General features: G+C 36.4%; 2 protein-coding genes across 2 annotated transcripts; one reads left to right on the top strand and one right to left on the bottom strand.

Moving 5' to 3' along the window:
* Positions 1–39,580: 39,580 nt before the first annotated feature.
* On the top strand, positions 39,581–65,067 carry TMEM207 (transmembrane protein 207). The gene is made up of 5 exons (XM_003895274.5): positions 39,581–44,574; positions 46,461–46,498; positions 52,951–52,995; positions 54,340–54,482; positions 63,995–65,067. The coding sequence occupies exons 1-5, from the start codon at positions 44,500–44,502 to the stop codon at positions 64,129–64,131; spliced, it is 438 nt and encodes a 145-aa protein (XP_003895323.1). The 5' UTR covers positions 39,581–44,499; the 3' UTR covers positions 64,132–65,067.
* Positions 65,068–82,801: 17,734 nt separating this feature from the next.
* Positions 82,802–107,911, bottom strand: CLDN16 (claudin 16). Its single transcript, XM_003895273.5, has 5 exons — positions 107,000–107,911; positions 92,936–93,038; positions 89,092–89,256; positions 85,211–85,402; positions 82,802–83,886 (listed from the first exon to the last, which is right to left on the bottom strand). Exons 1-5 carry the CDS (start codon positions 107,111–107,113, stop codon positions 83,753–83,755), a joined length of 708 nt encoding a protein of 235 aa, XP_003895322.1. The 5' UTR covers positions 107,114–107,911; the 3' UTR covers positions 82,802–83,752.
* Between the last annotated feature and the right edge of the window lie 36,268 nt (positions 107,912–144,179).

The raw sequence follows: 144,179 nt of genomic DNA, 5'->3' as shown, positions 1-144,179 counted from the left end.
CAGCAGTGAGGCTGACATCTAAACTTAGTCCTGTGTGACCATGAACAGATTATGTGTCTACTCCTTGGGCCACAATCTCTCCATCTTTAAAATGAAGGAATTAAACCATACTTTAGGAATATTTTAAAAGTTTTGTCATTCTGCATTCAGAAGGAGATTACTGTTTACTAGAATTTATGGAAAACAACAGAAATAAGTGGGGGAGAAAAGGTAGTTATTTAGCATTAGTTGAAGAGTGAATTCATTTTTGAGAAATTTTTCTGTCTCTTAAGTGTTCAAAATTGAAGCACACTCTTTTTCAGGCAATTGTTTAGTTAAAAAGCTTAGATATATCCCAGCACTTTGGGAGGCTGAGGCAGGCAGATCACGAGGTCAGGAGACTGAGACCATCCTGGCTAACATGGTGAAACCCTGTCTCTACTAAAAATACAAAAAATCAGCCGGGCGTGGTGGCGGACACCTGTAGTCCCAGCTACTCGGGAGGCTGAGGCAGGAGAATGGCGTGAACCCGGGAGGTGGAGCTTGCAGTGAGCCCAGATAGCACCACTGCACTCCAGCCTGGGCGACAGAGCGAGACTCTGTCTCAAAAAAAAAAAAAAAAAAAAAAAAGCTTAGATCTTTGAGTATGCTTGCAGTGGAATTTGAATTAGTATTGCCTCAATGATAGTTAATATTATTCTCATATTTGTTCTTTGTGCACCTTGTCATTTTAGCCACTTGCCGAGAGCTTCCTGTGTATCAGCTCCCTTGGTGCTTTGGGCACTAAACAAAATAAGACATTATTCTTTTCAAGCCATTCAAAGCCTAATGGGAGACAGCAAGAGGCAGAAAACTAAGGATTAAAAGAAAAAATGCATATTTAATTAGGGAATGAGAAAGTGGGAAGTATTGATTGATTCTGACTAAACAGCCAAAGCTTATAATTTTAAAATAAACAAATCATGAGTTTTCATACACTTTTCTCAGGATGATTGCTTCCCAAACAGTAACATTTGAGAAGTAAGCAAATTCAGGTCCTGCCATAGTGCCCATGAAAGGTTTTATCCTAAAGTACTGGATCCCACTTGCCGTGATGAGAGGAAAGTCAGATATGGAGAGGGACTTTTGACACTAACTGCCCTATCTATTACCCTTGCTTCCAATTTATTAATTTATCCATTCAACAAATATTTATGGAATAACCCTGTTACGCCAGGTAATGTTCTAGGTGCTGGAGAGATAGAAATAATTTCATTGACAAAGATTCACTGCTACCTTAGAAAAATGGCTGATTTTAGGACTGGGGCCGGCAATACAATGAACCTGGAACATTTTGCAACACCAGAAAGTTAGAAAACACTAAAAAAAAAAAAGAAAGAAAGAAAAGAAAAATTATTGGAGATATATTAAATGGGTATAAGGGCAACTGAAAAGGCTCCTAATGGTCACAGTTGGAACAATTGGAGCCACAAAATATACTAGTATTGGATTATTACCAAAATAAATATCCATGAGTTTATACTGATAAAAAAATTGAATAAATTGACAACTAGGTGAGAAGAGACAAATCTCCATGGAGGAGAATTTCAAATAATTTACATAGATACTGTTCCTTCAAGGAATTAGAGCTTCTTAAGTGGGAGCTGTGCATAGTGACTTCCTCTTCCTAAGAACACAGTAAGAAAAAGAGGGGGGAAAGGAACATTGCAGTGGAGAAATCTGACAAACACTCTCTCAGCCAGGTGATTATAGTCAGCATCATCAGTCACAATTTATCCTGATAGTAAGACTCTAGATGTAACAAAAATGGCACTTTCCCCCTGTGAACGTCCTCTCCCAAACCTATAACCTCAGTTTAACCGCGAGAAAACCATCAGAAAATGTCCAATAGAGCAGCATCCTACAATACCTCTGACAAGTGCTCCTCCAGGTTGTCAAGGTCATTAAAAACAGAAAAAGTCAGAGAAATTGTCACAGCCAAGAGGAGCCTAAAGGAGACATGACAACTTAATTGAATGAATATTCTGGATGGAATCCTGGAATAGAAAAGGGGCATTAGACAAAAACTAAATACATCTGAATAAACAATGGATTTTGGCTTGTAATAATGTATCAATATGGGTTCCTTAATTATGACAAATGTATCATACTAAAGTAAAACATTAATAATAAGAGAAACTGGGTGTCAGGTATGGAGGAATGCTCTGTGCTATCTCCTCAATATTTCTGAAAATATCAAGCTGTTCTAAAAATTAAAGTGCATTTAAATAATTTCACCATTCAAAGGAGCTTACTAAAACTCTGTTTTCCACATTCATGTAAAATAAATTATAGAATATTTAGTATGTCAGATGCAATAAGTTTTATGGAGAAGTATAAGGCAAAAAAAAAAAAAAGAGAGAAGAGTGCTGGGGATAGTGCAATTTCATATATGTGATCAGAGAAGGACTACTTCAGAAGGTGACATTTGAACAAAGACTTAAAGTAGGCAAGACAGTAAATCATGCAGTTAACTGGAGAAAGAGATTCCGGAAAGATAAAACAGCAACTGCAAGTGTCCTGAGGTACGAGCAAACTCGTCGTGTTTGAGGAACAGCAAAGATGCCAGTGTGGCTGAAACGGGGTGGACAAGGGGAGGAGTCGGAGTCGGTGAAGTGAGAGATACAGCGGTTGGCCAGAGATACAAAAGGTTGGCCTTTCAGTTATTGTAAGGTGTTTCTTCTCATGCCTAAAGTGGGATAGAAAACTGCTGGAGGAATTTGGGCAGGGGATTACCGTGATCTGATCTATTTTTAATGGATCTCTTTGAGTGGTTGGGGAATCATTGACTGCAGGCGGAAAGGCAAGGCAGGGGACCAGTCACAAAGCCATTGCAACAATCTGGGTGAGAAATGATAGTGGCTTGGGCTAAGGATTTAGAGGTAAAGTTTGCGAGAAGCTGTTGGCACTGCATGTATTTTAATCGTAGAGGCAATGGACTGCCCACCTATTACTTCTCACAGCCCCTATACTCATCCCAGCCTCACCCAAACATTTTCAGGAACTTATGATTCTGCCTGACTCCTTCCAGGTCTTTGCATGTAGGTCTCAGAAAGTCTTTCTCTTTGTAACCTACTTAAAACAAACTCCCTTTCTCTTTGCTATTCTTTCTTAGCAACCTGTTTATTTTTTATCACTATTTGTCATTTTAGTGCTTCTGTTTTTTTGTCTGTCTTTTCATCTACTCTATAAGCACTGTGAAATCAGGGACCAAATCTGTTTAGTCCAATAATTTATTCCAATTGCCTAATGCAGTACCTTAAGCATAGTAGGTGCTCAACCAATACTTGATGTCTGTATTTTTGAGTTTTTCCAATCATTATATCAATATCTACCTTGGCCAGGTCCCTTGGTCATAAGTTTCACTCTTGCCCCAGATGCCTTGCTATGGATTCCATAGAAAAACACTGATAAATTTTTAACCTGCAGTAACTGTTTCATCACTAGTCTCAATGACAGAAGCTCATTGAGTGGGTCTCTATTCCGCTCAAGTGGAGTAAAAATAGGCACTGCTTAGCAACCAGCATTTTGTACTGAGCTTTCTCCTGTGAGAAAGGCAGAGCAATGCTAGGAAATTCAGAGCAATGCTAGGACTCAAACAGCGAGGGGATTTAGGAACTGGTAAGTATATTAAGCAACTGGATAAAAGTGCTTTTGAGAAAAAGTCTCCAAATGGTTGCTCTAGAAAGAGTAAGAACATAACATGCTAATGATTCCCTCAGATCCCCTCGGACACAAAACCTTTGCATTTCCCAAATTAGATAGTGCACTCGGGTCATAGCACAGAAGGTTCTTAACATAAACCGAAATGGACTAATTGCACACAAATGATTGAGCTTGATTCATTGTTCTTATAACTATACTCACCAGTTGTAGAAACAAAGTTAAAACAAAACTAGAGAGTGGTTTTGTGTGTTAGTCTGTGGCTTTGGTTTTGATTTTTAATCCGAACCTGCCAGCCATTGTATCCAAACCTCAATTTTGTTTCTGCCACTACACCTTTGTACAAATGTGGGAAAATTCCTTTTGCTCAAGACTCACTTTTCTCAACTGTCAAGGAAGGTGATTCAGTGACCTCCAAAGCCACTTACAGATCTAAAAATAACTACCTGTCCAGACTGTCTGGATAAGCCCAAGTGGCCAGTAGCCTGGAGAGTCATGTACCCAGCATGGCTTCATCTGCAAGCTTGTTCCCATCCTCTGTTAGTACCCGGACTCTGAATACACGGTCTCAACACAGGCTGCCAATCACCTACAGCTCACCTGCTCCCTAGAAACTTGCTTATTGTTTTCCCTATAACTGCGACCAGCTCTGGCCATCCCTGCTAACCTGTGGCAGAGGTCTGAATGCATTCCAATTTTATCCCTTCTTGGGTACTCCCTCCACGCTAGAGTACCATACTTTCCTTATATCTGATAGTTAGATAGTTACTCTTTTGTCATCATTAATAATTCTTTATATTCAGCTTCCTCTGTTTAACCAACTACGTGTTTCCTATCTATCTTCTGATTAAACCTTGACTATTGGATCATTTGAATTAAGTTCGTAATACATTTCAGCGGAGTTATTTATTAGAGAAAGGGTGAATCTCTCAATCATGGGGAAAAAGTAACATCTTAGAGAATATGACACTTTGGAGAAGATAATTTTTAATAAACATTGATCTCCGACTCCTCCTAATTGACTAAAAAAAGCAAGAAAGGAAAACTGGCAAAGGCATAGCAACTACCTTTAAGGAGGAATTCAGGAGCAACTTGAGTCACTGAAAAGTGCGTATTCAATTTTGGTTTGAAATTCTGTTCCTTCTCCCCCTATTTTGAATATTATGAATCCACTTGGAATTAAAAGAGAAGAGTAGGAAATGTCAATACAATAGAGAGTAAAATTGTCCTCTTATGATCCTTAGGAAGTGATTGTCTGGATAGGTCTATCCCTTAGGAGCTTGCATATTATCCATCTCAACTTAGAGGGAGGTCTCTGATGGGTGAGACAGGAATTTGTTTTATGCATAATTTGATTCAATGTTTTTGCTACTGGGTAAAAACAAATGAGATGATTTATAGCTACATAGTAAAGAACCACAAGATATGTAGTGGGTTGAAGCTAAAGGTTGTAGTTTAACAGAACTAAATGAAAGTTGGATCTTCAGTAGATTTATATTTCAAGACAAGTTCCTAAAATTTTACAGCTCTCCCCAAAGGAGAGAAGGTTTACTATTTTCTCAACAAAAGTTATGTGTATTGCTTGTCTCTGCTGATTTCTCTTGGTGAAAGTAGAATCCTTAATGAATTTTCAGCAAGATTAATAAATACAGAGGATTTGTTTTCTTAATCTTGCTTTTTCCTAACAGTGCCTAAGGATCTGCCATGAGCTGTGCCTACAAAAAGCCATAAATCTGGTGAATTCATCTTGAAAAGAAAAGCAAGTCAAGTGAGTGAGAAATAAATTAAAAAGGATGTTAGCTATAAAAGGGCTCCTTGCATGATTCAATTTATCAGTTTGCAAATGTCAATAAGCGTCTTTTACAGTATTATAAATAACCAGACAATATGACGTGAGTTTACAAAAGCTATAAGCATATATTATTATCAACACATAATCAAAAATGAGCTACCATGTTAATATATATATACATATAGACATAAGTGTCTTAAATTTACTTTAAAAGATTTATGATAAACAATTATAGTATAATAGTAAAAGTATCTAATAATTACTGAGAGCATTCTACTTGCCATATACTGTTGTAAATATTTTACTTGTATTACAGATTAAGTAACTTGCTTCAAGTCATACAGCTAAGAAAATTGGAATTGTTATTTTTGAATCCTGCTGTGTCTGACTCCAGAACCATTTTTATGCACAACCAAGGCTGAAAGGAGACTGGAGATCATTTAGTGTACACCCTGTGTTGTTGGGTAAAAAGGACTGAGAACAGAAGTGACTTGTAAAAAATGGACTCACACAATCAAAACTCAAACCTATACTTCCTGGCTCCTTGTCAGTTGTTTTCCATTGCGTGAAGCTCATAGGAATATCAAATTCTACCTGGTGCTGTGAGTATGTTTCTGACTCTGACTGTGTGAAAGGAGGTGGAAGGGGCAGTAGTTTAATTAGTTTAAGGCTGAGGGTATGGGATTTGCAACATTCCAGTGTAGACAAACAGTTCAATACACATTTATTGATGCTTGCTGTGTAAGAGTTACTATACCAGGTTACGGGAGAACAATAAATCAATCACATATAATTCTTTCCTTCAAAAACTTATAGTACAGTTGGGGAAATGTATAAGTTTGAAAAGTAGTTTAATACATAGCAGCCCTGTTTAGATCCACATAAGATTTTTTCTAAAGGCTTGGGTAATTACTGTATCTTCACCAGATTATAATTTCCAAGGTACATTGGTTAAGAGCTCAGTCTTTGAATTTACACTTCCTCTTGACTCTGAATCTGAGATACACTGTTAGTTGATTGGATGACATTAGGCAGGTTTCTAATTTGCCTGAGCTTCATTCAACCTGTATTTAAATGGGCATGGGACAATAAAAGTAGTCACCTGCTAGGATAAGATCAAATTAGATCAGAGGGAAGGAAGGAAGAAAAGAAGGAAAGAAGTAAGGGAGGAAGGAAGAGAGGAAGGAATGAAGGGAGGAAGGGAGGGAGGGGGGAAGGAAGGAAAGAAGGAAGGAAGGAAGGAAGAGAGGGAGGGAGGGAAGGGGAGGGAAGGAAAGAAGGAAGAGAGGAAGGAGGGAAGGAAGGGAGGAAGGGAGGGAGGGAGGGAAGGAAGGAAGGGAGGGAGGTGGGAGGTAAGGAAGGAAGGGAGGAAGGGAGGGAGGGAGGGAGAGAGGGAACGCTGTCAGATATAGAGGAGATATCAATTAATTTCATTAAGTGAAGTAGTTTTTGGCTCCATGGAAGTCACAGAAGGTGTCTGAGCTAAGCTTGAAGACTTTGTAGAGTTTCAGTATGGAATAGGATAATTTATCCAACTTTAAATTTCGTCTTATTTTCAGAGTTGTAAGAATTTATAAAAATGAAAACCTATTTTAAAACATTCCTCTTTACCTCCCTTTTCACCATTCTTGGTGGATAAGCAAGACCTTGTATCCTAAAGTCTAAGACAGAGGTAGTGAACTTGCAGACTGTGGGCCAAATTTAGCCATAGACATATTTTGACTCATCCATGAATTTTTTTTAGACATTTAATATTGTTTACCAACCTTTAAGAAAATTGTATAATAGTGGCATTTCCTTTATATTTAGGACTGGTAGGAGCAGCCATGAATAAGTAAGATTGAGAAACTATTTTCCAAGGTTTCTGGACTCTGCAAGCCCTCCAGTTTCCTGCAGGACTCAGAAGGAGCAGGGAGACCCCTTTTCCTCTTCATGATGACTGAGATCAGGCAAATCTACATATATTTGATTCAGGGTAACAACAAATGTGAGTTTTTTGCATATAAACAAGATGTGTCATTTTCACAAACATAGTTAAATGGGGGAAAAATGGCATTCTAGGTTGAGAGAAAAAGCAAAAAACAAAGCGTGCTCAGGGAAGGTAAAATGTGAAGAAATAGTTGTGTGGCGTGGAGTGAGGTGGTAATGAAGAGAGGAATAAAGTAGGAAATATGAAAAGAGAGATGTAGTCAGATCATAGAAAGTCTTGAATGCCAAACTAGGGAGTACCTTGTAAGCTCTTTCCCCATTCCTATTCCCCTTTGAAAAAGTTTTAAAACTATTAAACACATATACCAACCTAAATAAAAATTAAAATGAAAGAAAAAATATTCAACCATAATCCCATTCAATTGCAATAGCTTTTTTCCCCGTATTCTTCTTGAGTTCTTGTTAATTATTTATTATATTCCTTAAATATTTTCTAAAACATATTTGTAAGAGGGATGCAATGTGAAAAAAATTATTTGGTCTCATACCACCTCTCAGTCCAATAGTGCTTTAACGCTTGGCTTTACCATGTGCTTCCATACATATTATTATGCAAATCCCACAACAACTCTAAAAGTGGCTGAAATGATATTGAATTATGTTGAACCACCCTAGATGTGGCCGCTTCAGTAGCAGATGGTCTGAATATCAAGTCACAACACCAACAGGTGAAGCTAAAACAGCAAGCTGGGGCACATTAGCTGCCAGGGCCCATAGAGTTGCCTTAGATGAGGATCCATTCTTAAAACACTAAGTTCCAGCTAGCAGATGGGGATCACCAACCTCTACCATTTAGAATAGGAGACTGAGAGAGCATAGCTTGACCTACCTCCCCAGGCACTGTTTGATGATGGTTGTGACGAAGAAGACTCCCAATTCAGCAAGCCAGAACTCCTCAGAGATCCACAAGCATGCAGAACCATTCTGAAGTAATAATTTCATAGACCTATACTTTCCAATCAGGCTCTCAAATCTTTGCAGAAAATTTGAAGTCCATCGTTTTAGACCCTGCCTGGGTCAGTGGGAAATAATAACTACTAGATTTTTATTGTTTTAAAACTGGCAGTAAATTTGGAAGCAGAGCTCAGCTTCTGTAGCCTGCCCAAGAGAGCTGAAAATAGGACTTGCTGGCAGAGAATGTCATCTGCTGTGTTAGAGATTAAAACAAAAGCCAGATGGGCTCCAAAGACAGAAGAAGAGATGGGGCAGATGGGAAATGCCCACCATGGGCTATATAAAGTACAGAATGAAAAACTGGTTTGTTTTTTTACCCTTTTGAACCAAAAAGATGTTAGGGAAGAATTCACCTGGAGATGAAGCTGGAAGTTGTCTAAGAAGCATGATATTGAGACTGCCGAGAAGTTCCTGAATGGCTCCACTTCTGAGAAATTCTGGAGCTTAAAACATATGCTTACAGAGTTAGCTCTTTGATATGATGCAATCATAGCATGAAGGGTATTATTTAAAAGAAAAACACATAATCAGCTTTTATAGTAAGAGTGGAGTAAACCCATAAAAGATTAATGCTGAAAGGACTTAAAGAGTTAATCTAGACAGCCTCATCACCACCATTCCCATCTCAGGCCCATTTCATGAATGTGAGAAAGCAATTAAAGAAAGATAAGGTAAGATCTTTCCCAAGCGAGACATGCTAAAAGTTAAGGAAAGGGTAAGATATGTTTTAGTCAAAAAAACAAACAGAAAAAAGTTGCTAAAGCAACGTGGGATTTGAATTTACAAATGCTGGGATTCTCCTATCCTAAACAGAGTGGCTTCAAAAGTCTCCCCACACCCACATTCATGTGTATTCTCACGCAGCATCCATATAGGCTCAGGTGTAGTGGGAGGCAGTGAGTCCCCAGTGCCATCTGTGCTGCTAGGATGCCCTGTTATTTACACCCTCCACCCCCTGCATCTTATCTCTACCCCTATGTTTGTTTGCTTTTTTCCTTTAGAAAAATCTGTAATAGATGATGAGAACTGTTTGATCTCATTCTTCTCCCTCTTTCCACTGCCCCCACCCCCGCCCCCTCCCCACATAAATACACATTTCTCCCTTGAGTCAGTTTGTCAAACCTTTTGTTATTTACCCTTTAGCGTTACAAATAAGTCTGGTCTTGCCAACATTAACCACATCGCAGTGTTATTTATATAACAGCAATTGCTTCCTGCATCTGTGATTATAACCTAGGGAAAGAACTAGAGCACTGGCTGGTCTCTCAAGTGTTTCCTTTCTGCTTAAGTCATTAACATTCCAACATTTGGTGCAGGTTTTCTGCCACGGCTTTTAGCCACTAAACTAATGTTACATTAAAGTGATAAATGATGCTATAAAAATGAGGAACCCCAGCTGAGGGATTAATGTGAGGTGCCCTTTAAAAAGGATTTAGATTGTGTGTTTTGAATGTATTTGTTATGGGATTCCTTGAGCATTGTAGTAATACACCAGCATTAAACCCCTGCATTCTGATGTTGCCTGTTTAAACAATGTCAGATCATCTCTCTCTACATAGGCAACAAAGATAAATCTTCTCATTAAATGAAGCTTCTTTGGTCCCATCCAGATAGAAGCTCATGGTAGACAAGTGATTAAGCAGCTCCTCTGAACTCATTACCATTCATTTGGTCCACTACCTTCTTCCTCCTGATCCCTTCCTTTCTTTGCACCTTCACAAGAATCACTCTGCTTTTTCACACCAAATGGGTGAAGACCTGCTCTGACATCCTACCATACAAAGGCTGTTCGGCAGTGGATAAGATCTTCATTACTAAGAGCTGTGCTACTGAGTCTTCTCCCTAAAACAAGGACGGTTTTATGTTATCATTCGGTTGTTCCAGGCCACTTAGGAATACATTAAGGAAAAGCTCAAACATTTTCCCAGTTGTATATATGTAGATTTAGTTTATTTTAATTTTTACTTTTGTGGGAAGCTTTACAACTGAAACTCTTTCTCAACCATTCTTGCAAGTACCAGCTTTTAAAAGTCATTGCCTCATAAGACATATGTGCTAATATTTGCTATGAAGATAATTACATTTCAATTGACTAGAATACTGACAGTAAATTATTCCTTAATATTACCTTTAGTGACTAGGTATTTTTTTCCATCATGTCTTTAATCTTATGTCCCTATTCTATCTCCTTTACTAACACTGAAAAACACTTTTGATAAAGGATGATGTAAGTTTAAGAGATGTCATAGGCAAAGAGAAGAAGCTATAATTATTCTGCGTGCTATCAAGACAGCAGCTTGGCTTTGCCAGCAGTTATGTTCTTTTTTCTTTTTCTTTTCTTTCTTTCTTCTTTCTTTTTTTTTTTTAAGAGTGTACTTCCTTTTCAAGTTAAGGCAATTAGAAGTCTGGGCAGATTGGCCGTTACATGGTGCCTTCAAAAGCACATCTGAGCACAGTTATTCAGCTTCTTATTTGCAACAGAAATAATACAGATTGGTGTAAAGAAAAGTGCGAAACTAAGGGAATTATATTGCTAATTCAAACCAAAATGCTTTGGGGGATTCCTCTGTGCCTTTTATCATTAAATTCCTGACTAAATAACTGGAGGTCTTCTTAAGCTTATCAAGTGTTCTTATTTCTGTCGTTCTCTTTCTTCACTTTTCGAGAATTAATTCACAACTTGATAGATTATCTTTGGGCACATTCAGAGACACAGAGAAATGGTTTCTGGTTCTTAAAATCAAAACCCCAAAGTAAATCATAGTGATAATTCAAATATCACTTTCTGTTGATGGCTAATAAGTAAAATCAGTTTCCTGTTTTAAAGGCCCCAAACCGAAAACACATTTAAAAAGTAAGAATGCAGTAGAACTACTGGAGTCTGGGTTTTACTTCACCCAGGCCACCATTTTTAACTCCCCATCACTCATAAGTTGCCAAAATCGTGTGTTAGTTTCTTGCTATTTAAAATAAAAAAGATTTCTATTATAGGTAAATCTTCATTATAAAATTACTTGTGCCTGGTTTGTACATTTCTTATTGCATCTTTTTTTTTAGGATTCATTTATGAGAAACTTGTAAGGTGCCTTTATGAATATCTATGTGGCACATCCAACATAGATGATACGATGGGTGAAAATTTTGTGTATTGCTCACTATTTTTATAACTCCAAGGGTATTTGTTCTAATAGGGGTATTATCAATATTTTGAATATTTGCACAGATGCAAATATTTAACAAATACATCTTTGTTCATCATATACAAGTTTATAATGTATGTATCACCACCTCCATTTTACCCTCCTTGTCTAATTTCTACCACGTAACAGTTTTAAGTCACACTTAATGATATAAATGATTTCTTAGCTTAAGATATATCCCTCTATATTATCATATCTTCTTCATTCTGGCTAAACCTATATAGTCTTTCGGGAGTTTCTTAGCAATCTCCTGAACTAATTTTGGTCAAATGAACTAATTCTGAGACCCATCATGAGAAATATGCTCAATTAGATTGGAATAGACAAGCCACAGATAGAAAATAATGGAGAAAGGTAAGCAAATACAGATGAGAAACTAAGACGGTATGCATAGTTTTAATTGTAATAGAGAAATATTATTAAAGGTTATTTGTTTTATGAACAGATAGTTTTTTTCCCACAATTACTTATCTCCCATCTACAATATTTTAATAAGTTACTTCTTGGTCTCTCTCCTTCTTTGCATCATTGCCCTGATTCTATCTTACAGTTTTTCTCCATATATTCTCTTCTAGTTTTATCTTCCACTGAAACATTGTACATCGAAGTTTAAACAATCAAGAGTGTGACTAACTTTTTTTGCCGAGCCAAAATATAGGTTTTAGGCCCGGCTGTGAAGTAGCTGACTTCTAATCCAATGAAGGACACATGGTCATAATCATGTCTATCTAAGAGAAGGCCATGAGTGAGGGCTGGACGTGTGAGTGGTTTCAAAGAAGAGGCTGTGTATAGGGAAAGCACTGCAATCAGTAAGCCAACTGCACCTCCACCTTCCCCCTCACACTAAATATACACAGCCGGCATAATTGTCTTTCCTAAAAACCATGCTAGACTTTCCCATTTCTCTGCCTTTGTGTGTATATTTCAATCTGAAATGGCCTACTTTCCTCATCTATGTTTGAAGTCTTATGATTCCTTCAAGATCCTTTCTCAGTTTCATGAGATTTTCTGAGCTACCTAAATAGAATTAAATTCTTTGTGATCTATTTTCTCAATGCCTCTTTTAAAGGTCTTCATTTATATGTCTGTATGTTTTTTCCTGTAAAGTCTATAATGTTTGTCTATACCTAATGTCCCTTTGACAGTGGAATCACTAGAGGTTGGAAATCTTGTTAAATTCATTTTATTGGTCCTCTAGAGGGGTAGGCACAGTACCTATAAGAATTAAGCATCAAAACAGTGTTTTTGAATTTTATTTAATGATGTGACTAATCTAAAATTATAAATTTCTTTTTTTTTTTTGAGACGGAGTCTCGCTCTGTCGCCCAGGCTGGAGTGCAGTGGCCGGATCTCAGCTCACTGCAAGCTCCGCCTCCCGGGTTCACGCCATTGTCCTGCCTCAGCCTCCTGAGTAGCTGCGACCACAGGCGCCCGCCACCTCGCCCGGCTAGTTTTTTGTATTTTTTAGTAGAGATGGGGTTTCACCGGGTTAGCCAGGATGGTCTCGATCTCCTGACCTCGTGATCTGCCCAACTCGGCCTCCCAAAGTGCTGGGATTACAGGCTTGAGCCACCGCGCCCAGCCAAATTATAAATTTCAAATCGTTATTTTTGGATGGAATTTAGGGTAGTATTATATTCAGTATGATCGAATCTTATATAATTTTGAAATTTAGATGTTAGTTGAAAGGAAAGAGTACACAAAACAATACTGTATTAGTCTATTCTCATGCAGCTATGAAGAACTACCAGAGACTGGGTAATTTATAAAGAAAAGAGGTTTATTGACTCATAGTTTCACATGGCTGGGGAGGCCTCAGGAAACTTACAATCATGGCAGAAAGCACCTCTTCACAGGGTGGCAGGAGAGAGAATGAATGCAAGCAGGGGAAAAGCCAGACGCTTATAAAACCATCATATCTGGTGAGAACTCACTCATTATGACAAGAACAGCATAGCGGAAACCAGCACCATGATCCAATCACTTCCCACCAAGTCCCTCCCGTGACACTTGGGGATTATAGAAACTGCAATTCAAGATGAGACTTGGGTGGGGACACAGCCAAACCCTATCAAATACCTATGTGTTCCTTCATAAAACGTGGAGATTCCAAGATGCATTAAATGTCTTATGGTTTATCTGATGATAAATAAATTAACATTAAAAATATCAAGGCTTATTACGTTAGCTTCTCTGGGCCTTACTTTCTCATGATAAAATAAAAGAGTTGGTCTAAATGGTCTGAATGCTCTATAAAATAACTTTCACTTCTAACATCCTGTAATTTTAGGGGATTTTTGTACCATTACCAATATCATTCACCACCCCTCCCCCTGTCATTCTTATCTTTATTTTCCACGAAAAATGTTTGCCCTATTTTTCTTCCTCATCTTTAAAGATATAAATTAGGCTTTTAAATTGATTGAATTTGCATTCGTCAGGCTTAACTTGCTCACCACCTTGGGTTTACAATGGGCTTTTCACACTGACCCTATTTCTTCTATTTGAAGCTGTATTGAAAGAAATGCTCTACATCTCCTATCTTTTGTAATTGAATTTCCTGGAATCTAATTTAATTAAGATGTTTAGAATATTTTATGTAACTACACAACCTAATTGTCATTACAAAATACATAGGTAGTTCCAGGAAGTTTGCTGGAGCACATGCATTGGGGATTCTCTCTGCTCCTGCCTCTGCTCAGGGAGTCCCCGCTGGTGAGTCAGGGCTATGCTGGCAGAACTCGTGGAAGATCCTGGAAAATAAGATGCTATAGAAAAGCAGATTATTCTTTTCTGTGGAAAATGCCAGGTTGTAAAAACAGAGGCTGAATGACTTAATTTACAGCGATAATTATCTCAGAATGATAATTAACTTTTTTTCTTCAAGTTTTCAGAGATCTAAATGCCACCTACATTGCTGTAACTGTATCTGTTTTAGTATGAGTGTGTTTGTATCTTCTTTTTGGATTACAAAGAATGATTGCTAACTTGTTTTTATTTTCCCCTTTAGGGTATTTTGCACTCATCCCCCACTTAGTCTCATAGTCTATGATAAAAATTGCTTTGGTGTAGATATTTCTTTCCAATTAAAATGATCATGAATGAATACACAAACTTTTAGATATTAACATCAACATATTTTTAACGTATTGTAATAGTTAACATCTCAACCTACTTGGCAATAGATTATTTTGGGTCTAGTTTGGTTTTTAGTGTTGTACCAAGGATGGGATGGTGGGAGAAGTGTACCCCAGGTGCAAGCAATAAGAAGGTACATTGTTGGTCGATAATTCATGAACAAGAATAAAACTAACTAAAAATCTGATTTATTATCCTGTGTGTAGGCACTTCTAAGAAATATCAGTAATAAAATGTTCCTTCTTGAAAAAAATTTTTTTTGGTCTACGTTCTAAACCAGTGATTTTCAAAATGTGACCTCCAGACCACTGGGAGTCTTAGAGACCCTTTCAGAGGGGCCATGAAGTCAAAACTATTTTTATAATAGTACTAAGTGTGATTTACCCTTTTAAAAATATTCTCTCATGAGTGTATGATGAAGTTCCAAATCTGAGTGAAGCGATAGTATGACACTTTGGATACAGAAGCAAACAGATGTATTCTATATTAGTCAAAATATAAAGCAATACTTCATGCTAATTTTACATGCAGTGCAGTTTTTTATTAGAAATAAATTTAACATGTAATATGTTCATTATTGTTATTCTAAAATTTATGATAATTTTTTATTTTAATTTCTAATATGGTAAATATCACCAGATATAAGGCACAAAAACAAAAGATGTTTGAGATTCTCAATGACTTTTAATACTTTATGGGGTCCTGAAACTAGAAAGTTTAAAAACCACTCTTCTAACAATTGCTGGGGTTAATTTTCTTTTTAATTGTTGCACAGTATTTCTCTGAAAGGATGGACTAAAATATATTTAACAAATTAATCTACTGATGGGCATTATTTCTAATCTTTCCTATTATAAGCAGTGCCACAATTAATATCCTCACATAGAATTACTTTCTTCATTACTTATAAAGTGTCTATATAATATATCATGTAAATGAGGGCATCCGGTGAGATGAAAGTGTAGAAGTATTAGTAATTATGTTAAACAGACAAGTGTAAACAAGGACTATATCCCAAGACAAAGGGGATGCACGATCACTCTACTTCTATAGCACTTATTATGTGCTAAGCATTTTACATATGGTATCTTGTTTAATATTTATGGTAACCTTGTGAGATAGTTACTATTATTATTCCTGTCTTATGGATTAGAAAACTCTGGAATAAGGGTTGTTAAATAATTTTTCCCAGTACCACACCATTAGTAAATGCAGAATGAGAATTCAGACTTAGACGTGTGGCTCCAGCATCTATGGTTTTAAAAATACATTATATTTCATTTTTAATCATTTTTAAAAATGCCATTGTGACATATGAAAAAATATCTCTATGTATTTACCTTCTCCTATTATGACTGTAACTGAATATATTTTTATATGTTTGAGAGTTACATATACTTCCATTTCTATTTGTAATTGTTGCACTTTTTCAGTTGTGTTGTTTATCTTTGGCTTATGATTTGTAGAAACACTTTATGTATAATGGAAATCAGGCATATTGTCCACGGTGTTAATATTACTTTGTCATGAAAATTTTTTTAAATTATAGAATGGAATTCAGCAATTTTTTATTTCATGCCTTCTGAATTTTCTTACTGATGCATAATAGATGTACATAGGTTCAGGGCACAAGTGATAATTTAATACATTTACATAAGTTGTTAAGATCAATCAGTGTACTTGGAATCCATCTATTAAATTAAATACTTGTTTTCTTATTAATGCTAGAACCATTCACATTCTTATCTTCCAGCCATTATGAAATATACAATAGATTATTGTAAAATATAGTTACTCTACTGATCTAACACTGGATCTTATTTCTTCAATGAAATTGTATATTTTTACCCATTAGTCAACTTCTCTTCATCCTACCTGCTACACTTCCAGGCCTCTTATAACCACCATTCTACCTTCTATCTTCATGAGATCCACTTTTTTGGCTCCCACATATGAGTGAGAACACGCAATAATTGTCTTTAGTGCTTGGCTTACTTCACTTAATATAATGACCTCCAGTTCCATCCACGTTGCTACAAATAACAGGATTTTATCCTTTTTAAAAGATGAATCACATTCCATTATGTGTATATATCACATTTGCTTTATCCATTCATTCATAAATGGGAACTTAGGTTGATCCCATATTTGGGCTATTGTGAATAGTGCTGCAATAAACATGGGAGTGCAAATGTCTTTTTAATATATTGATTTACTTCCTTTTGGGTATATGCCCAGAAGTAAAATTGCTAGATCACATGGCAGTTCTACTTCCAGTTTTTTGAGCAATCTCCATTCAGTTTTCCATAGTGGTTGTACTGATTTACATTCCCATCAGCAGTGTATGAGTGTTCTTTTTTTTTGCATCCTTGCTAGATCTGTTATTACCTATCTTTTTTATAAAAGCCATTTTAACTGGCATGAGACATCTCATTGTAGTTTTGATTTGCATTTCTCTGATGATTAGTGATGTTGAACATTTTTTCATATGTCGGTTGGCCATTTGTATGTCTTCTTTTGAGACATGTCTGTTCAGATCTTTTGCCCATTTTTAAATGGGATGATTTGTCTTTTTGCTATGGAGTTGTTTGAGCTCTTTAAATATTCTGGTTATTAATCCTTTGTCAAGTAGATAGTTTGAAAATATTTTCTCCTATTCTGTATGCTGTCTCTTCACTTTATTGGTAGTTTCCTTTGCTGTGCAGAAGCTTTTTAGCTTGATGTAATCCCATTTGTCTATTTGTGTTTTTGTTGCCCATGCTTTTATGATCTTACACACACAAAAAATCTTTGCTCAGAACAGTGTCCTGGGGAATTTCTTCAATGCTTTCTTCTCATAGTTTTGAGATCCAAGATTTCAGTTTTTAAGCCATTTGATTTCGTTTTTGTATGTCGTAAGAGACAGAGGTCCAGTTTTATTATTCAAGGAGTTATTCAGTTTTCCCACCATTTATTGAAGAGACTTTTTTCCCTATTGTATGTTCTTGGTGCCTTTGTCAAAGATTAGTTCGCAGTAAATGGATATATTTATTTCTGAGGTCTCCATTTAGTTGCACTGGTCCATGTCTTTTTTTATGCCAGTATCATCCTAATTTTGTTACTGTAGTTTTGTGTGAATTTTGGAGTCAGGTAGTGTGAGTCCTCCAGCTTTGTTCTTTTTGCTCAGGGTTGCTTTGGCTCTTCAGGGTCCCTTGTGGTTTCATACAAAATTTAGAATTTTTTTTCTATTTCTGTGAAGAACATTATTGATATTTTGGTAGGGATTGAGTTGAGTCTGTAAATTTCTTTGGGCAGTATTGTCATTTCAATGATATTATTTTTTCCAATCCATGAGCATGGAATATCTTTTTTTAATGTGTCCTCTTCAGTTTCTTTCATCAGTATTTTACAGTTTTTCTTGTATAGATCTTTCATTTCTTTGGTTAAATTGATTCCTAGGTATTTTATATTCCTTATAGCTCTTGTAGATGGGATTACTTTGTGATTTCTTTTGCAGATTGTTTGCTGTTCATGTATGTAAATGCTACTAATTTTCATATGTTTATTTCGTATTCTGCAACTTTACTGAATCTGTTTATTACGTGTAACGGGTTTTCTTTTTTTTCTTTTTTTGTCTTTAGGCTTTTCCAAATGTAAGATCATAGCATCATCTGCAAACAAGGATAATTTGACTTCTTTCTTTCACTTTAGATGTCCTTTATTTTTTCTCTTGTTTGATTGTTTCAGCTAAGCCTTCAAATACTGTGGTTTTTGCCATTAAAAAATGGCAAAAAACCACAGTTACTTTTGCAGCAGCCTAATATGTTGAACAACAGTGGTGAAAGTGGACATTGTCATGTGCCAGATCTTAAAGGAGAGACTTTTGGTTTTCCGTATTCAGTATGATAATGGCTATGGGTCTGTCATATAGGGCTTTTATTATGTTTAGGTATGTTCCCTCTATCCCAGTTTTTGAGGGTTTTTATCATGAAGGAATGTTGAATTTTACCCAATGCTTTTTCAGCATCAGTTGAAAGGATCACATGGATTTTGTGCTTCATTCTGTTGATATAATGTACTGATTGATTTGTCTGTATTAAACCATCCTTGTATCCCCGGATGAATCCCACTTGATCATGGTGAATAATATTTTCACATGTTGTATAATTCGGTTTCTTAATATTTTGTTGAGAAGTTTTGCATTTATGCTTATCTATGATATTGACCTGTAGTTTTCTTTCTTCCTTTTTTTTTTTTTTTGTCCTTATCTGGTTTTAGTGTCAAGATAATGCTTGTCTTGTAGAATGAGTTTGTAAGTATTCCCTCCTATGTTATTCAGTTTTTGCATTACTATGAAAGAATATCAGAGACTGGGTAATTTATAAAGAAAAGGGGTTTAATTGGCTCATGATTCTGCAGGCTGTACATGCATGGCATCAACATTTGCTTAGTTTCTGCTGAGGGCCTTAGGAAGTTCACAGTCATGGTGGAAGGTGAAATGGGAGCAGGCACATCATATAACAAGAGCAGGAGAGAAAGGGGGGAGATGCCACATACTTTTAATCAACCAAATCTCACATGAACTAACTGGGTGACAACTCACTTATCACCATGGGGATGATGCCAAGCTATTCGAGGGGGATCCTTCCACCTGATTCAGTCACTTCCCACGAGGCCCCGCCTCCAGTAATGGGAATCACATTTTAACAACAAACATCCAAACCATATCACCTTCTCTCTTTTTTTGTTGTTGGAAAAATTTGACTAGAATTGGTATTACTTCTTTTAAATGTTTGGCACAATTCTGCATTGAATCCATAAGGTCCTAGATTTTCTATGATGGGCAAATTTGTATTATGGCTTCAATCTTGTGACTCATTATTGGGTTATTAAGGTTTTCTGGTTTTTCATTGTTCAATCTTGGTAAGTTGTACGCTTCTAGGAATTTTCCAATTCACTGGTCCATAGTTGTTTATAATAGTCTCTAATAATTCTTTGTATTTCTGTGGTCTCAGTTATGTCTTCTTTTTTATTTCTGATATTATTTATTTAGGTTGTCTCTTTTTTTTCTTAGTTTAGCCACAGGTTTGTCTATTTTGTTTATCTTTTCAAAAACCCAACTTTTTGTTTTGTTGGTCTCCTGTATTCTTTTTAGTCACAATTTGTCTCTGCTCTGATATTTATTATTTATTTTCTTCTACTAATTTTGTATTTAGTTTGTTCTTGCTTTTCTAGTTCCTTGAGGCACATTATTAAGTTGCTTATTTGAAGTCTTTCTACTTTTCAATTTAGGTATTTCTCACTATAAACTTCTCTTTTAGCACTGCTTTTGGTGCATCCCATAGATTTTGGTATATTGTACTTCCCTTTTTATTTTTCTCAAAAAAGTTTAAAATTGTATTCATAGTTTCATCATTTACTCATTATTCAGAATCTTATTGTTCAATTTCCATGTGCTTGTGAAATTTGCAAGGTTTCTCTTGTTATTGATTTCTACTTCTGTTGTGGTCAAAAAAGGTACTTGATATAATTTCTAATTTTTAAATTTCTTTAAACTTTTTGTGGACTAATTTGTGTTTTACTCTAGAAAGCATTCCACATGCTAATGAAAAGAATGTGTATTTGGATTAAATATTCTGCAAATATTAGTTAGGCCTCTTAGGCCTAATGTGTAGTTTAACACCAATGTTTCTCAGTCTTTTTTTCTGTCTGGATGATCTGCCCATTATTGAGAGTAGAGTGTTAAAATTCTCTATGATTATCATATTGTTGTATATCTTACCCTTTAAATTTTATTAAAGTTTGCTTTATATACTTGGGAGCTATGATGTTAGGCATATAGATATTTAAAATTGTTATATTCTTTTGTTGATTTAACACCTTTATCATTATATAGTTACCTTCTTTATCTCTTTTTACAGTCTTTGATTTACAGACTATTTTATCTGATATAAATATAGTTGCACCTACTTTATTTTGGTTTTCAGTTACATGGAATATCATTTGACATCCTTTTACTAACACTCTATATGTACTTTTATACGTGAAGGTCATTTCTTGTAGGCAGTGTGTAGTTGGGTCTTGATTCTTTAACCATTCAGCCACTCTATGCCTTTTAATTGAATAACTGAGTTAATTTATAGCCGTTATTGCTATTGACAGTACAGACTTATACTGCCAATTTGTTGATTTTAAAAAATTTGTTTTACAGTTCTTCCTTTCTTCCCTGTGGCTAAGTAATTTTCCCTAGTAGTGTGTTTTACTTTGTTGCTTTTTATTGTTAGTAAATTCATTATAGATTTTTGTGTTATGGTTACTATGAGGCTTATAAAAACACTTCATGGATATTACAAGTTATTTTAAGGAGATAACAACTAATCTTAGATCACAAAGAATAGAAACAATTGTAAAGAAAAAGAAAAACCTCTACACTGTAACACTGACCTCCACTACTTTCGACTTTTAGTTTTCTCGATTCATTATTTTTATATTGCCCATCTCATATCACGTTGTGGTATCTATTATCATTGTTGATAGGTTTGTCTTTAGCACTTCACACTACATCTATGAATAGATTGTGTACCACAACTTCAATTGTTAGAGTATTGTGGGATTGTCTATGTATTTAATTTTACCAGTGGGTTTTATACTTTCTTTATACTTTCAAATTTTTGTTGTTGTCGTTTATTTCAGATTGAAGAATTTCCTTTAGCAGTTCTTGTAATCCGTGTCTGCTTGTGGTGAATTCTCTCAACTTTTGCTTAAGAAAAGATTTATCTCTCATTCATATGTGAGAGATAACTTTACTGGATATGATTTTCTTGGATGGCAGTTTTTTTCTTTCAGCACTTTGAAAATATAAAGTCATTGAACTCTATCCTAGCCTGCATGGTTTCTGTTGAGAAGTCTGTTGCCAGAGAAACTGGAGCTCCTTTATATGTTATTTGATTCTTTTCTCTTCCTGCTTTTCGGATTCTCTCCTTGTTCTTGACCTTTGAAAGTTTGATTATTATATGTCTTGGGGTAATCTTCATTGGTCAGATCTGTTTGGGGTTCTTTGAGCTGTCTGTACCTGGATTTTTATATCTTTCTCAAGTTTTGGAAAGTTTTCTGTTATTATTTCTTTGAAATAATCTTTCCACCACTTGCTCTTGCTAAATTCCCACTTGAACATCAGTAATTCATAGCATTGGCATTTTGAGGTGATCTTCTATATCTTCCAGAAAATTTGCATTGCATTTCATTCTTCTTTTTTTCTTCTCTGTGCATTTTTTAAGTAGCTTGTCTTTGAGCTCACTGGTTCTTTTCTTGGCTTGATCCTTTCTGCAGTTGAGAGCCTCTAATTAATTTTTCAGTTCTGAAAATGTATTTCTTAGTTTCAAAATTTCAGCTTTTTATTGTTTATATCTCTTTGTTAAATTTCTCTGATAAATTTCTAATTTTTTTATTTGTTATCTTGTAGATCATTGAGTTTCATTAAAATTACCATTTTGAATTCTTAGCGAACTCACATATTGCCATCTCTTTAGGGTCAGTGACTGGTTTCTTGCTTTGTTCATTTAGGGAGATCATGGTTCTCTGTTTTCTATTGTTTATTGTGGATGAATGCCTATGTCTTCGCATTGAAGGATTATTTATTTATTCCAGTCTCCTCTGCCTGGTTTGTTTTGGTTTTTATTGAATACATTTGTTTAGAATAACCCATATATTAAGTTTTTTACCACTAAGTCACTGCCTCCTTTTCAGCTGTAGGTGATGCCTTAAGCCAGGTTTGTCTTAGCTCTTGTAAATGATGAAACTGCTGTCCTTCTTCAGTAAAAAAATGAAAGAGGCTCCAAAGAAAATATCCTAGCAGTGTGGGAAGGCTAGCCAAAGGGTTTATGCCCAGGAGACTTGTGGGATATACCTCTGACTGTGTGGTGCTGCTGAACAGCTATTTTGATTTGATGTCTCCTTTGGCCAATTACAGAGCAGAGTTCTCTGCGCTGGGATGGTGGTCCCACCTCCCGGCTTTGTCTCTGCCTGTTTTCAAGGATATTGTTTTCTTTGTTTGTTAGCAATGCTTCTCATAGGTAAGGCAGAAATAGCTCTTTTACCAAGAAACCTAAGATGGTGAAGAAGCTGGTTGTCCACCTCCATCTTAAATTTTCTAGTGTAGAAAGAGTGATTTAGGGGGAAAACTTTCCATGTGTTTGGGGCCAGGCAGAATTGGGGGTGGGGTGCTGCAGATATGGAAGTCCAATTCTCTTGCCATCTGCTTGAAGTTTTTTCAGTTCTCCATAGTCCCAGGAACCACTGTCTCATCTTCATAGTTGAGGTCTGAGATATTTCTGATGATTATCTTGGTACTGTAATTTTGTTTGTTCATTCTTTGGGAAGATAGAGAGTGAAGCCAACTTGCTTCTATACCACCATTTTGGAGCCATACATTTGCCCTTGTTTCTGAGTTTCTGAGAAAAAACAGCCTCACTCCATTTGTGAATGTCTCTGTTTCTGCATGTGCATGTGTATAACTCTAATAATAATCTTTTTGGTTCTTTTGTGGCTTAATTTTTATATTCTAACTCTAAATAACTTTTTTAAAATATAGAAAGTAGGGTAGGTAGTCACTGTAATTTTATTTTCTAATATGTATTTTTAGATTATTATATTGTCATAATAGGCTTTATATTTGGTAGTGCTAGTCATCTCTTATTTCTCTACTTTTTCAAAGTCTCCTGAATATTCTTTCTCATATAATTTTCTATATGAATGTTAGAATCTGTTAATCTAGTTATTAAACCAAAATTGTATTCATATCTTTTAAAATAAAGGAGTAGAACAAAATAAATAGGCAAAGTGTATTAGCCTGTTTTCACACTGCTGTAAAGATACCACCTGAGACCGGGTAATTTATAAAGGAAAGAGGCTTAATTGACTCACAGTTCTGCATGACTGGAGAGGCCTCAGGAAACTTACAATCATGGTGGAAGGTCAAGGGGAAGTAAGCATCTTCTTTACAAGGTGGCAGGAGAGAGAAGAGAAAGCGAAGGGACAAGAGCCTCTTGTAAAACCATGAGATCTCATGAGAACTCACTCACTATCATGAGAACAGCATGGGGGAAACCACCGCAATGATTCAGTCTCCATCTACCAGGTCCCTCCCTGACATGTGGGGATTAGGGAGATTACAAATCAAGATGATATTTGAGTGGGTAAACAGCCAAACCATATCACAAAGGTTACGTCCAGAGCAAGCAAAGACTAATGTTCCAAATCATGGCAGTCAAGCCAGAGGAGCTAACACTGATAATTAAAAATAAAGCTAAAGAAAACTTCACAGGAAAACAATACTCTAATCAAAGCCCTCAGAGAGATTAGAGAAAATATTTCATAAATAAAATAACAACAAAATGCTATGGAAAATGTAAATTGAGTACAATAAAGAGCTCCTGGGATTTAAAAATAATTGCTGAAATATACAATTCAAGGCAAGTTTCAAAAGATAAATTTAAAAATCTTCTATTTTATGCAAATCTAATATGATTCTTCATTTTGGAAGGAAATAATTTTGTTAGCATTAATGTAGACACTACAGTTTTAGTGTGTTTTGATTTACCTTATGAAATCTCCTTAGTTCCTCCAGACCAAATAAAACACACTTCAAAGTACTTTGTTATGTGTAGAAAGCGGGTGTTCATTGTTTGTTTTTTAGTGATTCTGAGAGTTAACTTTATGTATCAACTTGACTGAATCACAGGGTGACCAGACATTTCGTCAAACAATATTCTGAGGGTGACCATGAGGGCATTTCTGGATGAGATTAACATTTGAATCCCCAGAATAAAGAAAGCAGAATGCCCTCACTGATGTGGATGGACCTCATTCAATCAACTGAAGACATGAGTAGCCCAAAAGTCTAAGCAAAAGGGAACTCCTTCTGCTTGACTGTTTTGAGTTGGAACCTTAGTCTTTACCTGCCTCTGAATGTAAACTCAAACATTAGCTCTTACTGGGCCTTGAGTCTGCACATATTCAGACCAGATCTACAGCACTGGCTCTCTTGCATCTCTGGCTTACTGACTACAGATCTCAGGATTTTTGGCCTACACAATTATATAAGCCAACTCCTTATAATAATGCTCTGTATACACACACACACCCACACACACACACACACACACACAAATACACACAATATTGGTTCTGTTTCTCTGGAGAACAGAATTTGGTAAAACATAACACAATTTGGTAAAAACATGCTGACCCTTGAACAATGAAGGTTGAGGAAGGGCAACGGGTTATAATGGAAATTAATAGACAGAAAACTGAGTTCCAGTCTAGGCTCTGCTAGGAACTCTCTGAGACACTGTCAATCACTTTACCTATCTAGAAACTCAATTTCCATTGTCTATAAAATTTGGAGTTTAAGTAGATGAACCCCAAGGTAATTTTCTCCTTTACATTTCTATGACTTCTTGAATTATTTTTCTTTCTTCAAATTCTAACTCACTGCCATTTCTTAGGCAAAGCTTTCTCCTTTAAGCCAAATTAGTCTCCATTTATTTTGGCTTCTTTTTGCATAATTTTCCTCTCCTATTTTTGTTTAAGTATGTACTGTATTGTACTATAAATTATCCATTTATACATTTCTCTCACTCTTACACTAGAAATTTATAGAAGATAAACTGTTTATATTTTTAACACAAATTCTAAGGAAAGTACATAGTACACAAGACACGGTGGTCACTAAGGATTGCTGCTGAATGAAAATTCAGTTAAACAAATGCTGATTTACTGTGTAGCAAACACAATGCTGCATATTCTACATATGGAATCCAAGATGAGTAAGACACAATCCAAGATGCTTACAACTAAAAGGAAAGAAGCTAAAAATTCCAAACAAAACACATTATACACAAAAGCAGAATTTATCATTCTTAACCACATCACTGTTGATATTTTGGGCCAGATAGTTCTTTGTTGTGGAGACTCTCTTGTGCATTGTAGGATATTCAGCATCATCTCTGGCCTCCCCTTATCATAAAATCCTCCAAGTTGTGACAACCAAAAATATCTCTAGATGCTAACGAATGTCTCCTGGTGGGTATAATCACCCCTGGTTGAGACCTCTGAGTTAAAGTAAGGAGATCACTATTATATAAATTAGAAAGAGAAAGTGATTTAGGGGTTCAAAACAGGGAGAGACACACCTAAGTGAAAAGACGAAGAAAATTTTTGTGGAATTGTTCTTTGAGAGGGGCCATCCTTAGCATTATGTCTAAAGCACATTTGAAATTCCGGCTGAAATATTTATCTCTGGCGCTCTAAGCAAGCTTAATTTGTTAGTGTTGAGCATGAGTGTCAGCAAAAGAAATTTATAAAGCTAGAGAAAAATTCTGCTGTTAATATTTTCTAGTATATAAATATGAACATGAGAATACTATTACTTAGTAAGTTCTTTTTATATTTTCCAAATAAGTCTTTTGATTTATAAATTTTTGCTATCATTTTGAAAATACAATTTGCTAGCCTTAACAATATTCTTAATAAATTATTTCAATTTTCAACATTTAATAACCTTATTTATTCTTAATAATACATTTTGCCTTAATGTCTTTTGCCTATTATTAATATAGATAAACCAAGCATTCCTTCGGTTAAAAGTTTTGTATTTTTTCCCGCTTCTCTACTTATATAATTATTTTTATTATTATTTCTTTTTTTTTGTAAATAGTATATTTTGTTGCTACTTTTTAAAAGTCCATTCAGAAAGTGTTTTAAAAGATAACTTTATACTTTTATATTTAATAGGCAAATTTAGATGTTTTACGTTTATTATTATCACTGATATAGTCAGACTTACTTCATCATGTTAATTTTGTATATAGAAAATTTATAGTGGTAAAAGATAGGACTCTAAGGCCAGACTCACTGGGTTTACTACTTACCAGATGTGTGAATTTGAGCAAACTATTTAATCATTTGCATGTCAATTTTCTCATCTTAAAAATTAAATAATTATATTTCTTATTTGACATCTTTATAAAAATTCAATGAGAGCGTACCTAACACAATTATCATACTGCCTAATTTTACTGTATGTACTCAATAACTTTATGGCATAGAAACTACGATGCAGGCCCCCAGGGCACCTGAGGCTGCCCTGTAAGCAGACCTGACCAGGCTAGGGCCCTTAGAGAGGCCAGCAGACCAAGGGGTGGTCAGGTCAGAGTGGCTCTGTCTGATGGGCAAAACTGTTCTATAGAGTTCAGATCCAACAGTTCCCCTAGGACTAAAGCCTCCAATGGGAGCAAGTTGAGTTTAGGGGGAAGGCTGTCCCTGGCCATGCTCCACTACAGACACACCTGCACCAAACCCTCTGGGTTCCATATCAGCTGGCTTGCTGCCCCTACCACTTCTCTAAGTAGCTCTTCCTGCCAATTCCAATGTCCATGGTGGTTGAGGGGTCTCCTCCTGCTGTGATTCCAGAGGTCTATGGCCAGAGCAAGTTGCTCCTTGCTCGTTCAACTCACCTATTCTTCCAGAGACACTGGCGGCCAGGAACAAGTCCCAGTGCACACTAGCCCTGTGCAGTGTTTCCAGATTCCTCCCCTGTGAGTCCAGCTTCCATGTCTTCCCTCCATCCACTCTCTATCCTTCCCTCTGAAGATCTGTCAGGAGTGTACCAGTCATCTGGTGCCTTAGTGGTAGCTGTTTCACCAGTCTGTGTCTAGTCGGCCATTTTGCCCCGTATGTATTTATTTAATTTTCTCATACCATTCTTTCTCCTTTGCCATTTTTCTATACTTTCATTAGATTAACTTTAGTGTAATAGAATGTATCTCCTTTTTTTTGAGAAAGGATACTTTACTTTTTTTGACACTATCTAGGTAAGTTTTCAAAATTGACAAGTTTTCACTACAGGGACAGGTACTTATACTTCCTCTTGGATTTGTATCTAAGAGGAATGTATCTCCTTTTCTTGCCACTACTAATTTAAAACTTTTACATTTTCATTTACATTTTTTTTTGCTTAAATTTAACTTCAGATTTGATGTAAACTTCAGTCAATAACTTTACCTTTCAAACAAAAAACATGAAAATAATAAGAATACTTCAATGTTTATATTTTCTCACACATTTCTTAATATTTTGCTCACCATTGCTTCTTATATTCCATTTATTTCAGGATGTAAAACCCTTCTTCCTGAATAAAAGCCCTACTGGGGAAAATCCTCTCAGTCTTTATCTGAAATTTTCTTTATGACCCTTACTCTTGATTGATTAGCTGGGTAGAGAATTATAGGTTAGCAGTTATTTTGTCTTCAAACTGAAGGTGTTTCAAAATCTTGACCTTCATTGTTTTCATTCCACTATCTATAGTCTAACTGCAGTACTTTAAATACATAATCTATATTTTCTATTTAGTTGTATTTTGCATATCTCTTTGATTTGACATTCTGAAGTTTCACTAAAATGTGTCTAAGTGTAGAATTATTTATTCTTTATATAACTTTTAAACGTTATATAAAAAGTATGTAGAATTTTAATTTGAATATGTAGCTTTTGAATACGTAGAATTTTAATTCTGAAAAATTTCAACCATGATCTCTTCAACCGTAGACTCCCTCATTTTCTATTTTGTGTTCTGGAACTCTTATCAAATATATATTGGGCATTCTCATTCTATCCTCCCATTTCAGAACCTGTCTTCCACGTTTTTATCTCATTGTCTCTGCTAAATTATAGATAATGTCATTTAATTTATTTTTAATTCTCTAATTCATATTTTAGTTCTTACTAATTTCTCATAATCTACTTTTATTGTGATATTTTTCAAAAGGCCTTCTTCTGTGAGATTTCTTCGTGGCCTGAATTGTAGAATTTCTCTTGAGAGTTATTTTGGATTTGCTTTTGTTTGGCACACACTGGTTTGTGATCAACTTTTATCTTAATGATTGAGACAAGGATTTCTATATCTTGCAGTTTTGGGCAATTTAGACTCTAATGTTTGGACTTGAGTTCAGATTTACAAATTCTTCTATTTTTTTTTGTTTCGATACAGAATCTAGATGGATAGAAACTTCATTCTTTTCTGTCTGCTTCCAATGTCAATGTGTAGATTTTATTTGTTTACCCTTTCACTGAGGCTTCAATCCTCTTAGGGGCCAAGGCCTAGGCATCAGTCACTTTTACAACTTTTTACTTCAGCAAGCTAAATTTACGTCATTAAAATCCAAGTGCTAGGTAGACTGAATCTGCTGCTCAACTGTTCTGTTTACTCTATTCCATAGTTTCCAGAGATTCAGCCCATGAATATATTACTCTTCATTTCTAGCACTTCGAGATTCTTTTCCATCCTGTTAGTTCAGCTACACCCTTTCTGTAGTCTATTAAATCAAGCATCTTTAGTTGTCCATATAGGGAGGAATTTTATGCTGCTTAGCTTACCATTTTACCCAAATCAGATATGGTGTAACTGTTAATCAACATCAATAATTTATATATCGAAATATCAGCTTGCACAAGACATCATGGGAGAATGAGATGACACTTTTCAAAGAGTGTCATTTCAAACTTCTGTTGTGGTAATGGAACAAGATTTCTCCATTTAGAAGTGGTTGGAAAGCAAGGGGTTACTTGGTTTATCAAAAACTCATTCAACAAAACTCAGAGAAAAACTCAGAAGACAACCAGAGACGACTTCTAGCTTTACTTCTAGAGTCTTCCTATATATCACACAATTTGAAAGAGCAGAAACAAATATTCAGGACATCATAACACAACAAATCATTATCATAGTTCCAGAGATTTTACTTATGAAAGAATTATAGGAAAAAATAAAGATACTGAAATTATGTTAAAGTGAGAATTATGGACAAGTTCTTTGAAAATCTAAAATGAAAAAAGAAAATAAATTATTCACAGTCATTAAAATTCTGAGGTTCTCAACAATCATTTTTGGTATTTATCAGGCTGCATTCAAATATACCATCCAAATGTAAAATTTCAAATACAGTATTCATGAACTAGCTGATAAAATACCTTTAAGCAGAATATATTTCAGTATTCATTGCTAAATGGCTTTGCCAAGGAAATTGACTTGACAATGCTTCATGAAAAGTGCTGGTTATTATCATATAATTTCAAAGTCCAGTCTAAAACTATGTCAGTCTATCAAAAGGGAATAAAAATTACAATTCTTATATTTAAAAAAAAAAAGTCATTTGCTTTCCTTCTGTCCTTTCCTTAATAGGATTAAATGAAATTTAAGACTTGAAATCTCAAATAACTTATTTTTGTCAGAGGTGTTTTATCTGTATGCCAGTTACAAGTAACATCGGGATACAAATTCTAGTAAACAAATGGGTATGCAGAAATACCATTTGTTCTGTAGGGAGAAATAAAAGTAACTGGATGAAGGATCAAATGTAATTTAAAAATTATTCCTTATTCCTTTACTGAATACCAAAAAGCTTATAAAGATAAAAATTATAGTCACAGTGGTTTTCATCTTAAATCTTTAAATTTCAGTTGTATTTTATTGCATAGCTATTCTTCTAAGTGATGAGGACCATAAAGAGCTTTCAAACAGTCTATTTTTCTGGGTTCATCATATTTTTAATTGCCTTCATTAAAAAATGAAACAGACCTATAAGTTAATAATCAGATAAGACAATTTCTAATTTAGATACTTAATTCCAAGCCTGCCTGAAATCTTGGCAAAGAAAAATATGCTTAGGGCGTGATAGATCAGCAGATGATGATTACTTTAGCTTTAACTGTGGGGGTGGCAACAATGTAGATAAAAAACTCATGCCTGTAGGCTTCTTAGTTTCCTCTTTTAGCTTTTCAAAATGGATGCATTAATGCTACAGTGCTTCTTAATAATCACAGATAGTAAGTAAAATTATCTGTTGAGATAGCTGTTCAGGATTGCGAGTGTAATAATCCCGTATTTTCTATAAAAGTCTGGAATTCATAAAGATTTGCCACAGGAGGTCTGATAATATAACCCCAAGTAAATTGAGGTTCTTAGAAGCAACATCCCTTTTCCAAGTACAAACAACTAAATAACTGCAACTTTGACTGAAACTCAGACTTTCCTTTCCCTGTACTTTGAACCTCGTCATTTACTAGAAGTGTAGGATAAATAATTGAATACAAATTCTTTTGTCACAATTCTTCCTCCTTTCCTATAATCCAAAATGTAATATCCTATAGAACATATGACCAAAAAATAAAATAGAACACATTCCAAAGAAAGCAGTGCAAGTTCCAGCTCTAGTACTGTGTGAGCTCCTAATAGTCCCACGATCCTACTGATTACAACTATAAATGCTACACAAAATAAGACAACTACCTTTTGCTTAGTCGGGATAGTAAACCAAAATAAATAGACTATGGAATGGAGTCAAAATGTGGAGAAGAAACAAGAATGGGGATGGGTCATCAGATTTTGTTTTTCGTTTGGTGGTACTTGAAAATGAACCACAGCTGCAGAGTGGCACCATGTTGTCAACCAAGGCTCCAACAACCCAGAGTTTTGTGTGTGTGTAGCCACAGGAAACAAGGAAAGGAACTGAGATGGAGTAGGATTGTGGCTGGAGGGAAGACAGCAATAGCAATAACCCTTAATTATGGGAACGAACCCATAGAAGTCTGAGTCTAACTGCCTATACCAGACAGACCCAGAATTACAGCCAGAATCCAAAGTATAGAACAAAAAGTTGGAGAAAGGGTGAATTATATCTTTCTTTTGGAGCTGGGACTTTCATCTCCTCTCCTTTTACACTGGAACTTTCCTGATTCTCATGCCTTTGGACTCTGGGGCTTATACCAGCATCCTCCTACCTCCTTCCCAGGCTCTCAGGCCTTTGGGGTCAGATTAAGAATTACATCATTGGCTCCCTTAGTTCTCAGTCCTTCTGGCACCGACTGAATTACACTACTGGCTTTCTCGGCTCTCCAGTTTGCAGATGGCATACTGTGGGACTTCTCAGTCTCCATAATTGCATGAACTAATTCCCATAAGAAATTCTCTCTTATATATCTATGTACAGATGGTCCCTGACTTACAATGGTTCAATTTACAATTTTTCAGTTTTATGATAGTGTGAAAGTAATATGCATTCAGTAGAAACTGTATTTTGAGTATCTTTGTGATTATCTGGTTTTTCGCTTTCTGTGTAGCATTCAACAAATTATGTGAGGTATTCAGCATTTTGTTATAGAATAGGTTTTGTGTTGTGTTAGATGATTTTGGCCAACTATAGGCTAATGTTAGTTTTGTGGTTTTTTTTTTTTTGAGACGGAGTCTCGCTCTGTCGCCCAGGCTGGAGTGCAGTGGCCGGATCTCAGCTCACTGCAAGCTCCGCCTCCCGGGTTCACGCCATTCTCCTGCCTCAGCCTCCCGAGTAGCTGGGACTACAGGCGCCGCCACCGCGCCCGGCTAATTTTTTGTATTTTTTGTAGAGACGGGGTTTCACCGTGTTAGCCAAGATGGTCTCGATCTCCTGACCTCGTGATTCGCCTGTCTTGGCCTCCCAAAGTGCTGGGATTACAGGCGTGAGCCACTGTGCCCGGCCACTAATGTTAGTTTTTAAAGTGTGTTTGAGGTAGGCTAGGCTAAGCTATGATGTTGTAGAAGTTACGTGTAGGGAGTGCATTTTCAACTATTCATATTTTCATCTTACAATTGGTTTATCAAGAAGTAACCACATTATAAGTCATGAAGCATCTGTATGTCCTAGTCATTCTGTTTCTCTGGAGAAGCATAACTAATATACCACCAAATGTCATACAGACATTAAAAAAAGATAATGAGAAAATATTAAGAACATCCTGATGCCAACAAATTTGACGATTAGACAAAATTTGCTGGAAAAAAATACAATAACAAAACCTGACTCAAAAGAACAAAAAATAAATATCTTTATATCACTTTTATAAATTAAACTCATAGTTAAAACATTTTCTTAAAACAATCCCAGGCCCATGAGGCTCATCAAATTTGAGAATTTACTGGTAAATTCTGTCAAATCTTCAAGTCAGACTTATCATCAGTTTTACACATAGTTTTGCAAAAAAAGTAAATATCCAAAGAAGATATATGAATGATCAATAAAAACAAGAAAAGTTGCTAAGATCATTAGTTGTCAGGAACATGTTAATCAAAACCACAATAAGATTCAACTTTATACCTACACCTAGACTGGCTATAATTTTAGAATGTCAATAATAGGTATTAACAGTGATGTGGAGAAGTCAGAACCCTCATACGCTCCTGGTGGGGGTGTAAGTTGGTATAGTTGCTTTGGACAAGAGTCTGGAATTTCCTCAAAAAAACTAAATATAGAGTTACCATTTGACCCAGCAATTTGAATTATTTATTTATGTATATGAGATATGTAATTGTTTCATAAATAAACATATTTATTTCTTTGACTCTACATATGATATGTATCTGTATGAGATATATAGAAAGAAACATTTGTCCACGCAAGAACTTGTACATCAATGGTCATAACATTATTCATAAAATTTAAAAGGTGAAAACAACTCGAATGTCCATCAGCTGATGAACACAGAAATATAATGTGGCAAATTCATACAATGGAATATTATTTAACCCCAAGAAGGAGTGAAGTAATAATACATGACACAGAATAGATGAACCTTGAAAACATCATGTGAAGCAAAAGAAGGCTTTAAGTAGAATATATTTCAGTATTCATTGCTAAATGGTTTTGCAAAGATTTTCCTATTTTGCATATATAACGCAAATGAAATCATACAATATGCAATCCCAGAGATCACATATTGTATGAATTAATTTGCATTACATATGCAAAACAGGAAAATCTATGGTGATAGGAAGTAGCTTAGTAGCGTTTAGGGATGGGGAGGATAGAGAGTTGGGAGGGTGGATGACAGCTAAAGGGTACAGGGTTTCTTTGGGGGATGATAAAAATATTCTGAAATGATGATATAGCACAGCTCTGAGAATATATTAAAATCACTGAACTGTACACTTTAAATGGTAACTATTATGATACCTGAATTATATACATCTCAGTAAAGTTGTTACTAAAAATAAGGTCGTATGTTAAGACCGATTCCTATCTTAAGAAAGCAAGGAGGTAGAATTTGTGTGTTGTGGTGGGGTTGGGAGCAGACAATGAGAACGATGGTATAACAGGGGTAACTATGTTTCTTCTTTGAGTGATGGGATGGATAGAGATGATGTATTCAAGTTGAGGACAGATTTAGCTGGAAGGATAGGTGAAACTTCCAAGTAGCTATGTCTGTGAGACAGTTAAATACACAGGTCTGCAGTTCAAAACTTTATCTAGAGATATAAATCTAGAAACATTTAGCATATAAATGGTAGCTGAAGATAAAGGGCAGAATGAAGTCATCTAGTGTATCTTTAGAGAACATGGCAAAAGGATAAGCTACTGGGAACATTGTTGGTAAAGGGGTTGGTTAGTAACAGAAAAAGAATCAAGAGAAAATGAAAGAAAATCTGAGATGCAGGAAGAAAACCAGAAGAGAGAAATGTCTCAGAAACTGGAAGAGGAGAAAATTGAAAAGATGAAATGGCCAACATTTTCAAATATCGATTTGGGATGGTCACATTTTACGTGTGGCAACTGAAGTGTTTAATCCAGAGAAGTGAAGATGATCGAACAGAAGAAGAAATAAGTGCAGAGTTAGTTACCTGATATCTGAAGATTAATCATATATAAACTGGAATAGATTTGTCTCTTTGTGGCTCTAAATGCCAGAGACAACATATCCATTTTCTCAGTGGCTCATTGTTTCTTTGTGGTGAAAACATTTACAATCCATTATTTTAAGGCCCGGCGTGGTGGCTCACGCCTGTAATCCCAGTGCTTTGGGAGGCCGAGACGGGCGGATCACAAGGTCAGGAGATTGAGACCGTCCTGGTTAACACGGTGAAACCCCGTCTCTACTAAAAATACAAAAAACTAGCCGGGCGTGGTGGCGGCGCCTGTAGTCCCAGCTACTCGGGAGGCTGAGGCAGGAGAATGGCGGGAACCCGGGAGGCGGAGCTTGCAGTGAGCCGAGATCGCGCCACTGCACTCCAGCCTGGGAGACAGAGCGAGACTCCGTCTCGGAAAAAAAAAAGAAAAAAAATCCATTATTTTAGCTATTTTGAAATATGCAGTACACGATCAGCTACACATCCCATATTGTGTAACAAATTACTAGAGTCCATTTCTCCTTTGTGCCCTTGGCCAACCTCTCCCCTTTCTTCATCCATGTCCCCATCTGCAATTTCATTTGATAATTACAAATTAAATAAGACAACATTTATTAAAAAGCCTTTAAAAATCCAGAATTAAAATCAATGTGTGGAAAAAAAATCAGTTCCATTAAGGAAGAAAAGTTATGTATTTTGTGAGAATTACCCAAAGATAAAATAGACTGCTCCAGTGGGTTTTTCAGACTAGAGTGATAAAAGTGTCCATGTTCAGAGATATCATATATCTATCATCATCACCTAGACGTTCTTATTAAATAGTAGGTTGAATCATATATAATTGAGAGTATTAAATCATTTCAACCAACAAAATATAATTTTATATGGTTCAATCTAATTATTGAATGAACAGAGGAATAAATGAATATTAGAGTAGGAAATCCTTTTAATTTTCAGTAGATAAAAATATAACTCCTCTCAAAAACAGTTTTAGCAGTACGAAAAAAAATAAAAACACAAATTTACTACAGAGCTTGCCAGAAAAAATAATCTTTTCTTTCCCTGTGTGGTAAACATTTTTGAATAGGTCTACAGCAGTGCCTTAGTTAAGTATTGCGTGTATATTTATTTACTGGAGTAGAATTACTCAGAAACGTTACATTGAAAATTCATTGTGCATTTTATATACTGATAAGCAAAATTATTATTTTACTGTTTATTATTATTATGAATAATGCCCAAAAATGAAAAGAGCTACCTAAAAAACTATGTGAGTCAGAAAATGTAATAGCAAGGTATTTTTTTTTCATTTAAAAGGAAAAGACCTTATCCTTTAATTCAGCTTATATAACTTATATGATTCAATATTTGTTGGTTTATGTCATCTTTGCACAAGAATCTTAAGCTTCACAGAAAGAAAGAAGTTGCTAGCTTAAAATGTTTTTTTTCAAGATTCTAAGTTACTCTGAATATAATTTTCTTATGTTGTTGCCAGGGAGTCATGAATGTCACCACAAGTGCAATTTTTTGTTCTTATGTTGATTTCCATTAACTAAGCCTTTCCCTTTTCAGCCACTTAGTGTCACCCTATCGCAACCCAAATTACAGTCTAAATTACAGACACAAAGTGCTCCTGTCCTCAGTCATAGAGGAATGCAGACTCCATGCAGCAGAAATTCTCCCTAGGGCATTCACTGGTCAACCTTTCCTTTTCTTTCACATTCCTCATTCAAGGGAATTTCTGTCAAAATTATGTGATGGGAAAATGAATATTTGGTTTCCTTGATATTTTGGTACATTTATAGCCTAAATTACTTTCATCATTCTGTTAAAAATCTGATCAACTATTAACATGTTTAACACCTGAATAAAAACTAAGTAAAGACATGATTAATTATTAATAATATGCTGAAGTACGTGCAACCATTTTGTGGTTTAGATGTTAATAGTAGCAAGTACTTCACTTGACGTTTCCTGCAGCCAGAATGATCTCTAAATGAGATACTAATCATGGTGTCACCTTGCTTAAAAATCCTCGAAGCAATTTCATTTCCTGAAGAGAAAGACTTGTTCAGTCTTCTTATTCTGATAATCAAAGCCTCCACAGTATATCCCTGCATTCCTGTTTCTAGCCTCATTGAAGTCCCTTGTTGCCATTCCCCAAGTATGTCTTACACACTCTTGACTCTGTACCTTTGCTCATCTGTTGTCTTCCACCTGAGATGCTCATAACATTCACTTTTCTTTATGCATACTTAATGATTCATCTCTGATAATGTCTCCTCCATGAAACTTGTTATGAAATAGACGCAAGGTTTTAAACGCAAAGAATTCAGAGTCAGAAAGTTTCATCATCCTCCAGTTAATATTTTATAAGTGTGGAGAAATGTTTCTATAATCCAAATTCCCCATAGTATATTTCTTCTCGTGTCTCATTATCTAACACTGGACACACCTAACTAATACTATGTCTAAACCAATTGTTAACAAGGTGAATGAATGTATACCACAAATGGTTGAGCCTTCCATGGGGATAAAACCTAAGCTACATGGAAGAGGAGTAAATAGTTCAATAAAACCATTGCTATAAGAGGAATCGATTTTGATTAGGCAGTTATTGTTTTCAGCTCTTTCCAATGCAAAAACTAATTGCTATCTCTTTAAATCCAAATTGCATTTTCTTTACACAGTTATTAAAGAAAACGTATTCCAGTCCTCTGTGTGTTTGACATAAGAAACAGACTTGAGACTTCATCTCTGTATCCCCAAAATCGAGCATACAGTGAGTACCAACAAAGGTCTGTGGAAGCAAATGCCATCAAGTGTATTCGTGACTAACAGAATGATGACTCTGTATGTACTTCATGTCTAGACAGCAATACATTGAAGTTAAAGAGAGAAGAGGAGCATTTGTGTACACATGCTGCTGGCAGACATGGTCGTTTCTTTTTCCAATTCCTCTTCTCTCACTTGCTAGCTATATGAACGTTGGCAAGGTGCACAAGTTCTATTGTTTTACCATCTCCATCTGTAAAATGGAATGACTTTACATGAAAGTAAGTTACGGTAAGGCTTAAGCAATCACTAATTGCAAATAGCAATTCAGTGTGAGAGACTTGGTAAATAGTAGCGACAGTTAGTATGATCTGCTTAGATCAGAAAGTTGTGGCTATTTTGGTCAGCGTGATATGTGAAAATAAAAGAAGCTTCCAGGAGCTTGTATTCTTTCCACAAACCAAACAGGGCCAATTTTCATAGTGAGGGATGGGCCTAACAAGTCACATTTGCCCTTTACTAACTGTCATGGAAACAGCAAAATTGATAAATTCTGAATTCTCTCATCACCTCTTCTGGATTTAAAACAACAAAACAAACAGCTTAAAAAGTATTCTTTATTATTTTTAAGATAACCCGGACTCTAATATTTATGTACAAAGTGAGAAAATCTGGCAGCCCAAAATGAAAGTAGGAAGGGAGGTATGTCAAATGAGATATAAAAGAAGAACTAAGAGTATTTATTCTTCATACATTCACAAAGGTTTGGGTAATACTCTGCATAACCAATTTTGAAAGTTAGAATTCTAAACTTTTAATATTTTACAATGAAGAAAATTCCAGTAAAATGTGTGAAAGGAATCATGGAATAGAGTTTAATATCTGCCACATTGTGTTTAGTAGACCAGTAAACTCACCTAGTAAACAACGGCAATGTTTATTCAATGATTTTAAAAACAAACCAGAATTTGCAATTTATCAGGAATTCGATAATGTGGTCAGTTAATGAAACAACTCCTGCCCTTAAACACATCTAACCTAAGCACGGTCTGTGAATTATTACCATAAGCAGTGCCACTTACAGCAAATGTTTAACTCCAAGTTATGTCAAAGCACTCTTCAGAGTGATATAATTTGTGTTAAATTTGCAAAGGACTACATTTAATGGTCCATTTCAGACACGGCCTCTTAGTTACTGGTACAATCTAGTAATGAATGTCGAACAAACCAATGTCAAGTTTTCCTATTCGAAAAGCTGTCGAGATACTATTTCCCCAACCTGGCCTTAGATTCATCTACCGACCGTGCCTTTGTGGCAACATTGATTCTCTTCTTTCCTCTTCATATTTTTCTGGTTAACGGTTTCTTATATTCACATGACATTAGCTTAATCAGTAAAATTCTAGCAAAAGTGACCTAAGCAGTTTCCTTTCTAGTTAGCCAACTGTTATGATGATTTTTAACCAGCCTCTAGTCCAGGTCACTTAAACATTACTTAGTTAATCAACTAGTTCATCTATTCATCAAATATTTATTGAGGACATAGTATGTGAAAGGTTCTATTTTAGGTACTGGAGATACACAGTGAATAAAAGAGGCAAAATTCCCTTTCTTCATGAAGTTTACATTCCAAATGATGGGGAAAAATAATAAATAAATACTGTATATGTAGTATTACAAATGAGCATTTTCCAAAATTTTTTTGAAAACATAAATTACAAACATAGGATAGAGAGTGTTGGCTGAGAGGAAATGGTTGTGATATCGATTATAGCAGTGGAGGAAAACATCAATGAGAATGTGGCATTTCAGCAAAGACCTTAAAGAAGTGAGGAGGGCAGCCATATGGAAAGTGTGAGAGGTGCATTTCAGACAAAGGGAAGATCATAGAAAGCCCCTGAGGCAGGAAAATGCCTGGGAAGTTTGTAAAAAGGCAAGAAGGCCAAAGTGCCCAGAACAGACTGAATTGAGAGAAGATTAGTAGGCCAGAAAGAGAAGGGAGAACAGACCTTGTGAGGCCTTCTAAGCCATTATAAAAAGCATCTTCATTTGACTTTGTGGTAATTAAGAAGTTACTTGAGAGTTTTGTGTGGAGAAGTGACAGGATCTGACATAGTTAAGAACATCATGACTGGGTGCGGTGGCTCATGCCTGTAATCTCAGTGCTTTGGGAGACTGAGGCAGGTGGATCACCTGAGGTCAGGAGTTCAAGACCAGCCTGGCCAACTTGGTGAAACCCCGTCTCTACTAATAATACAAAAATTAGCCAGGCATGGTTGTGGGCACCTGTAATCCCAGCTACTTGGGAGACTGAGGCAGGAGAATCGGTTGAACCTGGGAGGTGGAGGTTGCAATGAAACAAGATTGTGCCACTGCACTCTCTAGCCTGGGTGGAAGAGGGAGATTCTGTCAAAACAAAAACAAAAACAAAAACACCATCATTCTTGTTGCTATATTGTAGATAGGCAAATGGAAAAACAGAAGTACCTGCTAAGAACCTATTGATGGTAATTTTGGTAACATATGAAGGTGGTTGGTGAGTAAGTTAGGTAAAAAGTTGCTAGTCAAGGTAGTAAAAAGTGTTGAGGGTCTGTATATATTTTGAAATTTGAGACTACAGGATTTACTGATACATTAGACATGGCATATGAAGGAGAGAACTAAAAAATATTTATAAGATTTTTGGCCTGAGAAAACAAAAAGGGTGTTTTAGCTTACTGATATAGGAAATATTTGGAGAAAACACAAAGGATAGAGAAGCGATAAGAAAAGTGAGAAGCTAGGTTTGGGTTAAGTTTATTTGCAGAAGTCTAATATGTCCAATGATGACATGGATGTGATGTGACATGTGATGTTTCCTCAGCTGCTACCACAACAATCTCCTCCCCAGCCAACTGACAGTCTCTGCTCAACTCCGTCTGTTCTAGGCACTCTGCCTTCTTGCTTTTCCACACATTTCCCAGGCATTCATCTGTCTCAGGGGGCTTTGCATTCGATCTTTCCTTTGTCTGAAATGCACCTCTCCCGTTTTTCCATGTGGCTTACTTCATCACTTCCTTAAGGTCCTTGCTGAAATGCCACATTCTCAGCAATGTTTTCCTCAGCTGCTATATTAAATATCACGACAATCTCCTCCCCAGCCAACTGATATGGAGTTGATTACATGGGTTCCGGGGAAATATCTGGATTGAAGATACAAATCTCAGAGTTGTCATTTTATGGATGATAATCTGTAAGACTGACTGAGATTCTTGAGAGAGTGGATGTATATAGAAGAGAAAGAGGTCTGAGAACTGAGTCTTAAGGCATCCCTAACATGTCAGGTCTAGAGAGTTGAACAGAAATGGTCAGTAAACTGGGAGGCAAATCAAAACGCTATTGTTCTGGAAGCCGAGTGAGGAAGGTAAAGGAGCAAGAAGTGATTAACTGTGTCAAATGTTGGTCCATTACTTAGAGTAAGATGACTAAAAGTTGATCATTGATTTGGCAATGTAATCAATATTTCCTTTCACTGCGGGAAGAAGGAAATGGAGAAACTAGAGACTCTGACAGCTTGCTGCCTCATTTTATGTCCTCCTTGTATTACCTCAACTCCTATTGTTTCCATGGATCTCTGAATTAATTTTGAAATTCTCGTTTATTTTATTTTATTTTGTTGTGTTTTATGCTCTAGTAATCAACATCTTACATCTGTGCAATATCTGATTTCATGTTGATAGTTTCAATGTGATCTTTAATGAAATTATTTGAGAAAGATAATTCAATATTATTATCATTATTTTAGAAAATGCAGCTTTTATAAATAACTGTTTATTGTGATACTGCTGCTTATTAGTGACCAAGGCTTCCTAACTCCTAGAACCTTAACTTGCACTTTTAATTTTGATAAAGAGAGTAGCTGGTGCTCCCTTGCTTGCTCTTTGGACCTTCCTTTATGCATGCCCACTTTTATTCATACCTTTTATTTATTCTCACTTAATTCCTTGAATTTTGGTCCTCAATCCTTTCGAACAGCTGCATGCCATGACCTTTAAAGACAAATATTGATATGACTTCAGAGCTTCAGGGAATTTTGACTTATGTCAGGCTCCAAATCCAGAGGATAGTTTTCATATTTCCTGAACTCCGGCCATTTCAGAAGGATTAATTCCTTCTCACAAAGAAAAGAGACAGGTGAATAACCAGAGCTGTGAAGTTGAATATATGTGTGCCCATTCTCTTGTAACAAAGACGTAGATGAAAGGTCCGCCATCCAAGTACTGGGCGAATTTTATACACTATCACAGTGCATGTCCTTTCCTCTTCTACAGATTCAAGTTTGGCTTACTTCTACTCTTATAATCAAACATACATAAACAGTCCCTAGAATCTTAGTGATCTAAGAGACCATACTGCTATGTATAGCACTCATCCATCTTCAGCTTGACTTTCCAGTGATGACAATTCACTACCACAAGTTCATGCACATAAGGATGTAGTTGGACTTACAAAATTAATCACACATGTTAAGTGATAAAATATCACATGTGCCCCATACATGTGAACGATTACTATGTACATAATTTTTTAAAAAAATCATACAGATAGTGGATTTTCTCCACGTCAATTTTCCGGTTGTGATACTGTATAACAGTTATGTAAGATGCTACCACTGGGGTAAACTAAATGAAGAGCATATAGGATCTCTGTAGTAGTTCTTAAGACTGCATGCGAATTTCAATTTATCACAAAATAAGCTATTTTAATTGTAAGTATCTATTTAAAAAACTTTGCAGGTAAAATTGTGCTCATGGTCAGGTTTTCTATTCCGTGGCCACCACACTGTCATGATGCTAGGAAGGAAATATAATGGAGAAACTACTGTCTTAGAAAATATTATGCTGGACTTTGGAAGTGGCGTGGGGAAGTCACAGATGTAAATGGATAAATGGCAATTTGGAAATAGAAAGGTGGAAATGAATGTAAAATTTGATTTTAGCACCAAATATAATAGTGGTGTGTGCGTTACTATTGTGACTATAGACTCCACCTCCACTCAGCTACCATACTCCTAGTCAGGCAGCTGCTGCAGAATCATGCTTTTTTTTTTTTTTTTTTGGACAAGAATTATCTAATCGATGTATCTAGTTGGTCATTATTGCAGTTTCTGAAGCAAAACCAAATATGCTGCCCTTATTTCCATTCTCTTTTCCAGTCATCTGGCCTCTTCCTTTCCCAGAAATGCTTAAGATCATTGACTCCACTGACGGAAGTCAGGCTTCTGACTGCCTAATAAATAAGCTCACCAGTGAAAAGCCTATTTTTCATTCTGTTTAATTACAGGCTTCAGAGACACTCAAAATGGAGGGTGTCTTAGGGATAAATAATACTGTAGATTTGGTTTACTTTTCTCCTATTGGCATTGGCACCAAGCCCTTCCTCTGCGTTGAAATGCATGGCTGTGACTGTGGCTGCATACTAAACAGACCATGGTCACCACACAGTCGGCTTCACCCATCCAGATGCAGCTCAACTAGTCCGTACACTATGATGGCCAACTCTGTGCAGTAGTTTAGATAACTAACACTGCTGGTTTGTTTCTAGAGTAATCTATGTGTGTGATCATAAATGGGTTCATATATTACAATTTGAATTGGACTTGGTGAATACACTGGAGCTTGAATTATAATATTCTCATTCTGCATTGTAGATGATTGCCTTCAAAATTGGCTGTTAGAAGTGAATGTATGTATAAAATAATTAGATGACATCTAGACATTGTAAAAAATATCAAAAATACAAGGAAGTAACAGTGAAAGTAAATTTCCTTCCCACTCTTGTTTTCTTAGTTTCCAATTTCCCTTTTACAGAGCAACCACTGTTAGCAGTTTCATGCAGAGAAATCCCATGCATATATAAGTATATATGCCTAAGCTTTGTGTATGGAGAGAATACTATAGCTCTACCTTCCTATTTTTGCATACAAAGGTAACATGATGTACACAATATTCTGTGATTTTTGTACCTTTTACTTAATAACTATTAGAGACCTCTCTATATCAGCATCTGTGATCTGTCTCCACCTTTTAAAGCAGATTCCTAGTATTCTGTTAAATTTATATAACCATTTTGTACTCAGTCTGTTACATTTTCATGAATATTTGCTGTTTCCAATATTTTGTTAACACCAACAATGCTCTGATGAACATCATTGCATATAACAATTTGTGCCATGTGTAAGGGGTACGTTCATGTATCTTGCGAGGAGAATTCTTGCTCTCGGGGCATATTTATTTTTTATGTTGATGTATATTGCCTACTTGTTTTCCAGATAAGCTGTACAGTTTTCCCAAACATATAAGAGAGTATTTGTTTCCCCATATTTATCCCTCCTCCCTATAGTATCAATTTTTTGAATTTGCCAATCTGATTATAATTCTAAGGTATGTTTATCTAATTATGACTGAAGTTAAGCATCTTAACAATCATTCGTTACATTCTTTCCACATAACCATTTAGTTCTTCATTGTACCCTGAAAGATATCCATCTTCTCTCCACTAGTTTAAAATGGAAGCTTAAATAAATTTGTTTATTTGAGTCTAAACTCTCCATTTCTAAACTCTCTATTCTTTTACACTTACCTTATTATTTACATGTATCAGTATTAATTTTTGTCAAATGCATAGATTAAGACATCTTAATATACAATAGGTTACTGCCTCTTCTTTCTTTCAGAATTTCCCTAGATATTCTCGCTTTATTTTTCAGTGGTAGTGATGGAGTTGTTTCATAAAATAAACACTGAAATAAACCTGGTTTAAAAGAGGGATATTATCGCAATAAAACAGGGAAAGCTTTATGCCTAAGGTTGGGTTAGACCTGGAACTGAAAATGGTGTGTAGGAGAACAAAGAGTACCAACAAAGGAAGAAAATTGAACAAATGTTCCAAATATGAGATAGTATTAGAAACTCAGAAGTTTCCTGGAATGAAACATGCACTTGGATGCGGAAAGTTATTAAGTAGCCAGCTAGTGCTGGAGGTCAGCATTTATAACCCCTACTTTTACAGGCCTTGACAAACAGTACTGAAGTTCTGACCTTAAACTCCTTGGGCTCTTAGTACCTGTAAACATGCACCCAACATTCCTTCCCCTAGCACGCACTTTATCAGTCACAAGGAGCCATTATTAATGCATGTCCTGGTAGGAAGCGTAACTTACAGGGAAGCTAGTAAGTTCTGAAAAGAAGGAAATAAACACAGGCACCAAACCATGATCCTAAGCTGATTGTCCTTTAAATATGTCAAGATCCAGACTTTTCAGTGTCACTTCAGTGATCTCAACAATAGGGATCTTGTGTTTGCCACTATTCCAGGTAACTCTCTCTCTTTCTGGGTTAAGGTTTCCAGAGGTACTCTGAGGATTTGATTTGCTATAGGTTTATATGTGAGCAACTTAACTGTTCTACATTTAAAAGATTTCTTTCAAGCGTTACTAGCATCTTATGATTTCTTGTATTCATTGGTCAGAGGGACAAAACAAAATGTCCATGGCATTAGTCTTATTTCTCCTTTAATTAGTTCTATTGCTACTGAAATAATGTGATTGCAAATTTAACCTTTGTTTAACTTTGCTATGCTGTAATTTTTTTTTTAATTCAAAATGCTATTGACACAGAACAAAATGCTATGGCTGGATTAATTTAAGACGTGTTTACTATTGCCTGCAACCATACTGGATGCTTGACAGTTTTTCAATGCTGACTGATGTAGACAGAACCATTTTAGGATTTATTTCAGTTCCTCTGCTCCAGCATCCCTTTCTGACTAATACGTGCATCTCTATATCTCTGCTACTTCAATGTAAGGTACCTGAAATATTTAGATCTAAAGTAAATTATGGCTTTTCTTACCTCTTCATAATAACTGGAAGTTTGAAGGGTAATGTGTTGGCAGGGAGGTGCTAATCATTTCATACTGTGTACTATTGCTAGGTTACAACACACACAAGACATGGAAGGGACCAGAAAGTGAAATGCTGGCATTGTTTATCTGTTAAGCTGGATCCCAGATGATTTCATCCACTCATAAATAAACTTTCTTTATGGACAAAATGTGAATGTTCACTTTCCTTTCACTTAGTATGCAAATCTATTTGCAGCATCCTAGCAAAAAAGAATGCAACTCATTTTCTGTGCTTATAAATTGTTCATTACCATGCTCTCTCATGGCCAATTCATGGCTCCATCTGCAACTCCACAAATCTCTTTGCCCAGATAAACTTGGTGGAGTAAATACAAGGTGCTGAAGGAGATGTATTTGGGATTAAGGGGGGAAAAGACACATCTCACATAGAAATCCCAAGTCTATCACTTTAAATTTTGTAACTTCTTTTACTTTTATGTGCATGTTATAGTCCAGGAAAATAAATACTTCAACTGACCTCATCAACGAAGTATTTAGAGCTACATATAAATGCCATTTAAAGACTTTCTCATTGTGCGAGGAAGGAGTCCTGGTTCAAAGGGTCAAGCAAGCAAACAGATAATAAAACCTTTAGAAAGAAGTGCCTTTTTCCTTGCGATTTGGTGTATGAGATGTTGTAACCTATGACACTCAGTGCAGAGAGCTAAGAGCATTATTTTAGAATGCTTATAGTATTGGTCTTTTCAAACAAAGCAAACAAAATGATTACTTTTTTCCTCTTCTCTGATAAAGAGAAGACTGTAGATCTCAACTGGAATGTCGTGTGATCTTAAATGGATCTTACCCTTAGAGCAGGTTAAAGTCACCCTTTCATGAATATATATTTAATACCCATTAATACTGATAGGATTGACTTCTGTTTCCATGTATGTACTTGGAACTTTTTTTTGCGTGAAAATAATACTCACTAATAATGAACCGCTGTCCTCCAGCTAAAACATGAAAAGAAAAAATGCAAGGTGCACAAAAGCTCTTTAGAGCAAGCAAAATCTGCGTATAGAAAAAACAAAAATTGTCATAAAATCCATTTATATTGGTATGTAGAAATGGAATCTGGTTCAAAATATATATCTTCTGCCACTGCTGAGCTTAAGAATCCACCCAGAGATTTTTTTCAATTAAAATTCTGTGTACCAACAATAAAGTCTGCTACAGAGCTTTTAATTAAAAAAGCAAACGAAATGATATAAACCCACATTGTCTCTAGGCGCTGCTTGTATTAAAGGATTAGATTGATGAGATGTTTGGATTTTATTGTTCTAAACATGTGTTTCAGTTGGTGCTCTCGGACCTACCATGTGAAGAAGATGAAATGTAAGTAAACACCAAAAAACTCCATGTTTTTATTTAGCATTAAAAAAATTCAAAGTATAAAAAAGGCTCAAGTCATTAGAAAAAGCCCAGCTGAGTTACAAATGATCATTATAATCAGAAGAAAAGTAAATAGTTTGTAAATGCAGATTGCTCAATTTTTTTTTAAACAGGAAAGGTAATTTTCATTACGATCAGCTTTGTTAAATAAATAAGAGGTCTAGCTGATTTCTAGATATTTTTGCACACTGAATTTCTCTTCCTCAAGGTTTCAAGGGTATTTTAAGTTCATAAAAGAATCACGATGTTATCTATGGCTGCATCCACACTCAAAAATCACAGTGACCAAGGGAGGCAGTTTTCTGTATAACTCAGTTTAAAATACAAGCAAACTAATCAAAATTCTAACCTGTACTGTGTGTATATTTCAAAGTGCTCGTGATATGAATTATGCGAACAATTGACTCAGTTTTTTCACTTTTTGTGCTATAGACTTAATGGTTCTCAGAATTCTATTCAGGAGATGAAGAGAAGGTGCCATTCATAATGGTACCGATAATTAATATCTGTAATTCATTGTGATTTAGTGTCAGAAAAGCACTTCCACCCAGCACTATCTTCTCCTGGTTGCAGCCCTTACTGTTAGTCAGCTGTTTTCATTGCCTGTTACCCTCAAAGCCATGCTCTGTGTATAGCAGGAGGCTTATGCTTGTATTGCACAGCAGGGATTGGGACCATTCACCTGTTTCTGGTAGATCATCTTATGGTTAACAATCTGCTTATTAAATTTGTGCTGCTCTTTCAGCTTTTGCGTGGCTCTCGATTGCTATTTCTTTACGTTAATTTTGGAACTACTTTTTCACTCTGTCTTATGCTGTTTGTGATGTAACAGAGGATTTGATTGTTTGCATGCTTATCTGCCTCCGGATTTCCTGGCTGCCCTTATCTTATCTCCTCATCTTCTGCCTTTGACCCACACTAACAAAATAAAGAAGTTCAGAATTGGAAAGGATCTTAAATGTTGAATCTAACTCTAATCAACGTGACAGAAAAAATATGATATTAAGAAAGTTTTTATGCTGACTTTAGAGCTACTGAGGCTACTGCTCTCCCTTTTAGGTGAAGGAATTGAAACCTAAGAGAAATAGTAAATTAGTAGTAGGGCTTCAACTGGTACTTAGGTATCACATTCTTTGGCTACATCATTTTGCATCTGAGTGTCTGTAATGTTTGTCATTATTTAGTACAATTGCTTTTGAGTAAAAACAAAACAAAACAAAACAAAACCCTCAAATGAAATGTAAATGGGCAGAAAATAAAAACAAAAAAGAGAGTGGCTGGGAATGTAGGGTGGTCGTATGAGGTAAGAAAATGTATTGAAGATGGGCACAATATCTCAAATCTTTTGTTATCACAAGACAGTGTCAGTGGAATGAATCTATAAGGAAAGTCACGCTGTTTTCTGCAGGAGTAAAAAGTCCCCTTCAACAAAATCCTCTTTCTCTAACTATATTTATACCAGAGACTTCAGTTTAGAATCGCTTCTTTGATCTGGGACATTACCTCCTGTTAAAATACACTACCCAGCCAAGAGACCATATTCATCCATTTACCAGCACTGCTATTAGACAGTAACACACAAACATGGCAGATTACAGTGAAAAGGACCATAAAGGTGGCCTACTCCAAATGTCTTTCAGAAATAAGAAACACAAAAGGACAGTAACTTGTCCAAAGTTCACGTGCAAAATGGACACCGGAAAGGGAGACTTGGATTGGAATGCAAGGGAGTATCAAAGTAAAAACACGAAACATGGGTCGCCTAGGTAAAGGCCATGGTGGAGGAGGTGCTGATTAGCTAGAAATAAAAACATTTGTATTAGTCAACTTCCATGTTCCAAGAATTGTGCAAAACAATTTGCATATATTTTCCATTGAAAAAAAAAACTGGTCGATCGACCAGGTGCAGTGGCTAACCCTGTAATCCTAGCACTTTGGGAGGCCAAGGTGGGTGGATCATCTGAGGTGGGGAGTTCGAGACCAGCCTGGCCAACATGGTGAAACCCCATCTCTACTGAAAATACAAAAATTAGCCAGGTGTGGTGTCACACACCTGTAATCCCAGCTGATCAAGAGGCTGAGGCAAGAGTATCACTTGAACCTGGGAGGTGGAGCTTGTAGTGAGCCGAGATCGCACCACTGCACTCCAGCCTGGGTGACAGAGCGAGACTCCGTCTCAAATAACAACAACAAAAAAACTGGTCTATTTTATTATTACCTATTTAAATTTGTTTTCAAACACCAGGGTATGTTTTTCTGATCCAATCCAATTATTTTACTTTTATAACTCTATTTTTCACATGAACAAAGCATTGCTGTGCTGTCTTTGTATAAAATTTAAATGCTATCAGTAATTTATTTTATGAAATAAAACATGACAGAGCCCCTCTTATCATACTTCTGACTTAGTCCTCTTCTGATAAATTGCCAAGGACACTGATGTGCATGAATCTACAAAAATAGATTGATTTATGAAACATAAATATGACTATACATATAAAAGATTCTATAAATTAATTGCATTGATAGATTTTCTAATGACATACCACATCTTGCTTGGCTTCGATAAAGAGAAATAGTTTACTCAGGAGTAGGAAAGCAAGTTAAAAGGCAGAACTTGGACTTGGACCTGGGACTGACTCCCGAGCCCAGAATTTCAACCACAAAGTTATATTGTATATCCAACATTTAATCAATTACACATCTGGTGAAATACCTGAGAGATACACAGTCCATTCATTCTTTGAGATAGTGTACAATTTACTACCAGTTTCTGGGTGATATGATTTGTGACTCATCCGTCCCTCAAATTACTGTAGCTGAATTGTACTTTGGCCTATGTTGAGAAATGACTTTTTAAAAATAACAAAAAAAAAAAAAAATCATAAAATTTGTTGTTGAATTTATTCTGAGAATACTATGGAAAACACTGTTCTTATGTTAACAGTGCTCTCTTTGTGAGGCCTCATAGCTTGAATTTTTCTCTCGGTTCTATGCCAGGAATAGTTGTACATCTGGTGAGTAATGCTGTTCATTTTGTTAATTTTAGAGGACACTACATAACCAATATTCTCTCTCATTATGTTAGCTGCTAGGAAGCTTAAGTCAGATCTACAGTTCAATTCAAATTTTATATATGGTATTTACTATATTCGGTTTACAAACTGATCTCACTATTGGCCTATTCTCTTTGTCTGATCCTCACCAGGCTCTCATTTCCATTTTTTAAAAAATTTTCAGTATTTCCTTAAAGCATTTGGAACACGGGGTATTGGATTCACTCAGGCAATATTCCACACAGTAAAATGAGGTTAGAACTGGCTATTACTGTTTCCAGTTGCACCACTACATGGTGCTAAGAGACATGGACTCTGCAGCCAGAACAGTTGAGTTTAAAACCTAGTTCTACCACTTCCAGCTATGCTAACTTGGGCAAGTTACTTAATGTCTCTGTGACTGAGTTTTCTCAGTTGTAAAAGGAGAATTATAATAGTATGACCCAAACGTATAGTGATGGAAGTTTGAGAGTCCGTTATTTCACATATAGTTACACATCTGATTTTAGAAGAGAGTCTGCCCTAGAAAATGCTGAGTGATGTGACAGAGAAACCAGTGGAGTAACTCTGCATATTTCTTCCTGAATTTATCAAATTCGTAAACGTATAGTTAATCTAAGGTCCACAGATTCTCAGCACCAAGAAGAATAAAGATCAACTCATCTCACCATCCGTGTAGCACAGAAATCATCTCCATGACATCAAAGTCACAAAAGGAAATCATTCTGATAAGGACAGAAATTATCTCCTTCAACAACGAATTCCAGATAATTCTTATTCCAAATGTCTTTCTCACACATTAGAGTCAGCTCTCACCACCCCCTGATGATTATATTTCTTTTTAGCATAATCATACCGATTTGACCAATCTCTGAGGAATAATTTCATTTTCAAAAATATAACGTTTCCCATACTGACTATCTTGGAAGTAATATTTGAGTAATTAGAATACTCTTAGTTTTTTAGGAACTCAAAAAGTATCTGTTTAAAATTTGAATTTAAGAGAGAAATGGAAATAATGTTTAGGGAGGGGAGCATATGGAGCCAGAAGACACATGTGTAGTTCTCTGACTAGGTAGTGACCTCCCCACTTCCTTTCTCCACCTTAAGTCTTAGTGGTACACTGTGCAAAATCCTAAAGGTGAATAAGCGATCTCAAAGGTGCCTGCAATTTAGAACTTACATGATTACTGAATTTCTCCAGCTAACTGCTTCCTAGCCATGTTATTGCTTATCAGAAGCTCCACCAGAGGGTGCACCAGCTCAGAAAGAAAAAGTGAAACAAGTCGGTTTGGAAAATTGTTAGCCCAGAAAGAAAAAAAACAGAGGGCCTTAAAAATTAGATTTAAGAAACAAAATGAGGTGGTTAATATTTAGAATTGAGTTCAACTATAAGTAAAGGGGCTATTTTAAAATAGAAAAAAAGAAAAGGAAGAGGAGGGAGATGGAATAATCCGTATTCCTGGTCATGAGCTTAGATGTCACAATTCAAAACTAAACAAACAAAACAAAACAAACCCTTCTGCTTTATTCACTGAATCAGGACACCAAGAGAATTTCCCCACTTCTGCCTCTTAAAAAATCTGTATTTTTAATGTTTTAATTTTTAACGTAATATTTTAAAGTTCTTTTTACTACAAAGTGATTCATGTACATTACAATAATTCAAACAATAGTAAAGGGATAGAGTTCGTCATAATGCCATCTTCAAGAGAAGTGGGCACTTTAGTAGTTTGGTGTATATTTATGTCTGGTAGTAATTTTGGTGAAATCATTGTACTTGTGAAAAATAATATATACAAAGTAAGATTGAAGTCTCTATACTACTTAGCAAGACTTATTTATAAGCATGTCTACATTATTTTTGATGATTTAATAATATTCCTCTGTAAGTATATCCCATTAATTATTTTTCACATCTTTTATTGATGGTCATTTGTCTTAGAATGCTTTTTAAAGTCTTACTTCAGTTGCCATTTTTTTTTTCCAGCCATACCTGTGAATTTTTTTTCTTTCTTTTTTTTTTTTTTTTTGAGATGGAGTCTCACTCTGTCGCCCAGGCTGGAATGTGGTGGTGCTATCTTGGCTCACTGCAAGCTCCGCCTCCCAGATTCACGCCATTCTCCTGCCTCAGCCTCCTGAGTAGCCGAGACTACAGGCATACCTGTGAATTTTGCTAAACACTCTGTGTGCTCAGAACAAAGAGCAAACAAACAAAAAACAGATAGAAAAAAAAGCAGCAGAGATTTATACGTGGAGGGGGATGAAATCATCTGTAGGCTGGGTGATTGGTTTCTGTCTTAAACGTTTGTGATAAAATTTTTAAATGGACACTTCACATATGTTAAAAGTCATTTCTGACTGATATGATGATGGGATGACACCCTGCCTCCTCAGGGAAGCTAGACGTAATAAATTAACTGACATTTATGAATGTCTTCAAACTGAAATGAACTGAGTTATTTTAACAATGGCTGAAGAAGATATGATTAAGTATAGTGTCTTCTCAGAAGTGTATCTGACTGTGAATAACAGATTTCCACTGCTGAAGCACAGAATACCTTAAAAGTAGTTCGTATACTGAGGTATGAAAAGCGTCCATCAGCCCACTTACATTTAGTGTGCCATGTTAGGCATAGTGAGGGATTCTATGCCTGCCGAGTTATACCTCCCAAAAATCACTCTGTGAACTTTGTCTGTCTGTGACCTTTTAAAACGTGTCTCAAGAATGATTGAGTTGTGGCTAGACACACACAGGAGGGTCAACTTCCTGACTGAAGGAATCCACTTCTAACTCCTTGGTAAATGGTAGGTATGGTCACATTCATTCATTTTCCTCCTAGCCTAATTTCTTTCCTCACCAATTGTATAACAAGAGTGCAAACAGTTGTCCGATGCCTCCTATTCTCTACCAAGATGTTCTTCCCTGGAGAATTTGAGTTTTACGTGACTGTGGGTTTCTAGCTGAACAGTATATAGCTATAATGGTTATCTGCCTAACACCCGACACCTGTGATTTGTTGTCCCTGAAGAGTTAGTCACTGCCTTCTCAATGCATAACAGTATTTGTAACTCTAGAATCAAACCCATTATAATGCAATTATCTGTTTATATATCAGTCTGATAATTTCACATTTACTTGTATTCTCAGTGCCTTGAATTGAGTGGGCATAAACATTTGCATAATTGTGCTGGGTGCCGGGAGGTGTGGGCTGGTATGGGAATAGGTAGGTGATTGTTCTGGAGAAACAAGTGTGATCAATACCAATGTTATTGGGTGAAAGAAATAGGCTTTGGCTATCCAGAGTTCCAGGACTAACTCTCTTCCTTTATCACCAGGTGTGTAAATTATAATGATCAACACCCTAAAGGCTGGTATATCTGGTAAGGATATCTTACTTTTGTTTTACATGACAGTTGGTGGTATATACACACTCTTTCTCCTAAATAATTCAATATGGTACATGAAATCATACAGCTTAAGGAAAGATTAGGGGTCATGCAAATGAATATAGAAATATCACTTGCAGATTGTTGGCCAATGTTTCCTTAAACACTTCTTGTGACAAAGGGACTCACTATTTTTAAAAATAAGTTTATTCTAGAGTTGAAAATCTTTAACAGCAAAATAATTGTTATTTTTGAAAATATAGTAGAAAAAAACATTGTTATTGAAATCTCCTTACATGACCCTCCACTGATACTAGTTCTGGCCTTAAAAGCCATTCCAAATGACCACTAGCTCTTCTATGAGATAATCCTACAGATTTTTTTTTGTTTCGAGACAGAGTTTTGCTCTGTCACCAGGCTGTAGTTCAGTGGCATGATCTTGGCTCCCTGCAACCTCCGCCTCCTGGGTTCAAGCAATTCTTCTGCCTCGGTCTCCCAAGTAGCTGGGACCACAGGCATGCACCACCACTTTCAGCTAATTTTTTGTATTTTAGTAGAGACAGGGTTTCACCATGTTGGCCAGGATGGTCTTGATCTCCTGACCTCATGATCTGCCCGCCTTGGACTCCCAAAGTGTTGGGATTACAGGCATGAGCCACTGCACCCGGCCCCTTCAGAAATCTTAACCTCTTAAATCTTGACATTTGTATATTCTAAACTTAACATTGTCAGTTCACTCAATTAGCAGGTTATCTCCTTAAAGGCAAAGACCCTCTCTGCCTACTTCTGAATTCCTAACCCCAATATCTAAAGTGTGTGCAGTTGCTTAAATACTAACTGGGTGGATGAATGGATGGATGGATGGATGGATGGATGGATGGATGGATGGATACATGGATGGATGGATGGGTGGATGGATGGATGGCTGAAGGGATGAATGAATGAATGGACGGATGCATGGATGGATGAATGGATGGGTGGATGAAGGGATGAATGGATGAATGAACGGATGCATGGATGGATGAATGGATGGATGGATGTCTGAAAGGAAGAATGGATGAATGAATTAAGACACTGCCTTTTAGAATAAGCCTCCAATTTCTAAGGAGAAAATGATTATTACCACCTGGAAAGATCCATCCTCTCTGGGGCCAAAGAATATTTCCAGTTCAGTGGAAATGTATGGGTGGTGGTAGGAAATTGTTTAAGGAATTTGGTGTCCCACATTGCTTGTGGCCAGTCTAGCTGAATCCTCACCCCACTTCTAGGTAGTAATGGAAGCTCTTAACTTCCCCACATGCTCTACCTTATTCTTTTCTCGGTTACTTTTGGAGTCAGGATCCTGCTGCTGGTTTTGGTGGCAGCTCTTCTCTGTGGAGCAGTGGTTCTCTGCCTCCAGTGCTGGCTGAGGAGGCCCCGAATTGATTCTCACAGGCGCACCATGGCCGTTTTTGCTGTTGGAGACTTGGACTCCATTTATGGTGAGTTGTCTATACACTTCTGGACTCTTTTTTGATACTTTGCAGTTTTGTGGTGAATTGAAAAACTGTTCTCCCAAAAGCAGATGTCTGAACTTAGAAAAAGATGTGGCTTATTGGAGACACCATTGACTGCATTGAGGCAACTTTAAAGGAGAAAATGTCATAAGAAAGGCAATCCCAGAAGAAAGAAAATGTGTCTGGGGAACTGACGCACAGTTAAGTATAAGGAAAGCAACTAAATAGTTTGTTGTTCAGCAAGCAGAAGAGAAGAAGTATGCAGGGCTGGGCAGTCCAGGTGAATGGTAGGGTTTAGGGTACCGAAAAACATCTCTGAGCTTTTATTATCAACCTATCTTAACTTCTATTTATAATCTCATTTACTGAGCTTTCTATGCTTTACTGAACTCATCTGAAGTAACATTGAGCAACACTTTCCAGATTGTCTGCGGTCAAGGCAGAATCTGAAATTCTGTGAAGTGGTCAGGAGAATGTCAATTTTCATCCCCTTTCATCTCAGCATCCTGATCCTGTCAGCTTCCGAGCCCCTCCCAAAACCATGCCCTTCCCTTCATTTTCCAGTTTACATAAGGAAGTAAAGACTGCAGGAAATTAAGGGCTTAGAGTTATTTGTAGCTGCCAGCCTTAACTGTGAGCAGAAGAAAAAAAGCAACTTACTGATTTCTGGGAGGCCGTAATTGATAGCTATTTCCTCATCTTAAGTATTGTCTCAACCAGGACTGTTGTGAGACTTTATTCTAAAGTGCTGCCTTACACACCACAGTTACCTCGAGAGTGCTTAACAGAGATAATAGCCAAAGCCGTCTATCAGAAACTTGGGCCACCATGAAATTTGCAACAGATGGAGTAGGGTGTTCCCTGAGGAAAACTAACAGCAAGATGAAAAGTGGGGTAAAAATAAACAAAAATGTGTTAACATCAAACTTAGTTTTCTAAGATAATGATTATATTCACCTCCAACATTTTTTTTCCTTCAAAAGTTATTTAACAGAGGCAGCACATTATCAGTTTGGGAAGTGGTTATTTTAGGAAGGATAATTAAAGTCTCCAAAACAATAGTTCTTCCTCCTACAAAAGCACCTTCCACGGGGCATAGAGTGAAATAGGGTTACTGATCTTTTAACAAAATATGTTAGTCAAAGGAGTCAACATGATAACATTGGACTATTTTTCTTTATTTACGTAGAGGTATGTAATAAGTCAATGCAATCATGCTTCTTTTATCTGAGCTTAAGTTTCTAAAAAGAAAAACACAGCCTAGTATTTTCAGCTCTTCTCTCACTTTGAGAAAGACCTTTTCCTCAACTATCCTGAATCTTAAAAGAATTTTGTTTTTAATTTTAAGTGTATTATTGAGCTAACAGTTATACTGTTAAAATTTTTAAAGCAGTTTATGTGCCATGGTTATACACCTGTTTATCTAATGTTTTTCTATTTCTTGCATGGCAGTTTCCGTATATGCTCTTGAACTTGGCTGAACAGTCATGAGTGTGAGAGAAGGTGTCGAGGCTGATGTACTGCTTTAGCACACTGCATGTGCTAGCACTGAGTGATGGACAATAGACTCGCATTCTCTATATTACTCTGAAATCATTCAGAACAGGCACACACACACAAAAACAACCCCTTGGGGGTAAACTGCTTTTTAAAAAAAAAATATGGTCACAATTTTTTTTACGTCTGTCAAATGCTAAGCAGTAATTTGAGGATTTTCAGATATTATCTCTAACTCCTAAATATCAACTTGGAAACACGTGACTATTATTTATCTTAGAGGATGTTATTTACTTCTCTCTCTCTCAAGGGGAAGCATGCATGCATAGACGTTTACTGCAAGTCAACGAATCGAGCTTAAACTGTCCAGAATTGGGGATAGGGAACCTATGAAAACGTAGGCTGGTCACTGACAGCCCAGCCCATCCCTGGACACTAAGTACAGCCTCACTCTTTGAACACCTACACTTTTCGATAGAGCAGCTTTTCAGTGGTAGGGCTTGTGCTCCAGGATCTTCATGCCCATCCTCGCTCTGTTCTTTCCTCCCAATTCCACTGGTTTAACTTCTGGATCTCATCTTGCTCAAGAAACATTTAAACTCTTCCATCCTGAGATGTTCTGCAAATCTCTCTACTATTGATTCCCATCACGTACTCTGTCCTATTTATCTTTTCTTGTGACGACGCTGAATTGATTGTTAAGTTGTTCTACCCACTGCCCATGTTCCATCGTGTCCCAGGGATGCTCAGGATGGCAGGACAGGCAGGCAACAGCCATTCATACAGTCTTTGATGTGGATATGGTGCCCAGAGCGGAGCTTTGTGGCATTCCTGTTTCTCTTCTCCAAAACAAAATACAAAAGAGTAATTTAGGAAGTGGTGATCTCCCATCTCTAGCGACTTCTTACCTAGTAATTTCTGGAAGTAAATTTCAGGCAGTCAATATTTTAAGACAATTTGAAACCTGGACCCATGCTAAATTTACGTTCCTCACTGGATCTTCATGATACCTTCACTTCTCCATACAAATGATTCTTCCTACCTAGTATTTCTATAAAAAGAAGCTGCTTTCCAAAAGGGAAGTTAAGAGAACCACTTGCTTTTGTGGCTACAGAAGGAGGTGAGGGTCAAAACCGCAGCATCTACCTCCGCAGCTCCCACAGAGTATGTGCTCACAGCTAAGAATTGAGTCCAGCTGCCTCAGGATTCATACACCCACACTGAGGTTATGGGACTGTGCTTCTGAATTTCCCTCACAGTCCCTGTTCAGAAGAGAAAGAGAAAAGTGAGAAATCTCTGGAATGACACAGGTGACATGTTAGAATATAAAATAAGGTTTCTGAACTCCCTGCCATTTCTTGAGCACAAAGGAGAAGATGGGATGTTCCCCACTGAATACAGAATGTGGGAAATGCAACATTTGAAACATTTTAATGGAGAGACTACATTTGATATATTAATGTTAGGTTCCTCCCAGAACTTAATTTTTAAAATTTTTATCCAAACTTATTTTACTTAATTATCACCATTTATTGAATACATTAATTGAAATAGCTCGGCTCTTCTGACCTGTGGAGTAAAGGTTTGACCCTCAGGATCTCCTGGAAGCTGCCCTCAACTAAGCAGAACTCAGAGGAAACTTTTGACTGAGAAACTGAGGTGGTCAAATTGTGCTAATGTTAACATAAAATAGAACATTTCTTTCAATCAGAACTACTGACACTATTACATGGCACAGGTTGCCAGTTATTCTGATTAGAAATACTAAACAGAAAAAAGAAAACACTTGGCTTGGATCCTTATAAGAGGTATTTAAGGAAGGTGTTGCCAACACAGCCCATCCCAATGTCTGGTGAGATTTCCTGTCTGGGAGAGGTCTGTGGGATCTCACCCAAACACCACAGACCCCAGTAGCATTTCCTGGACTAATGTTCCTGTCTTTTCACAGTGCTCTGCTGATTCGGTCTTTAGATAACTGGTCTTCCTTCCTCTTCATAGGATCTATACCCCTGAAATGTGGGTCCTTAGACTCAGGGGCTTCTCAAAAGTCTTTGGATTCAGTAGAAAAGATCCTGGCACTTACTGTGCTCAATGAACACCCTCCGTGTCCACAATATGTCAGGAAGCTCTTTACCCTTCAGAAAGGGAAAAGTATTCCCTCTGATGCCCCCTGTTGTGGGCTGAGCTGTGTCCCACCCAATTTCATATGTTCAAATTCTAACCCCAGTTTCTCAGAATATGACTACATTTGAAGATAGTGCCTTTAAAAAGACAAAGACAATGAAATTAAAATGAGGTAATTGGGATGAACCTTAATTCAATATGGCCAGCATTCTTATAAGAAGATATTCGCACACAGACAGATAGGCACAAAGTAAAGACCATATAGAGACACAAGGAGAAGGGTGGCCATCTGCAATCCAAGGAGACAGGCCTCAGAAGAAACCTACCCTGCTGACACCTTGGTCATGGACATCTAGATTCCAAAATTGTGAGAAAATAAATCTCTGTTATTTAAGTGATCCAGTCTGTGGTACTTTGTTATGACAGCCCTAGTAAACTAATACAACTCCTCTCTTGGGGAGTGAGGAGGAAGAGGGGCTGTCAGAGAAAGAAGAAGAAGAGAAGATCAGAAGAAAGTCAAGAAGGCAGAGAAGGAGAAGATGCAGAGCAAGAGAAAGAGGAAGAAGAGAAGAAACAGTTTAAAATCAGAGATATTTTAAGGACTAAAATTCAAACCTACTTATTTTATACAGACTCTAAATTCTTCTTTTTTTCTTCAGCCCCACTTCCTCTTCCTGGTCACAGCTCCAGAATCTCCTCCTCTTTCTTCTCCCCTTGTTATGCTCCCCTGAACTTAACTCATCTTCTGGATCTGGTTCTCCTTCACCATCTCTGCTATAAAACAGAGAGCATCTGCTCAGTGACCTCATGTCTTCTCAAATGGCATCATCCATGCCGTAGTTTCTGGGACCTTCTTAGTTCCTTCTCTGAACCGTCAAAGATGAATAATTCTAGTATTACGTGGGTGTGTTTTGTTCAGCATCCATGTTTAGGTAATTTTTTTTCATTCGTTTCAATGTTTTCTTATCTTAGTGTATCCGTCCATTTTCATGCTGCTGACAAAGACATACCCGAGACTGAGCAATTTACAAAAGAAATAGGTTTAATTGGACTTACAGTTTCATGTGGCTGGGGAATCCTCACAATCATGGTAGAAAGCAAGGAGGAGCAAGTCACATCTTACATGGATGGCAGCAGACAGAGAGTAAGGAAAATGCAAAAGCGGAAACCCCTGATAAAACCATCAGATCTTATGAGACCTATTCACTACCACAAGAACAGTATGGGGGAAGCCACCCTGCCATTCACTTGTCTTCCACCAAATCCCTCCCACAACACGTGGGAATTATGGGAGTACAAATCAAGATGAGATTTGGGTGGGGACACAGCCAAACCATATCACTCACTATCTTACCTAATTTAATAATGCCTTCAGAATATCTCCTAAGTGATAATACAATTGAAAACACAGAAGACTTCCTGTATTAGTCCATTCTCACATTACTGTAAATAAATACCTAAGACTGGGTAATTTATGAAAAAAAGTTTAAAATTGGCTCATGGTTCTGCAGGCTGTATAGGAAGCACGATGCTGGCATCTGCTTGGCTTCTGGGGAGGCCCCAGGAAACTTAAATTATGGCAGAAGGCGAAGAGGGAGCAAGCACTTCACATGGCTGGGCCAGGAGGAAGAGAGAGGGAGGGGGGAGGTGTTATACACTTTTAAACAACCAGATCTCATGGGAACTCACTATCACGAGAACAGCACCAAGGGTATGGTGCTCAATCACTCATGAGAAACCATTCCCATGACCCAGTCAACTCCCACCGGGCCCCACCTACAACATTAGGGATTACAATTCAACACTGGATTTGGGTGGGGACACAGATCCAAATCATATCAATCTACACCAGTTTTTCCTCCCTCTCTAAAATGTGGAAATGGGAAGTGAAAACACACATTGAGCCACAGACAGTGATTTTTTAAAAGGAATGTATGCAAATTTTTAGTAAAGATTGAGGGAAAAAAAGAGAAAAATCATTAAAATTCTCACATGACCATCTCTATCCCAAATCTCTATTGTTTGTGATCATTGCTCAGCAGTTCATAAATCCAAGGACTATAATTATGATAGGGTAAAACAGATATTAAAAATAGTTTTTAAAAAAAGATAAGGATTTTGGTTTTATTGATTAGGTTAATTGTTTTGTTTTGTTTCTTAAATTTGTATATTAAAAGGCAGTGTTAAAGGAATTTTGGAATTTATTAAAAATGAAAGGTTATTTTTATTTTAATTACTAAAAATGAGGATGACAATAATGTTTTATTAAAAATAAAGTTGTGATGCTGAATAAAAATCCGTATTAATGAGGAAGCAAGACATCTAAAGATAATGGAAAATGTTTGGAGTTTTGGAGGTGAGAAAAGGACAAATAGAGCTTGAGGCAGAAAAACAATTAACTATGCATTAGAAAAGAGAGAATTGGAGAGCATAGGAGAGGGACCCCCACAACTGTTTGTCCGTGTTTTTAATAAAACATAATCAATCACATAACATTTAAATAAGGGTCCCTTTGCCTCTATGCCATGAGGTCTGTGGATTGGAGCTGGGTTCCCTCAGGCTTGACAAGGCTTCCCGATGAGGTTCCCTGCCTTTCCTGAGCTGATTGCAAGATGAAGCCCAAGGGGACACCCGTCCTAGGGACACTTATCTTGGCTTAGCTTCTCATTGGGGCAGATTGCTTGATAATGCAACTATACAATCTCTCTGACCCCATTTCTTCTGCAGTTTCAGGGATAATCTTCCCTCTTTCTTATTTCTGGGAAAATAGAAATACCAGCATTCCAGCAGTGATTACATATGAGTGCTCTGAGCTGGGGAGAAAAAAGAGGGCTCCAGAGAGGTGAACAAGAAGCAAGGTCTTATAGGCTCTGCTCTCTTCTCCCTCCAAGTCTCCCAGGATTCTTTTATTTTATGATTTTTCAGAAATGTCACTTCCCTATGTTTCATGTTGTATGTGTAAATATTCTGTGACTTATTTTCAGTAATAAAAAAGGAAGTATTTCATTCACAGATTTTCATGGCAAGACGTGATAATAGTAATGACTCATTCATTGAGCATTTCCCAGGAGCCATGCCCTGTGCTAACACTTGACATCCCGAATCTCATTTATTCTTCCTTATCACTCTATGAAAGTTCACTATCATTCTGACCACTCTACGAATGAGGGAACAAAGGCACTTAGAGATTAAGCAACGTAGTAAGTAGATGGCAGAACTGTGATTCAAATTCAGTGCTTCTGGCCACTCCCATAGAAGAGAAAGGAATGAAGTAAAGGAAAGAGGAGAAATAGGTAGAAAGAACATATAGAAAGAGGTGAAGTCTATTTGAGTGATTATTCTTAAAAACATAGGAAATCTCCACTCTGGCTATAAAAACTAAGCAGTAAGTGTATTGGTTTTACAAAATTAAACAATAAACTCTGATATCTTAGACAGCAGTTCTGTAAAAACTATAGGATTTTTGCTGGCATTTTTAATTCAGTTCTCTCAGTTTCTTAATTTGTCAAAAGATAGAAATGTCTGCTCTCCCCAGTATCCAATCACTTGATATTATATGTAAACATGCTTTGAAAAAAAATTGAAAACTGATATAACCTATATTTGGTTTTCAAAACTTTCTGAGCACATTAGCTTAATTATGTTTACTCAATGCCTTGTGGTTTTAATAACAAGTTTAAGATCAACAGCAAAATTTGTAGTAAGAAGATAATGAAAGTTTTCTACGAAAGCAACTATGAAGACTCTATCACTGGCAGCACAATATTGACAGTGGCAATCGTAGACATAAATTGGAGCTAGTACAAATAATAGATGTGTCAAGTAGTTTGGTTGACCATTTCTAGGCAGAAAGAGAGTTACCTTTGACTTTGTACTGAATACACTAGGTGCAGTTCACCAAGGAAATAGCCATCATTCATTGCAAGTATTCACAATGGAGGAAATTACTGGGACAACTGTATTTTACCAGTGTTAACTCTGATTGATCAAGTCCCACAGACTTATCTGACATCAACCCAAACTTACAAACTGCAAAGGGCTCTAACTCCGTAATACTTTTCATTTAATAACTTCTATATTATAATTAATAATGATAATGTCTAAATCATTATTTAACTATGAAAAGAGGATGGATTGAAAAATAATATTGTAAATAAAAGAAGATGCATGCACGTTCCTAGCATTAGTACAGTTCTTGACAGATTGTAATAATAATAGTAAACCCTGATGCATAATTACTGTGCCAGACCTTATTTTAAGTACTTTATGCTCATTTAGCCTTGCTTTTATAGAGGTAGACATTAGTATTATACCTTTATTGCCTAAGAGAAAACTGAGGCAAAAAAAATTATGTAATAACCCAAAAGTAGACTATTTAATCAAATAGATAACTCTAAGAAAAGTGCTAAACCAGAAGGTGAGACATATATTCTAAATACGCCCCACCCTTTACATACTTGAATTATTAGTCTTTGCTCTGGTACCTGTGAGATAAGAAATAAGACAAACGCAACTGTATGAAAATCCATCATTCTAAATTAACATTATCCGCTTCCAAGTAATCATTTTGAGTAATCTCCATATGGATCCTAGTGAAGCAGCTAATGTCTAATATGCAACTACTCTTTGAATTCTTTTGATCGTTGTGGCATGTTGTTTGGAATATTCCTAATGGCATCAAATCTTACTCCTTTAAGGAAGGTCAGCAAACTTTTTCCATTAACAGACAGATAGAAATTATTTTTGGCTTTGCAAAATATATGGTCTAGGTGGGGACTACTTATCGCTGCCATGGCAGTACAACAGCAGCCATAGACAATACGTAAATGTATGAATAAGATTGTGTTTCGTAAATTCAATATACAAAAACAGCCGGAGGCCAGATTCAGTTCAAGAGACTAGTTTCTTTTTAAAGATGAATTTTTGGTGGTTGCTATTGTTTTGGCAAAAGGCAGTCAAAATCATTTAAAGGTGGGTAAAGATCCAGGTGAATATATCCAGGTGAATACATATTCTTTATATATAAGCATTTATATATATGTGTGTATGTATGTGTGTGTGTGTATATATATAAACCATCTTTATATATATATATAAACCATCTTTATATATACAGCCACATATTGATATAAAGATGGTTATAAAATAGCACTATTTTTTTTTGTGTTACCCAAACACAATCTTTCAAGGAAATACTAACAGGCAATTTCCAAAAGAACCATTAGAGTAAGCATATTGTCTTTCTTTCAAAGTTACCAGTTAGTGAAAGAAAAGGCCAGTTTGTAATAGTTAATGTCCTGTATTATGCCTAATTTAGAAGTCACCAGCTTTGATTTCAAAGTATTTTTTTTAAATTTTAGAATATATTCCTTTATTGTGTGTGTATACTTTAAATACATGCTTTTCATCACTGAGCTTAACATTTTTACTATTTACTAAAGAGGAATAATTAATTACTTGTATTAGTTGAAGTTTGCAACCATAAATGTAAAATAATACAATTTCAAAAGTGATATTTTAATTTTTCTAATGCAACTTACATTTCCCATGTTGGGAGCATTAGCTGAAATGCTATTAGTGTTGAGGAATCCTGTTTTGTGATGTACAAAAGAGGATATTCCTTCTAGTTTCAGCTGCTAAATTGTAAATGCTTCTTGATGGGTTAGACAATGATGATTTCATTGGTTCAGGTAAGTGATTTTTTTTTTGCTATGGTGACTAAACCTTCCCTGCAAAGAGCAAGATAGTTGTAATTTTTCTCATAGATACAAATAATTTCCTGTTGCTTCAGAAATGCCAGATTTTATTGGGCAGTTCCTGTACCTATGTTTTATGCTCACTAGAAAGATTACAAGTCTTCATCTTTCTCTTTCCAGGGACAGAAGCAGCTGTGAGTCCACCTGTTGGAATTCACCTTCAAACTCAAACCGCTGACCTATATCCTGCTCCTGCTCCATGTTTTGGCACGTTAGGCTCCCCACCTCCATATGAAGAAATTCTAAAAACAAGCTGATTTTAGGTGTGGATTATCAATTTAAAGCATTAACGACATCTGTAATTCTAAAACATCAAATTTAGGAATAGTTATTTCAGTTATCGGAAATGTCCAGGGGTCTATTCATATAGTCTGAGGAAGGACAATTCGACAAAAGAATGGATGTTGGAAAAAATTTGGGTCATGGAGATGTTTAAATAGTAAATTAGTGGGCTCTTGATGTGTCACTGCTGTGTCATACTTTTATGCTACACAACCAAATTAATGCTTTTCCACTCATACCCAAATAGGCAATGATTAGGTGCTGAAAGTTGTTTCCATCACATTTAGGGCTCCACTGCAGTATACATCACACCATTTTCTGCTTTAAACTCTTTCCTAGTGTGGAGTCCATAAAAATTATTATAATTTAACAATAGCCCAAGCCAAGAATCCAACATGTCCGGAACCAGAACCAGAACCAGAAAGATAATATTTGAATGAAGGTGAGGGGAGAGAGTAGGAAAAAGAAAGGTTTGGAGTTGAAGGTTAAAGGATAAATGAAGAGGAAAAGGAAAAGATTACAAGTCTCAGTCTAAGAGGTTTTATGCCTCAGCCTGAGGAGGAAGAAATTGTAGATAGAAGGTGAAGGAGATTGCTGAAGATTTGGAGCACGTTTAATGCCAATACGGGGAGAAAAGAAAAGTTCCCTTTTACAGGAATGAACATGGACTCCATAGTCCATAGTGTTTCCCTGGAGCCTCAAGGCTTGGCATTTATTGCAGCACCATGCTAAGAACCTTCGGCATAGATACCTGTTCTCATGAGGACTGCAGAAGTAGCAATGAGATATCTTCAAGTGGCATTTTGGCAGTGGCCATCAGCAGGGGGACAGAAAAAAACATCCATGCAGATGCCATATGATCTTCAGCTGACAAATTTGTTGAACAAAACAATAAACATCAATAGATATCTCAAATTTAACTTGACCAAACTTATTTCCTAATCTTCTTTTTCTAAATCTGTTTTATCCAAACCTTCCCCATCTCAGTTAACTGCAACTGTTGCTCAGGCCAAAAAACACTTGGAGCCATAGAAGCTAGGGTAATCCTTTATAATAAACTATCTCAAGAGCAGTTTTAGGTCCACAGGAATATTGAGCAGAAGGTAGAGAGATTTCTTATATACACCCTTCTTTGACACTTGCATAACCTCCCCCATTACCAACATCTCTCGCCAGAGTGATACACTTCTTACAATTGACGTGCCTATACTGACATCATTATCATCCAAAGTCCATAGTTTATATTATGACTTACTCTTGGTGTTGTAATTCTCTAGGTCTGGCAAATTTAGAATGACATGTACCTACCATTACAGTGTCCCACAAAGTAATATCACTGCCCCTGAAAGTCCTCTGTGCTCTGCCTATCTATCCTTTCTTCCCCCCCTTCTAAATCCAAACAACCACTGGTCTTTTTATTTTCTCCATGGCTTTGCATTTTTAGAATGCCCTATAGTTGGAATCATACAGTATGTAGCCTTTTCAGGTTAGCTTCTTTAACCTAGTAATATGCACGTAAGTTTCCTCTATGTCTTTTCATGGCTTGATAGCTCATTTCTTTTCAGGGTTAAATAAAATCCATTGTCTGCTTTACCAAAGTTTACGTATGCCTTCACCTGGGGAAGGATATCTTGGTTGCTTCCAAGTTTTGGCAATTATGCATAAAGCTACTGTCAATATCCATATGCAAGATTTTGTGGAGATACAAGTTTTTAACTCCTTTGGGTAAATACCAAGAGCATGTTTGTTGGATTGTATGTTTAGTTTTGCAACAAAACCACTAACCTATCTTTCAAAGTGTCTGTACCATTTTGGAATTCTAGTGGCAATGAATGAGAGTTCCTGTTGCTCCACATTCTCACCAGCATTTGATGTTGTCAGTCTTCTGAATGTTGGCCATTCTAATAGATATGCAGTAGTATTCCATTGTTGTTTTAATTTGCAATTCCCTAATGACACATGATGTAAAGAAACTTTTAATATGTGGAGTAATCTTTTTATAATATAAGGAGCATCATGTACTTTTCTACTGGTAGTCTGGTATGTTTCTTCCAGGGCTAGAATGTAAATCTTCAAGTGAAGGAAATCATTGCCTGTACTTAAGTTTTAAAGTAATGTTTCTTAGTTCTGGAAATCCCCGAAAAACTGGAAGAGGACTTAATGGGGGTAAGGCCTTATGAAAGTGAGGGTGAGTAAAAGCCAGACACAGCTGACTTAGTGCTGTTAACATAATCTCACTTGTATCTGCTGATGAAAAAGATTTGAAGAAGCTTGTGTTTATGTACTGCAGTAGTCCCTGGTGTGTGTGTAGGGCTATATGGTGAACAAACTGCTTTCATATATGCTATCAGATTTTATTCTAATGACAATTTTGTGACCTGGCTATTCCTAACTTCAAACTAAACATGGCAGAATGAACACGTCTACTCTCTTCAGAAACCTACTGATTATAGGAAAGAAATTAAAATGTTTTTAATTCACAGAGACAGAGATAAGAAGATGACAGTAAGAAGAAAGTTAATCATAAGATTTTAGTACTTGGAAAGATGAATGAGATGGACACAGATGGTTGTCATGATTGACTGAGACTTTGAGTTTCTCTGCTTTGCTAAGTGTCATGGAAGAAATAGAATGATTAAGCTAATATTTGCTACGGCAATCCAGAAATGTCCAAGAATTAGAGGCAAAAGAAGTGAAGAGAATTCTGAAAATGATAATGAAGTTAATCTATAGGAAGACAGTGTTGCAGCAGCCCGAAGAAGAGCCAATTCCAATCAGAACATAACAGCAATGAGCTACAGAAAATAAGAGGAATGATTAAAGAAAAATATACATGTAACTTCAATGTTAAATTAGTAGTAAGTAGAAAACAGAGGAAGTGAAAAAAGGCATTTATTAAATCCATGAAAAACAAAAATTAGATTAACTATAAAATGGTTAAGCTATGAAAATTACAAATAATTAGTACTGTTAAAAATGGTTAAGCGATGAATAATGTAAGTAATATTTAAATTAATTAAAATTTTAAATTAATATTTTAAAATATGTATTATTTATATTAACAAGATAGGCAAAGGGAAAAGGTTTGTGAAGGAAGGTGGCAGGATACAGTAAGAAACATAAATGCTAATCTCAGATGGTGGAAATTTAATTAATTAAAGGAAAAACCAAATGGTGCTAAAGCACATCATTTTAGAATTAGATCATAAATATTTGTAACAAAATACTAAAAGAGTTGAAAATTGTCGTCTCAAGAAATTGGACTCAGAGATAACGTGTGGGATTAGGTATGGTAGGAAAGTTCTGATTTCTATTACGATTCTATAGTACTACTTGACTTTTAAAATGAAGTTCAGTTATTTCTTAAATAGAAAGAAATATAAAATTAAACAAGTACATGATTTGGCAGTGTTATAGCTTGTGATTCCAAGCCAACAAAGGAAGTCATACTATAAAGAAGTAAAAAATGTAAAACATATCTTCAGATAATGGGGCTACAGGTGATTTCATTTTTTATGTTTCTCGATTTTTAAATTTTTCAATAATGTATATATATACTTTTATAGTTGAAAAGCTCACAGATTCTGTTATAAAAAATAGACACAAAAGATCTCTCTCTCTCTCTCTCTCTCTCTATCTAGCCATCTATCTATCTATCTATGCATGTGTGTCTGCTTTCATTTAACAGATGAGAAAGTGTGGACCCTGGAAGAGGATTTGACTTGCCCAAGTTGTATAGCTAATTAGTGTAAAAAGCAAAACTAGAGACTAGGTATTGTCTTCTTCCAGTTCCTATTTCAGATATTTTTCCACTATGATCTTCTAACTTTAAAAGTGACTATAATAAGTAAACATCAGAGAATGATCAATATAACTACATTGACCTCAAATGATTGACTCTAAGAAAAAGTTTTTGTTTGTATCCTATGAGCTACATATGTTACATCCCATTCCATTTGCAGAGCAGGCAGTGGTTATAATTAACCCTTAGAAAAGTGTAAGCACATCTAGAAACAGGGCTAATGATTTAGCAGCTAATTTGCCTAAGACAGTAGTGAAAGTCAGAGTTGAAGTAATCGGAATTTATTTTAAAGTTACTTGCATTTATGGGTCAGTGCACTTCAAACAAAAGTACCTATTTGGTGTTGGTTGGTTGATTGGTTTATTTCTGTGTTTGTAATAGGACTGAATTTTTTTCTTCCCATGTTAAAGAAAGTTATTTATTTATCTATTTTTGGAGACAGAGTCTCACTGTCACCCAGGCTGCGGTACAGTAATGCAATCTCGGCTCACTGCAACTTCCGCCTTCTAGGTTCAAGCAATTCTCCTCCCTCAGCCTCCCGAGTAGCAGGGATTTCAGGTGCCCCCCACAATGGATGGCTAACTTTTTTTTTTTTTTGTATTTTTAGAGGAGACAGGGTTTTGCCATGTTGGCCAGGCTGGTCTCGAACTACTGACCTCAGGTCATCCGCCCACATCGGCGTCCTGTTATTACAGGCGGAGCCACAGCGCCAGGCCAAGAATGTTCATTTTTCTAAAATGAGGGTTTTTTTGGGTTTTTTTTGTTTTTTTCATTTTTACTAATGAGTGTAGCAGTTTCTTTGAGCATCCACCAGAGGGCATGAAAGCCAATCTATGATTCCAGCCCATTAGCTAGATTTGACTTGATGGCTAGATGAAACTATGAAGCTGAGTTACTACTGATAGCAAATTTTTGACAGACCCTAGCAGAACGGAATAATAATGAGGTTCACATTTGCAAAAAGGTATCTGGTTTCCTTCACAAGATAGCTGAGCATCAGATGAGATGCCTGGCATCAGAATGTAGAAAATTTGAAATAGAAACCATCTTTCTAAGGATGAGACCTATGAGTTTCAGGTGTCTACAAAGGTAGGCTAATTTGTGCATATAACGCCCACATGGTATGCAATATCTACGACACAAGCCTTATAGGTCTAGCCTATATCATTTTTACCTGACTGCAAGTTACTTTTTAATTTTCAGTTTCGTAGTTCCAAATTTGTTTCATTTACGTTAAGACCACAACTTTATAAGAGACAACTTTAAAATTCAGTATCTTTCACAAAAATGAAATAGAGCTGGGATAGAGTTAAAATAGCATTCATGTGGACAATAAAATGAAACTCACTCAGAATATTATATTTAAGGCAAAATGTGAAATTCTTCAGAATTGCGTAAGAGAAAATGAAATAATGAAAATGTGTTGGCTATAAAACCACTCTGTTGAGAGTGATTTTAAAAAAGAAGAAAGAAAAGAAATATACTATACATTCCAAGGGAATCTTTTACTTTCAAATTCATTTTGCTTTGTGATTTTGTACAAAATAATCCTATGCAGGCATTTTTGAATGATTGATTAGTATTAGATGATGATAAAAAGTACCATTTTTGTCATTAACAGAACTAGCTACAGTTCTGTGAAAATGAAATAAATGTAATGCCCCGTTACAAAATGGAATAGGATAATAAACGAAATGAAATTTGTATTTGTGCATTTGGAAAATAGTTATTTTTTCTCTGAAATTATGCCAATTTATGCCTGTGATCTAACTCAGGAAGAAAATAATCGGTATCAATCAAAATGTTAGATTTTTATGTTATTAAGATAAAAATGGCATTGCTCAGAATTACTCACACTGTTGATGAACGCAGTTTGCTTAATTTTACTATTTTGTTTGTTGGGGAGGGTTTCCTCTTTGGAAAATCTGTTTTGAGACATGATAAGCAAAAGTCATACGAGTTCCCTTTTTCTCATAATTAATGTAATAATGTGTCTCTTTATGTTTAATAAATAGCCAACTTTTCCCATAATATAGAAAAGCTGACCATACAAAATGAAGTCATATCAATTTAGATTATTCTCTCTTTTATATACCTACACCTAGGTAAACTTATAATGTTAGAATAATCTTGGGTGCTACTAATTGTCTTCTACATTTAGAAGGGCTAGAGCTATTATCTTATTTTGAAGAGTATTGAGAGGTGAATAATAATTTTTTAAAAGCCTAAATATTTATTAGAAATAATCAGTGTACAATTTCATGCTTATCTAATATTCTGTGGACTGCTTTGCCACCTGTGACGTGGTCAAAAACTCTATTGATGCTATATGAAGAGAGTTGGAGTAAGAGATGTAATGCCAGTCTCTTAAGAGTGGCAAGGCATTGCTAGAATGTTAAGTATCCCCAATAATGCAAAATTTCTTCCATCTTTATTTTTTCTGCTTTTAGCAAGGTTTATTGACTGCTTCAGTTTCTGCTATATTAACTAAATTAACTTATATGGTTCCTATTTACAAAATTTGAAGATTTCTCTTTCTGCTATAGAGATCCCCTCTAACACCCTCCTCTAATCAATACTTCCCATTCAATAGCTTTATAAAGAAAAAAATACACACAGACAGTATAGTATTTATTTTAATTAAGAAAAAGGGAAACTACCATTTGAAACTAAGGGATTTCTTAATCCCTTTTCCCAATTCGCTTAGTTACATGGGCTTAGCTTTGCATACAATAACCTAATTTAGAAAACAGCAGAAAAATTTGATGATTTTAACAACTATTTTCCATCTATGTTTTGTAGCTAACTTAGGTTGACAGTTAAAGGGGTTAAGGTACTTTGCTTTGTCTTACTTTATTTGTACTTTATTAAATATAAAGTCTTCCTTACAAAAGCATCCCCTTTACTTGATTTTTGCTTCTATTTTTCTTTTCAACTCCAATTTTGTTTTTTTCCCCAATTATCATCAACAAATATTTAACCTGCCAGTTTTGTGAAGGTAGGCTAATTTCTGCAAAAGTAATCTTATAGTATTTCACATCTTCCAAAAATCTCCCAAGCCCTGAGGCAAATAAAAACTACAGAAATTAAAATTACAGTACTCAGGCATGACATCAATCCCAAAGTGTGAACCATTTTCGTTGTTGAATTTTGGATCCAACTGAAACGTAGATCTTACAGACTACTGCAACAAAATAAACATGGAGAAAATTTATATTAAGGAATTGTTGTTAGTATTGTTGAATGTGATATTGTATTGTGGCTATGTTGATAAAGTCTTTATTATATAACTACAATGAAGTTCTTATGAGTGGAATTATATGACTTCTAAGATGTTTTAAATAAACAAATATATTTACTTTCTTATATTTTGGTTGTGGATAAAGCCTATACATTGAATGTAAACATATGTCAATTTGTACTTGCTAACTCTGATACTATACTATTCTATTTATACTTGCTAACTCTGATACTATTATGGCTATGCTTTGCATAAGCAATGAAACTTAATAAACTATCTTTCCTCTTGCTTAGAGTATATTTAATGGTGAGAATAATACATGGATTAACCCAGTATGTACCAAAATTCAGTTACTCACATACAGACTGAAAAGTATTTCTACTTATATTATTTAATGTATTTTAAAGTCAAATTAGTTTCAAACTGAAATGTTTTTTAAATTGAATCTTTGAATTATATTACAAATAGAAAGTGACTTTTTCCCAAGTCTACATAAATATAAATAATGGCTATAAAATAAAAATATTCCATGTACCACCTAAATACATTTCAAATGCCATTTGTAGTATGTATGTCACCCTTGAGAAATTCATTCATATATATGCTACCAAATTGGATACACAACATAGGATGAACTAGGAACAAGAATAATATCTTTATAATTCCCCATTTTCAGAAATACATGTGCAAACAATTAGTAAAAATAGAAAAAGTTGCTCAATTGGCTCCATTGTGCTCAATTTAATTAAATAAATGCATATCAAAACAACAATATAATACTACTGTTTATCCATAAGATTGGCAATATTAAAGATGGTTAATATCTTGTTTTGGCAAGAGTATGGGGAAACAAGTACTTTTATACAGTGTTAGTGGATGTATAATATAGTGCAGCCTTTTTTGAAGGCCAACTTGGCTATGTGTATCTAAAATTTTGATGGATATTAACATGCCGTCAACATTTCTACTTTTGGACACAGTTAGATATTAATTCTACAGCTATAATGCTACAGGAAGGCAAAGATGTTTCTAAAAGTATATTCATAGCAACATTGTTTATAGTAGCAAAATCTATCAACAGTGATGATGTTTAAGGGACATTTTAGACAAATATTGGTATATTGGTACAATGAACTATGTAACTATTAAAAAGAAGAAGGTCATATAAAACAAATATCCATGAATAATTAAGTCTAGTCATCTTACTACACAGTAGATCTCTTAAATTTATTCTTTCTATCTAAATGTAATTATGCATCATTTGACCAATATCTCCCTACCCCTCTTCCAACTAACCAAGGATCCAGGCTCTCATGACCACCACTCCACTCTTTATTTTTATTTATTTATTTATTTTTGAATGGAGTTTCGCTCTTATTGCCCAGAATGGAGTGCAGTGGGGCGATCTCAGCTCACCACAACCTCCGCCTCTCAGGTTCAAGTGATTCTCCTGCCTCAGCCTCCCAAGTAGCTGGAATCACAGGTATGCGTCACCACGCCCCAGTCATTTTTGTATTTTTAGTAGAGATGGGGTTTCTCCATGTTGGTCAGGCTGGTCTTGAACTCCTGACCTCAGGTAATCTGCCCGCCTCAGCCTCCCAAAGTGCACGATTTCTGACTCCACATAAGTGAGGCCATGTGGTATGTGTCTTTCTGTGCCTGGCTTATTTCACTTAATGTAATGTCCTCCAGGTTCATCCGTATTGTCATAAATGACAGAATTTCCTTTTTTTAAATGGCTGAATAGTATTTATTGTGTATAGATTTTTATAGACTTAGACATAGCATTATTGCATGTGATGCCATTATTTTTAAAGTCTCTATATTTTTACTATGTTATTATAAAAAATAATGGAAAGTAAGCACCTTTGTAGAAAGAAATAGTTAAACATGACCTCAAAAACTTGTTCTAGGGATAAATCGGTATTATTATATACATCTAAATCACTAATATAGTAATTCTCTCCTAGCTTTAAATTTTTTCTGTTACATTTAAAAAGTTTTGAAAGAAAATATCTATGTTCATTAATGTCACAGTATGTGTGTATAAATTTCTAGTTCTATGAAGAATTAGCTAAGACACTCTGTGGCAATTAGATTCCCATTTCTGTGTTTACCTCTTTCTAAAGTTAGATTTAAATGAAAGCAAATTGATTCAGATAATTAAACCAGTAGATGTCAATATAGAAGTTTGCTTTGCAAATACAGCAATAATCTAGATAAAATTATCTCTCTCTATACTGTTTTAAAGATGTTTTGTATTTTTAGAAAATTTTCTAGAATGTCTTTATCATCATCTTCATTTCTTTCTATATTTTATATTTTTATATAGTATCTAACTTTCAATAAGAGGCACTGAAAAGAAGTTAGTTATCTTAACATTTAGTGGTTGGAGTAGTTGTCAAATTAAAACTACTTTTTCAGGACTCCAGTCGAGTTTTCTGTGAAAAAAAATACTAAATAAACTACTTTTATAAGAAGTATGTTAAAGCCAATACATCTTCTTATAGGAGGCATGTGTAAGTTATTTTTTAATGACCCTGTTATTGGCAAATAAAATGATGGCTATGGCAATCACTCATTTTATTTCTTAAAATATAATTCTTCAAAAATATTTAGATTCATATTTAAATTGAGCAGCAAGTCAATTTCTAAAGTGAGTAAGTGGTAGAGATTTCTACTGTACTTAAAAAGAAACAGTTGTTCATGCTTTCAAGCAAATTCAAGTTTGAGCCTTTATGACATCTCAAGCATTCGTAAAATAAAACTTATGTTTAGAGGAAATCAAAGAAATACTCCCTGACTTTATAGTCTAAATAGACTACTTGATTTTAATCCCAATAAGGATCGTGTGTGTGTATACCTTTGGACGTGTATGTATAGTCAATTATTTTTAGTAATATATCTGTATGTAAGCTAATATTGATCATTATGTTTTCATTCAATATATTTAATAAGTTTAAAGCTTCCAGTACTATAAACCAGAAAATTGGCTGGGTGCAGTGGCTCACACCTGTAATCCCAGCATGTTGGGAGGGCAAGGAGGGTGGATCATGAGGTCAAGAGATCGAGGCCATCCTGGCCAACATGGTGAAACACCATCTCTACTAAAAATACAAAAATTAGCTGGGCATAGTGGAATGTGCTTGTAATCCCAGCTACTCAGGAGGCTGAGGCAGGATAATAGCTTTAACCTGAGAGGCGGAAGTTGCAGTGAGCCAAGATCGTGCCACTGCATGCCAACTGGGTAACAGAGTGACACTCTGTATCAAAAACTAATAATAATAAAATAAAATTACATGATGAAAAACATAATTAGAAAGCTGAATAGTTGTACTATTCAGTTTGCTTATATGAAAATAACTTTAACTCAGATCTTTTTCTTAAAGTAATTTTTAAACTTGAGTCAGTTAACTGAGACTATGCAAGCTGCAGAGGAATCATGTAGGGAGTGTATAATAAATAACTTCTGGAGTTCTGGTATAATATTATTTCTTGATCTTGATGCTAATAGTGTTTTCAGTGTGAAAAATTCATCAAATTATACACTTATGATTCATGTACTTTTCTGTAGGTATGTTATACTTGAATAAGGTTTGCACAAAATAAAATACAAGTAAATATTAAAACACATAATTTAGAAGGAAACAAAAGAGTATTATCATGACTTTTGGTAGGTAAAGATTTTTTTATCAGAGCACAAAATCTGACAGCCATAAAGGAAGAAAATAATAAACTGGACTACATTAAAAATAACTTCTCTTTATCAGAAAATATCATTAATAAAATAAGGATGTGACATATAAGCTAGAAGATATTTGCAATATGTATCTCTGATAAACAACTCATATCAAACATATATAAAGATTATCTACAAATAAATAAAAATACATACAACCCAATAGAAAAATTAGAAAATAAATTGACCATGAAATTCAGTAAATATGATATCCAAATAGACCATAAACATATTAATGTTTATAACCGGACTTCATTACTTATCAGAAGGATGAAAGCTAAAGCTACAAATTTTTATTTGTGGAGAGCAGTACATATAGACACTAGAATGGCTAAAATGAAAAAAAAAGATAGATTATACTAGGTGTTGGGCAAATATGTGTAGCATTGAACTCTCATATACTACTATGCAAGGGTAAATTGGTACAAATGCTTTGTAAAATTGTTTGGTAATATCCACTATATATGAACGTTTCTATACCTGTTATATGGTTTGGCTCTGTGTCGCCACCTAAATCTCATCTCAAATTGTAATCCCCATGTGTTGAGGGAGGGACCTGTAATCCCCAAGTGTTAAGGGAGGGAGGTGATTGGATCATGAGGACAGTTTCCCTCATGCTGCTCTCGTGATAGAGAGCAAGTTCTTGTGAGATCTGATGGTTGTATAAGTGTTTGACAGTTCCTCCTTCAAACATTCATTCTCTCTTGCTGGCCGCCATGTAAAATGTGCCTACTTCCCATTCTGCCATGATTGTAAGTTTCCTGAGGCATCTCCAGCAATTCAGAACCATGAGTCAATTAAACCTCTTTTCTTCATAAATTAACATTCTTGGGCAATTCTTTGTAACAGTGTGAGAATGAACTAATATAGTTAATTTGTATCAAGGTAGTGGGATACTGCTATAAAGATACAGAAAATATGGAAGCAACTTTCGAACTGGGTAACAGGCAGACGTTGGAACAGTTTGGAGGCCTCAGAAGAAGACAGGAAGATATGGAAAAGTTTGGAACCTCCTAGAGACTTGTTAAATGGTTTGGACCAAAATGCTGATAGTGATGTGGACAATGAAGTTCAAGCTGAGGTGGTCTCAAATGGAGATGAGGAACTTAGTGGGAGCTAGAATGAAGATTACTCTTTCTATGCTTTAGCAAAGAGACTGGTGGCATTTTTGCCTCTGCCCTAGATATCTCTGGAACTTTGAACTTGAAAGGGATTATCTGAAATTGGATCTTACGTTTAAAAGGGAAGTAGAGCATAAAAGTTTGGAAAATTTGTAGCCTGACGATGTGATAGAAAAGAAAAACCCATTTTCTGGGGAGAAATTTAAGCTGGCTATAGAAATTTGTATGAGTAATAAGAAGCCAAACATTAATAGCCAAGACAATTGGGAAAATATCTCCAAGGCATGTCAGAGACCTTTGAGGCAGCCCCTCCCATCACAGACCTGGAAGCCTAGGAGGAAAAAATGGTTTCGTGGGCCAGGCCCCTGGCTCTGCTGCTTTGTGCAGCCTTGGGATTTGGTGCCCTGCATCCCAGCAGCTCCAGCTCCAGCTGGCACTAAAAGGGGCCAAGGAACAGCTCGGGCCATAGTTTTAGAAGCTGCCAATCCTTGGCAGCTTTCACATGGTATTGGGCCTGTGGGTACACAGAATTCAAGAATTAAGGTTTGGGAACCTGCACCTAGAGTTCAGAGGATGTATGGAAATGCTTGGATGTCCAGATAGAAGTCTGCTGCAGGGGTAGAGCCTTCCTGGAGAACCTCTGCTAGGGCAGTATGGAAGGGAAATGTGGGGTTGGAGCCCACACACAGATCCCCACTGTGGCACTGCCTAGTGGAGCTGTGAGAAGACAGCCAACATCCTCCAGACCCCAGAATGGTAGATCCACTGACAGCTTGCACCATGTGCCTGGAAAAGCTGCAGACACTCAATGCTAGCCCATGAAAGCAGCCAGGAGGTGGGTGGTACTCTGCAAAGCCACAGGAGCGGACCTGCCCAACGCCATGGGAACCCAGTTTTTGCATCAGCGTGACCTGGATGTGAGACATGGAGTAAAAAGAGATCATTTGGGGGCTTTAAAATTTAATGATTGCCCCACTGGGTCTTGGACTTGGATGGAGTCTGTGGCCCCTTTGTTTTGGTCAATTTCTCCCATTTGGAATGAGAACATTTATCCAATGTCTGTAACCCCATTGTATCTTGGAAGTAACTAACTTGCTTTTGATTTTACAGGCTTCTAAGTGGTAGGGACTTGCCTTGTCTCACATGAAACTTTGGACTTACACTTTTATATTAGTGCTGAAATGAGTTAAGTCTCTGGGGACTGCTGGGGAGGCATGATTGGTTTTGAATGTGAAAGACATTAGATTTGGGAGGGACCAGGAGCAGAATGATAGGGTTTGGCTCTGCGTCCCCGCCCAAATATCATCTCAAATTGTAATCTCCATGTGTCAAGGAAGTGATCTGTATTCCCCATGTGTTGAGAATAGGAAGTGGTTGGATCATGGAGGCAGATTTCCTCATGTTGTTCTTGTGATAGTTAGTGAGTTGTTATGAGATCTGATGGTTTTACAAGCCTTTGACAGTTCCTCCTTCAAATACTTGCTCTCTCTCACCTGCTTCCATGTAAGATGTGCCTGCTTTCCCTTCCACAATGATTGTAAGTTTTTGAGGCTTCCCAAGCCATGCAGAATTGTGAGTCAATTAAATCTCTTTCCTTTATAAATTACCCAGTCTTGGGCAGTTCTTTATAGTAGTGTGAGAACAGACTAATACAACCTGTGATGGAGCAATCCTCATCCTGTACATATTTCTAAGACAAAGGAGTGCACATGGCTCTCAAAATTGTGTCCAACAGTGCTCATAGCAGCACTCTTTGCAATTGCCAAAATCAGGAACAAATTAAATATTTAACTCCAGTAAAATGGATTAAATATTTGTGTTATATTTATGCAAGATAATATTCTACAGCAATGAAGATAAACAAACTAAATCACATGCAACAATATGAAGGAATGTTGACCCTCACCACATAATAGTAAGTGAAAGAAGCCAGACAAAAGAGTTAAATACATAATAGTTTAGAAACAGAAAAAATAATCTATGACGTTTGAAATCAGGATAGTTTGAAATCAGAAAAAATAATCTATGACGTTGAAATCACAAATCCCACTGGATTGTGAGAATAATGACTGGGTCCAGAACTTATTGCACAGTGGTGGTGTGGGGGAGAGTTGGTAGTAATCTGCTATTAATAGCAACAGGAGACATACAAATTCCTAGGCAGACAGGGACAGGTCCCTGGAGAAAACTGACCTTCAAGCCAAAGGCAGTTTAAAGCCTGAAAACTGAGCTGTCAGTTCCGGGAAGAGTCCATGATGGAAATGAGAACTTCCTCGACGTCTTTTAACCAATCAGTTGGTGCTTTTCCCAATTCACCCATGTACCAGTCAGCATGCACTTTCTCACTCAAAGTCCATAAAAACCCTGGACTCAGTCTCACAGAGGCCTACCCACCTTCAGGCCCCCTGTCACAAATAGAGCTACCCGTTCTTGGGTCCCCTCTCCTCTGAGAGCTTTTCTCTGTCACTCAATAAAATTTTTCTTTGCCCTACTCACTATCCAGTGTCTGTGTGCCTTATTCTTTTTGGCCATGGGACAAGAACCTGGAACTCACCAAGCTGTGTGTGGCAGGAACAAGAGAGAAGTGTAACATTTGTTGATACTTAGATCTCAGGACACTCTGTGCAAGAGCTGTAACACTTCTTGGGGCTTCACAGTTGTTGGCATCTCCAAGTTTTCAGATGCCAACACATTACCCTTGTCTAGACACCAACGCTCAATGTGGAAGCTGCTTGTGGCATGCCTGGTCCAGCCACAGGCTGAGTGCAGAACCTATGGTGGGTGTGGGATCCAGGCCAGGGCATGAGCTGAGTTCAGTCTGCTGAGCCGAGTGGACAGAGTGAGCCTGACAGGCTGGAGCACAGCCCTGGGCAGAGGTCATGGCAGCCAGAGATTTCAAGCTGGAGAAGCAGCACTGGAGGAATTCTCTAACACAGTAACCCTCCTTCCCGCTTGCCAAGCAATGGGGGAGAAAAAAAGCTACCAGGTGCCATTCCCTCCTGCTCACCAAACTACAAAAACTGCAATACTATTTCTTAACATAATATTGATTGTATAGGTATATTCACATTGTAAGAATCTATCTAGCTATAAACTTCTCATTTTCTACATACGCTTCAACGTTAAGATTATTGAAAAAAAATTAATGGGCCTGTGTTGAGAACACATAGGAGTTAGCGTAAGAAGTCTCTATTGATCAAAAATTTAATAATCTGAGTATCAAAACAATAATGATTAGAGTGGATTAAACATTGAATTAAAGAAATCTATAATTCTATAATGATACTCAGAAATGGAAAACTAGTAAAAAATTGTACACATAACTCTTTAAAGAGTGACCATATGGCCTTGCTTTCTGAGGAACATCCTGACTTCATGATTAATGGCACTCACTTTTGTTCTCAAAAGTGTACCAATTTGGAAAATAAATTATATATCATATCACTAACAAACAAGCTTCTCAGTTTGTTATCCTGGCCCACGGGATCCTCGAAGCAGGCCCTGGAGGAGGGAGTGGGAATTTGGGGGACAAGAGACACGAGAAATGGAGACAAGACAGTGCTCTGATCAAGTCTCGTTTAATGGCGGTAATGCAATGCCTTATATACACTTGGAGGGGAAGGGGTTGGGCCAGAGGCGGAGATGATCTCATCGCGGAGGGTGTGGCTAGGTAGGTATTGGTTTCTCTGGTCGGACCTCGTGTTGCGCCTGCGCTGTCAGTTGGTAATTTTCCCGGGCGCGGGATGGTGCCTGCGCTACAAAGTAACAATTTTCCCGGCGTGGGGGGAAAAACAGGTGAAGAAAAAACAGGAAGAGCGCCATCTTTTATGAGGTATTGATACAAAAGAGAAACAACAAATCTAGGGAGGAGGTAGAAGGTGGAAAGGAATAGAGCTCGGGCGTTTAATCATTAATTATTATTTGCTATGGCCGGGGAGTGCAGCTCTGGACAGTTTGTATTAGTAAATTGGTGAATACAGGGAAAGAACTGAGTATTCATCCTACCCTTTCAGGCTAACTTGAACAGACTCCAATGAAGGGGCAAAGGCGTATTTTACAGAAGAATTTCTACGAAAGATGCAGATGCAATAAGTTCTCTTTCTACAAATCTTTATGAAAGCATTAGCTCAGTTAAGAATTATCAGTTGTTAAAACTATCATGTATATGGTTGATGAGTAATATGGTATTCCCATAGTTTCACAATAACACTACACTGATTACTTGTTTTTATTAATGAAATACATATATGCTGACAGCTTGCATCCATGCATCTAGAAAAGCTGCAGACCCTCAATGCTACCCTGGATATATAAACTCCACTTATTAATCCATATTAAATCCATATATTATATATCCATATATTTTTATATATGTATTTATATAGATTCCATATATATGTATATTCTCTGTGTGTGTATATATACACACATACACGCACAGAAAAATTGAGGGGTCAGCTAACCAACTTGCTAATCCAGTAAACAATGTTAGCATTTAAACTAAGAATAAATCAACCATGTATTAGGTCTCCAGGTATACTGTCATGTCATCTATGGTGTATTCTACAAACTATTTAGCTTGATTCCTTCTAGTCTTTAGATTTAAACTCCAATTACTGAAAATATAAGGCATTGAAAAATTAAGCTAAATGACATCCCCAGTCAAATCCAGAAGGTGGAACAAAGTGTACAAAAACTGGTCCTATTGTTTTAACAAGTCAAAGTCAGTGGGAAAAAAATGTAACTTGATTAAGAGAGACTTAAGGGACATAACAAAATGAAAGGTAAATCCTTATTTGGACAAAGTAGCTGTGTAGAATATTTTTAAATGTTTGAGGAAATTTAAACATAAACTAGGTATTAGATATGAAATGTATTGTTATCATAAATCAGAGGTAGTTAAATAAGAAAAAAAGTAAATATAAAGCAACATATGAAATGATCTCTTCAAAAAGAGATACATATTTATATGAATGCCTTTATGGGTATGTGCATAAATGGAGAATATCTGGGAGGCTGTGTAGAGGTTCAATAAATTTTAGGAGTACTGATGTCCCAGGTAGAGAGAATATGGTGATAATTTTGCTTTGGTATTTAAATAAGATATATTTTTGAATCTTTGTGTGTTTTACACAAAGATTTTACAATGCACATATATTGATTTTACCATAAGGAAAAGCTAATTTTAATTTAAAAAGTTGATCTTAGAAAGAAAGTAGTTAATAAAGGGGTGGATAAGTAGCATTGTCCAATTTTTAAATTTTTTTTCTTTTCTTGTATTGCAATTAATAGGCATGCCTAAATTGTAGTACCCAGTATTTAGTGAGCTATTTTAATGTTTCAGTCTAATAATCTTACTTGCATTGCTTTTGGATTATATCACTTTTTTCTTTCTTGCCATGTTACGTCACAACCTGTCAATTATTACAGTTTCATCAGTTAGTATTTGCTTTGTTGTTCACTAGTTGCCATACAAAGCATAGTCTTCTTTATGCTTTATTTTGGGACATGTCATTAAATTACAATGAATTAGAAATGAATGTTTCAAATGAATTAAAAAAACAATCTTGACATTCCTCCCCTTACATACAAAATGTTTTAATTGAGAAAAAACTCAAAACAGTCACACATATCAATTATCATCATGGCTCTCTGAAATATTTTCTTATACAAATGAAATATTTAAAATGAAAAAAATTACATTTTAAAAATCGAATTAACTAATTATTTTTGTCCTGCCTTTCCCCACAAGGATTTCAAGAGACTTACTGGAATACATAAAGCATGACAGATAATAGAGTAAAAAATAAAAATGGGAATAAATGTTAAAAACAAATATTGAGGGGAAAACACAAAATTAATTTTAAAATGCATAGAATAATATCAAATAACTAGTGAGTATGATTTACAAATATTTTTAATGTTAATTACACAGTTAATAATAAAAATGAGACAAAGTTAAATCAATTCTGTTAATTCTCCAACTAGATTGGAACTGCTTCAGAGAATACGCATAAAGATACTGTGGGAAGCAATAAACAACAGTCTCGGAATGCTAATCCATGTAGTAGGAATCATAATCTCATTTTCACATCATTCTTTGTTCTTTAAATTTGAAACACCTATTTCAAGGTCTTTATAAATTCACAACTTAATTTCTTTTTTTCAAAGAACTAATTTCTGGGTGGGTGAGTTGATCTTCTTTTCAGGCATTGCAAGGGCACCTTAAGGGTACTAATGTTATTAATGTGAATGACAAGTAATTAGAAAACTGGAGATTAAATTTTACACACATTTTATAAAATGCTACAATTAAAAAAAATTCAACATGATTGCATTACGAATATGAATGAAATTTCATTAGCGACTTCTTTAAATGTATATGTAATTCTATATTTTCCCCAAAACCCACATTTTATGAGGAACATTTATTTGTTATTTTTTAATTTATTTTTATTTTTTTAGACGGCGTCTCGCTCTGTCGCCCAGGCTGGAGTGCAGTGGCCGGATCTCGGCTCACTGCAAGCTCCGCCTCCTGGGTTCACGCCATTCTCCTGCCTCAGCCTCCTGAGTAGCTGGGACTACAGGCGCCGCCACCACGCCTGGCTAAATTTTTTGTATTTTTTTTAGTAGAGACGGGGTTTCACCGTGTTAGCCAGGATGGTCTCGATCTCTTGACATCGTGATCCACCCTCCTCGGCCTCCTGAAGTGCGGAGATTACAGGCGTGAGCTACAGTGCCCCACCAGAACATTGATTTTTTTTAGTAGAGTCGTGAACCTTTATTTATTTAAATCAACATATATTTGTTGAATTTTGCCATATGTCTAATACGTTCCTTGGTGTTGATGATTCAGTGGTGTGTGGGCACTTGAATTGGTGAATTCTAACATAGTACATTACAATAGTATTTGGATGTTTAATCAATAAATGAGTAAATTCTCTGGTTGAGCTATTACTTCTGCAGTCTAATAATTTGGTAATATATCAGCAAAGCTAGAACAGTGGTGAAATAATACACAGATCCTTTATGCTGTTAGTGAGGTGGAAAGTCACCACGAGCTCCAGTATCAATTCAGCATTTGCCTTTGACATTTGGAGGCGAGGGGCAGATCTTGTCTTTAACGCTCACCAGTGGCTGCTATACCAAGTTGTTATTTTCTTTTTCTGTTTTAATACAATCAGAGTAATGGTAGGCATTGATATACTAATATGAATATAAAAGAATAATCTTCCTCAAAGTTATCAAATAATTCACCCACTTGTTAAAAGTACAAAAAGTGAACCAAAAGCTAGGGAGAAAAGTAAGTTTGTCCATCTTTTCAAAGATTAGGGCTCCTGGCCTCTGTTAAGATTGCTTTCTATTTAAGCATTATTTCATTTAATAGTACCATGTCATAATCTCTACTAGATATATAGAAATCACAAACATTCTAGAATGTTCTACATTCTAGAAGACTTATCTTAAAATATAGGGAAAGTGTGCGTAAGGAAGGTTAGCAGAGAGAACGAGGGGAAAATATGACAGTAATAGAAAGGAAAAGTATAGGAGAGTCAAACATTTTGATTAAGGTAGCAATTAATTTAGTTCCATACGAATTCTAAATAACTGTTTCTCGATTGACTTCCTATTTTATCAATGTAGACATATTGATTAATTAAATCATATGTAAGCACAGACTGAGATGTGAATTTTACACCCTTGTGTCTACAGCATACATTTTGGCAGTCTCAGTTCGAGCGGCTGAGTATGACTTGGTCATGGAAACACCTGCAACTGAATAGGCTTTCCTCAAGGAATAAGAATAGTTTCTCCCAGGTCCAACACCTGTTTGAAAGAGATATAAAAATAAGTAGGACTCAGTGAACTTGGGAAAATTATAAAACACCATTGTACATGTTTTTCCTCAAAAGGAGCAAGAATATAGATAGTCAAAGAAGGTATCATTTTGGAACTCTAAGAAGAATCCTAGGAGACAATTTAAGATTTTCATTCTGAAAGTTACTTTTAGGTTTAAAATTCAGCCAAGTAGATTTCCTTTTATTTTTTTCTTCATCAGGAGAGGTATTCCCTCAGTTTTTTAGGTGATATTTTTAGAAACCCAACATAACATGTTAAATTCTTTAAAAAGAAATATTTGGCTGGATCTTAGTCCACTTCTCCGTTTAACACTAAACATACATTAGGTTGAGTGGGTGAAGATATATATGTATGTATAACTGTAATACAGCAAAATATATATACATATATATACATGTTTATATATAAAATTCACAACTACAACCATGTCCAATATTCAAATGCATAAGTTATTTTAAGGTATTACAATTAGATGTATATATACCTATATATGCATATAATTATAAAGGTATAATTGTATATATGTATATACACATATATGTATAATTCTAATATACATATACATACTTATATGTATTCCTACCTGTTACCATTAAAAATTCCAATTACCATTAAAAATTCCAATTGTTCAAGGGCAACTGAATTGTAATACTCAAACATTATTACCCAGTGTTATATTAATTGAAAAATAAAATCCACAATTATGACCATATCTAATATTCAAATGTATAATAGTTATTTTGATGTATTACAATTATACATATAGTGTATATGTATATATACACATATAGTACATATACATATACATATGTATATATGTGTATATATACATATATGTATACATATACATATATACATATATATGTATAACTGTAATATGTATACCTATATACATACATGTATATGTATATGCATATACATGCATATATGTGTATATATGTATATATGTATAATCAAAATACATTAAGATAACTATTAGACATTTGAATATTGGACATGCTTGTAGTTGTGGATTTTATATTTCATTTAATATAACACTAACTGAGTAATATATTTTTCAATTAATATAGCACTAACTGGGTAAAATATATATTTTTCAATTAATATAGCACTAACTGGGTAATAAAGTTTGAGTATTACAATTCAGTTGTCCTTGAACAATTGGACTTTTTAAAGTAATAGGTAGGAATTGAAATAAATAGCCTTTTTTTTTCTTGTGAAATGTGTTTCCACTGGATTGGGAAAACTGATAGTGGAGGCAAGGAAGTTTGCTATTTTATTTTATTCTTACCTTTAAAAAGGTATAAGCAGCAGGTGAGAATGGCTCCAGCCAAAAAGCACCCCAGAGAGCCAGCCATTCCTAGCCAACAGGACCAACCAAATTTATATTGGATACCAAGAAATATATTGTGCAAAATCAGAGTAGAACGTTCCACATAGACATCAGCAGCATACCACACAGAGCCAATGGTTCCTGGGGTGCCTGAAAGAAAGGGAGGATGCTACAAATAATAGGGGACATTTTCTGAATGTAAATCCCAAAATACCGTTTACTACCCAAAATGGCTGGCGTCCTTCAGAGAGGTAAAAACAGAAACATGGATTCATGGGCGAACCAAAGTTTGGACACTTCTTCTGTCTCTTCCTTTTGCTTTCCATCTTGTATCTTTTTAAAATTTTACCTCACTTTATACATAAAGAAAATACAAAAATGAAATAATGCAGTGCTCATCGGTTTGTATAAATGGAAATTCATCGTTATGGTTTTCTTTGATTTTCCTGTCTTTCCGATGCCATGTTAGTATTGTATAAATGAAAATACTAGAAACAAAACCAAACAAAAGAGAAAAAGAATATAGTCTAACACAAACAACATAGAGCATATGTTCATTCCATACTGATTTTTTAATTGTCAGTAAATACCATTATGAGTATTTAATGCTCCCTCTACCCCCTTTTGAAGCTATGCCAGCTACGTAATCAGCACCCATGTGAAAACTGTTTTGAAAGTCACTGATTTCAGTGTCTTTAAGTCAAAAACAAACAATTGAAGTAAAAATTGTTTTTATTTTCAAATAAACCTTTATCTAATACCCCCACACCATATTAGAATGGAGCAAGAAATGTTATTCCCTTTGAATACATCTCCACAGATTAGCCTCTCTAACAATTAACTGGTTTGAAATGACGCCACTAGAGTCCTGGTATTTTAAAGGTATAAGTTGCATGTCGAAGCCTGGATGCAATAAAGAAATGTGGTGAGTTGGAGGACAAAACACTGTATTAAAAGAGTGTTTTTGAAATATGTAGTCTCCACACGCTCAATGTCTAGCAGAAGGCAATTAGAAGAAATCAGTAATCTATAGGTTGTCTAAGTCTGCTTGAGTTGGATTTTCAGTTATTTACTTCTAAATGTGTGCTTACTGATATCCTGAAGCTATATCAACATTACTGTTAAGATCAAGATCTTGCCCACCAATACCGAAATAACTGGATCCTGCTTTTCCTTCATTTCAAAGTTCTGCTACTCTGTGCTAAATTAGATGCATGTCTTCACAAAGAATCTCTTCAGATTACTTTCCAGAGTTGTTTTACTGTCTAACGAAATAAATATTTGTTTTTCCCAAATCTAAAAAAATAAAATAAAATATGTAGTCTCCAAAAATTTTTACATTTTTTGTCCCCAGAGAGTCTGTGATATCTATGTAAATCACTATTTAACTGTATTCTTCTCTTAATTGTTTAATGTAAGAACTTTAAGAAGGATCAGATAGGCTGGGCACGGTGGCTCACGCCTGTAATCCTAGCACTTTGGGAGGCCGAGGCGGGCGGATCATGAGGACAAGAGATCGAGACCATCCTGGCCAACATGGTGAAACCCCGTGTCTACTATAAATACAAAAAGTAGCCAGGCATAGTGGCGGGCACCTGTAGTCCCAGCTACTCGGGAGGCTGAGGCAGGAGAATGGCGTGAACTCGGGAGGCAGAGCTTGCAGTGAGCCGAGATCGCGCCACTGCACTGCAGCCTGGGTGACAGAGTGACACTCCGTCTCAAAAAAAAAAAAAAAAAAAAGACAGATAATAAACACATAACCTTTAGAAAATGCAGTATATATTGCAATAGCGTTTCTATAATACCATCGTCTGCAGTTTTCAGTTAGAAATTCCTTTTCTAAAACTTCAAAAGAGATTATAGGCTTTAAAAAATAAATTTTATAGCACACTAATTCTAAATAATGTTTCCAAAGCTTAGGACATGCTTTGTCTTTCAATTTAGTTATTTCTTCAGTCATTCCTATCAGGATTTTCTTCAATGACTTATTTTTTAAATGTTATTTGTTTTGTTGTTTTGCATAAGATGGGTTATTTACTGATGATGCCTCAAAAATATTCTGGAACAAAATTGCATAGCTGTACATAATTAAATAATATTTAAATCTTAAATGAAATACATTGTATATTAAAAAGTTCAATGCTGTCAGTAAGCGGGATATTGAAATAAATGACTTCCAGAAGGGAAGAATTCTCAATTTCTGTAACTTTATAATACAATCTGAGGATTATTAGGACATTGACTTAACATTTCTGTGTCAAAAATCAGGGAGGCCCAAGTTTTAAGCATATAAAGGGTTAGGCAGTCAGCTCAGAGTTTGCTGTGCCCACATTGCATCTTCACATAGCAATTCAGGGTACATGTTACTACCTTAGCTTCATGCTCCTTTGCAGATTAGGAAACAGAGACATGGGTGAAGATACCACACATACATATCTCCAAGTGTTTTTAGTTCCAAACTCCATATCGATTTACTACCCCACACTGCCCGGTCAGGCTCCCACTTATATTCGCTTTGTTAGCAGACAAGATTTTTCCTGCTAACAGACAAGAAGACGACATTATGTTGTAAAAGAAGAGGACTGGCTGGGCGCGGTGGCTCACGCCTGTAATCCCAGCACTTTGGGAGGCCGAGGCGGGCGGATCACCTGAAGTCGGGAGTTTGAGACCAGGCTGACCAACATGGAGAAACCCCATCTCTACTAAAAATACAAAATTGGCCAGGCATGGTGGCACATGCCTATAATCCCAGCTACTAGGGAGGCTGAGGCAGGAGAATCGCTTGAACCTGGGAGGTGGAGGTTGCAGTGAGCCATGATTGTGCCATTGCACTCCAGCCTGGGCAACAAGAGTGAAACTCTGTCTAAAAAAAAAAGAAGAGGACTAAGCTTTGAAGTTGAAGACAGACCTAAATAAAATATGATTTTGCTGTTTCACTAATAAATACTATTTAAAGTGCTTTTTGATGTGTTGTTTATTAGTCAAGCTTGACTAATAAATATGCTTGAGTAGTCTTCAGAACTTCAGTTTCTTTATCTGTGTTGTAAGTGGGGATAACAATATGATCTGTTTATTGTTACATTTATGAACAAATGGGTTAGCACATGGGACAACATAGGACTTGGCACAATTGTTAGTTTATTGTTAAAAAGAGTTGGAGGAGTTGGTGGAGGTGGGTACAGGCAAGGAGGTAGAAGTTTGGGGTTTACTTTAGGATTTTAACTTTAGTAATAATCATAAGATAATTATTTTAAAACTTGAAGTTATGTAACTTTTTAAATGGCTAAAACATAGTTTTAGAGCTTTTTTTCTTTCTTTCTTTCTTTCTTTCTTTTTACCCCTGAGATGGAGTCTCGCTCTGTTACCCAGGCTGGAGTGCAGTGGCGCGATCTCTGCTCACTGCAACCTCCACATCCTGGGTTCAAGCGATTCTCCTGCCTCAGTCCCCCAAGTAGGTGGGACTACAGGCATGCACCACCATGCCTAGATTTGTATTTTTAGTGGAGATGGGGTTTGACCATGTTGACCAGCTGATTTCGAACTCCTGGCCTCAAGTAATCTATCTGCCTTGGCCTCCCAAAGTGGTGGGATTACAGGCATGAGCCACCACACCCGGCCTGAGAGCTTCATATTTTGTTCTGAGATATTAACAAAAGACTAATTATCTGACTTCAAAGCTAAAGTAAGCAGGACTGGTAGATGTGATCTTTAGTTTTTCAATCTGGAAAAGGAAGCCACATATAATCCGAAAATGAGCAGCTTCACCACAACACTCTCCTTCACCTCAAGTCCTTAGCAGAGTCTCCCTACCCCAGTTGCTAGTCCAGCCAGACCAGTACCTGCTATTAGTAATGTGGTTCCAGCAACAAAGCAGATGCGGACTTTAATGTACGGCTCGTCAGGGAGGAATTTCACGCAGTCAAGACCAAGGAGCAGGGTGAGAAATCCAAACCCAGCTAGAATATCTGCAGTAATCATCAGCGCTCGAGTTACCACCAGCTTCACTGGAAGACCAGGGCATATGGTTAAAGCAGAGTCAGAGGAAGGAACCATATTAACTCACAGAGATATAGCAAGAAAACCAGACAAGTCGGTAACAGTAACACACCCCACTGGCAAAAGTCAGACTTTGTATGAACTTAAACATGAGTACTCTTAATGTTTAAAACTAAAAAAATGAGATTATTGACATCATTAATTGTTTTAGCACAGTTTACTACTTAGTTTTGTTGGTATACTAGCAGATAGCATCCTGGTAGACAGTGGGGACTAAAGAAATGTTTTCCTTTTTGCATCCTGCCCTGGAAAATGTCTCATTCACAAATATTGTAGCCAATTGCTGAATTGAAGGTAGCATATCTGTTCTACAAAAATTTCTTAATAAATATTGAATAAATAAATAATCACTATAATTGTTTAAAATTTTATTTAAAAATAATAATTGGTTAAAATTTGACACAGGGAAGCAGAATAAAATATTTCAAGACTTCTTTGTGTCAATTGAGGATAGAAGAAACCATCAGGAGATCTTTAGAAGAAGGAGAGTTAGTTTGTGCTATTAGGTAGAAGATAATTTCTGGAAATTAGATCATTTTCTCTTTCAGCTATTTAAATCATGACTCTTCTTGGCCAATATTACATATTAAGCCTTCAACCTTGCATTGTCAAATGACCATATTTTAAAGCTACAGACAATAAGAATAAGAATATATGGTAGACAGTCCAGGAAAGAAAAGATCAGGAAGATGAAAGTGGAATAGTAGCAATCATCTTCTGCAGCAGAAGCATCTTCAACTGTGAAAGCCTCCAGAACTCTGAGTTATAGTTATGCTGAGCTCAACTTAGGGAAATCATATCTCAAATAGAAGGTTAATTCACTGAAATCAGAACTACTACTATTCTAGCTGGCTGATGGATAAGAGTAATAAAATGTATTCCTTTTATGGTACAGCAATTATGTTTTATTTTCATATTGATCTGGGGTTTCCTCATATTTTAAATAATTTTTACCCAATGGTAGGTAACCTTAGGGTTTATTTGGAAACATGTTGTTTGCAAATATGCAGACAATATTCCTGAACTTAAAATAAAAAAAGTGTGACTCATCTGAGAGAGAAAATCAATGCATAAAATCAGCCCCAACCTCATTAATAAGTAAACATCCTATTTATGATTATCTTAATATATATGAGTATTTGTCTCTAAAACAGAATTCATAAGGTCTCAAAATTTAGCAGTATTTCAGAAAATTTAAATGTTCCAAATCTAAGACTCATTTTTCTCAAAATGAGGAAAGAGAAAAATATGTAACCTATTAGATAATACCACTATTTCAACATATCTTCTTGATCACTAAATAGCATATACAAGCAGGCTTCCTACTCAGGGCTCTAAACCAAAAGGTTCTTGTCCTTTGGATAGCCTCCCATGAAATTTTCCAAGTACTCTTTTGAAACCTGGGACTACCTGGGGCCAGCTATACCATCAGGATAGGGTAGTCTGAACTCATCCAAACTCTCATGGGCCTAGATCTTCTTCCCTTCGGAACGCTCCAACTCCTATCCTACATGTAGGGTCTCTGAAGAGCCTATGGGGTGGACCAGGGGCCCCATGGCCAGCCTGGATCCAGGAGGGGATTCCTGAAAGCAGATAGATCATGCTGGCCAGTAAGAAATTTCTTTTTCTGGAATCATGCGAGATTTGACTATCAGAATGCTGTTAATATGCTGATTTGTGGGGACTCAAATTATACATATCAACTTGAGCCATGACAAACATACTTGTCTGGATTAAACACCCTAAGTATACAGGACAGTGGAAAGAGTTATCTAATTGTAGTTGTATGAAAGATAGCAAAAAGGAAAAATAAAATCCTACTTCCTCATATGTAACATCCTAACCAAGAGGGCATAGATATGTCATTTTCCTAGAGTCCATTTTCCTCTCTGCTGTCTTTAAAGAAGATGGAATTTTTTAAAGAAAGGTAATGGGCCTTTAGTGTCTTATTTGAAAGTAATAGGTTAAAAAAGGGAAAAATGTGACGGCATAGGTCAAAGATGAAAAAGGAACATATTAAAATATACATGGTGGTTTTCTCTATGTAGTGAGCTTATGAGTGATTATATTTTCTTCTTGTACAAATGCATACAACAGTATTTAAAAGTTTGAAATACTTAATCTTTCATTTTCTTCTCAGCTTATGAATTAAAATCCACTTTAATGAATTTTTAGAATAGGCTAAATGTTCATTCCTATTCAGCAAATAGTGTTTCTTCGTAGGTAGAACTAGGTTCACATAGAGAGGGGAAAAGAAAAGGAATTAAGAGAATCTTTTTTAACAAAAATAAAACAAAGGCCTTATGAACTATGTTTTAAAAAATGTTCCAGGCACCCAACTTTTAAATAGCAGATGAAGAATTTTAGAGCACTGCTCTTTAAGTGCTTTCCTTTGGACTGAAATAGCAGTTCAGGGGCAAAGTCACATTCCAAGGGTTTAACTTTTTATTTATCTTGAGAAAGAAGTTGCTTTATGGTGCCATCACCCATCATTTGCTTTGAAAGAGACTAAAACCACTTTGCTTTTGTAACAGAACAGGTATTTCTTAGCCGAGTTCAATGTTCTTATAAATAAACACACACCATGGAGAGGACTGAGAGAATCAATGGTAAGATTTTTAAATTTAAGAGATTTCTTTATTCATAGCAACATGGGCTCTGCTAACATGTAACTATTTGTTTGTTTATTTATTTATTTATTTATTATTTTATTTTTGAGATGGAGTCTTGCTGTGTCTCCCAGGCTGGAGTGCAGTGGTGCGATCGTGGCTCACTGCAACCACTGCCTTCCGAGTCCAAGTGATTCTCCCACCTCAGCCTTCTGAGTAGCTGGAACTACAGGCTCCTACCACCATGCACAGTTAAGTTTTTTTTCTTTTTTTTTTGGTATTTTTAGTAGGGATGGGGTTTCACCATGTTGGCCAGGCTGCTTTAGAACTCCTAACCTCAAGTGATCCCTTGCCTTGGCCTCCCAAAGTGCTAGGATTACAGGCGTGAGCCACTGCACCTGGCCTTAACTATAACTTAAAGCTAAAAGTAGGGAAGATAAGGGAGCCAGCTTTAATATTGCCTGTAACAGTGTGTCACATGTATTGGTTTTTTCTTCCACTGATCCCCACAGTCTACGTCTTTGTCTCTGGCTGTTTACCTCTTTCTGCTTCTGCCACTGTATCTTCACCTCTCTTTCTTAGCAAACCTTCAATTGAAGTAACTGTAAACTTTCTATTTGAACTAAGTCATAGCTTAAAACATCTCTGAAATGCTTTCCACTTAATCTATCCAGTCTAATCATGAAATTACAGCACCCTAAAGAATTCATCTTGATTAAAAAGCCATTTACTGTAAGCCTACTGTGTATGAGGCACTATGCCTGGCCCTTCGGGGGACAGAGAGATGAATAAGATAATATTTTTCCCTCGAGGAATTTACAAATATATGAGAAAAGAGAAAATGTGCTAAAGTATATATTTAAATTCACATTTCCAAGACGAGCTCAATTTCTAACCATTTCAAACTGGACCAAGCCTTAACAATGTACAATAGAAAACAAAGCACAAATGGAAACCCGAACTCAGTTTTCTGTCCCTTTCCATTCCTGGCAAGCAGCGAGATCTAAGGCATACGTACAGGGATGCTCCGCAAGGATGGAATCGTACTCATCGCAGGTGCGAATTCCATCAAAAGCATTGGTGACGCATTCCCACCAGAGGCCTCGGCATTTTGTGCTCACCTAGATGTCAGAGAAGACACCGTGTGAAACAATTCATGCAGGCACACTTCAGTCCTCCCTGATCAAAGGGAGAAGTTGGCTGTTGTGTTTGATAGTAAAGTAAGTGGTTACATGCATGATCAGAGTTTCATTTACAACAAACAATGCATTTTAGAATATTTTCCCTTAAGCACTGACAATTGAAGCCTTTCTGGGTCAGGAAATGAATCCACTTCCTCAGGTAGGGTGGGGGTAGAGAAATAAGTCATGTCCAGAAGAGATAAAAACAGAACTAAATATATTTAAATATCTATGTCTGCTTCCACCATTGAGTTATGGTTATGGAAAAACATCATTTCATGTCTCTGTGCTGACATTTACTCACAAAAAAAAAAAAAAAACTGTATGACAATAGATGATAACTGTTGACACCTTGAGTCTATTAGAAATATACATTGCTTCTTTATCATGAATACTGAGTTCCATGAAGAAAAATATTATCCTTATATATGAAGTTTATAAATGTAAAATAATTAGCAAAGAAAACCAGTAAATGAAAAGATGCCAATAAATAAAATATATAAAGGCCCCAAGTCTTATTTCTTGCTCCAATGATATATTATAAATGCTTAAGCTATGTAATGGATGTAAGCAAATTGAGCATTAATTTCGTACCACTTGACAACTGTGAACCATTTTTACTTGGAAATGATGTGCAGATGACTCTAAGCATCCACTTAGAGCTAAAAGGTACCAGTGCCCTGAACCTTCTCACACTTTATCCACAAACCGTAAGTCACAGTAGATTTCTTAGAATCGTAAACATGCCGACAGAAAATAGTTTCAGGTGTGCTTGACAGAGCTCACGCATATGGAACACCGCTAACACAACTGTTTCCTCTGACTTGGTTACGGATTCAAATTACCTTGTGTATCTGCAGATAGTTTAGTAGTTTATGAGTTATCTTGGAAAACAAAAACTTAATTCTTTCCCCAAGAAAGAATAAAATAACAGAGCAGGGTGAGAAGAGGAATGCAAAGGAAGGGGGTTAAATTGCTGTGGGAAGAAAAAAACATAAAAACACTTTACTTTTGAAAATAAAATAATATTCAGGAACACATGCACGATGAAACTCTCTGCCCCGTGCTGTTTTTTGAAGCATGTTATGTGCCAAATAAAATTCTACTGCTTGCAACTTCATCGTGATTCTGAATGTTGTACCTCTAATACTACTTTATATGTAAAATGCTTATCATTGGTGATAATTATTCGATAGAGAGTGTATATCATGAAGCAGTTACTATTTAGCATATGATTATTTTTCTTATTTCTTAAGGGACCTCAAGAGATATTATTTATCATCCATTTTACAAATGAGGAAATTGGGGCACATGAAAGTTAAGTGATAACCCCAAGAAAGCAGAGTTAATGGAGGAGATAGGGCTCAAACACAGCAGTGCGTGGGTGTGCTCCTAAGCATTGCAGTGTATTTAAAACCCATTCTTTATGATCCAACAAAGCTCATTATTGGGTATTTATTCACAGGAAAGGAAATCAGTATGTCCGCACCTCCATGCTCTTTGTGGCACTATTCACAATAGCCAAGATATGGAATCAGCCTAGATACCCAACAACAGAGGAATGGATAAATACGATGTGGTATATACATACACAATGGAATACTATTTAGCAATTTAAAAATATGAAATTCTTTTATTCAAGTCAGCATGGACGGAACTGAAGGACATAATGTTAAATGAAATAAGCCAGGAATAGAAAATTAAACATTGCGTATTTTTATTCATATGTGGAAGCTATAAAAACTTGATCTCGGCCGAGCGCCGTGGCTCACGCCTGTCATCCCAGCACTTTGGGAGGCTGAGGCGGGCGGATCACGAGGTCAGGAGATCGGGGTCATCCCGGCTAACACGGTGAAACACGTCTTTACTAAAAATACAAAAATTAGCTGGACGTGGTGGTGCGTGCCTGTAATCCCAGCCACTCGGGAGGCTGAGGCAGGAGCATCGCTTGAACCAGGGAGTCGGAGGTTGCAGTGAGCCAAGATCGCGCCATTGCACTCCAGCCTGGCGACAGAGCGAGATTCCGTCTCAAAAACAACAACAACAACAACAACAACACGCGGTAAAAAGCAAGACAGAGGATACTGAAGGCTGGGAAGGGTAGGGGTCAGGGAATAAGGAGAGATTTGCTAAGAGATACAAAAAAAGAAGAATAAATTCTAGTGTTCTATACCAGTGGTCCTCAACCCTTTTGGCACCAGGGACCGGTTTCATGCGGACAATTTTTCCATGGAACCAGTGGCAAGAGGGTTGGGGATGGTTTGGGATGAAACTGTTCCAGCTCAGATCATCAGGCATTAGGTGCTTATAAGGAGTATGCAACCCAGATCCCTGGCACGTGCAGTTCACAACAGGGTTTGCACTCCTGTGAGAATCGAATACCGCCGCTGATCTGACAGAAGGTGGAGCTTAGGTGGTAATGCTCTCTTGCCGACTGCTCACCTCCTGCTGCGCAGCCCAGTTCCTAAGAGGCCACGGACTGGTACTGGTGTGTGGTCTGGGAGGTGTGGACCCCTGTTCTATAGCACTCTAGGATGGCTCTTGTTAATAATGGTATAATTTCAAATAGGTAGAAAAAGGATATTTAATGTTTCCAACAAAAAAAATATAAATGTTTGAGATGATGGCTATGCTAATTACCCTAATCTGATCACTACACATTATGTATATCAAAACGTTACTATGTACCCCATTAAAAAGATGCACATGTGCTAAAAAAAAAAAAAATGTTTAAACAGTTAAAAGTGTTTAAAAACTTTTTTTTTTTTTTGAGGCAGAATCTCGCTCTTGTTCCCTGGGCTAGAGTGCAATGGCGTGATCTCAGCTCACCACACCCTCCACCTTCCAGGTTCAAGTGATTCTCCTGCCTCAGCCTCCCGAGTAGCTGGGATAACAGGCATGGGCCACCACGCCAGGCCTTTTTTTTTTTTTTTTTTTTTAGCATTTTTAGTAGAGACGGGGTTTCTCCATGTTGGTCAGGCTGGTCTCGAACTCCCGACCTCAGGTGATCCGCCCACCTCGGCCTCCCAAAGTGCTGGGATTACAAGCGTGAGCCATCGTGCCCAGCCTAAAAACAAGTTTTTAAAAAGAATTCCAAATCCATTTTAAGATAAAGTAATCCAGAATTGGGTATTGGATGATAGCTTTGGGCGAAGTAAGCCCTAACTTGAATCTCATCCCAAGCCTATTATTCTGCAAACTTCACCTTGGCATGTTCTTCTTTAGGTTTAAGTTGGAAACAATGTCATGCACTTTCTGGAGGATTATCTGACCCTGTGTAACACAGAGACCAAAAAATCTAATGATAAACAGCTATCTTGTGAAATTCAACACATAAATTTCTAAATAATGTGAACATCTGAATGTATATGTGCATTACATAGAAATTAAATTTACATATGCATTAAATATTAAATATAGATTGACACTCTTACTATGTATGTTGTAACCTTGAGGAAGATCTTACCTTTTTTGTTCCTCAATCTCCTTATCTGTATATAGGATGGTTATAAGAATTAAAAATTACAAATATACACACAATATAAATGATATGTTCGATACATAAAAATAGTGGTAGTAACATGCTTAAACATCATAATGACTTGAGTAGTGGCTGTGTTAGGCTTTACTAACTAACCACAGTGAAGGTGGAGAAAGAGGGTGGCCCTCAGAAAGATATGTCCACATTCTTACCACCAGTATATGACCTTATTTGGAAAAAGGATCTCTGAAAATGTAACTGAGGACCTTGAGATCATATTGGGTTATCCAGGTGGGCTGACAAGTTTCATTAGAAGAGACACATGGCAGGAGAGAAACAGACAGAAAAGAAGGATGCAATGTGACCGCTGAGGCAGAGATTGGAGGGATACAGCCACAAGTCAAGGATGCCTACAGCCCCCAGAAGCTGGAAGAGGCTAAGAACGGATTCTTCCAGAACTTTCAGGGGCAGCGCAGCCTTGCCAACTTCTTGATTGTAAGCTTTCAGCCTCCAGAACTGTGAGAGAATAAAGTTATCTTTTGTTAAGCCACTGAATTTATGGTCATTTGTTACGGCAGCTGTAGGAAACTAGTATATTGGAGACGGCTTGTACAGAACTGCTATATCATAACAGAAAACGGAACAGAAAACTTTCTCAAAGCTGACTACCCCTCAGTCTCTTAATTAACAGGAACACACTGCATCCAGTTCACTTTAGCTCGAGCTAGGTGATATGAGTTTGAAGCCACTGTGTTGTAAATCAGACAGCGACTGTCCACAATTTCTTACTAAGCCAGCCACTGAAACAAACTAGCCTACTATGGTCATTCCTGTTATATGTAACATTATTTAGAAAGTGATCTGAAATGCATATTCAAAAATTCTTATTTTACACTAATAAGAGTATTTCTATCTTGCCAAAATAATTCAGTAGTGGTATCAGTTTCAAGGCTATTGATCATTTACCTGCAATGACCATATTTAGAAAAGCAATGAGCTCATTAGAGAAAACAAGGAATCCAATTTCATTAGGTATTAATGCTCGGGGCACACTATTAGGTGGCTTGGTATTCACACTCAGTTAAGGTACGTGAGAATAGTGGCTGTAATTAACTAAACTTCTGTGTTAAAATAGCACTTACGGGAGACACCCTTAAAGGTGCCTTTGTGTACAAAAGACAAGGTTAAAATTTTTCATGTTTTTTATTATATTTAGGAATGTTCTCTGGTATAATTAATTGTCTTCATTTACTTATTCCTCTGTTGTAAAATGGCTTATTAGAAACTAAAAAGCAAGCAAATCTAAGTTCTTGAAAATTTTAAGACAGGGTTCTTAAAAAGCAGACTGATGTTTTAGAATATTATAGTTAACCTTTCTTAAAGGGTAAAAATCGCAAATGTTAAGTAATAACTTTTAATCTGACAGAGCTGTCTGAAATAGAGGATTCTAAATTTAAAATTTATCCTTCTAACATGCAACTTATATATTAATAAATAACATTAAAACAATGCTAATTTGTATATTATTTCAATGAATATCTATTGTTCCCAAAAGTGAAGGGTGGGTTATCTCCTAAATGGAGAGAAGTAGGTTTATTTAAGGTATGACAATAAAGTAGAAGGCACAAGCATGAGGAAAGCAAACAAATCTCTTAGTTAGTTGCTAATAAAGTATAGAGATTTTACAGAACAGTTCAGATTTCAGGATTCCCTTAGAAACTTGGTCTGTCTGGGTACCTGAACTCACCAGTCTCACGAAGCAACAACTAGCAAGAAAAGAGTGGTTGCTCCCATTTAGGTGGGGCTTGGGCTCACCAGGTTCCCCACAGATCCTGCCCAACCTGCCTCTCTCATGAATGCTGGCTACTTGGTTCCTTAAGGCATTGGAGTTTTCTCCTCCTGGTATATACTAATTATGCTAATGAGAATAACTCCCCTTGCTCTCAACCTGCCAAACTTCTACTTATTATTTAAGCCTCATCTTAAAGACTTCTGTGTTTTCATTAGCCTCCCCACTACCCAAGTTTCTCTAGCTGGCATTTATCATTTACTACCCTGAAATCTGACAGGAAGTTGTCCGTATGATTATAGCATTTAAAATATTGCATTATCTTTTGTATGTGCAATTATAGGCCATCTGTCATTCTTCAAACTATATTTATTAAATGCCTGTTATTTACCAGTCAACATGCTGACTATATTAATGCTGGAGATACAGCGAAGATAAAGACAAACATGGCAGCTGGCTTCAAGGAGTATACAGTCTCTTACTCTTGGTACATAATAGGTGCTTAATAAATGTTTATTGAGGAAATTGAAAATCTCAATTTTTCAATCAATTCATATTAACTCTCATTGGAAGTCTGGAGTAGAAAATGGTTATTATATGCACAGTTGCTACTTAATACATGCGATTTCTACTTGACTACATAAACAAAACCAGCTAAATCCAGAAGCTGAAGAATTATGATTTAGACTGAAGAGCTTACATTGATTTGGTGTCATTCTGGACCTTGTTTACTCAACTGGCTCTGGAAAGTGTTTACTACAGCACTAAATATGAGTAATGTCACTTAAAAGTGTCAGGAAACCATAGAGATGATGACTCTTCCCAGTTGAGTTATAGTGGCATAAATTAGTTCCTTAATCCTGGGATTTCTTATTCTGGACTCTGTAGCAGTTTCGCATTAAGACTTCTCTATCCTAGCCTTTTCCAGTTTCTCTTTTCTTATCAGTCTTGAACTATAAGCAGCAATAATTTTGCCTGCCTTGTCTTTTTATATATCTTTTGAGAATTAGAAAGACTCAGAAATACTTGAGAATTAGACATTGAACAATGTTCAGCGTTTATCTCTTCTCTAGTAACATAGGAAATCATGTCTGTGTGTGTATCTATCTATCTATTATCTATCTGTCTATCTATCTATCTATTATCTATCTATCTATCTATCTATCTGCAGAGAGAGACAGTAAATATACAGAATAGATTTTGTAAATGTTTATTGTTGTTAACCACTATCAAACAAGATTTTTCTTTGTCAATATTCATTAAGATTATAAATGTACAGACAACTAAAATTAAAATAAGCTATTAAGATATATAATTTCAAAAAACCACCTTACATATACAAATTATAAGAATTTATAATTTTCACACCACTTTACCATCCATGTGCTAATATATTTTAACATTGAAGATGTAACTTTCCTACTTAGATACCTACTTAGTACTTACTTAGATATATTTATTAAGACACAAAAGTTTTAATAATATTGTAGTAAATAACGTTTGATCACTAAAACTGGAAACATTTTCAATTTTAACATAAAATGCATTTGAATTTTTCATCTAAGATTCTGGACATTTTACTTTTACATTTTATTTTATATTTTTTACTATCCCAGGGCCTAAATGGAGTCACTACAGGCCTTAATAAAGATGAGGGAGCAAGACTAAAATAATCATAATCAATGTTGCCTTTTCTTTTTACTTTATATCCTATATTTATAAGATACGAAAGAAAAACATGACTTTATTTGCTAAAATTTGTTTTAGTTCTGGTTATTTGTGGAGCACTGGCTAAAGGTATAGATCATAAGAAATGGGGTAAAGCCAACTGAGTAGAAAAGTAAAATTTTGTGTTCTTCACAGGTATATCACCTAAGTTATGCATCAGAACTTTCTAAATATTTTCATTTTAACATTTTTAAATGTTTACATACATTAAAATGTTTTCCTTTTAAAAGTATGGCATTACAACTTTGCAATGATTATTGCCCAGTGATAAGGATCACAATTTATGTTGAATGAATTATTACAAATTATCAATTTCTTTTTTCTCTCTCTTTTTTTATTTCTCTCTTCAAAGCACCAAGCAAAAAGCCACATTCTCTAGCCCAGAATATGCTCTTCATCAACCTTATTAGATATCCCAAGAATCAGATTTTTATTACAATTTTATTTTTAAAAATGAGCCAAATACGTATCCTGAAAATATTTAAATTATAGCAAGATATAAAATCCTGCTTTTTAAAAAAGTGGTCATTTCATTACAGACATACTTCTTACTTCAGGTTCAATGTGAGATTTTCAATAATCACCTCATATTTTATTATTAATGTATTCATTTTTTCAACAAGTAGGATAAGTATATTCCTGGGTGCTCTATCAACTCATGTGAGCAAATGCGTCATGAGTTCACATTAATGTACATCAGTGCTAGGTGCTTAGGAAACCATGAGATGAATATGAGAATATTTGTTGCCTCAAACATCTGCTGAAAGAGTTTGAAATCAATTGGAAAGTTAAAACAAGTATATAATCAAAGGGCAAGCTGGATATAATTTTATTATTTACTTTATGTTTAAAAGAATTATAATATTATTATGCAAATAGAAATCCCAGAAGATAATCTGATTATAGAGATAAAATAAATATTAATGTGAGCAACTTTGTTTTGAGGTAATAAAATTTTAATCATACTAGTGCTCAGTATATAGCAGATTCTCAATAAATAACAAAGATGGACTGAAAATGAAATCTTCTTGTGAAAACACTTTTTCCTTTTTATAATTGAGAGATCAGTAACTGTTGTGTGAGGAAACTATTTCAGTGTAAATAATTAAGAATTACATATCTTGTAGTTAACATATTAACAATGTTATTATCTGATAATTTATTTTTTTTGTCAAATGTGAGTATTTGATAAATAACCTTCACTATTTCACTTACTGTCTGTCTTATTTCCCTGGTCAGACAAAAAGGAAATAGATGTAAATATAAAAATGGGCGGCTGGGTGCGGTGGCTCACACTTGTAATCCCAGCACTTTGGGAGGCCGAGGCAGGCGGATCACCTGAGGTCAGGAGTTTGAGACCAGCCTGGCCAACATAGTGAAACCCCATGGTGAAAGAAAAAATACAAAAAAAATTAGCCAGGCATGGTGGCACTTGTAGTCCCGGCTACTAGGGAGACTGAGGCAGGAGAATCGCTTGAACTCAGGCGGTGGAGGCCTCAGTGAGCCGAGATCATGCCACTGCACTCCAGCCTGGGCGACAGAAAGAGACTCTGATTAAAAAAAAAAAAGCAAACGACAGCTTTAGAGAAGTAAACAAAATTTCTCCAAGAGAAGCAATACCAAAAATAGGAATAGAATTTAAATCTGCTATTTCTCTGTTCAGCAAACATTATGCAAAATGTCATCTCCTTCTCCAGAACAAAAACAAACCAATAAACTGCAAATAGACAATAATATATCTAATATTTATTGACTGATTCATATCTGCCTGCTACTGTGGCAAATGCTTTAGAGACACAAGCTCATTTAATTCTCACAAGAAACTTATGATGTGTGTATTATTATTCTCTCATTACTGAATAGGAAATGCGGTTTACAGCTACTTAAGAGTCTGACTAAATTCGTACAGCCACTGCCTGGTAAGGTGGGATTTAATCTCAGCTCCCTCTGATACACAGTTAAATCTGTAAACTTCTCCACTGTAAAGAATTGTGTTCCTACCTCTAAGTATTGTATAATAAGCTAAGCGGAAAAAAAATAGCAGGATGGTTCAGGGACATTGCTCCATGAAGATTTCTGTATAGCCACTAATTTTCATTCATGTAAGCTCTTGGTGAATAACATTACCAGCCCTCCAATTGCCCCAGATCAGAAAGGCAGATTTCAACTTTGACTCTCTCTCCTCATCACCTACTCTCCCACTGGCAGTCAATTATCACTCTCATCAATTTGATATTTTTAGAGTCTCTCATATTTCATATTTCTTCACGCTTGCTGCCACTCAAGTTCAAATCACTATTGTTTCCCTTCTGGTCTATAACAAAAGTCTCCTAGTTGTTCTCCCCACACCTCATTTTACCCTTCCAATCTCTCCCCACAGATAGCCAGAATGATTAATCTTTCTAAAATACATGTACATATTGCTTACAGCGACAAACCCTTGCCTATGGTATAAGATCTATATTTTACATGCTATGCAAAACTTCTGAGGACCCAACCCCTGTATTCTTTTCTCTAAACTGGAAATTCTTACCATGATGAAATATATGAAATACCACAAACATACAGTGCTCTTGTACCTTGATCTCAGTTCCTGCCATTTTCTGAGCTTGAAATACTCTCTACTTCTCCTGCTTCACTCACCTGTTCTTCAAGTCCTAGTTTAGATATCTCTTCTTTTGGGTAGCTTTCACTGGTTATCCAAGACCAAGTGAGCCACCCGCTTAGGGTTTTCATTATCATAGTATCTGCTCCATCATGCTATAACTGTCGGTTCACCTGTTTGTCCCACTGACTACACTGGGAGCAGCCTAGAGAGGCTCCAGGTCTCATCCTACTTCATAACCCTGTACCCACCATGGTTCCAAGTATACAGAAGTTGTCCAAGATTATTTGTGAAATGACAAAAGGTAGAAAGAAAAGAGAGAGAAATGCAGGGATAAAGAGATGAAGGAGAAAGGGAAAGAAAGAAAAAGAAGGATATAGGAGGAAAAGAGAAGGAAGTAAGAAAAGGGAGGAAAAGAGAAGGAGGTAAGAAAAGGGAGGAAAAGAGAGAGGGGAAATAAAGAAGAAGAAAGGAACAAGGAAATGAAGGAGAAAGAGAAAAAAGTTGGAATGAAGGAAGGGAGAGTGTATGAAGTTACAGAACAATGGAGGATACTCCCACTAGATTCCCAATGGAAATGCCTGGGGAAGCACCAGACACCACCAGTCCATTAGTGAGTGTCCAGCTCTCTGGAGTTTCAGACAGTCATGGAGACCCGATGTTAAAAAAAAAAAAGACTGAAAAGGACCTTAGAAACAACTGAGTTCAACTATATAATTGAAAGAACTGAGCCAAAGACAAGAAATGTGACTTGCTTAATAGAAGACAGTTAATAAGGCTTAAGATGCAAACACACGCTTGAAAAATCTCAAAACCCAAATTCTCTTCTCCCCATCCGTCTTCTCAGAGACACAAATGAATCAATAATGACAAGAGCAGGATAGCAGCTGAGGGCCTCTAGTCACTGATTTAGGGTTGTGCACATTGCAATTCTGTGTGCTATTTTCTTTCGTAACATTTTTACCCAATACAAAGAACTTCATTCAAGATAGGTAGAGTGTGGTAGGCAAAAAGAATATCTGAGCTTTTTCTGCCTCCTGCTTTGTGTTACTCACTTTACTCCTCTAACAAGCCCTGAGCTTTTCCTCACTTTGCACTTTTGCCACTTTGTCCCCTTATCTGAAAGGCCCCTGCTGCCATTTCTACAATTTGAAATGCTTTACATTGTTTCAAGGCTTTGCTCAAATGCCTTTTCTTTCATGAGACCTGCTTCGATGTCCCTGATAGGAAGTGATCACTGTTTATTTTCTTCCCCAATGATACCTCGCTTCTTTCTTTCTCAAAATATGAATTTATTTATGCTTTTTATTATAGTTTCATGTGTATCTTTGTTTTCCCCTCATTAAATGTGCACTCCTGAAAGGCAGACGCCATTTTTGCTTTGTCTTTGTCTCTTCTAGTAGGAGTAGCATCATTCCTTTTATATTTATAATTGCATATTTTTTTATATTGAATTGAACCACAAAACTCTTCTAACTCCCATGCCAACATCATCCAAAAATACTAAAAAAAAAAAAAACAAAAAACCTAGAAAAGTGTAATACTCCTTCATATTTAAATTGTCTATTGGTATTCCTTTTTTTTCCTCAAAAGATCAAAACAAAACAAAACACTTGTTTCGTTGACTTTTGTCCAACGATTGATTAAAGTGAGCTGTTGTGGTGGTTCACTCCTATAATCCCAGTACTTTAGGAGGCTGAGGCAAGAGGATCACTTGAGACCTGGAGTTGAAGGCCAGCCTAAAGAACAGAGAAAGTCCTTGTTCTTACAAAAAATTTTAAAATTAGCCAGCTGTAGCGGCATGCACCTGTAGTCCTAGCTACTAGGGAGGCTGAAGTGGGAGGATCACTTGAGCCTAGAAGCTTGAATCTGCAGTGAGATATGATCGCACCAGTACACTCTAGCCTGGGTGACAGCGTGAGACCCCATCTATAAAAAAAATAAAAATAAAAACATAAAGTGAGTTGTTATATGGACCAAAGGTGATATATAAATGAGGATGGGAGCAAGAAAAGAGAAGAGCAATTGAGCTAGTATCAGAACCTTCAAATTTGTGGATAATATAACTTTCTATCCTGGCCTGTTGAAGTAGCAATTATTATAAGAGATTTTTGTCTCTTTAAAAATACTGACAACTAAAGAGATTGTTGAAAGAGGAGGCCGGATTTGTTACAGGGTTCTTCTTCTTGTTCTTCTTTGTTTTTTAGATGGAGTCTCGCTCTGTCGCCAGGCTGGAGCGCAGTGGCACAATCTCGGCTCGGTGCAACCTCCTCCTCCCTAGTTCAAGCGATTCTCCTGCCTCAGCCTCCTGAGTAGCTGGGACTACAGGCGCATGTCACCATGCCCAACTAATTTTTGTATTTTTGTTAGAGATGGGGTTTCACTGTGTTGGCCAGGATGGTCTCAATCTCTTGACCTTGTGATCCGCCCGCCTTGGCCTCCTAAAGTATTGGGATTACAGGTGTGAGCCACCACGCCTGGCCTCTTCCTTTAAATGTGAAGGCTTCTTGGGAATATTATAGCAATACATTTTAAGTATGGGAAATAAGAAGGAAGCTAAGAAATATTAACTATTTTTCAAGGTTAGCAAGGGTTTACTTGAGGTGTGTAACCAGGACTGCTCCTTCCATTCATTTTAACTGGAAGTATTATTTCATAGGACAGATGGCAAATTGGTTGGTTGTACTAAAATGAGAGAAGACACTTTAAATTCCAGGACTCTCAATCTCTCTCTCAGCAAGGTTTGACCCTTTCTAAAACTATTTCCTATCAAATGAAGTTAGCAATTATGTCAGCTTAAGCAGAAAGACTTTTAAATTGTTTTAGAAAATATTTTAACAATGCCTCTAAATGGGATTTTACATTTTTTTGCATTTAAAAAAACATAATTATAATTATGCTCAAGTTCACCATATTTCTTATTCATCAGCTACCACTGGCCGTCTAGATAATGGCAAACTAATGACAGCAGAACGTTTTATCTGTACTTTTCCCTGAGCACTGTTCAAAGGGCATTTATTTCATTCTCTGCATATATTCGTGGCCAGATAAAATGCATCACTGGGCTCACTTATAGCAGACACCCTTTACAGTAGTTCAATTCTATCACAATTTTTGGAAATGTAATTTTCTAGCATTAAAGAGGTATTCATAACTCCATTCGTTTTGAAATGCCATGCTGAAGTCAGAGGAAAATTAAAAGCAAGAAAAAGCGAGCCGCAAAAATAATGCACAGCAAAATAGAATGATTATTACTTTCCATTTGGAACTCCAATTTGAGGGTTTAATAAAGAAAATTAGAAGAAAAATATATAAACTCACTCAAGTATCTTTGCTAAACTTTACAGAGGTGACATTATAGCATTTGCTAGGGTAAATTGTTCCCTTCAGGATGCACAGTAAAAAGCAAATTGTTTTGCTATATACTCCTTTTTCTGAGCTCTTGAAATATTGTTTCTTTTTCTTACCTGTATTTTCCTAAGCCTCATTAATGAACAGCAGCTAATTCTGAAGATTTGATTTTTTACTCAGTTCTGCCTCTCTCAGATTCCTGTGGCCACAGGTAATGCTTTTGAACTTCAAAATTTCTTCTTTCTGAGCTTCTCCAATGAGAAAAATAAAATCCTCAGACGTGAACCCACTCACTCATCTTTTGCATAGTAGTCAGTTCCCTAGAGCAACTCATTTTAAGGGAGGACTTAAGTCCATGCCTGTCCCCTGTACATTGGGATGCACTGGAAAGACCTTTTCTCCCTCAAAATATTTTCTTTTACTTGGAAATCATTAAGATAATGTTTTTTCCTATTGCATGTTAATTGGGTAGGTTTTGCATGCCTTGCATTTTCTTCCTCAATGTTTTAGATTATTAATACTCCTTAAAAAAGTCTTTCACACTATTCTTAATGCTGTCATCAAGAGTAACAAATTTATCTTAGAAAAAAGGGTGGTAACGAAATGTTACTCAATTTGATATGCGCAGCAATGGAAGATATGCATTTCTGGAGGTCTCAGTAGCAGAGATCATTTAATTACCCTTCTGCAAATTTATCCTTATAAAAAAAAACAGAGGAACTATTTAATAACTTCATCTGTTTAATGGGATAACAAGACCTACCTCATAAATTAACTACGAGGATTAAATGAGCTGACAATGTAAAGACTCAACAAATAGTCAGTCCATGTTGCCTATTTTTGCTATCATTAGCCTTAGTAAAGATACTGAATGTTGTATATGGCAGGTGGACTTAGCGAGAATTTGGGCTGGCCTGGGTCACGAAAAGAAGTTTCTATCTTCTTACCTCCAGAGAGTCATCAGCATTCACCATCCAACAGTCAGTCCAGGTGGCCACAATCAAAAACCCAGTAGAGAAAAAGGCAAAGAAGCAAGCGATGTATGGAAGAAGATTCCTCATTGTGGCAAGCAGCCCATCCAGTTGGCAACATGGGCAGACACCAGCCCTGACCCCACTTAGGTGGCGAGTGTCAGTCTTCTGTGTTTCTGGTACTTGGGGATGTGAAAATGCTGGTCTTTTACTTTTTCTCACACCCTGCCGCAGGTGTCTTGAGTTGCAGTAAGAATATTACAAACAGGCTGTAACCAACAGTGGGGTCCTGGAGGTTATTATCCGAAGCAACCAGCCTCCAATCAGAAGCCAGGTCAGTGCAAGGGCTGAGTGTGTTTCGGGTGGGGGAGAGAGGAGTTCTGTAACGTTTTCTGACCCAACTGTGGGCTAGTGGTGGTCACCAGACCAAGCGCCAGTGCCAAGACGGGGGAAGGAGGAAGGGTCCCACCCCATGCTGGAACCTGTAAACCGATCCTTCTTAGGCCCTCTAGGGAGAGTGAACTATTCTCCCCCTCAGAAGAAGGCTACATGGTTGACTGACTGTTATTTTATTGTTAGGACTATTTTAATATTCACTGACTACCTTAGACAGACAGGCCACTGGCGAAACTATGCTAAACAAGTGCTTGCTCAAGGGAGTTTGCATTCCAAAGTGTTGTGTACAACAGCCCCGTGAAGGATTTGTAGCACCTGGGCAGCAGGGACAGCCACGGCTCCCACCCTTTCAGCATCGTAGAATGGGAACAAGTATGCATTTTAATGCAGACAGCTCTGGGTGGAAATCCTTGCTCTGAATTTATGGTCTGAGAGCCCTTGGGCTGTAGTTTCTGAAAACGCATGCATTCATATTTTCTTTATATAATGTTTGTGTCTGTAAGTCACTTAGAATAGTGTCTGTCAATAATAGCTAAATGGAAAATATTAACATGACTAAGAATTTCATATATTATTACTTTTCCCACATGGACCAGTGTTTTAAAACATGTCTAATAAAGAAAAAAAAAAAACATGTTAGGAAGAAAGTTTGTTTCTTTTTTGTAAAAAAAAAAGTTTTTAATATATAACAGGGGCAACTGAAATTTTACCTGTATCTGAATAGGTATCCTTAATAGGTCTAAAAATTCCATAACCAATACTCTTTAATATGCTTTAAAAAGCACATATATCAACATTTTCTCTTCATCAGGTAGACTTCTAGATACGAAAATAAAATTTTTGAATGAGAACAGTGAAAACAAAGTGATGATTCTTAATGTAGGAGAGAATGTCAAAGGGGAGACAGAGTGAGAGAAAGAAACTGGGAGGGAGAGAAAGAAAGGAGCAGAGAAAAGTTGAGAAATAGGTAATTACTCTGGAATGAATCAGCTACTAAGACATTTATTTTACCGACAGCTCATAAGAGGATTACTTTTTTCCATCTGAAAATTATTTGATCACAGTATATAGTATAAAAGGCTAAAATCAGTATTGATAAATCATTATTACAATAATAAACTTTTGTGACTAAACTTTGTTTTTTTCTAATTTTAATTCATTTTATTCATGTATATAAAATGTAAATTTAAACGTAAAAGCTGCATGGAAAACCATAGGCGGAACAGAAGCTTAATTATTTCTATATACAGGGTCTACAGTGCCACCCCTGCAATCCAGTTTCCCTTTTGAGGTTTCAGTTACCAGTGGTTAATCAAGGTCTGCAAAAATCACATGGAAACTTACATGGATAAGCAATTCATCAGTTGTAAATTGAGCACTGTTCTGAATAACGTGATGAAATCTCGAGCCATCCCACTCCACGTGAGACATCAATCATCCCTTTGGCCAGCGTTTCCACACTGTATGCACTACCCACCCCTTAGTCACTTAATAGCTGCCTCAGTGATCTGACCCACTGTTGCGTGTAGAGTGTGTAGGGTCCAGTACTGCCCTTCGTTTCTGACATCCACTGAGGGTCTTTGAACATATTCCTCAAGGAGAAGGGGGGATTACTGTACACATTAGCAATCGTTATAACTAGTCTGTGAAGTACATCACAGATGCTTTTATTTTACTTATTTTATTTAACAATTGGGGAAAAAATACCTGTTTTTTAAGGGCTCATTCAAAGAATGTCATTGCCCATGGAATACACACACCCACACATGCTGCTTTGGTGAGTCACAGAGAATCTTTCCCTATGCCCTAAAATCTAAAATGCTATGAAGATTTACTGTTGATCCGGGAGAGCAAACCAATTCCAAAAGCACGTGCCCTTTGCAGGAAAAGTCCTGGACTTGTTGCTGGCGTTTCATGCAGGGGCCTTTCACAATGTACTCTGCCTGCTAACAGTGCACTCCAGGGCAGCAGTTCTTCAACCTGAGTGTACACTGGACTCTCTAAGAACACTTGTTACAAATGTAGACCCAGGAATTCCACTCCCAGAGATTTGGATTCAGGAAATTGGAAGTGGAAGCCAGGAATTCATATTTGACATGTGTTTTCTATAAAAATTCTGATTTTGAAACAGATGGCCATACTTTGAGAGATGAATTTAAAACAACAAAAGAAAATCAATTCTTTAGCGTTATATACTACAAATCACAGACAAAGCTTTAGAAAAGAGGATATCTGAATTCCATCTTTGCTACAAACTCTTCCCTAACTAGCACCAGTAGGTCCCAAATCCAAATATCAGAACTTAATGGAGAGAAATAAAAACAAACAAACAAAAAATGCTGAGCATATATACTCCCATATGCAAACACACATATGCGCATACATATCTCTGGAAATCAGATTCTTTCACAAAAAAAGATCTAGACTCATTCGCTCCTAATGGTCACTGAACATTATATGTGATTGGGAGTGGGGAATTATTCAGGTAGCTATAGCATTGTTCCTGAATTTAAGCTTACTACTTTTAGAGAATAACATAAAACAGCCAGGCTTGCATGTTGATTTCTGTGAGTGAGGCCATAATGTAACAGGAGATACAAGACAAGAGAGTCACGTAGACTGACAGAGCAGTAAGGACTTCATGGATGAGATGTGAGTGCACTTCTCAGAAACGTGTAGGGAGTTGTGAGGATGGAGGGCACAGATGCAGAATAAACTGCTCACCAATCTATACAGACACATCTCTTTTGCATTCTGACCCACCCTAGGCTTCAACATTTTGGTTTATCAACTCTTTTATAGTTTAATTCCATTCCATCCAGCATACATTTATGAACAGTGTACTCTGACTCTAGTACTTTCTCTTGGGACACAGAGAAAATAAACGATTGGAAGAACTCATCCGAGTCCTTGAGAGGTTTACTCTTCAGTGAGTGGACCAGAAGCAGGAAGCAAAGAACTCCATTCAGGTAATTCTGACAACAGTCTTAAGTCATAACACCACTCCCAATAAGAGTACCTGGCATATTAGTTAAAAATCAGTGTTTTCTAATTTATTATAAACATGAAGAAAAGTTATCACTGTGTGTTGCTCAATAGGGTTTACAAAATATTTTCAGATACATTATCTCATCTAAGTTCCGTGAAGACAGACATCTTTTGTTCACCAGTGCATTCTACATGCTTAAAATTCTACCAGGCATATGATAGGCTCTCAACAAATGTGTACTAGTTTAATTCTCAGAGCCCCCACAGTTTACAAAAGAGGGAGTAATATTGGACTTTCCCTGTCTGAAACATTCAGGGTCCTTCAGGATGGATACCAGGCTAGCAAGAGTGTCCTAGTCATCTTTGCAGCTCCAGGGCTATTCATTCTGCAAGATCTCTAAGACCAACATTTTGGTCAATTCACTACGCACCATGCTCCTACTCACCCAGTGCTTGCACTACTCCTGGATGAGGCTTTAGAGCCACCTGGTGATCAGTCAAATGACATCCTTAATCTAGCACCCTGGCTGTTGGTCTATTAAAAGAAGTAATTGTAGAGCTTTAGGTATTGCAGTTGTCCTTTTGGTCTGCAGGTGGAGGCAGCCTTGCATTTTCAGTTGAACAGAACAGCAAGTTCTTGTCTCAAGAACAGCATGCTTTTGTGTTAATTCTGTTGTTTCCATTAATGTCACAAAATGTTCCCTCTATTAGGATAATATGTGTTCTTAGAAGGAGTAAACTGACTTATACCATATCCTATAAATAGTCTTCTTACTCCCTTTGAAATTTCCAGTGCTCACTGGAAAAATCTAAACAATAAAATCAATTGCTGTTCTCAAAGGCCATGCTAGCTATAACTAATGTAAAATAAAGTGATGGTTAAAAGCTTGGACCTCAGAGTCAGGCAGACTTGAGTTTAGGCTAAGCCCATTTATGTATGACAGGTCTTAAGCAAGCTGTTTAACATTTCTGAGGCTGCCTTCTTGTCAATAAAATGAGAATTATGAATTTTGTCCCATAAGACGGCTGCGAAAAATGAATAACGTTTGTAAAGGTCTTAATGCAGTACATAGAACTCAATAAATAAGCAAAAATTGTAACTAGTATGATTTTTATGTTTGTTGTTTTACATATGTGCCATGCATATACATACGTATGTATGTTTCTGTGTACATATATGTATGTGTGTATGTATATCTATATTTATCTATCCATCTATATCTATATATAAAACAACTTGGTAAGTTGAAAACACAGGAAAGTAAAAGTATAATCATAAAACAACTTCATTTTTGTCTCCTATGGTGCTTTCAAGTCCATTTGGTCTGGGCCTATTCTTCCCCTGACCCTTGAATAAAATATAGGGCAAGTTCTATGACATTTATGTCATTTTCAGGTAATATTTCCGGTAATATAATGTATTTTAGTCATTTCAAAGCACAAAGACACCACTTCATTCCAGTGATATGAATATCTGCACCCCTGTACACGGGCCAATCTCTTTATAGCCACTCCTCCAACATGCAGTCACCCTCCATCATGCAGGTAATGTGCCTGCTACAACTTTTGTTCCTTAGATTTCTTAGCTGGAGATGTGCAGAGGTTTACCTTGTTTCTGTAGATCCAGGGAGCAAATACCAAATGTTCAGAGTAGACGAACTGAAGTCTTACTCTTTAGGCTTAAAGTGAGATTCAAGAACTCCCAGTGTCTGCCCCCTCAATGGTGACATAAAAGTGGTATTCAGTGCATATCAATAGCTCCCTCCAAAAATTATCTCCTAATCTCTAACTCCTTTCTTGGAGTTAATTTTATTTGCTTTTTGTTTGTTTTGAAGGGGAGAGAGATAGCTGGTCCACTAGGGGCTCCAAAACTGGTTCTCAGACACCATTTTTGCAACTCCGGCCTGGGTCTCTTCTTTCATTTTGGAATTTTGTCTTTATTGTCTAGTGGTCTCAGTCAAAACTGAGTCAGAAATGATTCTAATTTAAAATCTTATTACACTGGCTTATGTGATGTTGCACTGGAAGTCTAGAGTTCATTTTGGGCAGACCACACCTGGATTTGTTGTGTTTACTCTTGGGTGCCACCATTTATGATAAAGCCCAACTAGAGAAGTTTCCAGTTAGTGAGATTCATGAGATTGGCAACTATCTCACATGAGGCATGACTGAAGGAAATTGGTACAAAAAGAGTATTTTAATTTTTTTAAAAAAGGGAACAGAGCAAACGTGACAGTGGGTTTTTAATAATGGTTGGATGGCCCAAAGGAATTATGATCTTTCTAGCAGGCTTCAGAGAACATAACTAGAAAATATTGTAAAAGCACAGAGAAGCAGAATTATGCTCAATTAAGAAAGGACTTTCCAAGAATTAGAACTGACTGAAAGGGAAATGGTCTGGTTTGGTGGGGGTTCAAGTAGTAGTAGGATCACCATTGGTACAAATGTTACCTACAAAATTCATGAATCAGTTCATGATGGGAATAATTGACATCTCCGAAGTGGAGACTGCTTGGGCAAGCAAGGGGCCCTGAAAATTGTATGCTCTTTATGTATCTGTTTTCTTACACAGAATTTGAGTTTTACTTAAGCCATACCTCAGCAATTACTCAGTGAATCGTTCATCAAAAACCAACCTCAAATTCAGTAGCAAGGCATATGTTGTTACTCATTCTGTAACGTATTTCACCTGGAAAAACAAGACGTTCATCAAGGTACAGCATGATTAAGCAATGAGGGATGTTTTGAGTGAACCAGGTTAGAATAAACCTAATGCGAAAGGTTAACATTTTGCTCCCTTTGAGTTAGTAGACAACTCATGAAGTCATTCCGGCATAAAACCTTTCTCTTGAATGTCCTACACTCTTCCACATATATCCTATGTTCATCATGAAATGGGACATAAAATGAATCTGTCCGAATTGGGCTTAATCTCACAAGTTGAGGGGTTTTTCTTCTTTCGACTCAAACACTTTCAATTGGTCATTATTAATATTCTCTTATCATTTTGTATTTCTTTCTTCTTGTTTTGTCTCCAAATATTTAAGTATTCTCTCATGAGGTTGATGTCAGGTCTTCTTTATGAATCAAAAATATTATGCAAATGGTAAGATTTCAGTGTGTATTTAATCCAAGTTGGGCAAGGAAACACTGACATTGCCAGGAAATGTAGGACACTATAAACTGTGAGGTTGAGTCCTTACTACTGCACTCATGTTAAGCTTCCCAGTCCAGTTAGCTTAACTGGTGTGTTCTTAACTCAGCACGTCTGTTCTCACTTAAACATTCTGGAGTGACAGATACATAAAAGGAGTCCCTACCTATCACAGTAGACGACTAACTTTCTATTTTATTCCAATACGCCGGTGCTAAATCACATCAGGGGCAGAAATAATGTTATCAAGGGACTCGAGGCAGTAGGACAGAGTATTAAATGAAGAAGCAGTGAGTGAGTACTTTGGTATGTCCAGAGTTTAGCATATGTTTAGGCCAGCATAAGAAAATGAAGCTGGAGTGGCAGGTTATGGTAACATTGTGGAAGATCTTCAGTTCCAGATGAAGGAGCATGAATAAATTTGAACTTATCTTTGAGAGTCACTGAAGGTTTTAGACAAGAGAGTAACAGTGATCAAGCAACAGACAGACTAGGTAGCATCCTTTTTAACTGCTACCTATAAACTTAAACTTCTATCTATTTACACTTTTAAACCAGAGTGAACTCCCACCAACCAGGTATGGGGAAGCTAATAAAAACAAGTTCTAATCAACTGTATTTTAGGAAATTACCTTGAGTTCTCTCCCTTTACTCTTTTTCTTGCTGTTTGCACTGCACCTGCATCACCTCCCTATCTTCTAATGGCTTCCTGAATTTGCAGCCTTTGTAGTTTGTCATTTATATTCCAGTGCTGGCCTTTTGGCTTGAGAATTGACTTTGGGTTCCCTATCTTTCACACTTAGTATTCCTTAGGATGCAACTTGTACTCACACTCATTGTTAATCTGAATAACCTCCATCCTGTCCTATTTAGCTCTGGTACCTGGAACCCTACCTTGCATCAGTTAATTTTATAGAATCATTTCCATTTCCTTTTTCTCAACAAGGGGAAGCAACTTCAGGCTTTGATTGTCCTGATTTCTTGACACACAACTAAAAATTCAACTAATTTATTTCATTTATTTATTTATTTATTTATTTTGAGACGGAGTTTTACTCTTGTCGCCCAGACTGGAGTGCAATGGCATGATCTCAGCTCACTGCAACCTCCGCCTCGTGGGTTCAAGCAATTCTCCTGCCTCAGTCTCCTGTGTAGCTGGGATTACAGGCAAGTGCCACCATGCCTAGCTAGTTAGGGGAGGGTATCCAACAGTATTTAGACTCTCAATAGATTTTGCTATCTTTCTATCAAATGAGATATTTTACTGTGCACATTCTAAAGAGATCCTTCTAAGATGACCCTGTAATCATGTAGGGATATTATGAAATTTTTAATACCAGAGACAAAAAGAAAAATGAAAAGCTTACAGAGTTTCTTTTGCGTCCTTTTTATGGCTGCATACTCATCCTTTTTATGGCTGCATAGTATTCCATGGTGTATACGCACCACATTTTCTTTATCCAGTCTATCATTGATGGGCATTTATGTTGATTCTATGTCTTTGCTATTGTGAATAGTGCTGCAGTGAACATATGCATGCATGTGTCCTTATATTAGAATGATTTATATTGCAGATGAGATATTTTACTATGAGCATTCTAAAGAGATCCTTCTAAGGTGACCCTGTAATAACGTAGTTTATTTTGGAATGTATTTTACATTCAAGAGGCTAATCATTTTAATAGAAAAATGGACTGGAATTATAGAAACTTGGTTTCAGTCCAAGGTACACTTTAGAATTTGTTAGCTTATATTATATTGAAATGAAGGAGGTGAAACTTTGACAATCGTTCAGTCAATCTGGCCATTATAGAAAGCCAGTCTATGTAACTGAGGCTCAACAACAACAAATCAAGTATATTTCTTTGCTTATGCCTCAAATTAGCAAAGGTCTATAGCCCAGTTTTTGAAGAATTAATGGAAATAACTATCATTATTCTTCATTTTAGTCATATTCAACTAGAGTATATAAACATTTGTATTTATTTTTACTTCATACTACAAGACATAATTGGAAAGGAATCATATCACCATATTATAGATGACAAAAATGAAGACTATCTATTAAGTGACTTATTTAACCTGACACAGCTAGAAAGTGGTAAAATTAGAGTTTGGATCCAAGACAAGCAAAGTAGAACACAGGCAAACGTCCAGTGGAAATTACGAAAGCCAATGTAGATGAGTCAGGGAAATGGAAGTCCTCCCAAGGAGAGTGAGGCCTACTCAAAACTGGCACTTATTCAGGAACAAGCTTCCATTTCACATGTTACTTGTCCAAACCCTTACTCATCAGGATCCTACAGCAGGATTCATATGTAAGAACTCATCTACCATTGAATAGAATGGAATCAGGGCCTGGCGCTCATGATATTTGGACTGTAATCCTGGTTTCATGAAAGCTCTCTGCTGAAACGATGAAGCAAGTCCCTTCATTCCCTTGAATTTATCAGTGAAGTAGTTTCAATCATGAGTGATCATGAGTGATCAGCCCTCAGGGAAGCATCACTCATGAAAGGTAGAAGGTTCTATTGTACTGTATATCCTGTTCTATACATGTGTGAAAACCTTGTGAGTTTTACCTTCCTTTAGAAGAACTTCTTTCTCTCATTTTTGTCTCTTCTCTCTCTTGTCTGCTGATTCTACCTACTGAGACCTTCCTCCATCTTCAAGGATCTTCTCAATTGCTGTCTTCTCATAAGTGCATTGTGAGCCCTCATTCACATGTGACCTTTTCTTTGAATTATTATTAGCTCTTTGCTTGTTGGAATAATAATAAGAGGTAGTCACTATTATAAGCACATGTTTAATGGACGAGGAGACAGATGTTTGGGGTGGTAACTTATCCTGGTTTTTACAATAAGTAAATAATGGAGCCAGGATTTAAATCCAGGTTTGGTTGATTCCAGCAAGTATGGTCCTAAATAACACTATGCAATATAGACTTCTACCTTGTTATCTCCATATCTTTCTCTACTAGATTAGTGGAAACTCCTAGTTAAAACTGGAAAGGACTTTGGAGTGCTCTTGTTCAGCAATTCATTTTACAGATGAATAAATGAAGGTTGCAGGCAAGTATTTTACCCAGAATGACAGCTGTTAATGAGACACATAAGACTCAAACCTTCTTTACACTTTTAGCTCTACCCCAAGATTCATAAGGGCAGAGAGGGCGCCTGCTCACCCTCTTATCACTCGCAGAATTTACACACACATCTTGCTCGTAGCAAGGGCTTAAAGAACTATATTTCACTGGAATTTTTTGGCAACCAAAGATCACTAATCAGAAAACAGAGAGATTTTAGAGGTTATCATGGTGATTAATAACATACATCGAGTACAAACCAGTAACTGTTACTTATTTGCATATCTAAGGAGACTTTAAACACAGAATCTCAAAATATAGAGTTGTTTTGTTTTGTTTTGTTTTGCCAGCGACAAAGCTCAACTAAACTTATTTGCAGAGATGAAACTAACGGAGCCCCAGATGGAACCCAAGAGTACAAACTCTTATGATAGAAGGATAATGACCATGTGACCTCCATTTTTAGTAAAATGTTTCAACCCAAGTATTTAAACAGAAGTGAAAAAAAAGTTATTTGGATATCAAATGCATTAGCAGCAGCATTTGATTGGTGCTTCCATTTTTTTTTTTTTTTTTTTTGAGACGGAGTCTCGCTGTGTCTCCCAGGCTGGAGTGCAGTGGCGTGATCTCCTCACTGCAAGCTCCGCCTCCCGGGTTCACGCCATTCTCCCGCCTCAGCCTCCGAGTAGCTGGGACTACAGGCGCCCGCCACCACGCCCAGCTAGTTTTTTGTATTTTTAGTAGAGACGGGGTTTCACCATGTTAGCCAGGATAGTCTCGATCTCCTGACCTCGTGATCCACCCGCCTCGGCCTCCCAAAGTGCTGGGATTACAGGCTTGAGCCACCGCGCCCGGCCATTGGTGCTTCCTTTATCACATTCCTATCTTTTTAAAGATTCTCATCAATAGCAGAGTAAAATGCAAAGTATTTAACACGACATGCAAGATCTTTCCCAAGCTGGTTCTTTTCTTCTCTAGATTCACTTCTCATGCATCCTAATATATACCCTGTTTTCTTGCTATTCTGAAATGCATACAGTTCCTTTAAACCCAATAACATTTTCAATGGCATCCAGAAAAGGCTCTTCCCTTTGCCTGGAAGATTTCTGTCCTTCCCCTTTCCTCGCCCCTTCAGCACTTAACTAGCTCCTCTGCCTCCTTCTAGACTCAGTTTTCATCATCCAGTAGGTAGTTGATTCTCAAGCCTGTTTGATCACCAGAGTCACTTGGGAGTTGCTATTAAACATCAGATGCCCAGAGAAATAGTGATTTACAGGCATTGTCATTTCTTAAAATTGAATCACCAGGAGATTCTGAGAAAGCATTGCCTGAGATAAGTTCTCTGAGTCTACCTCTTTCCGTTACATCACTTATCAAACTGCAATTCTCTGTGTCTCTTCTCCCTACCAGGTTGGGAATTCTTTATGAGCAGAGAAATGTGTTACATTTCTCTAATGGCAGCATTAGATCAGTGATTAAGTTTGGATACCTAAATGAATATATTAGGTTGGCAAATCATTAGCTTATTTACTCAAATTGTTTCCTCTGCCTACAATATGACCATATACACTCCTTTATTTTCCCGTAACTTTTTCAGACTCTTTTGGTTAAAATTACTCTCTCCTTGCTGTATATTCCCGTGGCAGATACTTTTGTTGATTTTTCTCTCATAAGACTTTATAGTCTTACTTATATTTATGTGTTTGTGCATCTCTCCCACCGAGTTCTCAGCTCCTGAAGTTGGAGACTAAGATTTTTTTTTTCAATTTTGTGACTCCTTCAGTAGTCATCAACATACCTCTTGTTGTTTCTGTTGTTAAATCATCAAAATTGTATATTTCTTTAGTTTCCTAATCTTTCATATCATTGATATATTCAGAATAAAATCCTTATGACCATTTAATATTCCTCAGAAATGCGGTTCTCCTGCACAAGTGCTGGGGAAAGTCTTACGTGCTCAAATTAGGTACAGGATTCTTAACAATAAATCTGTAATTGACAGTTTCAGCACAACTTATTCTGAAGTCAGTGATGTGAATTCCTTTGAGAATTTGCCTCATCCAACCTTATTGTTCTTCCAGTTCCAAGTTATACCTAGTAGTACTTGCCACTAAAACAAACAAAAAGTACAAGAGAATAATAGTGATGCTTGGCAAAAGTGAAGCGGGTTGCTGGATTTATTGTGCCAGATGTGATCTGAAATCAAGATGCTGGCACAGCAGAGACATACATTTGAAGCCAGGTGACTAATCAGGGTTTTTTTTGGCGGGGGAGGGCGGGAAGGGGTAGGGGGGAATGTTTAACTGAGAGGCAAGGGTGAAGAGATGAACAAGAATCAGAGAAAAAAGACCAGAGGAAAGCAACAATTTAGTTGGAGAAGCCTTATCTTCTAAAAATGGAAAACCTGTGAGGCACTCATTTTGCAGTAACCCACAAAAACCTTGCTGGATAGAGGGAAGACTCAAAGGAAATAAACTGGGATCAACTGTAAATGCTTAATAAAGAGATAAGTGAAGAACAAGCAAATGCATCAATGAATATCCTGGTTTTACTTACATCTACAATTTCAAGTAGTACCATAACAACCTGTTTTTTAACCCCCTGCTATCTGCTTTGTGTACCAATGTCTAAATCTCTCAGCTGTAACTAGGATCAACCATAAAACTAATTGGTTTCTTCCTGCATGACCCATGGTTATGTATGAGGTACTTCCTCTCAGTTCCAGCATGCGATCTTTTTTCCTCTGAGTTCCTGTAATGGCCAATAGCTTTCTCTAGATCTGTAGCCATTCTACACTTGCAACCTTGGCATTCCAAACAGCCTAGAGGCTGAAGCAGAATTAAATACCAAGTTTGCAAAACAAAATGAAACAGCCTAAATCCCCTTGGTCAGTTAACATTTGCAAAAATGCTGTCAGTAAGTTATTAAACAAAGATTATTTCTTTGACTTTAAGGAATTATATATGAAAGAAAAACGTAGGGTTACTTATCACTTCTCCTAAAGTGCATCTCACTAACTGGAGTTTAAACATCCCTTCTGAATAAATAAAAATGAGAGGGTGAAGTTCAGGAAAGAGATAAATAAAAAGATGATTCCTTGCAACAACACACAAAATACCTTTGAAAGTTTTATAAGTATATGCCTCTTTTTATAAGGAAATACAGTATAGATATAAATCCAAGATACTCGTAAATCTAATGCTATGTAATCTTATTTAACTGTTCCCTATTCTCTACCTTTATTTTTAAGATGTTAAGTCCTATTTACTCTCTGCTTACATTCTCATTAATAATACTTAACACTAGACCAAATATGGTAATACAAATCAGCACACAATACCTGTAGAATTTTTGAAATCTTGTTTTAGGTTTAGTAGTCTTGATCTTTTTAAAAACAAACTTTCTTTTTTTTGTTTATTTTAACAAACAAGTATTGTCGTTCTTTTTTAAAATAAATGATGGAAAACCGACGAATTAAGATTGATAAATGATATGCCTGGATCTAGCTAGAAAGTTAATGTCTAGATGTGGGAGAAAAGCTCCAAACTTAACATGCTGACCTCCACATGCTGTATGCATCAGGTCCAGCCACAGGAGGATGGTTTTCCACACAGGTGGCCAACAACGAGTTCAGTCCTGCAGAATGATAAAGAATGGATTGTTTAAGGGTATTAGAGCAGGAAAGGGAAGCAAACACTTAGCTTGCCACTCCCTTAAATGGCATCCTTTATGAACTCTGGCATCGTTTGTGAACTTTTTCTGGTCAAAAGCAATTCATGGAACTTGTTGATAACTTACACATTTGGCCCTGTACAAATTAAGGGTCTCTGACTCTGTTTCAGGGAAAACCACACACACACACACACACACACACACACACACACACCACACACAATGTTTTTCAGGGCTGGAAGGAAAATAGAGAAACCTAATGCCTCCACAGATTGATGGCTCCATTACTTAAATGGTAGACCATTCTGGATTCTTGGAATCTGGAGATTTTTACCAGCATGTTAATATCTCCAAAACCTTTCTATGACTGAGTTCTATGATTATATAATACAAAACCTAACAAGTTAAAATTGTGCTGCTTAAAATTCCTCATGTTTTATCATTCAGAAGAAAATAAAAGCACTTGGGGCTAAATTTCAGTCACTGAGAAGTTTCTTCCATCCAAATGGAGAAAAAGGGGAATTCAGAAGTTTCCTAAGAAGTAAGATGAGTCTTCTACTTGCAGGGGAAATGTATAACGCTCTCTCAGGTTTCTTACCAGACTACCAAAACAATGCTGGTCTCTTTTCTCTTTTTTTAAATATGGGCATATTATAGGCAATATAAAATATGTACCATTGCCATCTGTATTTCCTACATCATTGACTGGATCTGAAGAATTTATTCATGCAATAAAAACGCTGCCCGAGCACTGGACTAGCTATTGGATAATCAGCGATGACTAAGACCTGTTCCCTAAGAGCTCACAATCTATCTTAAGCACAATAGCATTATTTAAGGCAATATAAATTAGTTAAATGCAATGTATTATAGCTATATTTGAGGTCTAATCACCCAAACTATACTTAAAAAGTTTAGTAAAGAATAGTCTTTCTTAGAGCCTTTATGCTAAAAAAAAAAAAATTAAGTCAAAATTTCTTTGAAGATTTTCAAGAAGATTGAGAATCAGAGGACAAATTTATTTGTTCTAAATGAGTTACTCATAAAATTATATGTTCTTGGCTTGTATGATTAATGAAACTGTTAATAAATTGCTGCTGTGGTCATAGGTGTGAAGTAAGAATTTGCTGGCTAATAGGCTTAGTGACTACCTGAGGATGAATGAGGGATAAGGAGCAGATTGGGTGAGTCAATGGACTAAGCCTCTGGAAACCCTGGCTTCAACACCAACTGAGACAGATATTTATTATATTAAAAAAATCATAGCACTGCCTTGAGCCTCATTTTCAAAGTATAAGGAGAAAGGGAAGGGACTTCTCAGCTGTTAAAATTCTTATTCTAAATTGGATTTCCTAAATGCTACAAATGTCAGATAAAGAACACTTGAGAGACAGAGCGGGCTGGCTATGTCAGGGATTGGAAGGCAGAACAAACAAAGGGGCTGCCCTTTGAAGAGTCAGGCAGATTATCAGCATGCACAGTAAGGATTCCGACACAGGCAGAAATGCCAGAAGGAAGAGAAAGATGAGGGGTTAAATGGCTGGGGTCAATAGTCAGGAAACAGGAACTGGGCTGTATGGAGCTAAAGGTGCAGGCTCAGATAAGCAGATCAGATACAGGTACAAGCCCCCCGCATTGGGAAGACCTCGATACTTAAAGAAGGTCTTTGACAAATGCCTGTTTGTATGTTTTCCTTTAAGGAAAGCATTGAAGGAAAGCTAATTTGGATGAAATTGCTAGGGACCAACAGCCACATCACACACGTTCACAAATACTAGCTCATTTTTGTTTAATTTTAATTTTAATTCATTTATTTATTTATTTTTAGTTAGAGGCCTAGTCTTGCTCTGTCGCCAAGGCTGGAGGGTAGTAGCACATTCACAGCTCACTGCAGCCTCAAACTCTTAGGCCCAACTGATCCTCCTACCTCAGCCTCCAACGTAGCTGGAACTACAGGTGTGTGGGACAAGCCCAACTAAACTATTTTTAATTTTTTTGGGGGGGTCTCAACATGTTTCCCAGCCTTGTCTCAAACTCGTGACCTCAAGAGATATTACGGCATCAGCCTCTTGAGCATCTGGGTAAACAGGTAAGAGCCACTGTGCCAGGCTCAATACTAGCTCTAATTTTGGTTTGTTTTTGAGGAAACTGAAGTTCGGAGAGCATCAGTAAATTTCCCCTGCTCTCAGGGATATGAAGGAACTGGGTGTCTATCCTGAAAGTATTGGTAATGAGGCTGACAGTGGTGTGTCCCTCTGTTTGCAAAGCTTTCCAAATCTTGGGTTGAAAAAAAATAATTTCCAAATGCTGTCCAAATGCAAGATTCATCCTTTGCTAACCTCAAGTACAGCTAATCCTGCTGGGATGTGACCTAAATGGGAAGTGAGAAAGACTGTCGGACAGGGCACGGGACCTGAGATAAAACAGATTTTATACTGGAGCAGGTGCTCAGAGCCAGACTAAGACACCCTTACATGTGAGGGCAAACAGCTCGAGAAAGAGAGCACACAAGCAAAATCTTATGGTGGCCAAAGGCAGCCAACAGCCCAGTCAGGTAGATGCTCAGTGACCTGGGACTGCAGATATGTGGACTTCAGTGTCAGGGAATCTGGTGTCTCTCAATTTACATAACCAAGGAAAATGGCAGAAACTTTGGCAGACTGAGCATCTGACTTGGAACTAGGGTTCAGCAATGAGCGAATCACCAGCGGCCAGTTGAATTGAACAGAATATTTATTACCGAACTGCTTCAACAAATATTTATTGGTCACTTCCTAATTGAAGGCTTTCCTCCAGCCTGGGATTATATCAGTGAAAAAACAGACAAAAATCACTACTTCATAGAACTGACTTTTTGTTTGAAGGAAACCAGCAAATAATTTGGGCACCAAGGAACAGACTGGGAACATAATTTCAAGAGCAGGCATTAGTGGGAAAATTGAGAACATCAGAGTCTGACTTGATTCCTTCTGCCTTAATACGTCTATGACTTACTAAGCTCCTTCTTAATAGAGACACACTTGTTCCCATACCCTGGAGTGGCAGTGAACCTACGAAGTGTAGGGTTTGGAAGCATGAGACAGCAGGAAAGTCAGAAACTAAAAAGAAATTATTATGAGCAAGCGTAACCCTCACATATGTATGACTCATGTATATCTATCTGATTGCCTATATGAGATGTTTAACTGTTGTATTAGTCACGGTTCTCTAAAGGGACAGAACTAATAGGATAAATATGTATATATTATACCATATATATATATGTATGTATTAACTCACACTATCACAAGATCCCACAATAGGCCATCTGCAAGGGACAGAACTAATAGGATAGTCTATAGAGGGACAGAACTAATAGGATAAATATATACATATTATACCCTATATCTATTTATGTATATATACACATAAACTTATATATATATGTTTATATAAATACATATATATATATGTATGTATGTATGTATAAAGGGTATTAACTCACATGATCACAAGATCCCACAGTAGTCCGTCTGCAGGCTAAGGAGCAAGAAAGCCAGTCTGAGTCCCAAAACTCAAGAACTTGGAGTCTGATGTTTGAGCGCAAGAATTATCTAGCACGGGAGAAATATGTAGGTTGGGAGGCTAGGCCAGTCTAGCCCTTTCACATTTTTCTGCCTGCTTTATATTCTGGCCACACTGGCAGCTGATTGGATGGTGCCCACCCAGATTAAGGGTGGGTCTGCCTTCCCCAGCCCACTGACTCAAATGTTAATCTCTTTTGGCAACAGCCTCACAGACACACCAGGAATCAATACTTTGCATCCTTCAATCCAGTCGAGTTGACACTCAGTATTAACCATCACAACTGTCATGAATACACTTAAAATCAAAACATACTTTTTTTCCAGGTTGCACATGACATGGGTTTAGCTCATCATTCAGATCATAGTCATGTGAATTACACCCCTGCAGGTAAGTTACGCACAACAAGCATGGCCACATTTAGAAACTCTGAAATTTTACAACCAAGCTGCAATGACTGATACTAACTTGGTAGTGATGTTAACCAAGATGTATGACATTAAAATCATTCACTAAAATTTGTTTGGAAAATACTAAGTTTAAATTAATGAGTATGCTCATAAAGTAGGTAGCTACAGATACAACATAAATTGAGGAAATATTTACTGTCTTTCTTTTAGAGAATGGAGGAACTTTCAGGATTAAATGGAAATAGCTGAAGAAACAAAACCTACACCTAACTGATACACCATATCTTTCAATCCAGTCTCAAAGACTTAAAATAGCAGAGCTAGAATATTTCTAAGATATGTCTTAAAAGGAAAGAGACCCTCCTAAGGTTCCAGAAATGCTAGTGACAATTCCAGTTTCAGAGCCCAGGTTTCCTGATGGCCCATCTGGTGCTCTTGCCTTTCTACTACATTGTCATACCCATCATATACAAGAATGTTGGCTATTTAGGGTAAAAACAAATGTCCTCTGTATGTCTCAGCCTTTCTCAGAATACAAAATTCGCATTAAGGCTTTTTGCCAATTCTCAGTTCATGAAAACATCACAGGTTTCATCTACTCACACCTTTTACTCAAGCAAGGGAAAATAATACATAGTTCCTCCCTGCAACAAACAAGTCTAAACAGAGCCAAGGCTGCTTTAGTCAGTTTTTCAGCCATTCTTTCGTAAGCTTTTGTTTATGATCATTAACCTGAGTCACTGTTTTCCCTAAAGACAGATACAAAGAAATACATGAGAAAATGGTTATGAGGACACCAAACTCAATAAACAAATAAACATATTTATGTTTGTTGACATAGAAAGATGTTCATAACACACTTTTAAATGATATAAAACTAACATTAGTAAAGATTAGCTTTTCTAAGATATACCTACAATTTCTATTAGAAAAAGACTAGGGTAACGTACATCAAATTTATGGAGACATTTCAGATTACTTTCATTGGTGGAGTGGTTTGCTTATCTAGATTTTCTGCTCCATAATGAATATTCATTGTGTAATAAAAATGACATGATAATCAAATTATAGCAGTTTCTCACTGCATGTTCTTTTACAAGCAGCTTCTCTAAACCAGATCAATAAGCAATTTCATCTGAGCCCTACAATAGCTTTATGAATCAGTTAAAAGATATGCTAGAACTGGGACCTTAATGGTAATCATTACAGAGGAAAGAAAAGACATGGTTGGGTACAATGGGCCAGTGAAAATTACCTTGCTTTATTCTGGCTCCTCGGAGGCAGTGACTTTCTGAGCAAGGGGTCTAAATTAGAGTTCATATGGCAGCAGGATTTAATAGTCAAAAGAGATGACCTAAATAAGTTGAATAACAGTGATATATTGAAAAAAAAAAAATCTGTCTTTCAAGGAGCATGACACAAGACTGAATAACCCAGAACAATGGAAAGGAGGGCTAATCAGGTTAAAATCTATGACTACCTGTTTGAGATCACAGTCTGGAGGAGGTTTTACAAGACTATCGTTTTTGGTCTAATAACACATTATAAACTAAGATGCTCATTAGCATTTAAAGGCAGGGCCTCTATCTATGTATATACTGGGATGGTCTTTGGTAGCAAGCAACAGAAAACCGAAATCAAACAAGTCTAAACAATACAAGGGTTTGGCTAGCTTAGAAAAGGGGAAAGATATAAAGGAAGGTGGAATTGTAAGCATTTTTAACCAATTATTTATGCTCTACCCTCTTCAGAATGACAACTTTGTCTTCATGCTGGCTTTCCTTGTCCTGATAGAATGGCTCTGGCCTCCACATACACACATTTAACCATCCAAGAAATAGGAGAATATCCATGTATAAGAATTTCCTTCAAAAGCCCTGAAAGTTATTCTGAATTGATGAACTTAAGTCGCCTGTCCACTTTTATTCCTGTCACTGTTGCAAGAAGAATGAAGCACACTGATTGGTTTAGTCAAAATCACTGTATTAGAGATCTACCACTGTGTAACAAATTACCCCCAAAACTTAGCAGTTTAAAACAACAAACATTTCTATGAATCATTTCTTTCTACGGATTGTGTTAGTTGTGTGGTTCTGACTCAGGATCTCTCATGAGGTTGCAGTCAAGCTGTTGGCTAAGGCTATAGTCGCATCTGCAGGCACAACGGGGGAAAGATTTGCTTCTACTCTATCATTGTTGACAGGCCTCAGTGCCTCACCAGTTATTGTCTGATCATCAGATCCCTGTCATTTGAGCCCCTCCATAGGCTTCCCACAGAGTGGTCAGAGGGACAGAGTGAGCTTTCAAGATGAAAGCCACAGTCTTCTGATAACCTAATCTCAGAAGTAACTGATCATCACTTCTGCTGAATTCTATTGATCACACAGGCCTATCCCAGGATGTGGGATCGAACTGTAAAGAGTATGAATACCAAAGGGACAGAGATCATTGAGGGCTATCTTGAAGACTGCCTACCACAGCCAGGTATGCCACTCTGCAGCCAGGAGCAGTATCAGCTTCCCCAACATATCAGAACTCAACATAAATCAGATTACAGAGACTTCTGGGAAGGACAAAGGGAGGAAAGATTACGGGACTGTAATCAAAATGCAAATTGCAGAGACTTTGGTGAAGGAAAGGGGGAGGAAAGATTAGGGGAATGTAAGCAAAATGTATCTACTGCAGCCCACAGCTTTATATTTCATGTTAATTAATATGATTGTTTCTAGCCCCACATTGCTGCCACTAAAAATTTTCAAGAATGAAAGGTGCATAAAACATATTCTACTAATTCTAATAAATTACATGGAGTTCCACAATAAAGTAGGCTCTGTGGCCAGAGAGTTAAGGCAACAAAACAGAAAAGGTTTCATTTTTCATAATAAAGCCATTTCAAAACAATGAATTTTGCAGACTCTATGTTCTGTGTAATATTCTTTGACAAACAATAAATCGGACATTTGGGCAACATGTTCACATTGATTCCCCTCTCATCCTAAAGTATTATATATTCCTTGCTTATTCAAAAGGCATGTACTGAATTTCCCCATGGAAGAAATTCACCCTGGAGAAGTAGTATTGAGTCACTAGTTCACAGGCCAAATTTCTCTGTTTGATGGCTTTCACATGGTGTGTTAGTAAATTCCAGGGAGAAGATAATTTATGCCTATAATTTCGAGTATTAAGTATCAATTATCTAAAAGGTCACAAAATAGAAAGATTGTTTCATGAAGTAATGATATAGATTACCTTGCTTTCTATCATATTTAAAGTTTCACCATGCACTTTAATATCTATGGTCAAATACAAACCTTCGGAGTTATCAGAGTAGATAGTATTATCCTATCATAAAATAAAGAAGAAAAGAATATTTGTTTCTTTCAGAATGACAAATGAATGTCCCTAATCAAAGGGGAGCAAGATATGAAAAATAGTCTAAAGATAAAAAGTATTTCAAAATAACCCGTGGTTTTAAGTGTCATGTTAAAATTAAAATCTTGAATGTTTTTACGTATCTTGTTCTTTGAACACTCCCACATGCTGCTTTGGGGCAATTTTAAGGCCTTTGTGTACATCAGACATTCTTAATTTTGGAGGTCTCAACTCGTATCAAATAACGCAGAAGCTATGTGTGTTTCTGAAACCCTCTGCAGGAACAAGATACTCCCCAAAGCTGCTGGGAGACTTACATGATGATTGCTCAAAACGGAGATCCTCTCTGGCGACTGCTGTTATTGGGAACTTCTTTCCTAAGGATAACCTCCCTCCTAGAAAGCACCCACATCTCAGGATGTAGAAAACAGAGTCATGGCCCTTTCCCCCAGTTTGGGTCAACTCTGAAGGTTCATCCCAAACACGGAGCTCCATAGGGGACTGGCTAAGGTGTTTTTGTAACTGTATCAAAGTTTAACTTTTCCCTCTGTCCAGTCTCACTCTCACCCTCTCACAGGCGTGTTTGGACGAGCACTGGTTAGGAAATCTCCTGCTTCTAAGTCTCCAGCTGAGAGTCTGTTTCCCCCAGGAATGTCACTTAAGAGCACTGGTGTCAGGAGTGGGCCGAAGATACAATCTTTAAAACGGGATTTTTTAAAAAGCTAGATCACCTATTAACCAGCTGGAAATGAAGACCCTGTCACTGGGGTAGATGGATGACTCATAGCATTGGCATGCTGTGTCAGTGACATTGTCAAAAGTTTCACTGGTGATGAACTTGGCTGGCATAATGTTGGAAAGTAATACATGGATGATGCAATATGTCATACATTTTGAGAAAGAAAGATAATGAAAGGCTAAAAGCTATGAATTCTAATTTAAATTACCAATTTAAGGTAAATGTCAGAGGCAGCATACAAAATACTCTCATTTCCCACAGCTGCAGGGACAATAAAAGCAGGCCCAGGACTTAAGAGCTCCAGAAAGCATTGATTGAGAAGTAGGATCTTTAAATTTGAGAAGGTAATATCTGGGCTTATGTACTTACAAACTTTGCCTTCCGAACGTGAATCCTCTCCGCTTGTAACAGTGGCCCATTTCTTCAAGTTAAAGACTAGCGCTCCCCCTTGCTTAAGAATTATGTAGAGGCCTGTGCCTTGCAAAACAAATACCCTCTCTAACTTGGAATATACCCACACTTCTCCTACAGGCCAACAACAGGGTTAAGTCACAGCATACCTAGCTGAAAAGAACTGGGTCTGCAAGGGGAGGAATGGGACACAATGGTGAATAAATTGCCAGACCTAGACAAAATAGATGGTGAATCCGGGAAAGTATGTATAATACTGGACCCTAAGAGTTCTAAGGGTACTAAATAAAAGGAGATCAGTAAAACACAAAGATATCTAACGGAGAGTTGCTTAATTTCAGATCATTCTTCTGTGACACAAGACTTAATACTTGGTCAAGGATCCTGGAAAATAGTATTAATGAGCCGTGAGGCTGGTTCTTGGAAGTTTGGGAAAAAAGATGGCTCATACTAGGTGAAGTAGAAATACTAGAACTTTCATGGGAGATGGTGACCAAAAAAATATAAAAAGGCTCAAAGAAGTGTGCATAGCAAAATGGTTATACCACCTAAGGCTGGAAGCCCACTATCCACCTATATTCTATGGAAGAATCCAAAAGACATTTCATTGGCCAATACAATAAAGAGTGCACTAGTGGATGGAACATCAGAATAGCTGAAAAGATTAGTGGTGGCTATCCTTAGAAGGCCAGGACTGATGGCAGGGAAGGCTGTTGCAGAATGAGCTCTCTGGTAACAATGGAGAATCCCAAAAGAACATAGGCCAGTGGTGCTGATCAATCGTCTGACGCAAGGACATCTAATGATTGTAAAGTTCAGAGTGGCAGCCAGGAAACACGAGGGATATGCAGACCGATGAAGATAGTTAATAGATCGTAGTGTTCTTAGGAAGAGATAAACAGCCAAAAAGAGTGTTACTTAGTGCACATAACCAAAACAAGTTAAGGATGGATAAACAGGGGGCTGAGAGCAAATTCCCAGTAAAATTTCTAGTTTTCAGATCTGAGCCAGTTCTCAAGACGAGAATCCATTGACTAAAGAAAAAAAAGAAGAGAGAGATCCCGGTGAAGAGAAGCCCTAAAATACTCAGGGGTCTGCCATATCAGTGAAGTTTTGAAGGGCTCTGTGATGCTGGGCATGCCGATATAATCACCTCGAAAAAAAAAAGACAACACTCAACTCCCCTCTTTGAGACAGCATATTCCACATTTGGGAATATGTCTTTGACTTATTTACAAAGTGACATTCAAGATTGCCAGCTTTGAGTGGGCCCAGCAGGATACAGGGCTCTTCAAAAGTTCTAGACTACAGTGCAGGCAGCCTTACCACTTGAGCCAGCCAGATCCTAATGCTACTAGAAGTGTAAGTTGCAATTAAGAGAACCACAATAGAAATCCCTAGGGCCCTAAAGCAAGGCCAGGCATACCATCAGCAGCAGAGAAGTAAACACCATTTGAAAAGTAGTCCTTGTTATGCAACTGGGATCTGGTAGAGATGGAGGATCTACTTGTGGGACAACAGGAACCATTTGGCCAGAGCTACCTATCATGAGCTATGTTCTGTCAGAACCACAAAGTCATAAGATCAGCCACATCTATAGCAATTTATTGTTAGAAGAGGTGCATCCAGGATGGCATGTACAGGACAAGAGCTACATGAACATGTGGCCCACACTCCCAAACCATATACCACTGCAATACTGCTACGTCTCCCTCAACCGAACTATATTCACAGGTGGGTGTCCTATTATCTGGCTGAAGGAGGACGAAAAAGGATAAGCTTGGTTCACAAAAGTATTGGTTTGGCTTACTTTATAGTGCAATCCAAAAATAAAAATAAAAAGGACCATTCTGCACTACAGCCTCACTCAGGATAACACTAAAAGATGGTAGTGAGAAGACAGCCTCCAATTAGGCAGGCAGAATTCTTCAGGCAATACAATTGATACTTCACTTTTTGCGGTAAGAGAAATATTTCTTGGTAAGAATATACACAGATTCGAGGATAGTGGAAAATGATCAGGATTCTGGAGGAAGATTAGATTTGAGAAAAAAGAGAATGGGAGAGAGACATGTGGATGAATCTGTGGGGATAGGTGCAAAATATGATCTTTGGATCACATGTTAATGCCCACCAGAGAACACCCACTGTGTAAAAGGCACTAAACAACCAAATAGGCCATTGACATCAACAGTAAGTACAATTATCTACAGTTACCGCTGCAGCTCAACTCAACTCTTGCAAGTAACTGATTGATCTATATCTTACCCTAATTGCCAAACAGGAGAAAGAATATATATGTGTGTGTATGTGTATATATACACATATATATAGCTTGTGTGTATATATAGTGTGTGTGTATATATATACATATATAGTGTGTGTATATATATGTGTATATATCTGTATATATATGTATATATATACACACACACCAACTGGAATTTAATAAAAAATTATTATACAGTCAATGAAGCAGAAATATGTGACCAATAATCAAAAGAAAAGTTTAGAGAAGCAGACCTACGTATAAACCAGACCTATTTATTGGAATTAGAAGATGAAGACTTTAAAATAACAGTTAAAAATGTGGTAAAGCATTTACAGGTAAAGACGGAATGAATGAATGAAAAGCTGGACCAGTTTAAAGAGATAAATGGGAGTTGTAGAAAAACAACCAACTAGAATGCTTATAACTAAAAGACGCAATACTTGAAATTAGAAAATTCATTGAATGGTGTCAATAGCAAATTGAACAGTCAAAAAGAAAAAAATAATGACCTAGAAAACAGGGTAATAAAAATCACCTAAACTACAATGGAAAATAAAGAAAAATTATGGAGAAAAATTAGTGCCCTGGGAATTAATATCAAATGGTTGTAATCGAAGTCTCTGAAGGAAAGGAGAAATTGGAAGATAAAAATATATTTTAAAAATAATTGTGTGAAAAAAAATTTCAATTTGATTTTTTTAAAAATGCACATATGTAAGAAGTAATAAACCCAAGCAGAAAAAATGCAAAGAAAAGTACACATATTCAATTACTTGCCTAAAACCAAAACTAAAGTGAGCATCTTAAAAGAGGCCACAGACAAAGGAAAAATAAAGACAACAAAAAAGGAAAACATATAATGTATAGGAAGACAGAGACATAAAAACAGTAGCCTACCCTTATTCACAGTTTTGCTTTTCAAAGTTTCAGTTATCTGCAGTCAACTGTGGTCTCAAAATAGATTCATTTTGAAATAAAGCTAATTAAAACAAAAAGTCAAGTTGTGATTTTTTATTTGCTGAAAATATTCTTCACAAAATGAAGGTGAACTAGTGTAACTGCCCAACGGGTTCACCTTGCCTGCTGCCTAGACAGAGCCATTTTATCAAGACACGGGAATTGCCATGGGGAAAGAGTAATTCCGACAGAGCCGGCTATGAGGGACACTGGAGTTTGATTATCACTCAAACCAGTCTCCCTGAGCATTTGAGGATCGGAGTTTTTCAAGATCATTTGGCAGGTAAGGGCTCAGGAAGTGGGGAGTGCTGACTGGTCAGGTCGAAGAAGGAATCAGAGGGGGTCGAAGTGAGGTTTTCTTGCTGTCTTCTGTTCCTGGGTGGGATCGCAGAACTGATTGAGTCAGATTACTGGCTTGGGTGGTGTCAGATGTTTGATGGAATGAGGGTCTGCAAAACATCTCAAGCACTGAGCTTAGGTTTTACAATAGTGATGTTGAAATGACCTCATTGTCGGGAGTAACACCCAGGGTTCGTTCTTTCACGGCCATGGAGAACAAGGACATGGACACACAAAGAGTGAGGTTGAGAGCAGAAGTTTAATAGGTGAAAAAGAGGAGTCCCAGAAAAATGGGTCGTCAAATGCAAGAGGTTTTATAGATGACTGGTGAGGAGGTGCTGTCTGATTTACATAGGGCGCGAAAGACTGGTTAGAACAGGTGTGCCATTTGCATAGGGCCCAAATCCCTGGCAGCCCCCACCCTCATGTTTTATTATGCAGGTGGGCTGTCTGTCTGAGCTGTGCCATGTTGCCCATTTCTTTATTACTGTACACGTGGTAACAAAAAAAGGAAAGATGGAGCCCCCAGTTGGACATATCTGGCCCCCAGATAGCCCTTTTCTCTTAGCACAGCTGCTGGGATTCCCCCATGCAAGTTTCCAGCTTGCTCATCTATGTTTACAGCTCAATTTTTCAGGCTGCTCTTTGTTAGGAAAAAACATAATTTCTTGGGCTGCTTTTTGTTAGAAGGGAAGCTCTGCTGAAGACTCTTTTGCCCTCACTCTCTGCCTAAATAATTTCTTTCTACCTCCTGTATCAATGTTATCTCCAGGAGCAATTTGGGGGTATGCAGACTTTTGCAGCCAGAGGCAGCATGACCTGTAAACCATAATTTCTAATCTTCTAGCTAATTTCTTAGTCCTACAAAGGCCGATTGGTGCCAAGTCAAGAAGGGAGTCTTTTCAGGGAAGGGCTATTATCAATTTTGTTTCAGAGTCAAACCATAAACTAAATTCCTTTCTTTGGTTAGTTCAGGCTACACCCAGGAATGAACAAGAACAGCTTACAGGTTAGAAGCAAGATGGATTGGGTTAGGTCTCATCCCTTTCACTGTCACAATTTCCTCAGTTACAGTTTTTGCAAAGGCACTTTCACTAAGGACTAACTGGGATAATGAATGGTCAAATGCCCAATTGCTAATGGGCATTTTATAAACAGTATAAAGACTGTGAGCTCTCAGTGCCTGTTGAGTGACTAACACATAGTGGGTGCTGGGTAATTACTGACTCAATGAAAGAATGAAATCATCTTATTACATTGAAGTGTTCAAGTTTCTTTGCTGTTTATTTTAAAAACCTAAAATAAAGACATTTTAACATCAATAAAATTGAAGGAATTAGTTCCCAGTAAACCTACACTAAACATAATTTCTTAAATTCTTAAAAAATAATTTTATGGTTTAAAGCAAATACAGTAACAATGTATTATGGAGTTTATCACATTTAATAATAGCACAAAGAAGAGTGGGGGTAAATACGTGTATATTTTTGTAAAGTTCTTTGTAAGTGAAGTACTGTAGCATTATTCCAAAGGTGACAATACTAATTTAAGAATGCATATTATAGTCACTAGCGCAACCACATAAAAATAAAATAAAAGTCAAAACAAGAAGAAATAGACAAAATGGCAATAGAGGAAACTAAATTGAACTCTATGGAGAAAAAAAAAAAGCTAATCCAAGAAAAGCAGGAAAGGAGGAAAAAGAGAACAAAGAATAGAATGGGGAAAAAAATAAAAGAATGCCAAGATGTTGGCTGATGTTCAACCAAACAATTACATTATAATTAATTATAATTATAATTAATAATGTAACGGAATATAATATGAAGGGACTGAAAACTCTAGCTACATTTTGTTCTTATCACACTCATCCTCCCTATTTCAACTCTGCTATTACACCAGCTGAGTTTCTTATTATCTCTCATTTTGATGATTGAGAAGACTTCCTAAAATGGTCTTCCTGCCTCCACTCCCTCACATGTCACACCAGATAAATCTTTCTAAAACCCAAACCTTGACATGAAACTCGGCTCGTGCAATCCTTATTGCTTTACTAGTTTCTCTCCTACCTACATGTGAGGTTTCAGGCCTCCTCTCAATAAAAGAAGGACTGGGGCTGAATTTGGAACCTTAGGAAATGTTTCTATTTTCCTCCCGGGAAACAGTTTATACTATTTTAGAGAATTTTGTACATCTTCTGCTTTGGACTAGACTTCTACTGTTTGTTGTATTTCTTTGGGTGTCTATATTTGGTTTGCAAAATTTCTTTGTTTCCTGCCTACTTTGCTCTAAATAACATAGTCAGTTTCTTTTTTGTTCTACAGTTTAAAGATCAAGGGTCAGCCAAGCCTCAGTCTCAGCTCAGCCCAACCCAACATAGCTTCAACCAGCCCAGTTAAGAATCCCAGCCCTAGCCAGAGTGTCATCTTGGCCAAGAGAAGCATTCAAATACCTTTCAGTGCCAAAACTCGAGATCCATGTTTCTTCACATCAAGCCTCACAGCTCCTTTTAAGACATAAGTTCTCGTCATATGAAATTTCAGAAGTTTCTGGATATTTCTTTCTCTTTAATATGTTTGCATCTTTAGACCTGCCTTTCTTCTTTATGAAATATTCTAACCATTTTCTCTGCTTTGGGAATTTATCCTCTAAGACCTGGCTCAAGTCTTTAAAATACTCTGTGAAATGTTTCCCAAGCAGAATTAGTCTGCCCTTTCTTCTTCAGTGCTGCCATGTTACTTTGAACAAGCACAGATCACATTGTTGTAAATATTACCTGTCTGACTCAATCATTGGACTGTAAGGAACAGGATTTTATTTGATATTGCATATCCTCTTTGTATTTAGTACTAATGCTAACATTTAAAAGCTTTTCACTAAGTGATAGTTGACTAAATATACAGTTTTTTTGCAAAGTAGGATAAGAAACATCAAAAAATGAAACATTATATTCATTTACCTTTAGAAACAACTGTAGGATTGCAATAAAGCTGCACTGGATTCGACTGATTTAATTCAATTAGAGTTTACTAAACACCCACATACAGCTAGAACTCAAACATATGTGGAAGAAACTGAGTGACAATACTGAATAGGCCTTAAGAGGGTCAAATTTGGAAGTCCTTCATGCAAAGTGTGTAATGTCTGAATTTAAATGTTAAGGTCATTTGTCCAGAAGTAAAAGAGATGATAATTTTTACTCATCAAAACTTTTGCCACAAATAAGACAAATTACAATGCAAACAAGATTGCAATTGCAGGAGATGCTTGAAACACCTGAATGACCAAATGGTAGCATTTTCCAGTCATTCACTTATATACAGAAAACAAATGCCCTGATTACAAATCATACTATGCTATAAGAAAAGTTTTTTAACTTGAGTAAATATATGTATCAAAGCAATAGAATATCAGAAAGCCCAGAATGAAGGCTTCTGCAATTTGAAAAATTTTATTCTTTAACAAAAATAATAAATTAGGTTTCAGTAATGTCCTGAACTATGAATATTTTTCAAAAGAAAGCCTCTCATTTAGGAAAATTTACCCAATAATTGGATTATATCTTTCAGTAACTACTGATGTCCCTCCAAGGGTAACAATGGGAAGAAACATGGTCTGCAGCAGAATTGGATTGAATGAAAAAACTATGTTCATTGAATTTCAATTTAGGCAGGCTGGCATGATGGGCCAGGTCATTATTAGTTGTCTAACACAATATTAGCTTGTTGAAGTCCTGAGCAATGAACGTCAGGTCATCATTTGTTGTCTAATACAATATTAGCTTGTTGAAGTGCTGAGCAACAAACTTTTTTTTTTTTTTTAATTTTGCAGGAAAAGTTTACTGTGGAGATTATGAAATCTTGGGAAGAAACAGCCAGCTCTTATTGCAAAATCCTACACAATTTGCAATCATCCTACAATTGCTGTTATCCCTAGTGATGCTTTTGCTTTCCAGTCTACCCTCTGTGTGTGGTAGAGAATTTGCAGAGTGAATCTTTCTGTCTGACTGATCCATGTGTTTGTACTCAGAAGAGACGAGTCTGATTTTTATTCCACTTGAAGTATTCAGTTCTAGGTGGCATTCCTCCTTGAAAGTTGTTGAACTGGGGAAATGAATGCACTCGTGATTAGATATTCTTTTTACATTATTAGAGAAGACATGCTTTATAATGCATGCTTTATTTCTAGTATCCTTATAGTAACTCTCAGCAGCCCTTATTATGACATAAAATTCACAGAGTCATACTCTGGGCTTACAGAAATTTGAGGCAAAAAGAGAAAAACAAAAGCATGTCTCCTAAATCACAAAGCAAATTATATTTATTCTTATTTGTAGAAGAAACATCAAGAGGAAAGAGACCAGAGTTTAAGATCCAGATTCTTTCTTTTTTTTCTTTTTGTAATGCTGCTTATCCACCAATACATGTCATATTTAGAATCCTATTCCATATACACGTATTGAAGTCCTACTACCAGACCTCTGTGCTAGTTCCCATGACCCAGGGTAATACAAAAATATGAAAGTAAAACAAACAATCTCTCCTGTGAAGGAATTTACAAATTGTGGCAGAAAAACACTTATCCAATACAAATTAACATGTAACAAGGACCATGAGACTAGTCTGAAGTGCTGGGGGATTGTGGAGAAGAAAATGTAACTGATACAGACTCAAAGATGGCTTTAGGCAGGCTGTGGTTTGATTTTACAAGCATAGAAAGATTCAGGAACAGCAAGAAAGAGGTACATTTGCAATCTGGGCTGATGGAAAATCATGAGTAAAGCACCAACGTGTGAAAGAGAAAAACACAGTCAACATACCAAGTATGCAGGGTGTGGTGTAGGAGTAAGAGAAGTAAGTTTAAATTATTGTGGGAAGAACTTTGAGCATCATGCTGAGGAACTGGACTTCAGTCTCTGGAAAATTGGAATTCCTTAGAGGTCATTTTTGAAGTTTAGAAAGATCCCTCAAGTGCAGAGTTGAAGCACCGAAGAGGAACTAGAATGAGGAGAGGAAAATGAAGGGAGATGAAAGAAGAGTTAAAGAGTTGTTATGTTAATCCAGGCAAAGACAGAGTGCTTGAACCAAAGTATTGGCTCTAAGGAGAGAGGACACAACGAATATGAGAAAATTTTCAAACCAAAATTACAAGTTCTCAGTTACAGAAGGGTCTGCCTTAATGACAGATTCAAGGTTATGTTTTTCTAATCCTAGATCTGCAGAGTTTTAGAGAAGTTTTATATTTTAGAAGCACATCTACAGAATTCTGTCAAAATTCTGTATTAGGACACACTCATAGCAGGATATTAGTTCTGTATGAACATTCCCTGTAAAAATGAAAACGACTTCTTTTTGAGTTCCAAAAATAAGGACTGTGATTAATTTGAGTACCTTTAAACCTTTAAAGTGTATATAATGACATCTACTTTGAATATATCGGTAATAATCCATAGGAGTTTTAACAGTGAACATTAATTTTCATCTTTTGAGAATGTAAAATGCAAGGCTCTGTATAATCTACACAGTGAATTATATGCCAACTACATTAGAATCTTTGTATATTAATTCACATGGGATAATTTTGCAATTTGAAGGCAATATTACATAACTTTTAATAATCGAATAATAAAATATTTTCAACCTAATTAATAAATATGATATCTGCAATCATTATGCTTCAAAATTATATAACTTATCGACAGTTGTAATGATAATTATTTCTTTTATAGCATGGAATATTTATTTCAGTAAGACGTTATAGTATAAGGGAAAGATAAAACTTTATTTCTTCAAAGTAGAGAGTTACCTCAATATCACCCATTGAATATTATATCCCTACTGCTTTTAAATGCCAGCTTTATCATAAAGTAAATTATTTTATATGTTTTAGTATGAATAGCATTGGGTTTTAAATCAGATTGAGGAAGGGCTATCTAATCATTTTAGATAAACATGCCTTTGGTTTACCACAGACAGGTAATTTACCACAGTGGTATTTGGGTCTGGTAGTTCAAAAATTTTCCATCAACATGCACATTAGTCTGAAAATCTACAGATTTGTCCAGACATGAGTATGTATGCTTCATTTATACAACATTTTGTTACAAACAAGAATCATCTAAATTTGAAAGTTATGACTTTCAGATCTTATCTTATTATAGCAGTATTTTTTCAGAAATTAATAGGATAGTCTGAAAAAAAAATGAAGAGACATATTCAAGCTTGTTTTTTGTTAACTCCATAAAATGCAGGATAAAAATAATCTAAAGATGTCATTACTTATATATTACTTACACTTTCTTGGTATAAGAACCTGAAAACAAAGAGTGTATATGCTTAGCCTACCAAAATGATGGCTTTTATTTCTTTCAGCAAAAATCATATTGATTTTCCTCAATTTCCTCTTCACCCTGAATTTCAAGAGGAAATTTCAAGAGGAAATTAAGAGTCACTAAATCTGAACTGCATCTAAAGTAATTTTAGGCTCAGTTCAGTTTTTAGTGACCCTGACTTTCTTCATGTTAAAGACTCTAAAAAGTAAAAATTGACCAATCCAGGTATATTTCACAGGAAGTTAAAAAAATAAAACAACCAACCAACAAACAAAAAACCCCACAGAAATAAGAAATCAAAATATGGACCTAAAAAAGGCTTCACTTTTTTCCTGATCTAAGCTATATCAATAATTAATTGTACTGCTATTTTTCTTTTATATGGGTAATCTGGCATTGGCTCTGTGCACACCACTAGAATCTCAATGCAAGTGAACATTCCATTAAAATGCCCTATATTGGTTTTCACAAGATTGCAAAGAAATTTTTCTTCTAAAAACATTGTTAACAACGTAAATGTTTATTACTAGAATTACTAGAGAATGACATGTAAAGTCCATAAATCACACATTTTTCTAATAATCTGAGATCTGATGTTTTGTTTTAAATTCTTATGAAGTTTAAATTATCCTAGAGAAAAGGTGGGTCTTTCTACAAAAGTATTTCTCAAGTAGTTTTTATTAGAAAGTTTTCAATAAAGAAAAATAGAATCCATATAATCTTGCTTTTGCAGTCCAAAATCAAAAGTTTGAAGAGAAAAGAAGAGAACTTGGGGATTTTTAACAGGCCAATCATTGTTAAGTATTTGGCTAAGGTGGAGGTAAAGAAAAGTCACAGAAATCAGTATTTTGGTGGGAATTAGAATATATCAAAAAAACAAAGTTAAAGACATCAACAACCAAAAAACAAATGATTCTTAGTCTAGCCACGACAAACCCTGTTTATCATAGACATTTAATTATCTCTAAAAGTATATAATAATGGTGTGAGAAAGAGAGACCAGATTACCAGGAGGGTTTGTTGTGTGTAAGTGTAATTTGAACACAAAGGAACTCTAAAAATAACTTTGAAATCCTTTTTGTGTGTTAGACATTTTTTAGTTACTTTTCTTCAGATGAACATAACAGTGCCAAGAAAACACCATCAGGATAATGTTGATTTATTGAACTAATACTTCGACCTTTTCTGTGAGCCAAACCACTTGTTAGGCACTTGACATGGTAAGCAGAGCTCTTGAAGGTGTATAAAAACACAGTTACTCTGAGCAAAAGGAAAGATTTTATGAGATCACATTAAAAAGCAGAGATATCAGAAAGTGCAGGAATAGATCTAATCTCACGGACATCCAAGTTCAGGGTATTCAACCCTTTAGGGTTTCCCATCTCCTCTCTCTGCTTCTCGCTAGCTGCTTCATTCTTTAATTGCAGAAATACCACAAAGCCTGAAACCATAGGGTTTCAAGTAGTCCTAGGCTTGGCTCTGAATCTCTTCTTGTGAAATATTCCCCATAATCTCACAACCAATAAGAACAAAATTTTACTCACTTTGCACCACTTTTAAAAAGTAGAAATGTATCTTCTTGGCCAGACTGGATCACGTGCCACCACAAAAACTGTGGTCCAGGCATCAGAATATGATGATTGGTTCACCTGTTTTGCCATCAAGAGAACACGAAGACAACGCAAGAGTGTCATAAAGAAAACAGTGTGTCTTCAAAATCCCATTTTATATAAAATAATTCAAAATGAAATCCATCATATGAGAGTTCCATTCCCATACAAGGGGAAATTAATATACAAGGTGGGGCCACCAGGAAGTGATATCTTGGGAATCATTTCTGAATTCTACCTATCATACCTTTATTAAACATTCCTGCAAAGAAACTGTGGTTGACAAAATAATAGTTCCCTAAAAGATATTTGCATCCTTACTCCTGAAACCTCTGAGTGTTAATATTATATGACAAAAAAAGACTGCAACTTTGATTATCAAGATGAGACTTAAATGCAGTCACTAGTATCTTTATGTGAGAGAGAGAGAGAGAGAGATTGATTCAATACAGACATAAGAAAAGGCAACATAACTATTACCAGCAGAGACTGGAGTGATGTAGTCAAAAGCCAAGGAATGCTGGCAGCAAGCAGAAGCTAGAAGAGGCAAAGAAAGGATTCCTTAGACCTTCTAGAGAGAGTGCAGTCCTCAAACACATTGATTTCAGTCCAGTGAAACTGATTTGACTTATGGCCTTCAGAATTGTGAGCGAACAAATTTCCATTCCTTTAAACCACCAAGTTAGTGGTAACTTGTTACAACAGCCACAGGAAACTAGTACAGAAACCATGAGTTGAAGGGAAGATGAATAATGTTAAGAACAGGCAAACTCCATGAGGCAAGGAGAGCTATCACTTTTACTACCAGAACCGCTCTGTGTCAGCAACTTATCAATAAAAATGATGACACAGAAAGGTCTGGTAACGCCAACTATCGATAAATAAATGAATTAAATATAAAGAGGATGATTTAATATCTCAATTGTTTGAATGACTCTTAAGCGTGTATTGTGCCATGAATAATAGAGCCATGAAGAAAACCTTTAAAGTAGTGTTTATTTCATCTTGATCACAACTTCATTTAAGGTTTAATAAAACAAATTTGTGGTCCATAGACATAACTAAATAATTAAATATACATATACCTGGGGTACATGCTTTACTCATTTATTTATGTTTTTATTAGGATTGGGTGACCAAATGACTTTGAAAGCCACTGCCATAAACAATGGGAAGCTATTGGAGGCTGGGTGCACTCATCATGATAAAATTTATATTTTAGACAGAATAACTTTGGTATGGTGTGGAAAGTAGGTTGAAGAGAAGAAACTGAAAGCACAGGGATCATTTAAGGTGTTGTTAAGGTAAATTACTCACAGCAGGTCACTCTGAATTTTGGATGAAGGTGGCATAGTCTCACAGTTAATAATATAATAATAAGCAACGTACAGGATTGCTGACTAGGTGGCAGTCTCTGTAACTTTGTACTAATGCTCATGATAACTCTTTGGAGTAGGTATGATGTTTATCCCATTTTACAAAATCACTTACTCAGCAAATATTAATGAACACTTACTATTGGTTGAGTATTTTATTAAGAGCTGAGGAGGAAATTAAATTGTAGTTAAGGGCCATAAAGCTTCTAGATACTGAGCTGGGATAACATTCAAGTCTGTTTGACACCTATTTATGAAGGGTAGAAGAATGAGGAAAGGGAAATATGAAATAATTTAGCACTATCATAATTGTTTAAAACCAATCGTCTACTCACTGCTTATATAGTTGATGTAAGAAAAGAGGTTTTTTTATTTCTTTTTTTTTCTGAGAAAACAACAGAGCCCCGATAAATTCTATGAGATTCTCATTGGAGGCCCTGAACTATTCTGAAAGCAACTGCAATATTTCAAGGACTTTTTGATGTTCTAGAATAGTGGCTTTTGCTTACACTAATGAGACATGGAGAAAAAGAAAATTGTCACAGTAAAATACAGCAGTTTGCTGTGCAACTTTTCTCAACCATAGCTACTTTGATTTCTAATTACATGATTAGTAGCTAACCTGATTAGCTCTGCCTGGGATACAAAACTCAAATAGCACTTTGCTACAGAAAGTGGAATTTACCGTTAGAATAAACATTTCAAAACAGTGTCATAAATATTCCTAAAGCTGGAAATGACCTGGCATGTTAATCTTGTTTATCCTTCTACTTTAGGGCAGATCTAAATAAAGATGATTCCAATCACATATTCTATTTCTGAGCTATTCCAATATAATTAAATACAACAAATATTTACTGAGAATTTATATGTACCAGGCACAATATCTAGAAAAAGAAAAACTAAATTCAATTGGCAGTCTTTTCTTACTCTTTAACATTTTTAATTTTGTTTGAAGTTGGAAAGAAGCTATCCTGAACTCCCTTCCTTTTTTTTATTGTTTTACTAACTTGTCTTAAAAAAAAAAAAAAAAAAAAAAACCTCACTCCTTCAATTGCCCTCTAGTTTCGGACAAATAATATTTAGAAAAGCATGATCCCAAACTTATAATCACTATCAAATTAAGACCAATAATTACCTGTGTGTTCTCAACCTAAGCAAAATGCAGAATATATGCAATTACTTTGATAATTCAAGCCGGGAAAAACATGTTGCTGTACTTGCTAGAGCTCTCCCTGATATTCTGATTTATATTTGGGAGAAAATGGCCCAGTTTAACTCGAATACTCTTGAATGTTTCCACAATTAAAAGAGAATATTTCCCAATGGCCCTATAGTCAATATTACCTTTCCTTTTAGAATGCTGATAGATAAAATAACCTTAAATTTTTGTGATTTTTGACTCTAATATTTGTATTAATTATTTACATAGTTTGTTTCTTAGTTGTTTTGTTTTCCATCTGTTTACCTCTGTTTCTCCCCAGCAACAGACAATCTTCGGCCCAATATCTGCTACTATGTTTCATGATTTTGACTTAAAAAAAGAAAAATCTTAAGAAGTAATAATAACAACAGTAATAAAATGTTCTATTAATTCATTCAGTGTTACTAAGTGGAAATCACTGTACAATTTTGCTTTAAATTCACTGGTTTGTTTAAATATTACTACAATCCTATGGACTAGGTTACATTTTACACATGAAAAAACTGAGACTCAGAGAGGCTAGTGTGTTAATCTGGGTTCTCAAGAAGCAGCTCTCAAGATGGGATTAAATGTGTAAATTCAAGTAAAGGAAACACTTATGTGGAAGAAAATAGAAAGAGAGCTGGAGAAGGCTAGGAAAAAACCAGACTGTTTCAGGCCCTTTTGCATTGCTATAAAGGAACACCTGACACTAAGTAATTTATAAAGAAAAGAGGTTTTTTGGCTCATGGTTCTGCAGCCTGTCCAGAAAACATGGTGACAGCATCTACTTCTGGTGAGGGCCTCAGGAAGCTTCCAATCGAGGTGGATGGTGAAAATGAACAAACTTACCCATATGGCAAGAGAGGGACCAAGAGGGTGGACTGAGCATGTGACCTTACTGGGATCTTGATCTCAGACTTCTGGGCTCCAGAACAATGACAGAATAAATTTTTTTAAGCCACCTAGTTTGTGTTAATTTGTTGCCACACCCCAAGAAACTAGTATAGTTGTCGTAAATAATAACTAGGACAACTTACATAAAGAATGTACAGTTTTGGCTCTAGTAGGCATAAAATAAAATGTAGTTATTATTTTAATTTCAGTATCATTATGATTCTAGATCAAAATTGTTAAAATGCAAATATGACCAGGTCATGAATTGTTCATAGAATAGAGACCAAAACTTTAAAACAGTTCAAAATTCCCCGTAGCAAAATCTGGTCACACACCCACCTCTCTACATGGTACTTCTTTTTCCTTCATTTTTTTTTTCCTTCCCTAACCAAACAGAACT

Source organism: Papio anubis, chromosome 2 (assembly GCF_008728515.1).
Source record: "Papio anubis isolate 15944 chromosome 2, Panubis1.0, whole genome shotgun sequence".
Taxonomy (NCBI): domain Eukaryota; kingdom Metazoa; phylum Chordata; class Mammalia; order Primates; family Cercopithecidae; genus Papio; species Papio anubis.
The sequence above is the reverse complement of the archived record's forward strand: the minus strand, read 5'-3'. Positions and strand labels throughout refer to the sequence as shown.

Coding starts and splice junctions, on each gene's coding strand:
- TMEM207 (XM_003895274.5), top strand. CDS start 44,500: ATGTCAAGATCCAGACTTTTCAGTGTCACTTCAGTGATCTCAACAATA. Junction 52,996..54,339: donor CCTAAAGGCTGGTATATCTG/GTAAGGATATCT, acceptor TTTTGGAGTCAG/GATCCTGCTGCTGGTTTTGG. Junction 54,483..63,994: donor AGACTTGGACTCCATTTATG/GTGAGTTGTCTA, acceptor TTCTCTTTCCAG/GGACAGAAGCAGCTGTGAGT.
- CLDN16 (XM_003895273.5), bottom strand. CDS start 107,113: ATGAGGAATCTTCTTCCATACATCGCTTGCTTCTTTGCCTTTTTCTCT. Junction 89,257..92,935: donor CATCCTTGCGGAGCATCCCT/GTACGTATGCCT, acceptor CTGGTCTTCCAG/TGAAGCTGGTGGTAACTCGA. Junction 85,403..89,091: donor AACCACATTACTAATAGCAG/GTACTGGTCTGG, acceptor CCTTTCTTTCAG/GCACCCCAGGAACCATTGGC.